General features: G+C 41.6%; 1 protein-coding gene across 9 annotated transcripts; it reads left to right on the top strand.

Annotated features, from left to right (window-relative positions):
• Positions 1 to 34,599: 34,599 nt before the first annotated feature.
• On the top strand, positions 34,600 to 132,455 carry FAM204A (family with sequence similarity 204 member A). 9 transcript variants are annotated; one of them, XM_027112721.1, is made up of 8 exons: positions 34,600 to 34,620; positions 40,680 to 40,918; positions 41,450 to 41,537; positions 41,891 to 41,921; positions 42,110 to 42,209; positions 52,247 to 52,336; positions 65,752 to 65,858; positions 66,161 to 66,361. In XM_027112721.1, the coding sequence occupies exons 2-8, from the start codon at positions 40,685 to 40,687 to the stop codon at positions 66,210 to 66,212; spliced, it is 702 nt and encodes a 233-aa protein (XP_026968522.1). In that variant the 5' UTR covers positions 34,600 to 34,620; positions 40,680 to 40,684; the 3' UTR covers positions 66,213 to 66,361. The 9 variants fall into 9 exon arrangements, with proteins under 9 accessions (XP_026968522.1, XP_026968521.1, XP_026968524.1 ...); XM_027112720.1 differs by having other exon boundaries at positions 34,605 to 34,620; positions 40,677 to 40,918; XM_027112717.1 differs by lacking the exon at positions 34,600 to 34,620 and adding an exon at positions 34,741 to 35,151 and having other exon boundaries at positions 40,677 to 40,867.
• The last annotated feature ends 11,724 nt before the right edge of the window (positions 132,456 to 144,179 follow it).

Below are 144,179 nucleotides of genomic sequence, written 5' to 3'. Positions count from 1 at the left end.
AAATCTCCAACTATAACTGTGGATTTGTCTACTTTCCCCTTTTAATTGTCAATTTAAAAAAATGTATTCTGAAACTCTCTTATCAGACACATGTATTTATAATACTCATCTTCCTGATGTAATATATATATGTAATCTATATTTGAATATATATTCATATGTAATATATATAAAATCACATTTTAAAACATAGCTGTCACCCCCATGACATTTGTTATATACATTACATCTACATATTCTAAGTTTCCTCAAAGATTTTTCTATCCCATTCTCTCTCCCCTCTCTTTCTAAGACTCCAATTATATATACATTAGATATTTTGATATCCACAGGTTCCACAGGTTCTCAAGGCTCCATTCATTTTCCCCCCATTTTTTCCTTGTATGTTCTTCACATAGAATTATTTCTATTGATCTGTCTATTCAGCCATCTCCATTTCTGTTGGGCCCATACAATGAAATTTATTTCTAATATTGTATTTTTTGGCTTTATCATGTCCATTTGGTTCTTTTTTTTATAATTTCTAGCTCTCCATTGAGATCTCAGATTTGTTAATTCTTTACAAACATATTTTCCTTTACATTCATAAACATGGTTATAATGGCTGATTTAAAATTCTTGTCTGCTAATTTATATGGAAACACAAAAAACCTTGAATAGCAAAAGCAATCTTGAGAAGAAAAAATGGAGCTGGAGGAATCAGTCTCCCTGACTTCAGACTACGCTACAAAGCTACAGTAATCAAGGCAGTATGGTACTGGCACAAAAACAGAAATATAGATCAATGGAATAGGATAGAAAGCCGAGAGATAAACCCACACACCTATAGTCACCTAATCTATGACAAAGGAGGCCAGAATATACAATGGAGCAAAGACAGCCTCTTCAATAAGTGGTGCTGGGAAAACTGGACAGCTACATGTAAAAAAATGAAATCAGAACACTTCCTAACACTATACACAAAAATAAACTCAAAATGGATTAAAGACCTAAATGTAAGGCCAAACACTATCAAACTCTTAGAGGAAAACATAGGCAGAACACTCTGACATAAATCGCAGCAAGATCTTTTTTGACCCACCTCCTAGTGTAATGAAAATAAAGACAAAAATAAACAAATAGGACCTAATTAAACTTAAAAGCTATTGCACAGCAAAGGAAACCATAAACAAGACAAAAAGACAACCCTCAGAATGGGAGAAAATATTTGCAAACAAAGCAACTGACAAAGGATTACTCTCCGAAATATACAAACAGCTCATGCAGCTCAATATCAAAAAAACAAACAACCCAGTCAAAAAATGGGCAGAAGATCTAAATAGACATTTCTCCAATGGAGACATATAGATGGCCAGCAAACACATGAAAAGATGCTCAACATCACTAATTATTAGAGAAATGCAAATCAAAACTACAATGAGATATCACCTCATGCCAGTCAGAATGGCCATCATCACAAAATCTACAACTAGTAAATGCTGGAGAGGGTGTGGAGAAAAGGGAACCCTCCTGCACTGTTGGTGGGAACACAAATTGGTACAGCCACTATGGAGAACAGTTTCCTTAAGAAACTGAAAATAGAACTACCATATAACCCAGCAATCCCACTACTGGGCATATACCCTGAGAAAACCATAATTCAAAAAGACACAGGCACCCCAATGTTCATTGCAGCACATTTACAATAGCCAGGACATGGAAACAACCTAAGTGTCCATCAACAGAGGAATGGATAAAGAAGATGTGGTACATATACACAGTGGAATATTACTCAGGCATAAAAAGGAATGAAATTGGTTCATTTCTAGAGACATGGATGGACCTAGAGACTGTCATACAGAGTGAAGTAAGTCAGACAGAGAAAAACAAATATCGTATATTAATGCATATATGTGGAATCTGAAGAAATTGGTATAGATGATCTTATTTACAAAGCAGAAACAGAGACACAGACGTAGAGAGCAAACATATGGATACCAAAGGGGTGGTGGTGGGATGAATTGAGAGATTGGGATTGACATATATACACTATTGATACTATGTATAAAATAGATAACTAATGAGAACCTACTGTATAGCACAGGGAACTCTACTCAGTGCCCTGTGGTGACCTAAATGGGAAGGAAATCCAAAATCCAAAGAGGAGATATATGTATACACATAGCTGATTCACTTTGCTGTACAGTAGAAACTAACACAACATTGTAAAGCAACTATACTCCAATAAAAGTTTAAAAAAAAATTACTGTCTGCTAATTCCAGCCACTGAGTTCTCTCAGGGTCAGTCTCCATTGACTGCCTTTTGGCTCACATATATTTTTTCTTCATGTGCTTAGTACTTTGGATGGCATCCAAGAAGTTATGAATGATATATATTGTAGAGCCCCTGGATTTGTTTGTGTTCCTCTGAAGAATCCTGATTTTTTTAAAAGTTTGAGGTTAACTAACCTCAAACTCCAAACTATCTCCCTTGCAGTGAGCGGCCACAGAAATCTCTGTCCAGTTCCTTTAGCCTTAGCTGGGCTGCTTGCACAGAAGGTCGGGCATCAGCAATGATTTGTGCAGAGTTTGCACACAGAACCTGTTTTCCCCCACCCCCAGCTTTGGCTGTCTTCTTTCTAAGACTCCCCCCTCACTTTCCAGTTCAATCACCTTGAACTCTGACTTCTGGCTCTTCATGCCAGTAAGACTTCAGGTTTTCTAAGTTTTTAGTCACTCCTATTTGGCAAGGATTGGGTCCTGCTTTCTGGCAAAAATACAGTAATCATGGGAAACTTGCCCGTTGTCATTCCCTTCTTCCAAATGCAGACTCCCCTCCAGCATTTGCCTGCCTGGTTACTCTCTGTTGCCTTTGGACAGCTGCTTTTTATATTTTGTTCAGAATTCATAGCTGTTATAGGCACAGGGATTACCAGCAGTCAGAAGCCCATTCCGTTTCTTTTTTGAGTTTGTTTGTATCTCGTGGTTTTTTCTTTTCTTCTTTATTATTTATCACTTTTTTCCTCCCTGGGCCCCCAGGCAGTTCTTCTGGTGCCCAGAGACTCTCAGCCTCTTCTGACAGCAGTTCCAACGAGCCTCATCTTTCTAATCACAGATGCTCAAATCAAGTCCAAGGGGACAGACAGGGATGAGAATAAGCTATCAACGACCTTGTCTTATAAGCACACTTGAGCATTTTCTTCAAAGTGGCATAGTCTCTAGACCTGCAGCCATTTATTCAACTCAGCAAATGTTTACCGAGTGTCTACAAGGTATGAGGCTCTGTTAAAGGGCTTTTGGATGCATTGATAAACAAAACAGTCAAATATGCCCTGCCCTTGGGGAAGTAACGTTATGAAGAGGGACTCAGACAATAAACAGTAGACGTAGTAAATAAGCATTATAGTATGTTAGAAGATGGTATTTGGTCACCTTCATTCTCATCCCCAAAGCAGTCTTGGCTCTTTGGAATCACAATCATTCCAACATCTTCGTTTCCCTTAACTTTACCAACTCTTGAGTTGTTTTCCCAGAACTAAGAAACAGGCAGTGAGCCTTGAAGGAAAAGCACTTGGATTCAGCTGCTGCAGTGACTCAATTTCGCCACTGGGTGGGAAAAAACGGAAGGAGCTGAAGAGTAATTGCAAAGGGATAGATGGCAAAGGAAAAGCCATTATTCAATTATTGCTAAACTCCACCTAATCTCAACTCTCCATGTGACCTCTCTTCTACCTTTAGTGCAAAGACCACACAGTCAGGTAGAGTGATTTCATCACAGAGTAGTTGTTTTGTGCCTGAAACTGAGAAAGTATTTTTTTCCAGTACAGGATTTTGCGTGTGCGTGTGTGTGTCTATCTATGTGTATTCTATTTTCATTAATACTTATTTTTCACTTTTCAAGATATATTATATACATTATGTGTGTGTGTGCATGTATGTATGTGTGTATTCTATACCTATATCCTTTTCATAGTCATTACATGTATATATGAGTGTGTGTACATTTTACATATAGGTATATATTACATTATATTGTAGACCTTCAACAGGCCACTTTAAAACCTTTCTGAGGTCCAGTATTCCTGCTCCCTATATGGTAATTTTACATATATGCTCGTCATCATCATCATTGCTCTCATTTAACAAGCTTATCACGGTACGGGTACTGTGCTAAGTACTTGGAAGTTTTTAATGCTCACAGTAACCCCACGAAGTAGACACTCTCATTACTCCCATTTTATAGATGAGGAAACTCAGGAGTAAAGAGGTTACATTGCGCAGGTTGGAATTCGAATTTAAACTCAGCTTTGACTGATGAAGCCATTATATTTAACTAGGGTCAGCACACTTTTTCTATAAAGGGCCAGATATTAAATATTTTAGGCTTTGAGGGCCGGATGGTGATGTTGAACCTACTCACCTCTGCTGGGTATGAAAGCAGCCGAAGACAATATATAAATGAACAGGTATGGCTCTCTTCCAACAAAAGTTTATAAAAATAGGTGGTTGGCAGGATTGGGCCCCTGAGCCAGAGTTTACTAACCCCTGCTCGTAACCACTAGGCTCCACTGCCTTCCTGTCGCCAAAGATTCAGACTGAAGCTGAAAACTCCTCCTCTCTCCCACGCCACAACAGTGCTCATCAGAGACTCGTCACTTGACTACTCTGGGCTTCAATTGCTTAGTTTCTGGTGGAAACAGAATATCTTGGTTACATTGCAGTTCTGAAATCTAGAAGTCTGGATTTTCAAGAACTGAGCTTAGCCACAAGGAGTGAGTGCCGACACTCATAGAAAAGGAAAGAGTGTGTCAGTGTTCATATGAGTGCCTGAATCTGTCTAAAGGAGACATTCAGGTGAAAGTTGTGGAAGAAACTTTTCTTTTACCTCCAAAACAACACAGGTAATGGTGTACCATATCAGAGCCAATGGGAGGATAAGTTAGAAACTCCGATGTTTAGGGGAAAGAGCACGTTCAGTGAATATTAGTATACATCAGACACAATGCCACAAAGCCTTGTTTCATTACAATATCCCTATGTGGGTAGGTGTGACATTTTGGGAGTGGAGGAGGAGAACTGATAAAATATCAATATTCAGAGCATGTCAGGAAAAAGCCTCTCAGGACAATACCTCATTTGGGAACCTGGCAGGTCCAGAAATATCATTCGTATGTCCACTGATGACAAACACATCTACTAAATTAACAGGCCATAATGCTCTGATGCATAGACCAGAGTATCAGTGTATTCATTTATCCAGGAGTGTTCACAATTATGGAGCACAGGGGTTGGCTCGATAAGCATTTCTGGAACACCCAACACGTCCTAAAGACTTGGGAACGAAGAGAGGCAAGATTACGTGGAGTTTGCATGAAGGAACTTTCAGACTGGTCACTGTAGGTCTGTGAGGGATGTGAGGAGTGCTGGGTGGAGATGGACCAGGGACCATCTGAAAGTGAGCTGCACCCCAATACGGACCTACCTTTTGGGGAGCACTCCTCGAGAGCCCACATAGGGGATAGGAAGAAGGACACCAACCTGGCTTCCCAGGAGACAGGTCGCCCTTGCTGTGCCTCATCTCCTTCTGAGACCTTGGACACTAATACTAATGCCTCATACACACTGAGCACTTACAGTGCAGCCGGTTCTGTGTGCTAAGTGCCTTACATGCATGACTTCACAAACTGAATCTGAATTCCCGAGTGTGACAGTGTAGGTTTCCCGTGATTCAGCCCCAACATAACGTTCTACTTTTTTCTCCTCTACAGGCACCCTAATCGGCAGCCACATTACATTACTTTCCATTAATTTTACTTCCAGCTTTAGCCGACACAATCTCTTCCCCTGGATTGCCTTCTCCAAGCCACTCCATCATAATGCTGACTCTCCTTCTAGGCCCAGGTCACATGCTAACCCTTCCTTGAAAATTTTCCTTGGCAGGGATCTCTCTTGTGAATATTAGAAAACTTCACACCTCATTCCTTAACCTTTAAGTGCCTCAAAAAAAATCCGTCTTCATATGCTTGGTTCTGATAACAAAAATAAATAAAACATTGATCATTGCAAATAAGTCAAACAATAATGGCAACATTTTGGCAAATATGTCACACTTCTCTCATGATCTTAGGTTCCTTAGCGACAAGAACTATATTGCATTCATCTTTATATCCCACCAGAATCTGTCCATTTTAGTTCCAGTATGTCTACCCCAGGCTTGGTTCATAGTGAGAACTAAGTGGGTCTTTATTTTTTATTTTATTTTTTTTAGCGGTACGCGGGCCTCTTACTGCTGTGGCCTCTCCCGTTGCGGAGCACAGGCTCCGGACGCGCAGGCTCAGCGGCCATGGCTCACGGGCCCAGCTGCTCCGCGGCACGTGGGATCTTCCCGGACCGGGGCACGAACCCGTGTCCCCTGCATCGGCAGGCAGACTCTCAACCACTGCGCCACCAGGGAAGCCCCAAGTGGGTCTTTATTTGAATGAAGGAATTATGCTTAGAACTTTTGTAGCTAAACCTAGAGCTGATATAAAATTTTTTTATTTTTCAAATTAATTTTATTGGAGTATAGTTGGTTTACAGTGTTGTGCTAGTTTCAGGTATACAGCAAAGTGAATCAGTTATACATATACATATATCCACTCTTTTTTAGATTCTTTTCCCATATATTGTAGATCATTACAGAGTACCGAGTAGAGTTCCCTGTGCTATGCAGTAGGTTCTTATTAGTTATCTATTTTATATATAGTAGTGTGTATATGTCAATCCTAATCTCCCAATTTATCTCCCTGCCCTTTCCCCCTTGGTAACCATAAGTTTGTTTTCTACATCTGTGAATCTATTTCTGTTTTGTAAATAAGTTCATTTGTACCATTTCTTTAGATTCCACATATAAGCAATATCATCTGATATTTGTCTTTCTCTGTCTTACTTCACATAGTATGACAATCTCTAGGTCCATCCATGTTGTTGCAAATAGCATTATTTCATTCTTTTTTATAGCTGAGTAATATTCCACTGTATATATGTACCACATCTTTATACATTCCTCTGTTGATGGACATTTAGGTTGCTTCCATGTCCTGGCTATTATAAATAGTGCTGCAATGAACATTGGGGTGCATGTATCTTTGAATTATGGTTTTCTCCAGATATATGCCCAGGAGTGGGATTGCTGGATCATATGGTGGCTCTATTTTTAGTTTTTAAGGAACCTCCATACTGTTTAGAGCTTATTTTTTAAATTTTATGTGGGATTTTTTGGTCAGTGATGTTATTAACATGTCTTTATTCCTAGTATTATAATACTGCTCTAAAAAACTACTAATAAAATCATTTTGTTGCTATATTAAGGAAATGTCTGTGCTTTCTTGGAGTGCAGGCCAAATCCATCCCCAATCATCTGTTATTGCTAGAAATCCTATTGCCTCTATCTTCAGACCACTTTGGAGCTGAATTATTTAATTCATGCTGAGAACATTTCAGTACTTGAGGTTGTTCACCTTTCAAAGTTCCTCAGGTATCTGCAAGAATTTGAGAGTTAAAATATTCCTGGGTTGTAGGTCTTCACTTCATTGGAAATTGACTGCACCTTTTTATCATTAAATCATGAGCATCACAGATGACTTTCTCATTTCTGCTGAAGGCATGTTTCTTATTAGACTAAAGCTTTTCAGCCTGTACAATTAATGGTTCGTAGCACACTAGGGACCGTTTATTAATTTTCATTTTACTTTTTTTTTGAAGGTTATGGGGGTTAAGGGTTCTGAGTTGGAGTTATTGAAATTTTAAAAGGTGTAAATAGGTAAATATTATGGTTCCTGGAAAAGTGAGACATTTTTCCCTTTAAGCAAGTGATGAATACTACTAATAAAAATGTCATCAGTCTTCCCCACCAGGGTTATGCAGTGAGAAAGATATTTTGTATGTATGTGTATGGTTTGCTTTCCATATCTAGTAAGACATTTCAAGAGACTGCCTTATATAAGAAATTTACTTTAAAAAATAGATTCTTGATGCTTTGTTGATCAAATACAATAATTCTAAATGAAAAATAGTACCTTCCTATGCACTTACTAAAGATTTGTCTTCACTACACTTGATGGCTCATAGCAGTGTTTGAGATGCAGGGAATTTTTTTTTTCTCTTATCAGATCACCTAACATGAATATCATTCTTGCTGAAGGCTGGATTTCTGAACGGCTAGCCTACTTCCCATACTTTTATGGATAGATTACTTACCTCCTTTATATTTCAATTGAGTTTCATTTACAAGCTAGTTTCCTAAGTAGTTATTTCCTTATGCTACTATTTATAGCACATGATGTTGGTTACATATGTCAAATATGTAATTTTGGCATATATCAAGCAGTACGTTAACAACTTTATTGAGATATAATTCACATACCACACAATTTACCCATTTAAAGTGCACCATTCAATGGTTTTTAGTTTATTCACAGAATTGTGCACCCATCACCACAATCTAATTTTAAAACATTTTTGTCACCCCCAAAAGAAACCCTGTGCCCATTAGCAGTCACTTACCATCCTCTGCGCCTCACCAGCCCTAGGCAGCCACTCATCTGATTCGTCTCCATAGATTAAGTAGCGTTTTTTAAAAAAACAAGTTTTAATTATCCAAAAAGTTTGGTGATTTTATAATATTATGAAAGCCAATACAGGGCTTCCCTGGTGGCGCAGTGGTTGGGAGTCCGCCTGCCGATGCAGGGGACACGGGTTCGTGCCCCAGTCCGGGAAGATCCCACATGCCGCGGAGCGGCTGGGCCCGTGAGCCATGGCGGCTGAGCCTGCGCGTCCGGAGCCTGTGCTCCGCAACGGGAGAGGCCACAGCAGTGAGAGGCCCACGTACCGCAAAAAAAAAAAAAAAAAAAAAGCCAATACAGTCAATACAGTACTCCGGTAAGGGCATTTTTCTTTATCTTCTAACCATTTTTATCTTCAAAATGAAGCATCCGGTTTGCAATAATTTCAAATGCACTGGTAAATTACAGCAGTATTGTATTTTCCTGCACTGCCCTTCTATTTGGTTGGTACTAGAAAGTTCTATATCTATACCTAAGTCAATGCAGAAATGTTATGTTAGAAAAATGGTGAATACGTTAATGGTTAGCATGAAGCATACTCAGAGTAGAACATTTCAAGCAACTCCATTGTTCCTCCATTTCATTCTCCAGTTACTTCTCTCTTACCAACACATACATATACATATGTGCACATACACATACACACATACACTCTCACACACACACACATACACACGCCCAGAATAGTCATGGTCACATACTGTGGAAGATGCTAGAGAGCAGACTTTATGCAGTGACAGCCAGAAGTAGCAATACATGTTCAGTATTGATACATTCTTATGCACCCCATAAAAATAACATGTGTTGTGTATTGTGATTGCATATACATATGATTTATTTCTAAATCATAGTGGGAGTCATGGAACATTCTCTAGGGGTCAGAAATGCTAAAGCAGAAATGTATAAAATAGTATTCTAGGTCGATGTGTAATTCTACTGATTTTGCTCGTGGCATTATCAGGAAAGCTGGTGGTCATTCATTTCTTCCCTCACTCATGCAACATCTATTTTTTGGCTAAAGACAATGTGAAGGGCACAATGCGAGGCCCCAGGTAATAATGAACTCCTGCAAGCCAGCTCCCTTGGGAACTGTTACCCACCCTCTGCACATAGAAGGTTGGGTTTCAGAAGGAAAGAGCTCAATGAATCATGCGTCTATTCCTTTTTCTTCAAAAATTGCAGCCTATATTTTGCAGGAAAATTCAACATAATTGGTATAGACCCATCTTTTTAGGTGAATTAGGTCTTAACTGACAGCTAGCCCATTTTGTTCTAAAATTCAACAAACTCTTGGAAAATCTTATTCCATACAATCTTTTGAATATGTCATTTGCCATTTATATTTGATGGCCTTAAGCAAAAAAAGAGTTATAAGAGGTATTAATGCAAGTAGATAATAAGGCTGCATTCTATAAATCTATAGCAGCTTACAGTAATCATTAAAGCATGCAGAAGTCTTTCATCTATTCAAAAATATGCAGTGCACAGAATGTCTGCTAAGGTGCATGACAAGTCAGAGTTAAATATATATTAATAAATGAATTAGCTTCATAAATAATAGCCATAATGACATTTTAGGAGACAATAAGTCTGAGGATTGTCAGAAAACGGTTGATGTACGAGCTTCACGTCTCAGTGATTCTTCAAAATGAATAGGCTTGGAGAGATAGTTCAGACCCGCGACCAGCCTATTTCCTTGAATAATTTACTTGTTGTCAATTTGTACAGCCACATTACACATGCAAATTGTGCTGCGTGTGCAAACACCACTTGGAGAAGATAAAAACAGATTTACGAAGGCTATAGAGGAAGGATTTATTTCACTTTCTCACCCAGGTCAAGCAATACATGTATCTGACGATTGTGTGTACCCAATTTTGTTGTAATTATATCAGCAAATTATTCCTTATAATCTTATTATTTTTAGCAGTCTTCTTGTGCTTGGGATAATTAGCTTTCTTCATTCAGTGTAAAAACAATTCAACTTGCCAGCCAGGCAGGGCATAGCTCCATTATCTGTTTTGGGTTTAAATTTATTCCCTATATTCTTGGACACTTTGTGTAAATTAAAAATTTCATAGTCCCTAATACTGTACACGCTGTTCATTCAGTGATGAATTAAGGCCCCTAAACCTCTCCGTTTGCTATTAGATATCTAACCCACTTTATATGTTAATCTGTGCTAATGAATTCCACAACCCCTAGCCACAGCGAGATGACTAAAATTATTACCACTTACAGAGATATGCCTTTTTCATTTAAAGTTCAAGTCAAATTGCTCCCATAAACAGTCTGCCACACAAAGATACCTCCTATAAAGGAGAGTTACTTACCTATAAGTAGAGTTCTCTGAAGGTAGTATTATCTTGGGATGCACATTCCTAGGTCACGTGCCCTCAGGTCTCTGGTGTGGGTGGGGAGAGAATTCATAGCTGATAGGTAAGACTTTCTTTCCTTGGAGCACTTCATTAGCTCTGTGGCCTGTATTCCTAAGGGTTATTTGTGCCACACCCCTTCATGCCACCAATCTCTTCTTGGCAGAAAACGGGTCCCAAGTGCAGTAGGAGGGCAGTGTAACTCCTAGATGAGGAGTGAAGGACTGGTTACCCTAAACAATTGCTGATGATCAGGAAGCACATTTTCCTGTTTTCTTTTCTTTTCTTTTTTTTTTTTTTGCAGTACGCAGGCCTCTCACTGCCGTGGCCTCTCCCGTTGCGGAGCACAGGCTCCGGACGCGCAGGCCCAGTGGCCATGGCTCACGAGCCCAGCCGCCCCGCGGCACGTGGGATCTTCCCAGACCGGGGCACGAACCCGTGTCGCCTGCATTGGCAGGCGGACTCCCAACCACTGCGCCACCAGGGAAGCCGCACATTTTCCATTTTAAAAGAGGTTACCTATAAGGTAATATGCCTAATTGCTAAAAAAAATGACAGTTTTTGTGTGTAATATGAAATTCAAATGTATATTTGCTTTTTATAAAAACAACATTTTTTATTGTAGAAAGAACACATTGTCATTATGGAAGAACTAGAAAATATAGATAAACAAAAAGAATAAAAATCACACATATTCTCACAAAGAGTTCGATCATCCAGTGATAGCCACTTCTAGTGTCTGATATCTTTTTTTACAGGCTAGTTTTCTACTTACATACACTTTTAAGATGGCGGCAAAATCACTAGTCTTATCATGTCCCTCTTCAACCCATTCTGACCAGATGTTCTAGGACAGAGCGGCGCCTGTTCCATTTGCCCCTAAGTCTCCAACTTAACCCATTTTAAGATATTTGCTGTCTTCCTCTAAAGTTGAGTGAGTCCCAGAGTTTCAAGGGATGAGCCCTTCACTCCTTCCATCCCTCTTTCCTCAACAGAACATTGAAGCAAGTTCTCATCCTGCTTCAGCTTTAACATACTATCAGTAATTACCACCTTCCCAAATAAACGTTCACACACAGCACAGCAAGGCACAAGAGTGTCAGGCACGGTCTGAAGGCTGGGTCCCTGTACTAGACTTCACCGGACCTTACACACGTGGTATCCTGTTTGTTTAGGTACTGCTTCATATTCATTGCTGCCTCTGCCCTTGATCCTCACAGCCACCGTGAAAACATGCAAAGCAGGTGCTATTGTTCCTTTTTCACAGATGAAAACATCTAAGGTCCCGGAGTTTAAGCCGCCTGTCTGGGAGAAAAGAGTTAGTCCCCAGGTCTTTGTGACGCATCTAGAACCAAGTACTCTCCATTTAATTCCTGTCCCTGATTGTCTCGTATGACTTTCGAACTCAGGGCATTCGGTGTGTTTTCAGTATTTCTCCTTAAGGACAGATCATTTCCAAAGGTAAATCTTTGGAAACCTTTTTGGTTAGAAATTCAGATCTTCACATTATTTTATTTCGAATTTCCTTAATTATTTATTACCTTAAGAAGGCTATTTACGTAAAGCAAATATTTTGCTTCAGGGAAGTTTATAATCGTCTATCTTTTACAGTATCCTCTGCTTGAAAGTCAAAACAACTTCTTGGGAATGAGATTTTTCAGTCCACAGTTAAGAAAATACTCACAGATTAACTTAATTCAGTATCACGCCTGGAAGTAGTATGATTGAGACTCAGTTGAGCCCTTCCCCACTGTGCTTTTCTTTCGGCCACAGGGTCACTCACAGTGGTAAACACCCGAGTCGTTAGGATGGCATGTCACACGTGACATACACGATGGGAGGAACATCAACCTGGAGGAACAATTTAATCATTTTAAAGTTTGAGACTGTCACGTGGATGATAGATTGGGCAGCTGCAATTAACCTGAGTTAATACTTGGCAGAGCCGGATGTACAGCTCTTAACATCTAATCTCACAGAAAGTGTTCTTTAGTTAATAAAAACCAAATGTACTTTAGTTCAGCATCTTCTCTGGAACACAATACATTCACCTCATTGTCTCGTCTCCATTTATGAACCTCAAATGCGGGTTTGGTTCTACGGTGACCAAGCCCAGAAAAGTGTGAAGTGTGCAAGCATGGGATTCCATGCCTCAGCCATCCCCAGAAGTGTCTCCTGCCTTCCTCTGTCTAGCCTGGCCGCGCCCTTCTCCCTGTGTGCCCTGTGGTCCCCAGTCCTCTTTCCTCTTGTTAAATCCTCCTGTCCTGAAATCAGCTGGTCATTTAGTCACAAAGCTGTGCAGTTGGCTATGTTTTCACTCCCAAGGATCATCTTCATTTTGATTGGGACGAACCCTGGAGAAAAAATATTTAGGCACCAGGTAAATGTTCCCAGTGACCATCAAATGATGTGACTTCGAACCAGGTTCTTGGGGGTATTTTAGGTGTAGAATTGTTGAATCCATGTGGAAGATCCGGGTTCCTTTCCTGGTCTGTGACAACTTATTCTCTCTTTTTTGGAATGGTTTACTCATATACAAAATGAAGATAAAAAAGAAATCTCTCTCTTATGATTGCTGTAATGATTTAATTAGTTAATATGTGTAAAAGCAATTGGAATTGTGCTGGCATTTAGAAAGTACTCAGTGCATTTTGTAGATATTCTTCCTCTTCCCCTTCCTCCTTCTCTTCTTGTAGGCAGGAAAGCGCATGGGACTGGGAATCAGATGATCCTGGGCTCAGATCTAGATTCTGCCACTTGCTAGCTATGTGACTGTGGGTACATAGCCTTTCTAAGCTGTAATTTCCTTTGCCATAAAATAAGAATAATAAAAGTACTTTATCTTGTTGTCATGAAAATTAAGTGAGATAATGCATATGCTATGCTTAGCAAGGTGTTTTGCACCTGGCAGGTGCACATTAAGGAATTATTTCTGATGCTAATAAAGGCAAAAGACATACATGTATCTGAGGTCGACAGCACAGTTTTCTAAATATTAAATTGCCTCATAGTCACTTAACTAAATATGAATGTCAGCTTGTTTTCATTTAAACAGTGGGAGTTTCCAGGTTTATGAGTCATAAATATGATTTCCTTTATGTAAATATTTTTCCACGATTCGAAACAAATGAACAATAACAAAAAAACCACAATAGTATTATTTGGAGAACATTCTAATGAAGTGCTAAGGAGGTGCTAGCAAGCGGGCTGTTACTAGAAAGAAAAAAATTGTATCTGTGAAAGTATGAATGTTAATTATGTTAAGTAGTTATGTTAATAAGACTTCAATGAACAAAAAAGTAGAGAAAAGAAAATATAGAAATTCTATTATTAAGCAAAACTGTGGAGAAAGTTCCTTGAGTTTCTTTTTAATTAAAAAATTAGAAAACTGAAAATTATTCTTTCTCTCAATATCTTTAAAGTTCCATTACCATTTAAAGGTAGTTTATGATTATATTAATATATGCATCAGATAATTGCCTTTATATCAGCAAAAAGGAACCCTAGGTATATACCATACTAACTGTAATCTACAATCTGGTTCTACCAGTTTCCATTAAATTCCCTGAGTTTTCACTTCTTTTTTTCCTCCATAGAATCTGTTGCCAGATTGTTTATATTTGTACCCTCGTTTTCATTTTCTGTTTCAACCACAGACTTCTTCCAAAGTCTATGGTTGAAACAGAAAACACAGTCTTTTGTTTTCAGGTGCAATCTACTTGCAAGTACTTTTCACCTACATTATTGCTATAGCTTCCTAACAGGCTTCCCCAACTACGGTCTACACGCCTCTATCAACCTGTCCTTTAGCCTCTCCACAATTTGATTTCCACTTTATTTTCCCTTTTTTTCTTTTTCTGATGATGAAACAGGTTCAGGGAAGTTTAAGGAGTTGAACAAAGTCATACGTATCCTGTGACTTCAAAGTTCAAGGTCTTATCACTAAGCCATGCTACTCTTCCCTAAACATGACCTATAATGGGTCAGATTTTCCTAAAATGAATTTCCCTGTCAGAAACACCTATTAAGTTCTTTGCATCCTCCCAATGCCAGTATATAGGCTACCTTTACCAAGAAACTCTCCTGGAATTCCAACCTGATTTCATTGCTTCCTACTTACTGCAATCATAACACTTTGTTCTCTTCTTGAAATAGCATTTAGCATTGTCTGCTTTATATTAGGATTATTTATATCTGTCTGTCTCCCGAACAAGATTTTGGATTCTTGGGTGGCAGGGACCTTGTCTTATCTGTCTCATCCTTCCCTTTCATTCTAAAATAGTCAGTGTTTCCCACGGTGCCTTGTATCTAGTAGATATCAAATCAATATTGAATAAATTGCATAAAAGCTTCATTTTAAAATGTAAGAAAGTAGGTTCCTGTGTTTCTGAAATAAATTTAAGGGCTTTATTTTGTTCTAATAGCAATTTTTATGAAAAATAGCTGTCATTAACTAAGTGTTCTTGTATAGAATAATTTTTTTCAACAAGAATGTATTCTGTATAGGTAAGGAAAAGTTTATGCTACATTAACTCATTATTCATCATGTAATAATTGACTGAGTGCCTAACATATAGGACAATAGATTATGCAGATATTGGGTGGTGCCGAATATAAAAGTGATCAGTCTTGATCTTAAAAACTATAACCTAAATATGAATAAACTCAACAACAATAAACAACAATAAGATTCCATGAAAAACACAAGGATGTTTAAGAAGATACGCACCTATCTGAATTAGAAATGCTTGCATTTCCAGTCATGGCCAAGTAAGCTCCTGTCTCACCAACCTTTCTACTGACGACAACTCTATAGACTCTGGAAGAAGCAAAATAACTTCTTGAAGGCACTGGAGAGTGAACAAAAGCAGTCGGATACTGGAGGGTTCAGATACTTCGAAGAAGCAAACTGCAAGGGATGACTTTATCATTGCTTTTCAGCTCTTAGCCTCAGGGAAGTTCACAAGTAGCATTATGTAGGAAGGCTAGAAATTGAATGGAAATACAGTCTAACTGGGGAAAGAGTTTGGGTCAATCACAACTGCTAAAAAGTGAAGAGGCATCTTGAAAAGAAGAGAGATAGAGAGGGTGAGCCTAAATTCTACTTATAAACTATGCCCTAATCTTTGGATGACCCTTGAACTATGCAAGTGATGGACAGACTCCCAGCAGCACAGCTAACACTAAAATAACCGAACTTAGATTTGAACTGCCACCTATAACAGGGAGACAGAGCTTGTACCTTGGGCTTAGCCAATTAACTGCCTGCTTTAAAAAACAAACAAACAAACAAACAAAAAAATGATCTTTGGAGGAACATAACAGAATCTAGAGTTTTACAACATGTCATTCACAATTTCCAAGATGAAATCCAAATTTTTCATTATATAAAGAAACAGGAAAATATGAAACATTTTCAAGAGAAAAGAAAGTCAATGGAGACTAACTCTGAGATGACCCCAATGTTGGAATCAAAAAATAAGAATTTTAAAAATAGTTATGCTGAGGACTGAAAGGAGAATACTATACTATAATGAATGAGAGCATAGGAAATCTCAGTCAAGAGATATAAACTATAAAAAAGAACTAAATAGAAACTATAGAACTGAAAAATAAAATACATAAAGTGAAAAATTTACTTCAAGGCTTAACAGCAGCATGGATATGACAAAAAAAGAGATTCAGAGAACTTGAAGATACATTATTATAAATCATATAATCTAAAGAACAGAAAAAAACATTTGTAATAAATGATCAGAGCCTCAGGGTCTTGTAGACCAATATCAAAATGGTAAATATTTGAGAAATGGAATGACAGAATCGAATAGAAAAAGTATTTGAAGAAATAATGGCTGAAAATTATCCAAATTTGTTTGAAGACATAAATTTTCTAGTTCACAAGTTCAGTGAGCTCCAAGCAAAACATATAAAATCTAAACTGTGCATCTAGAAACGTTATAGTCCAACTGCTGAAAACCAAAGGTAAAGAGACAATCTTAAAAGCATGTGAGAAAAATGGCACATTTAATACTGGAGAACGATAGTTTGATGGATTTCTAACAGCTCATCAGAAACAACAGAGACTAACAGACAGTGAAACAACAGTTTTAAAATAATAAAAGAAAAAAACCCACATCAACCTAGAATTCTATATCCAGCAAAGATATCCTTAAAAAAATAAAAATGAGTTTCATTTCCACCTAGAATGTGAAAGCTGGAAAAAGCATCATTCATACTCTCAAATTAAGAAAGTGCTGTATAAATGACAAAATTATAACCTTCCTCGAGCCCATCAGAACACTAAGTTTATAGGGCAAACAAGTAGCTAGAAATCCAAGGAACGACAGACGGCCAAAAGGGAGAGGTGAGATGGGAGCACTTGCTTACCTGAGATAAGCACCGAAAGAAGGAACAAAGAAGAGACTGAACAAATAGAAAATAACTAGAAAGATAGTAGATTTAAATCTACCCATATGAATAATTACATTAAACATAAATATTCCAGGTACAACAATTAAGAGACAGAAGTTGGCAAGATGAAAATGCAAGACCCAAGAATGTATTGTCTATAAGAAACACATTTTAAGTGTAAGGGCTCAATATTTTAAGAATAAAATAATGAAAAAAGATGCCATGCAAATATGAAAAAAAATCCCAAACCTAGGTGGCTATATTCGTACCAAACTAAGTAGAGTTCATAGCAAAGAATATTACCAAGGATAAAGACAGCTATTATGTAATGACAAAGAAGTCAATTCACAAAGAGATCATAGAAGTTCAAATATACATGCACCTAAAACTAGTTTCAAATACCAGAAACAAATTGCTACAAATAAAAGGAGAAATAGACATACCCACAAGAAGGATTGAACAAATAGAATATCAGTAAGGAAATAGAAAACCTGAATAACACTATCCGACAGTTTGATCTAATTGATGTTCACGGAACAATCCTAACAACAGGAAAATCCACATTCTTTTCAGGTGCACGATCAAAATTTTAAAATTGTATCTCTATTTAATAACAATGAACCGTTGGAAATTGAAATTAAAAACAGTACTATGTACAATATATCACAAAACCGTGAAATACTTAGGCAAAAATCTGTAATATGTGCATGACCTATATGTTTAAACCCACAAAATATGCCTGAGGGAAATTAAAGAAAACCCAGATAAATCAGGAGATAAACTGTTCATTAATTAGAAGACTCAATAATGTTAAGATGTCAGTTCTCTCCAAATTGATCTATAGATTCAATGCACATCAAAATATTGTGTTTTTTGGTAGAAATTGACAAACGAATTCTAAAATTTGTATGAAAAGCAGGCAAACTATAATAGTCAAAACAATTTTGGAGAAAAAAAAGGAAGGTGTCTTGGACGACTCAGACTATCTGATTTCAAAACGCACTATAAAAGCACTGTAGTGGGCTTCCCTGGTGGCGCAGTGGTTGAGAGTCCGCCTGCTGATGCAGGGGACACAGGTTCGTGCCCCGGTCCGGGAAGATCCCACCTGCCGCGGAGTGGCTGGGCCCGTGAGCCATGGCCTGCGCGTCCGGAGCCTGTACTCCGCAACGGGAGAGGCCGCAACAGAGGCCCGTGTACCACAAAAAAAAAAACAAAAACAAAAAACCAAAAAACCAAACAAACAAAAACAACCACTGTAGTTAAGAAAGGATATATACATATACACATAGACCAGTGGAACAGAGTTGAGGGTCCACAACATAGATCTACATACATATGGTCAATTTGATTTTAAACAAAGGTGAAAAGGCAATTCAATGGATGATGGCATTTCAATAAATTGCCAAAAAATAAACCTTGACTTACACTTTGTACCATATACAAAATTAACTCAAAGTGGATCATAGCTCTAAAATCTAAAACTGTGAAAATGTCTACAATAAATCAGAGGAAAACTATCTTTGCGACCTTGGGCGAGACAAAGATTTCTTAGACATAACACAAAAAGCACAAACCATAAAAGGAAATGTCAATAAATTGAACTTTATTAAAATGGAAAATTTCTGTGCTTTGAAAGACACTTAAGCAAATCAAAAGACAAGTCACAGACCTCATTAGTCATTAGGGAAATTAAAATTAATACCACAATGAGATACCCCTAGGCACTTATTTGAGTGGGTAAATTTCTTTTTAACGTCTTTGCCAAGAGTTTGGAGCAACTGGAACTTTCGCACATGGCTGATAGGAAAGTGGTACAGCCACTTTGGAAAACAACTGGTAGTTACTTATATAGTTAAACACAAACTTACCATACAACCCAGCAATCCTACTCCTAGGTATTGACTCAAGAGAAATGAAAATTTTATTCACATAAAAACCTACATAAGAGTGTTTTTAGCATGCTTTTTTCATAATTCATAATTGGTAAAGATAAAAAACATTTCAAATATCCTTCAACTGGTGAATGGATAAACAAACTGTTATAGCTACATAATTAAATACTACCCAACAATAAAAAGGAAGAAACTGCTGATACACTCAACATGAATGATCCTCAAATGCATTACGTTACGTGAAATAGGCCAGACTCAAAAGACTACACACAACTGGATTTCACTTATATGACTTCATTCTGGACAAGGCAAAACCATGAGGACAGAAAACACCTCGGTAGTTCCCAGGAGCTGAGGGTGAGAAGTGGTTTACTTCAAAGAGGCATGAGGGAACTTGAGCTGATGGCAAAATTCAGTGTACTGATTGTGGTAGTGGTTACATGACTACATTCATTTGTCAAATCTCATAGAACTTACACTATAAGGGGTAAATTTTATTGTACTTAAATTCTACGTCAGTAAACTTGACTGAAAAAAAAAGAATGAAGGTGAAATAAAGATGTTTTCAGATAAAAGAAAACTAAGAAAATCCATTGCCAGCAAAACTTCTCTAACAAGACATGCTAAAGGAAATTCTTTAGAACACAGGTAAATGAAAGCAGATATAAACTCAGATCCACAGGATGGAATGAAGAGCATCGGAAATACTGAATAGGTAAGTAGATGTCAAAAACTAATTCCACCTCTTTATTCCTTTAATATACATATATGGTTTAAAGCAAACAAATACTGGATTGTGGGATTCACAATGTATGTGGCTGTAGTGTATGTGACAATATCAAGGATGTGTCCAGAACAGTAAATGGACCTGTATAGTTGCAAGGTTTCTACATTTTTCATGAACTGTTAAAATACTAACTTTAAGTCGTCTGTGAAAAATTAAGGATGAACATTGTAATCTCTAGAGTGACCACTAAAATATAAGACAAAGAGGTAAAAAGAAAAAGCCAGTATATAAATTAAAATGAAATCCCAGAAAGGACCTAGGAAGTGTGCTTGGGGAGAGGGAAGACGTTGCTCTAGGGATGGGCAAGGCTCGGAGCTGGGAGGGCGAGATGGCAGCGTCCGTGTGGCTGAGTTTCTGATTTGTTTGGCTGGACTGAGAACATAACCACAGAGTAAAATGTACTTTTCTTTCTTTTTTTTTTATTGAAGTATAGTTGATTTATAATGTCGTGTTAGCTTCAGGTGTACAGCACAGTGACTCAGTTGACATTTGCATATATACACACACACACATATACGTATATTCTTTCTCAGATTATTTTCCCTTATAGGTTATGGCAAAATATTGAGTAAGTTTCCTGTGCTATATAGTAGGTCCTTGTTGAAAATGTGCTTTTCATAACTGGAATTAAATAAGTAAATTTACCCAAAGTTTATATAGAAAGCAATTTGAAAAAAATCCCAAGACAGAACCTAGCAAGGGTACGATGGTATGAGGCAGATCATTCAGGATAACCTCAATTTAGCAAGTACGTGGTTTCAAGTGTTTATTTCCAAATAGTTACAGGAAATTCAGAATAGTCATTTCATTAGAGACAGACAATATCCTAAATGCCAATTAGATTCCCAGGTCATAGAAGATAATGTCACATGGTAATAAAAAAATCAAACAAAATAATAATAATACTGAATAAGAAATGATTCTCCCTTACTTTGAATGGTGGAAACTTTGGAAAACATTCTGAAGGGCTCTTCTGGACACATTCAAGGTGAGATGCTCGTTCTTTAATTAGTTACTTCACTTTAAACTTCCAGCTTTCTTTTTCTTCGCCAGCACATCATCACCTTGTGCTTGGCAATCAGGATGAGCGTGGTGGGTAGCGGTGTTTTATGTGTCACACACACACACACAAAGACGATGAAGAATAAGACATCAAAGTTATTGAGCTAAAACTGGAAAAGAGGTTTCCAAATGGGGTACCTGTATCTACGAGGAAGAGATTAGCTGATGTGGAATTTCTATCCTGTGAACTGCAAGAAACAAAGGGGAGGCAGAGCACACTTTTTCCGTTCTCTGCACCAGAGGAAAATGTGTCAAGTCAGCCTCCAAGCAGACCACCAGGAGGCCACCTACATGACCACTGCTCATCTGGAACAGCATTGTTGTTTTTTAGAATAAATTGAGGATGTTGTGCTGAAGGTAGAAGGGAGGTGAGAGGTGGCATACAACAGGTTGTTTGTGGGGGGGAGTTCCTAGTGAAGGGTATCCTCAAAGGCTGGGTTGAATTCATACAACTGAATGCAGAACATGAATGGGTAGAATGCAGGGAGCAATAAAAGAGCAAAGGCATGAAAGCAAGAATGAAAGGGAATGAATGAATGAATGAATGGAGAAAATATTGGACTTGACGATCAGATTTGTCTCTTATCCTCCATTACCACTGCTTTTATCCAGATGCTAATCATTTATTCCATAATGGTCTTCTAACTAGGTGTCTTTCATGTTGGCTCAACTACTTCCAAATACATCTTTCATATTCACGAGACTATAACATTACTCTCCCTGGAGCACCTGCTTTTTCAAATTACTCCCTTGATTAGAATTCTCTCATTCCCTCCACTGTATCAAGGTAGAAATCGTGTGTTTGGCTTAGGGAAGTCCCGAAGAGTCTGACCCAAGCTGGTTTCTTATGTCTTACCTAAAGCCCGGCATTCCTGCCATTCTGCATTTGTTGACGTGATACTCCTAAACCACCGTCCCCATTTCTCTCTTTTTCTAAAAAAATGTTTTAATCATATTTTAAATGTTTTCTACAGATAATTATCTCCTAATAAAACATAATTGCAAATAACTTGTAGTTCCACAAATCTACCACATAAAGAAACTATGCCTGCATTACAGAGAAGGAATCCAGTCATAATGACCACCTGAATTCACAAAAGCACATGGACACAAATGTCAGGACTGGAGATGGCGCTCTCTCTTCAGCAAAGCCTTGTCTTCTCCACACATGAGGTCCTCCTTCCTCATACTCACACAGCACTCCTGCTTACCTCTAATACAGTCCTCATCACACTGGACTGAAGTTGCCCAACTATGTGTTTTCTCATTCTATGAGGGTGGCATTCAGATCTGCATTTGGCAGTAGGTTTTCAACAACTTTTTATTGAATGGATGAATAACCACTGTTGCCAGGGCCATAAAATCATTACAAAACATCAATTCCAAGCAAACAGAATTTGTCCAGCTTGGACTTCTTGACATAGATAATAGACAGTTATGGCATGTTTTTAATATTTTCTATGTTCTTAATAAAATTGATATTAATTATGATTGCCACATTATACAATGTTTTATATCTAATTTCTCATATATAACAATAGTGTTATGTACTGAATTTACTTATAGTACCAAGACAATCTTGGCATTTTGTAAATACTTTCTTTTTTAAATTTTATTTTATTTATTTTTTTATACAGCAGGTTCTTATTAGTCATCAAGTTTATACACATCAGTGTATACATGTCAATCCCAATCACCCAATTCATCACACCACCAGCCCCACCCACCCTGCGGCTTTCCCCCCTGGTGTCCATACGTTTGTTCTCTACATCTGTGTCCCAATTTCTGGCCTGCAAACCGGTTCATCTGTATCGTTTTTCTAGGTTCCACATATATGCGTTAATATATGATATTTGTTTTTCTCTTTCTGACTTACTTCACTCTGTATGACAGTCTCTAGATCCATCCACGTCTCAACAAATGACCCAATTTCATTCCTTTTTATGGCTGAGTAATATTACATTGTATATATGTACCACATCTTCTTCATCCATTCGTCTGTTGATGGGCATTTAGATTGCTTCCGTGACCTGGCTATTGTAAATAGTGCTGCAATGAACATTGGAGTGAATGTGTCTTTTTGAATTATGGTTTTCTCTGGGTATATGCCCAGTAGTGGGATTGCTGGATCATATGGTAATTCTATTTTTAGTTTTTTAAGGCACCTCCATACTGTTCTCCATAGTGGGTGTATCAATTTACATTCCCACCAACAGTGCAAGAAGGTTGCCTTTTCTCCACACCCTCTCCAGCATTTGTTGTTTGTAGATTTTCTGATGATGCCCATTCTAACTGTTGTGAGGTGATACCTCATTGTAGTTTTGATTTGCATTTCTCTAATAATTAGTGATGTTGAGGAGCTTTTCATGTGCCTCTTGGCCATCTGTATGTCTTCTTTGGAGAAATGTCTATGGTCTTCTGCCCATTTTTGGAGTAGGTTGTTCATTTTTTTTAATATTGAGCTGCATGAGCTGTTTATATATATATATATATTAACATCTTTATTGGAGTATAATTGCCTTACAAATGGTGTGTTAGTTTCTGCTTTATAACAAAGTGAATCAGTTATAAATATACATATATTCCCATATCTCTTCCCTCTTGCATGAGCTGTTTATATATTTTGGAGATTAATCCTTTGTCCATTGATTCGTTTGCAAATATTTTCTCCAATTCTGAGGGTTGTCTTTTCATCTTGTTTATGGTTTCCTTTGCTGTGCAAAAGCTTTGAAGTTTCATTAGGTCCCATTTGTTTATTTTTGTTTTTATCTCCATTATTCTAGGAGGTGGATCAAAAAAGATCTTGCTGTGATTTATGTCAAAGAGTGTTCTTCCTATGTTTTCCTCTAAGAGTTTTATAGTGTCCGGTCTTACATTTAGGTCTCTAATCCATTTTGAGTTTATTTTTGTTTATGGTGTTACAGAGTGTTCTAATTTCATTCTTTAACATGTAGCTGTCCAGTTTTCCCAGCACCACTTATTGAAGAGGCTGTCTTTTCTCCATTGTATATCCTTGCCTCCTTTGTCATAGATTAGTTGACCATAGGTGTGTGGGTTTATCTCTGGGCTTTCTATCTTGTTCCATTGATCTATGTTTCTGTTTCTGTGCCAGTACCATACTGTCTTGATTGCTGTAGTTTTGTAGTATAGTCTGAAATCAGGGAGTCTGATTCCTCCAGCTCCATTTTTTTCCCCTCAAGACTGCTTTGGCTATTTGGGGTCTTTTGTGTCTCCATACAAATTTTAAGATTTTTTGTTCTAGTTCTGTAAAAAATGTCATTGGTAATTTGATAGGGGTTGCATTGAATCTGTAGATTGCTTTGGGTAGTATAGTCATTTTCACAATATTGATTCTTCCAATCCAAGAACATTGAATATCTCTCCATCTGTTGGTATCATCTTTAATTTCGTTCATCAGTGTCTTATAGTTTTCTGCATACAGGTCTTTTTTCTCCCTAGGTAGGTTTATTCCTAGGTATTTTATTCTTTTGGTTGCAGTGGTAAATGAAAGTGTTTCCTTAATTTCTCTTTCAGATTTTTCATCATTAGTGTATAGGAATGCAAGAGATTTCTGTGCATTAATTTCGTATCCTGCAACTATACCAAATTCACTGATTAGCTGTAGGAGTTTTCTGGTGGCACCTTTAGGATTCTCTATGTATAGTATCATGTCGTCTGCAAAGAGTGACAGTTTTACTTCTTCTTTTCCAATTTGTATTCCTTTTATTTCTTTTTCTTCTCTGATTGCCGTGGCTAGGACTTCCAAAACTATGTTGAATAATAGTGGCGAGAGTGGACATCCTTGTCTTGTTCCTGAACTTAGAAGAAATGCCTTCAGTGTTTCACCATTGAGAATGATGTTTGCTGTGGTTTTGTCATATATGGCCTTTATTATGTTGAGGTAGGTTCCCTCTATGCCCACTTTCTGGAGAGTTTTTTATCATAAATTAGTGTTGAATTTTGTCAAAAGCTTCTTCTGCATCTATTGAGATGGTCATATGGTTTTTCTTCTTCAGTTTGTTAATATGGTGTATCACATTGATTGATTTGCATATATTGAAGAATCCTTGCATCCCTGGGATAAATCCCACTTGATTATGGTGTATGATCTTTTTAATGTGTTGCTGGATTCTGTTTGCTAGTATTTTGTTGAGGATTTTTGCATCTATATTAATCAGTGATATTGGTCTGTAATTTCCTTTTTTTGTAGTATCTTTGTCTGGTTTTGGTATCAGGGTGATGGTGGCCTCATAGAATGAGTTTGGAAGTGTTCCTTCCTCCGCAATTTTTTGGAAGACTTTGAGAAGGACAGGTGTTAGCTCTTCACTAAATGTTTGATAGAAATCACCTGTGAAGCCATCTGGTCCTGGACTTTTGTTTGTTGGAAGATTTTTTTTTTTTTTTTTTGTGGTACGTGGGCCTCTCACTGTTGTGGCCTCTCCCATTGCAGAGCACAGGCTCCGGACGCGCAGGCTCAGCGGCCATGGCTTACGGGCCCAGTTGCTCCGTGGCATGTGAGATCCTCCCGGACCGGGGCACGAACCCGTGTCCCCTGCATCGGCAGGCGGACTCTCAACCACTGCGCCACCAGGAAAGCCCTGTTGGAAGATTTTTAATCACAGTTTCAATTTCATGACTTGTGATTGGTCTGTTCATATTTTCTATTTCTTCCTGGTTCAGTCTTGGAAGGTTACACTTTTCTCAGAATTTGTCCATTTCTTCCAGGTTGTCCATTTTATTGGCATAGAGTTGCTTGTAGTAGTCTCTTAGGATGCTTTGTATTTCTGCAGTGTCTGTTGTAACTTCTCCTTTTTCATTTCTAATTTTATTGATTTGAGTCCTCTCCCTCTTTTTCTTGATGAGTCTGGCTAATGGTTTATCAATTTTGTTTATCTTCTCAAAGAACCAGCTTTTAGTTTTATTGATCTTTGCTATTGTTTTCTTTGTTTCTATTTCATTTATTTCTGCTCTGATCTTTATGATTTCTTTCCTTCTTCTGACTTTGGGCTTTGTTTTTTCTTCTTTCTTTAGTTCCTTTACGTGTAAGGTTAGATTGTTTATTTGAGATTTTTCTTGTTTCTTGAGGTAGGCTTGTATAGCTATAAACTTCCCTCTCAGAACTGCTTTTGCTGCATCCCATAGGTTTTGCATCATCGTGTTTTCATTGTCATTTGTCTCTAGGTATTTTTTGATTTCCTTTTTGATTTCTTCAGTGATCTCTTGGTTATTTAGTAACGTATTGTTTAACCTCCATTTGTTTGTGTTTTTTATGTTTTTTTCCCTGTAATTCATTTCTAGTCTCATAGTGTTGTGGTCAGAAAAGATGCTTGATATGATTTCAATTTTCTTAAATTTACTGAGGCTTGATTTGTGACCCAAGATGTGATCTATCCTGGAGAATGTCCCATGCGCACTTGAGAAGAAAGTGTAATCTGCTGTTTTTGGATGGAATGTTCTATAAATATCAGTTAAATCTATCTGGTCTATTGTGTCATTTAAAGCTTCTGTTTCCTTATTTATTTTTATTTTGGATAATCTGTCCATTGGTGTCAGTGAGGTGTTAAAATCCCGTACTATTATTGTGTTACTGTCAATTTCCTCTTTTATAGCTGTTAGCAGTTGCCTTGTGTATCGAGGTGCTCCTATGTTGGGTGCATATATATTTACAATTGTTATATCTTCTTCTTGGATTGATCCCTTGCTCACTATGTAGTGTCCTTCCTTGTCTCTTGTAACATTCTTTATTTTAAAGTCTATTTTTTCTGATATGAGAATTGCTACTCCAGCTTTCTTTTGATTTCCATTTGCATGGAATATCTTTTTCCATCCCCTCACTTTCAGTCTGTATGTGTCCCTAGGTCTGAAGTGGGTCTCTTGTAGACAGCATATATATGGGTCTTGTTTTTGTATCCATTCAGCCAGTCTGTGTCTTTTGGTGGGAGCATTTAATCCATTCACGTTTAAGGTAATTATCGATATGTATGTTCCTATGACCATTTTCTTAATTGTTTTGGGTTTGTTATTATAGGTCTTTTCCTTCTCTTGTGTTGCTTGCCTAGAGAAGATCCTTTAGCATTTGTTGTAAAGCTGGTTTGGTGGTACTGAACTCACTCAGCTTTTGCTTTTCTGTAAAGGTTTTAATTTCTCCATCAAATCTGAATGAGATCCTTGCTGGGTAGAGTAATCTTGGTTGTAGGTTTTTCTTCTTCATCACTTTAAATATGTCCTCTCAGTCCCTTCTGGCTTGCAGAGTTTCTGCTGAAAGATCAGCTGTTAACCTTATGGAGATTCCCTTGTGTGTTATTTGTTGTTTTTCCCTTGCTGCTTTTAATATGTTTTCTTTGTATTTAATTTTTAAAAAATTAATTAATTTATTTATTTTTGGCTGTGCTGGGTCTTCGTTTCTGTGCAAGGGCTTTCTCTAGTTGCGGGGAGCAGGGCCCACTCTTCATCGCGGTGCGTGGGCCTCTCATTATCGCGGCCTCTCTTGTTGCGGAGCACAGGCTCCAGACACGCAGGCTCAGTAGTTGTGGCGCACGGGCCCAGCTGCTCCACGGCATGTGGGACCTTCCCAGACCAGGGCTCGAACCCGTGTCCCCTGCATTAGCAGGCAGATTCTCAACCACTGCGCCACCAGGGAAGCCCTGTATTTAATTTTTGACAGTTTGATTTATATGTGTCTTGGCATGTTTCTCCTTGGATTTATCCTGTATGAGACTCTCTGTGCTTCCTGGACTTTATTAACTATTTCCTTTCCCATATTAGGGAAGTTTTCAACTATAATCTCTTCAAATATTTTCTCAGTCCCTTTCTTTTTCTCTTCTTCTTCTGGAACCCCTATAATTCGAATGTTGGTGCATTTAATGTTGTCCCAGACGTCTCTGAGGCTGTCCTCAGTTCTTTTCATTCTTTTTTCTTTATTCTGCTCTGCAATAGTTACTTCCACTACTTTACCTTCCAGGTCACTTATCCATTCTTCTGCCTCAGTTTTTCTGCTATTGATCCCTTCTAGAGTATTTTTAATTTAATTTGTTGTGTTGTTCATCATTGCTTGTTTCATCTTTAGTTCTTCTAGGTCCTTGTTAAATGTTTCTTGCATTTTCTCTATTCTATTTCCAAGATTTTGGATCATCTTTACTATCATTATTCTGAATTCTTTTTCAGGTAGACTGCCTATTTCCTCTTCATTTATTAGGTCTGGTGGGTCTTTATGTTGCTCCTTCATCTGCTTTGTGTTTTTATGTCTTCTCATTTTGCTTATCTTACTGTGTTTGGGGTCTCCTTTTTGCAGGCTGCAGGTTCGTAGTTCCCATTGTTTTTGGTGTCTGTCCCCAGTGGCTAAAGTTGTTTCAGTGGGTTGTGTAGGCTTCCTGGTGGAGGGGACTAGCGCCTGTGTTCTGGTGGATGAGGCTGGATCTTGTCTTTCTTGTGGGCAGGTCCAGGTCTGGTGGTGTGTTTTGGGGTGTCTGTGGCCTTATTATGATTTTAGGCAGCCTCTCTGCTAATGGGTGGGGTTGTGTTCCTGTCCTGCTAGTTGTTTGGCATAGGGTGTCCAGCACTGTAGCTTGCTTGTCATTGAGTGAATCTGGGTGCTGGTTTTGAGATGGGGATCTCTGGGAGATTTTCGCCGTTTGATATTACGTGGAGCTGGGAGGTCCCTTGTGGACCATTGTCCTGAAGTTGGCTCTCCCATCTCAGAGGCATAGCACTGACTCCTGGCTGCAGCACCAAGAGCCTTTCATCCATATGGCAAACGAGGTTCAGATGCTGTAACTCTGTTTCAGCTGCTCCAGTTCCCTGGGTTTGTTTTTGTAGGTCCTCTTCTTTTCTTGTGTTTCCTACTTAGAGAAATTCCTTTAGCATTTGTTATAGAGCTGGTTTGGTGGTGCTGAATTCTCTTAGCTTTTGCTTGTCTGTAAAGGTTTTGATTTCTCCATCGAATCTGAATGAGATCCCTGCTGGGTAGAATAATCTTGGTTGTAGGTTCTTCCCTTTCATTACTTTAAGTATATCATGCCACTCCTTTCTGGTTTGTAGAGTTTCTGCTGAGAAATCAGCTGTTAACCTTATGGGAGTTCCCTTCTATGTTATTTGTCATTTTTCCCTTGCTGCTTTCAACAATGTTTCTTTGTCTTTAATTTTTGCCAGTTTGATTACTCTGTGTCTGGGTGTGGTTCTCCTTGGGTTTATCCTGTATGGGACTCTCTGTGCTTCCTGGAGTTGGGTGGCTATTTCCTTTCCCATGTTAGGGAAGTTTTCAACTATAATCTATTCAGATATTTTCTTGGGTCCTTTCTCTCTCTCTTCTCCTTCTGGGACCTCTATAATGCGAATGTTTGTGGATTTATTGTTGTCCCAGAGGTCTCTTAGGCTGTCTTCATTTCTTTTCATTCTTTTTTGTTTATTCTGTTCCACAGCAGTGAATTCCACCATTCTGTCTTCCAGGTCACTTATCCATTTTTCTGCCTCTGTTATTCTGCTATTGATTCCTTCTAGTGTAGTTTTCATTTCAGTTATTGTATTGTTCATCTCTGTTTGTTTGTTTTTTAATTCTTCTAGGTCTTTGTTAAACATTTCTTGCATCTTCTCGATCTTTGCCTCCATTCTTTTCTGAGGTCCTGGATCATCGTCACTATCATTATTCTGAATTCTTTTTCTGGAAGGTTGCCTGTCTCCACTTCATTTAGTTGTTTTTCTGGGGTTTTATCTTGTTCCTTCATCTGGTACATAGCCCTCTGCCTTTTCATTTTGTCTATCTTTCTGTGAATGTGGTTTTTGTTCCAAAGGCTGCAGGATTGTAGTTCTTCTTCCATCCCCACTTCTCTTCATCTCATGCCTTGACATCTCCACTTCCATCATCCATCCATCCTCTCCACAAACATTTACTGAGCACCTACTGCAGGACAAGTACTGTGCCTTCAAAGGAGTTCACAATCCATCAGGGAAGACTCACCTATGACAAATAATTGTATTTCAGCGTGCTGAAGCCCTAGTTCTGCTGTGTATCAACTGTTATGAACACACAGAGAAGAAAGGCATGAACAGTATGAGTCAGGAAAGGTTTAACTTAGAAGGTAATATTTGATCTAGGTTTTGAAGAATGAAAAGAAGTTCAACAGCTAGAAAAGAGAAAGGTATTCCAGGCAAAGGAAATAGCACATTCTGAATTCCATTCTGGGACTTCTGTAGTTTCTACTTACATCATGGAACTCATAGTTTTGGTACTTATAGTGTAAAATGTATCATTTATAACCTCATTATATGTCTTGGACTACAAACTTCTTGACACATCAGTTCATATACTTCATTTGTATTCTCCTCAAACCTTAGCAAAGTGCTAAGCATTGGGCACATAGTAAAGACCACGAAGATGTTGACAGAGTAATCTGATAATCTGTCAACATTTATGTACTCAGTTTTTTTGTGTGTATGTGTTCCCATAGGACTTTATGGACATTAAAATTTGGATTTCATGTAATTTTCACAAGTAATGAAATGTTATTCGTCTTATGATTTTTTGAAACATTATCTTTAGAGCAGTTTTAAGTTCACAGCAAAACTGAAGGCAAGGTATAGAGATTCTTTCCTATATGAATTGCCCCTCCCCCACGACTGATATCCCCCACCAGAACGGTACATTTGTTACAAATGATGAACCTATACTGACACATCGTAAATCACCCACAGTCTGCATTACAGTTTGCTCTTGGTGTTGTACACTCTATGAGTTTGGACAAATGTATCTATCATCATGGTATCAGACAGAGTATTTTCACTGCCCTGAAAATCCTCTGTGTTCTGCCTGTTCAATTCCCCTTGCCCCAAAACACACACACACACACACACACACACACACACACACACACAGTTTTTATGTGTAAGGGAAGGGAACTAATGTTTATTGACTATTGACTACATGCTAGGATGAGTGTCAAAAGCTTTACACGTGTTCCTTCATTTAGAGAGATTAATCAGGCAATGGGCTGTTTCGGAGGATGAAGGTGTTAGGAAAACGGAAAGTAACATAGATTTCAATGCAGCAATCCAGCAATGATTGAAGAGGCTGCCTCTGATGGGATTTGATCACTCACTAGGTACTAAGAGAGATGGAGAGAGAAGACACATTTTGCTCCCGAAGCCTCTCTTTTCACGAGCTCCCACCCGGTACACATCCCACTGGGTGTTAATGATGTCTACACTTTATTGACTGCACTATGCTGGGATTTATCAGGAACTTCACTGTAAAAGGGGTAGCGTGTGACAGCAGAAAGAGCAGGAGCCTCAGAGTGCAGTGAAACATCCCCACCTTAGTTTTGCATGTTACTAGCTGTGTGACATTAGGCAAGTTTCTTAAAACTCTTGAAGCCTTAATTTCCTTGTCTGTCAAATGGAAACAATAATAAGTACACCATAGGTTTATATGACATTAGTTGCAGAATACCTAGCACCCAGAAATGCTCCCTCTCCTATCTTCCTATGTACAACCTATTGGACCTGAAGAATTTGAAAGTACCAGACATGATGAATAAAGAAAAAGTACTTTTCTTTGGCAACATCCTATATTACAGAAATTTTGTTTCCTCCAATATCAACAGTTGCTGATGTCATAGTGTTAGTTGTTCAACATATTCTTGGAAGATTAACATTGTTATCGATGCTTCAATTTGCAAATTAAAAACAAAATTCAGATAGAGAAATTGTTACACAATTCCTAAAGTTCAGAACTCTCTTGTTTCTATTCTTTCACATAAGTCACTAGACTACTTTTTCTTCAATGAGGCATTTTGTACAGATGGAAATAACTATTCTCTTTCTCAGTTTCAGCAAGAAGCACATTTATCATTTGTTCAACAAAGTCATATTCACTTTTTACAACTGAGAAATATTTAAGGGATTTCATTATATTTGGGGAAATTTTCAACAATCAGAGATTTAGCAGCTGTCAAAAAAGACCTCCACGATTAATCTTTTATAATATGAGTGTGACTTGTAATCTCTACACTAAGGATAAAAATTACTAAATATAAGGAAAAATGATTCATAAACTATAATATTTCTTGGCAAAGAAAAACTGCTTTATGCTTTTTAAGATGTTTGAAAATTTAAATGAAACTTACATGTTTGAAATTAGTGCCAGATGCAACACAATTCAAGCACAATTCACTAGCTGCATCACATTCACTATGATTTAGTAAAAGATATTCAATAATTCTATGTTTCATAGAAATCTCACAAATACAAGTATTTCATTCACAAAATGCATGGTTTGGCAGGGTTCCAGGACAGGAATTTGCTGGAGGGAAGGTAAATTTATTGATTAAAATAAATCAAATGACTGACATTTCCTCCAGAAAACTGGCAAAATAATAATATTCAGAGACTGAAAGTCTTACAAGCAAAACTGGAAGAAAGGTCTGAGCTATTTACGTTTATTATAGGAATCCAATAATGTCATAAGAGTAAACAATCAGATATTTGAGAATTCTCAAGTTAACATTGAGAACATTTTAAACTACATATTTTTGGAGTAGGACTTTCCAGAAACCTTTGATGTGAAATCTGGTGGCTTTAAGTCTTTGGAGTACTTATAATTATATTCCCCCTCTATCCCTTGCACATTTATGTGCACTAAACAATGAGTATTCTTTGATGGAACATATGTAGAAACAATCCAGATAGTTCTGAAACAGGCCAACAATATTTCCTTCCTACCTCATATCTCAGTTCTTCCCCTTCTGTGCTCTCTTTCCCCATTTTGGTTACACCTCCACCATCAATATTTGTTATGGACTGAATGTTCGTGTACCCCTAAAACTCATATGTTGAAATCCTAACCCCAGGGTGGCTGTATTTGGAAATGGGGCCTTTAAGGAATTAAGGTTAAAAGAGGCCATAAGGGTAGGGCCCTGATCCAATAGGATTAGTGTCCACTTAAGAAGAAACAAACACCAGAGAGCCCTTCCTGCCCCCACCCACCCCCTTCTCTCTCTCTCCTTCTCCCTCTCCTTACACAACTGCACAAAAAAGATTTTATGAGCGCACAGCAAGATGGACGCTGCCTACGAACCAAGAGAAGAGGCCTCAGAATGAAATCTACTTTGCTGACACCTGGATCTTAGGCATCCCAACCTCCAGAACTGTGAGAAATAAATTTTTGTTGCGTAAGCTACTTAGTCTGTGGCATTTTGTTATGGCAGCCCCAGCAGACTAAGATAGCAATTAAGAGGCAACAGTGTAGCAGTCACAACAGCATTTTCCTACACATCCTCTCTTTAACTACTTTTTATGGATTGGATTCAGGGAAAAACACTATTGAGGGGCTGGACACATTTGGCCAGGAGAGTTTCATACAGATCCTCACACCACTCAGCCCAGCTTCTAATCGAGCATCAGAGAATGTGAGTGTGAGAAAGGACGTTAGTAACCCAAACTTGTCATTTCAGGTTTTGCTGTGATTCTGGGGTCATAGAAAACTACTCCATACACCTGGCACATGTTCTGGAAAACAATGGGGGTGAGGTAGTTGATAGTTAAGTATTACACTTAAACATCGGTTTATACTAAATTGTGATATGTCATTGAGTGCAATACAAAATTCTTTCACATTTTTAGAATGCTTCAAAGAAAGGCATTACTGATAAGGCTAATGTCAATACCAACTGAAAATTACTGTTGGCAAGGTAATGCCTTAAGGGGTTTATGTGTATTTTGTTACATAATCGTTACAACACTAGAAAATAGGAATGTATTCTTATTATTATTACAGAACGTTATTTCAGAAAATGGAAGCATTTCTAAAATAGCCCCCTCCCATCACGGTCATATTATGCTGTTTTATTTTCCTCATAGAGCTTTTTTTTTTCCCCTGTTTTTTTTTCCCTTGCTTATTTTCTATGCTTCCCTAAGCCCCTTCTCAGAGCTTAAGACAGTGGCTGCCACGGAAAAGGAGCTCAATGAGCTTTTGGCCAAGGCCACATAGCTGGTCAGTGAAGCAGCTGCCACGATCACCAAACGGTAAGCGCCACTAGAGCAGAAGTAGGGATCATTTTGCTCTAAACATAGGCTGGCAGGGTGCCTGCTCAATAAATATGTACAGAAAGAAAACAAAGTAAGGAAGGGAGCGACGGGAAAAGGATGTATGAATGGAAACGTTCCCAGAAGGGTCTAGAGAGCTTCTGCAGTGACTTTCCGTCCTTGGGGAATGAACTCAGTTCAAGGTCTAAGCCAGCACTTTCCTCACCACGGAGTACGGGAAGGAAAGGAGAAAGAACAGTCTTTAAAAACGTCCAGAAGAAAGAAGAAAACGACGAGAGAAAAGCTGGGAGAAAAGAAGTAGAAAGAAAGGAATCAACCCCTTCCTGCCTATTTAAAAGCATAGCTGAACGCGGCCGGTTTCCATGGCGACCCGAGGCCAGAAAGGCCTTAGCCTATTGGCTGAGATTCCGGAGCCAATGAGAAGGCGCGATGTTGACGGGTCATAAGATGGCTCCTGGACGGCCGGCTACGGACCGGTGAGTAGAGCTGGTGGTTGGGCTGGCTTCTGGGCGGCCCGGACTCCGGTATGACGGACCTGGGAAGGCCGGGTGCGGGGAGCGAGGGAGCCAGCGTGGGTGGCCTCACAGCCTCTCCGCGGAGCCTTCAAACCCTTTGGCCGGGCCCGCGGGAGAGTCGGCGGAGCTGGCCTCCGCTTTGCTTGGACCCGGCGTCGCAGCGCCTTCCCCGTCCTGTTGGTGGGAGAGGGGTTCTTCGTCCCACCTCAGCCAGAGTGAGAGGGGACGAGGAGACAGACTTTCGGTCCGGGAAACAGTCTCTGGTTTACAATTGCTGTACCCGGAAGACAGCTGCAGTCAATGGGAGTGTCAGCAAGCTAGACGTCCTACATCAGAATCTGCAACGCTTAGTTCTGTGCTGGGAGGGGATTCTTCCCGCTCGGGGATCGGAGTGTGACCCTGCTGCCGGAGAGCCTGCAGAGTTACGGGTTGTGCAGCCAAACAGGAAAAGATGTACCTTTCTAGAGCCACCCTATTGCTGTCTTGCACCATGTAAGTATTCTCACAGCTGCATCCAATTTGAAATGAGCTTCCAAGTGTTATTGGTTACTTGTAAATCCTTCCGTGTAGGGTTTTGAGTCTGGGGAAGTGTTGGCTAAACAAAACACTCACTTTGATGAAAACATATGCATACATGCAAAATCCTGCTAAATAGTTTATCAGGGTAATCAGATTGGTAACTTAAATCCGAAGTCAGGCCTGTGATTCAGTTGTACTTTCTCTACCTTTTTGAGAAAAGGGAGCGTATTTATTTCATAAACATGAACAGGACATTTACATTAATGTTGATGACAGCATGCTTAAAAGTATTTCAGTTAAGTAACTAATTCCCAGTCACAGAAACTGATTATTGTGTAAATTATTTAACACAATCTTGAGATTGGTGGGTGGTGGCTTGTGACTGTCATACAATTCAGATCAGACAAGATTCAGATTTCTTTATTTCTAATTGAATATAAAATCTGGGAAATAAGACAGCTTCATTTGGTAAAAATGGAATTGAAATTCTGGAGTATTACAGGCAGGAGACATTTACCCAGTAAACTGCTCAGATTGGGTTTTGGTTATACACAGTTGCCTGGACTTCCAGAAAATGTGCCATTATTACCCAGACCTCTGAATGTGACTTCAGGCGATTTAGCCTAGCATTTTACATAGCTTTCTGCCCTTAGAAAGTGAGAAGAAAATTCTCACTGTTAACAAATGTTAACAGAATTACAGGCTGGAGACATTCTTCAGACCCATTCTCTAATCTGTGTCACCAAGAATATATTACTATTTAAAGTCTGTTCTCTATAGAGTTTTCAAGCTATAGAGTTATATTTTTCTAAGATAAGTGGATTACAGTGCATTAGGTGAGTCCGTTACCTCATCTGTAAAAGGGGTTTAGATAATAATTCCTAGTGGAAGGGTCATTGGTGAGGATTAAGGGTAAAACGGTGCCTGTCACATTGTTTGTATGCCATGTATAGCGGTGACCTGCTTTGTTTTTCGTTTTGTTTCTGTTTCTTCTGTCACAATTGGGGTTTCTTTCCCTTTCTGCAGAGCATCTTTTAGGTGTTCTCTCTGAAGTGCAGAGTCTTACTGAAAACTAGCAAGCTTGCCTGTGGTGGCTGGGTTAGGAGAGAACCCTTATCTTCTGGGGTGTTGAGGTTTAATTAGTATTGTTCTGACTGCGAGAGGATGGAATGTTACAGCAAAGAATGAAGTGATTCTGGGCATTTGGGCACGTATAATACTGAGATCCATAAAGAAACATTTTAGAGCAGCAGGACATCCCAGAGATCTGATCTGAGCTTAAGAATAAAGACCCAGACAGATGCAGTGCCTTCCCCACAATTTTGTTGTTCAGGATCAGGAACCCATCTTCTGACTTTCAAAACAGTGTTTTTTCTGCTACTCTACCACTGGTTCTCAATCCTTTCACAACCTAGAACCCCTTTTATTATAATTTGATATCTCCATGGATGCTATATTTTGAAAGATTGTGTCCACTAAACTATATTCATTAATTTTTGTTCTTGTTTTTTTTTTTTTTTTTAATAAAAATCAGGTCTGTAGCTACCAGAGTCTCTGCTGAATGAATGTGTGGTGAAGAATAATGTTTCATTGAATTTAAGTCTCCTGACCTAAAGGTGGATGATATTGTTTGAGGGATAATAAAATATATTGGGCTTTTTGAATATTGAAATTAGCTTAGAGACGTCCATTACTGTCTTCATAAAACTTTGGGAAAACCTAAGCTGAGGAACTGCTGAGCTGTGTCGTGTTCTTCTAGGTGCATTGCCGTCTGCCCAGGTGTGCTAAGTGTAGTGACTGTGTTTGGTTTCCACGGGCAAAAGAAAGCCCAGCCATTGAGACGAGGATGATACATAAATATTTTTTGTTCATCATAAATCATGTCAGCCCTGGACTAAAGATGTGTTCTGCATAGCATACACAGAATTTTTTTTGTAGAATAATTGTGGAATTGGAAAAATCTCTCCAATATGAAATGGAGAGGCTGATACTCAAAACCATAGAGAAAAAAGGGATTCTGAATGATTTACATCTTCTTTGGGGCTAAGTGATAAAACTAAAATATTTGACGTGCAGGCTAAAAACGTGGAAATTTATGTATTGATACACGGAGTGATCTATAGACCTGGCGATCATCTACACTAAAAAACTTGTTTCTTGTTCTCTGGTATGCCACGTCTCTTGAGAATTGCTGAGTAATTTTCACATGTGAAGGGTAATTTGGAGTGATCTGCTTTAAAATGAAGGAATGCACTCTGGAAGGTATGAGGTGAGCAGCACTTCAAAGAACTGGAGAATCACAATCCAGACGAACACAACAGAAGTAACGGGGCCTGATAGGACCAGTTGGTACCATAGTACAATACAAATGTATGCATAACATGTATGTGCTTTGAGTAGAAAGACAGTGTTTTGGAACGTAAGCCTAAAACAAGTCACGAAGCAGCCACTCCATATTGGCTGACTTGCAGCCCAGCTGCTGTTCAGGGGGGCACTTTGCACGCTCCTCAGTGAATAATCTGTGTTTGTCCGTGGCCACCAAGTTGCCCTGGTATTTGTGTGTGTGTATGTGTTTTATGGTCAGAGGAGAAGGGCACATCACTTTACAGATATTTAGGAATTAAGTTCAGAAACACACCTTATTTGAACTTTGCCTTGTTTTATGGATTTGGACATAGAGTCCACTTTTTAAAAGTTATTTTAATTTTTTTCCCCTGTGGGCACGCACAAGAAACTATCATACCAGTCAGTGGCATCCTGAGGACAGTTCTTAATGCCACATCAGCAAGAACTTACTAAAAATAGATGATTTTGAGAAAGTCCAAAAGTGATCAAAAATGATTGAGGGCTGATGAGGAAAGGCATGCCCTGTCCATGGCAACTGGCACTGCTTCCCAAGGTGAAACCCATTTGGGTGCCCAGAGCACAGAGTCACCCTGTGGAGATACTGAAGCAGTGGCCCAGTGGAGGAACTGTGCCCATCTGAGCGGTCACAGCTGAAGTCTGGGCTGAGTGGTACTTGGCTGATGGACAGAAGCTTGCCATTTGTATAGAATGTTGGTTCCATGAGGTTAGGCATTTTTGCCTGTTTTGTATACTGCTGTTCCTATGTCTTGAAGAGTGCCTGGCACACAGTGGGCATGTAAAAGATGCTATGGACAGGGAGGAGAAACAGTGGCTTCAAACGTAGAACCCCAGTTGGTGCTAAGAAAGCTAACTCTGAAACTTGTTACTGTCCTTGAGTCCCGAAGTGGGATAGTGAGTCTGAAGGTATATTATGTCAGTGGCAAAGTCATGATGGAGCTTATTATCACTCCCCTCCCCCTGCTTCTCAAAACAGTAGAAATATTTTTATTAATAGCACAACACCTGTTTTTCAATACTGGCATGTTTTACACTATGTCCTTTGTGCTAACAGAATATCTCAACATAACCTCCATTCCAACTTTTAAAATCCTCAGGCCAGATTTAGGGATGGATCCAGGTTTTATAGGGCTTGGAGCTTATGTAATATGAGGTCTCCTCTTTAAAAAAAGGAATACAGATTTAAAATATAGAAAATCAGGTATAGTGCTTTGGAAGGACCTGTGAAAAAGAAGAGCCTTGAAGCTTAGGTTCCATTTATCTTCCTGGTAATTTGCTTCTGGTTTTATTGCTCCATTCAGAAAAAGACATCAACATTTTTAATTGAAACTTGAATCAGACTGTGGAAATCAAGGAAGTAACTGACTTGCATCAATTGCTAAGTGAATGCACCTTAAACATTAGAAACTTCAAAGCTACCTTATGGATGCTGCCACCCATGATAGAAATGATAAAAATGCAGTACCTGGCCACAGAAGTAATAATAATGATGGCAAAAAGAACTTAGCATTGATCAAGTCCCCAGAACCTCCTAAACACTGTGTTGAGTGTTTCAATAGCTTATCTTGTTTCATCCTCAGAATAACCCTGTGTGCAATATAGTTATTCCTGTAAAACAGATGAAAAAACTGAGGGTCAGAGGTGTTAAAAATGATTTCCTCATACCACTAATATATGGTGGAGTCAGGATTACAGTTGGAGTAATTAGATGTTAGAACCCTTCCTCTTAAAAAGCCAAGAGAATGTTTTGGTGAGAATGTTTCAGAGAGCCAGCAACTATGAGGCTGGACCCAGACTGAAAAGTGAGAGCTGATTCTTCGGACTTGGGAGGAGGTCCTTAAAAGTTATCCGGCATCCATTATTCAGAGTAATGCAAAATCCCGTGATACTTTGTCTCAGAGACAATGCTGGTGGTTTTCTTACTAGGTTAATGCAATAGGGGGCAGAAGGGTTAGCAAAAAAGGTTTCCATCTTTCTATTTTATTCCTTTAAGTTGATCGTAAATCTTGAGCCGTACAGCCAACTTCTGTATTCTAGGCCTCTTTTGAATGAACTGGTTTTGGCTCCTTACGTATGCTAAAATAGACTGTGTCATGGAGATTAATAGTGAAAATGTACTCAATTATAATTTTAGCAAATGATTACAACCTCAGTTTTTAAAAATCATTTTTATTAGACTTAACAGTAGTTAATGGTTCTCTCTACCAATGGGCTGTATAACTAATGATAAGAATTACCCTGAACTTTAACTTGTTTCCCAAATACAGTATTATTTTAAAAAGCTGTATGTTTTTGTTAAATTGTTAGGATTGTACTCCATTTAGTATTACTTTAGCAAGCAGTATAAAATGTAAAACTAGGACATCCTTTTTACCACCATACTTTTCTCAAACTACCTGCATAGCTTAAAATTTTTCCTTTGAGTAATACTTTTCCTACTCTGTAGTCCCCTGAAGTTTCGTGCGTTCAAATACAGGCGAAACATCCAATTTTATTTTCTCCTCTGTTACAGCTTGAAATATAGTATTATAATTCTTAAGTTGCCTGCAGTGTATATTGTTAGGCTCTTAACATTCTTGAGCCGTGAATGCTTTTACTGAATTTCTTCTTTTCTTTGGACAAGATTATCCATATATTAGAGAATCGAGGTTCTATTGTCATTAAGTCATTCATCTGTAGGTGTGTCTTGTAACAAACTTGCTGAAAATACACTTTTTAAAAATTTATACACACAGGGCTTCCCTGGTGGCGTAGTGGTTGAGAGTCCGCCTGCCGATGCAGGGGACACGGGTTCGTGCCCCGGTCCGGGAAGATCCCACATGCCGCAGAGCGGCTGGGCCCGTGAGCCATGGCCGCTGAGCCTGCGCGTCCGGAGCCTGTGCTCCGCAACGGGAGAGGCCACAACAGTGAGAGGCCCGCATACCGCCAAAAAAACAAAAAATGTATACAAGCAAAATAGTTAAATTATCTTAATATGGAGGATACATCCCACTTTATACCAATTAAAAAAAAAGTTTAGATAGACTGTTCCCAAACCATTGGTATAATTATTAGGTTGCTGGGGTATCTTTTAATGGTTTTAAAATTCTTTCCATGTCTACTTTATACGTTTTAATTCATTTTTTTCCCTTTAGCAGAAAAGATGTGGAGTGGGCTGCTACCTCCTGGCCTAAATGAAAGTGATGTTGAGTTGAATTCTGATGATGAAGCCACAGTAGAGAGCTCTGAACTTAACTTAGAAGAAGGTAAAGAAGATGGGACCATTACAAACACAGAGGTCTCAGATATCCCTACAGATGGACCAAAAACTGAAGCAGAGGCAAATGTAAATGCATATGAAGAGTGTCCCTCTGGAATTCCCTTAAATATGTGGAATGTAGGTTTTCTCTGACGTGTTCTTATTAAAGCCTGTACCTGTGTGTTTGTGCATGTTCCTGTGTGTGTCTCTGCTGTGGTCAGAATGTATATGTTCTTGGGAGGTAAATAGGTACGGAAGATTGACTCAGAGTAATTTTATTACTCTGTGGGTCTGTGGGCAATTCACTGGCCACTCAGATACTTATGTTCATTTTTGTTTTGTTTTTCATAAAAAGAGGAAGGAAAAAAAACAGTTAGTAGGATTAGCTACTTGGCCTAACATAATACAGTCTTAATCTCTTTGTTGTCTATGAGCCATTGACTTTTATCCTCAGATTATCAGATTGACTTATTTGGAAATAAATGAAGATAAAAACTCAGGTTGTGAAAGTCTCAGACAATAGAGTATCTCAAGAAGAACTGAACTAGTTTCATTAAATTTGTATTTTTATAAATGTTATAGTTTTTTATTACTTAACATGTTATTTTTCAGATGTATGCTTTGCTTCAAAGCATATTTGCTTCTTTCTTTTTTTTTACTTTTATGTAGAAATTTCAAGAACTGCATACAAAACATTCTGAACAGAAAATCTCAACTTCAAGATCCAGAAAGAAAAAAAGAAAACGCTCCAGAAAAGGTGTTTTAATTTAGGTTAATTGTCAATAGTGCTAATATTAAATTGTGACCAATTGAGCTCAACAATTTTTTTTTTGTTTTTTGTTTTTGTGGTACGCGGGCCTCTCACTGCTGTGGCCTCTCCCGTCGCGGAGCAACAGGCTCCGGACGCGCAGCCTCAGCGGCCATGGCTCACGGGCGCAGCCACTCCGTGGCATGTGGGATCCTCCTGGACCGGGGCACGAACCCGTGTCCCCTGCATTGGCAGGCGGACTCTCAACCACTGCGCCACCGGGGAAGCCCTCAACAATTTTTAATAACCATAATTTTGAAATAACCGAATACTTGGTATTGACACTGTGAATTCTTTTTCAGGTAAATTGAAGAATGAAGAAGAATCTCAAAGGTAGGTGGAATTTAAAATATCTGTCTGTCCTAGATAGTACTGTAGAACTTGTACAAATAGTTGAACTACTTAACCTCTGAAACGTAAGAACTAGTAGATGTAATATAATTGTAGTAACCAATTAAAAACAGTAAATGTAAAAGTGAGTACATTTTGTAAAACATGAGTTATTGTCTCTCTTCTTACAGTGAACAGTCCTCAAGTGAAACCCAGTTGAAGGAGCTTACTCAGTATTTTGGAGTCAACGATAGGTTTGACCCCCCTGTTAAAAGGAAAAAAATTGAAAAGGTAAGATCTTTTTTATTGCATCTTACATTAGCCAGTGGGAAATGTTTGTAGTTAACCTTGCCTAAGGTGTTTCTCCTCATTAATTTGTTCAGTGAGGAAGTTAACGTGTGCAAGATGCTAGATAAACAAGTAAACATATAGTTACAAATCGTTAAAAAGGCTGTTAAGAAAGAAATGAACAGGGTATAGTGAAGAAATTAAAAGGGAAGCCCCACTTTAGCTGAGTGGTCAGGAAGTCCTTTCTTAGAGGGTGCCGTCTCACTAAGACCGTAGGATGGGAAGGAACCATCTGTATAAGGAATGCTAGTGTAGAGGTGATAACCTGGGTAAAGATCCTAGGGGTGGAAGAGTCATCATAGAACATTTGAGTAGACGTAAGAAGGTCAGCCTGGCTGGACGGGGTCAGTGAGGAGGAGGGTGGGTGGCCCAAGGTAAGATTGGAGAGGCAGGCAGGCAGGGACCAAACTCTGTAGGACCTTAGAGGACAAGGTAAGGAATTGGGTTTTAGTCACAGTGCAACTGAGAGACATTCAAGGGTTTTAAGTTAAGGGAGTGATGTGATCTAAGTTACGTTTGAAAAGATTGCATCTTACGTGGAAGATGGACCTTGGGGCAACAAAAGCAGATGAGAAGAGGACAGTTAAGAGACTCTTCCAGGCATGAGATGATGGCGGCTTGAACAAGAATGGTGCTGCTGAAGATAGGAAAGTGGGTAGAGTTGAGGTACACTGTAGAAGTAGGATCAACAGTATTTGCCTCCTGATTGCTTATGAGGTGGTGGGGAGATTTAGGATTATGAGGGCAGGGAGAGAACCATTCAGGGTTTTACTTAAGCAGTGGTGTGAATAGTCATGTGAATTACAAAAATGGGAAAGCTTTGGAGGGGAGGTTTAGAGTGGGGCCTAATCCAGAGTTAATTCTGGGGCATGGGTAATAGCAAGCAGGGATAGAGTAGACTGTTGGTGAAACGAGGCGGGAGCTTCAGGAGAGTCTGAGCTTGAGGTGCATGCTTGGGAGTTGTCAGGCTAGAGATGGCGTTAATATTTAGTAGAGGCTTGAATGAATGAATAACTTATACATTCACTTAGGGGAATGTTGACAGACTCCAGGAGCATGAAAATTGAGCTCTGGGCCATAGGGACAGAGGCACAGAGGCCTGCTGGTTGAAGCCCAAGGATATTGTATCCTGCATGTATAGACAGGATCATTGCTGTGTACTACTGTGTATAGAGGTGATTACCATTTTCTGGTTAATCAGTATTTCTTATGAAAAACCTCTGATTTTTAAACCCGTCATTGGGTGGAATTGCCTCCTTGAGGGCACATGCATTAAGAAACTGACACAACAGAGTTTTACATGCGAACCTTTTGATTCCAAGTTTGCCAAGAATTCCTGTCACCTAATCCCTAGAACACTGCGGAATTGGAACCAGGATCACCTGCTGCTGCAAATAATTAGAGCTGTTGAGCAATCTCCTTTTTCCAAATGTTCAAACAGGTGTGGAAATGCTAAATTTCTTACAAAGAGCGAGCACTGGTAGAGGTGAAACTGAAACCCAGGCTTTATTGCGCCATTCTCAGTTCTCCAGCTTCACTGCCCAAGGGGCTGGTGAGCATTTTAAAGTGTGATTGCTGTGCTCTTGACTCCTGTGATTCTGGTGGGCTGGGAGGAGGGATCTTGCGAGGAGGATGCTCTTGACTGTACCAAACCTGTTCCAAAGCCTGAGGAGGAGGCCTGTGCTGACGGCAGCGGGCCCCGGGCCGTCTCTGGCCCGCCTGCTTCAGAGTCCCAACCTCTGACTGGATTGTTCTTTTGAAGGAAGAAATGGTTAAACGTTGGTTCTCATAGGAAATGTTTTTTAAAGTTTTATTTGTGATTTAGGTGGTCTTTGATCTTCAACTGTTTACAGTATTTGTTGTGTTTTCTCATAACTGTATTGACTTTAGAATGTCTGAATTGTTTCTTAGTGAAGTTAAAGCTATGAAATTCAGATTTTAGCCTTTCTAAAAAGTAGAAATTTTGAAGGCATTTTTTTACAATCTATCTGTATTAGAATATTTTTATTTCCCTACATATATGAAATTGTACCTTCTTGATACTTGGAAGATAAGGCCAACTTATTCTTTGTCTAAAATTTGGAATTTGTGAAGAGTAGCTTTAATCAAGGATACTAGGATTTCATGTGCAAAATCTTTTAAACAACTCAGTTTTAGGAACTAGTGTTCTGTTTTGCATTGTACATTAGATGAATTCTAGAAAGAATTATAAGTCAAACACCATTTTAAAAAGGAATTTCTGTTTAAGGGAAGACCGCTCTAAACCCTTTTATAATCACCTGTTGATCTGTTTTATAAGTTCGGCTTTTCCTAATGGTAGGCATTCCTCTGTGTGAATGGCATCTGCCCAAGAAAGTCATGGCATCACCTAAACAAGGAAACTGATGCTGGCCAGGCTTGTATCTGCCCAGGATGTTGCCAGCACTTAATATTCTATAAATAAGTGCAAGCATAAGAGGAAAGGAAGGATTTGGTGAAGCCAGATTATCTCATATCCTCTTGGTAGTTCAGCTTAACTGCATGCCAGCAGGTTCACACTCATTCTTTGGTTTGGGATCACTGTTTCACATGCGCCCCTTTTGCTGTCATGCTAAAGTCTCTACTGTGAATCCAACAGAGTAATAGACATTAAAGAATGTCCACACGGGGGGCACCAAGATAAATGCTAAGAATAAATGTAAGTTCAGCAGATAATAGCACTGCCCAAGAAATCTAGAGAGGATCATGAAAATCCGTGATGCAGTATGGACAAAACTAGCATGGATTTATAGTCCATTATTTTACTTCTCTGGAGCAGAGGCTGATCTGTTACCATATCTCAGAGACCCTTTTTAGTCTCTTTTCACTCAATCACTCAACTCTCAAGAATGGTAAAACAAAACAAACTTCTTACATCTATCGTGTAGTCCTTTTTCTTTTTTTTTTTTTTTTTTTTTTTTTTTTTTTTTTTTTTTTTTTTTTTTGCGGTACGTGGGCCTCTCACTGCTGTGGCCTCTCCCATTGCGGAGCACAGACTCCGGACATGCAGGCCCAGCGGCCATGGCTCACCGGCCCAGCCACTCCGCAGCATGTGGGATCTTCCCGTACCGGGGCATGAACCCGTGTCCCCTGCATCGGCAGGCGGACTCTCAACCACTGCGCCACCAGGGAAGCCCCCTTTTTCTTTTTTATTCTTTTCCTTCTTTTCTTTTTCTCTCTTTTTCTTCCTTCCTTCCTTCCTTCCTTCCTTCCTTCCTTCCTTCCTTCCTTCCTTCCTTCCTTCTCTCTCTCTCCTTCCTTCCTCCCTCCCTCCCTCCTTTCCTTCCTTCCTTCTCTCTCTCTCTCTCCTCTGTCTCTCTCTCTCTTTCTTTCTTTCTCCACTGCCAAGCCAAAACTGTTGCTCAACCAAGGATGTGTATTTACAACACTGCTGTCACCTGCTTCCCTGACAGTGCAGAGAGACTTATATTTTTAAAATGTAATCTTCCTAATATCCAAAGCTGTTTTAAAGTGTTCTTTGTATTAAATACAGCTATAATTGTGTTAATGGCAGCAGTTCTGGCACTTATCAATAATTCTGTAATCATAACAATTATTTTGTGTCTATGTGGGAATTTCTTTAGAATAAATTTTACTCATTAATTTCATTATAAATGTCTCAAGTATTCTTTAGTTGAATCAGTTTGATTAGTCAGCAGTCATTTTTGAAAGTAGTTTTATGTATACTTAATGGATACTTTTTGGCAAGAAAAACCAGAGGTACTTTTAAAAATTTTGAGAGTAACTGCACAATGTCTTTGATAATTTTTAGTTGTTTGTGAGAGGAAGCTGCTATTGTATAGTATGGCTTTTTTCAAACTTATTTTTTTAGCAGAATACTCTTTCTTACTAGAATCTTACACGGAGCGCCAATACAAAGATCACAGGCTGGTTGCCTTGAGTAGGTGGGTGTTGGGTGGGTTGGGTGGATGGTGGGGTGTAGAGGTACCATGTTGTTCCCCTGGGATCAGGTACAAACCATTCTCTCGTCATCCTTATGTGATCCCCGTTGGGTGGGTAGTATGGCCAGTATTATTCTCACAATACAGATGAAGAAACTGAAGCCTAGCATGATTTGTCTAAGAAAACAGAGCAGGTTGAAAAGTAAAATAGTCCCAAATCTAGATTTTTCTGAAGTAACAGTCCAACTTAGTTTTTTACTTACCTGATTCAAATAATTTAGGTAGGCGTGATTTTTATGTAAAAGTAGTAGCACTTAATTCTTAGTTCTTTTTTTTCTTCCTCCTTTATGGAGAGATTACCTAATTTTTTCCCCTAGGTATTTAGGTCTAATCATAGAACAACAAACTTGAGTGGACACTTCATTTGTATTAAGGTTTGAAAATGGAATATGTTATCTGAATAAATATTTAATAGCAAAATTTCTCTAGAAATATATTGTTACAGTTTGACTTAAAGAGCTTTAATCGGTATGTTAAAAGAGATTTTGCTACACATATATGGATGGTTACTCCTTAATGTTAAACCTAATACCCATAAATTTCTTAGATATTTATAGTACTGCCTTGACGTCTGCAACAAAACTGTTAATAAGAGCTTACTTATTGCCTCATGGGAACCTGTCAGATACTGGGCTTAGATGATATTCCACCTGGGACCAAGTTGCCATCCCTAAGTTTGTCTGTACTGAGGTATATCTGAAGCTAAATTTCGATTCCTGCCAGAAGGCCTCTTAGGAGCATGCTGAGGACCTGCAGAGTATCAGCAGTGCTTCTGTGCCCCCTGCCACTCCTGTGGTATGAAAGATGCCCTAGATAATTCCAATAAAGGTTACTCTGGGGTCCAACTTAAGACTTTTAGAAAGCTTTAATACTCAAATCTTATTTCATGAGACTACTTACTGACTCAAAGTTGAAACCTTGGGTCTTATACTTGGGTCTGAGCCCTTGACAAACTATAATGAGGTCTGTAGTAATATAGAGCTGAACCTTCTTTTTGTTTTAATGGTATCCTGATAGATATAATATAAATAGCTTATTTATTGAATGACTTCTATGATCTAAAAACTTTGCTAGGTATTTTACTTTTTTTTTTTTTTAACCTTTACCATAACTTTGCAAAGAATGTGGCATTATTCTCATTTTACAGGTGAGATAACTGCAACCTTATAGAGGTTTAGGGACAAAACCCAGGGTTTCTTGGCCAGTAAGTAGAGGAGCTATAATTTGAACCCAGGTCTGACCTCAGCAACCATGTTCTTTATAAACTATTACTAACTTTTAGTCTTAAGGTGATGGAAATGTTTTACCTCAGGGTTTTTTTTTTGTTTGTTTTAACATGAGCATTTTGAAAATATTTGGAATGTTAGTATCTTCTTATAGAAGCAGAGAGTTTGGGTGTGCCTGTGGAACCAGAAATTTTTCAGAGCCAAAAAGAACTATTATATTTTACTTAAATAAATTGCTAAAAAAAAAAGAAAGAAAGAAAAAAGAAAAGGGAGGAAAAAAAGAAAGTCATGTGTAGCAAAACTTTGTTGAAATAAAAAAAAAAACTTTTAAAAGAGCTAAAATCAAAGTTGACCATGTAAGTGGAATTCTCGGATTTTATTTCTAGGAGAGAATTTTGGTCATCCAAGCTGATTCTCTCATTTTCTTTAAAGAAACGGAGCCTTATGAGTTAAGTACCTCCTTTACCTGGCGCTGTGACTGTGTCCTCTGACTCCTGGTCCAGCACTCTTTCCACTATATTAGATGCTGCTTGGAATGGCTGGGGGAATGGGAGTTAGTTGATGGTGGAGAGAGAGATTTGTAATTTTAGCTAATTTATTTTTAAGTGAAAATTATACCTATCGGCCCAGCAGTTCATATAAGTTTCCAGAAAAGGGGAATGTTCTTGTTTTCCACTTTGTGACATTAACCGTAAGCTGTGGCTCTGTGGCAACCAAAGGGAGTTAAGTTAGCTAGTTGCTGCAGCGAAATGCCTCGCTAAATAAGCAGACTGCTGGTTTAGTTCCTGGGCATTGGTGGTAAAAAGAGATCTGCATTATCCTAGGGCCTGGAGTAAAGGTGTACAGCACCCAGGTCCTAAATAATCTCAGGAAGCCTAAATAATTAGAGGGAAAGAAGCAGACCTATTATGTGGAATAAGCAGGACAGGCTGGAGAATGGATGCTGTTAGGTTGCTGAGTTGAAAGTGCTGGAGAGAGACGTGGCATGCAGGCACAGCAGCAAGCAGGGAGCGGTTAGGTACTGGGCATCGGGGAGGGTGCTGTGGGGTCAGCGGGTGTATAGGCGTGAGGGAACCTGCAGAGATAGAGAAGGTAACATCCGACATGAGACTTACAAGGGTGGTTAAGATTTTTCAAAGAGAAACACATCCAGAGGCACAGGGAGTATGAAGAGACTGGTAAATGTGGCCAGAGCATAGGAAGTACAGCCTTGCCCAAGATGGGGCTGAGAAAGCATTTGGGGACCCTGTTCTGAAGGGATTTGGGTGCTATTCAAAACGAGGAAAGAAGTAATAGTGTTTGGAGCTGGGTAATGACATGGGATCTGCTTTAGGCAAACACAAGACTGGTTTGACGAGGGTTGAAACCTTACAAGCAAGAGGTGATGAGGCCCTGAGGAAGCACAGAAGGGAGACATGAGAAACACTACAAAAGTAGAGTGAAAATAAGAGCCAGGGATCGGAGGCGTTGAATATAACGGAGGATTCTCTCCGGGGTGACTAGGGGTCACCCCTGAAGGAGAGTCGGGGCAGGAATTGATGAGCTTGCTTTTCCACATGATAAACATGGAAGACCCTGCCTCTGCAAGGCCTTCAACATGAAGATGACTAGCAAGCAGCTGGAGACACAGGTCTTAGTATGGGGGAGAGGTCAGGTGTTTTGAATTATTTAGAGATACAAGGCAGCTTATAAGAAATAATTGAAGGCCTAGGATCGAGTATAATACTGAGGAGAGGGAAGAGTAAGAAGAAAAGGGGGCCAATCACAGAACCTTGAGGACGGCTATAATTAGGGGACAACAGGAGGAGATAAGGGGCATCAGAGGAGAGTTAAGATAGACATTTGGGGAGATAGTTTTAAGAATGAGGATGTAGTTGACAGATGATGGGAGGACAAATGGTATCATTTATGACTGTAGAGGGAGCAGTTTCAGAGGAATGATGAGGACAGAAGGAATAGAGAAGAATGGGAGATGACACGGGACAACTGATATACTGCTTTCGAGAGAGATGAAGTACCGACATAAGAAAAAATCAGTTTGAGGGAGGTGAGCTGTGTCATCTCATCCAGCCCCTGGTCCAGATTGGGGAGGACAAGCTTATTTATAGGATGAGAGAAAGATGGAGAAAAGAGAGAGAGAGGAGAAAATTTAAAGAGAAGGGTTCTGGATAACATGTAAGCAGGTGGAATTATGATGAGCACAGGAGGTGGGATAAGTCTTGGGAAGAGAGATGATTCTTTCTTGGAGGCAATAAGGATGGAAGAACAGAGTAAGTGAGAAGCGGGTGAGAGGAAGATTATAGAAAGTACATACGTACCCTTGGTTATCCTCTTCCCTCTCTCCCACCACCTCAGCCTCTCATGAAGTAGGGGTAGAGTTATAATCTGCTGAAAAGGAAGGAGGTAGGGTTGAGGGTATTTGAAAAAATGAAAAAGACATGCAACAACTTCTTAAAGGAGTGTGGGAACTTTCAAGGGCAGAACTGAGAGCCCACCCAGCTGAGTTTGAAAAGGAGCATTTAGTAAAGCCAGTGAATTGAGTCATTTGATTTTCTCTGACTTTGCTGGGACACCTAGATGTTAAAGTAGTGGAAACAAGTGGTTGGGAACAACCAAAACAAGATGTGATGTTGGAGAAAGTTGCTTAGTTGCCTAAGGTATTGCTTAGGTCAGTGGTTCTCAAACTTTAGCCTGGTTAGAATCAATGAATTTCTGGGCCCCAACCCCAGAGTTTCTGATTCAAATTTGAATTTTTAACAAGTTCTCAAGTAGTGCTAATGCTGCTGGTCCAGACTCAGACTTTGAGAACTTTTGGCCTAGAGTCTAGTTTGAAAAGGTTAGTCATGGGTTGCAGGCCAGAGAGGCAGGATAGGAGACTCCAGGAAGGGGCTGAAGGACTGTGAGAATAAATACGATGGTGACAGAGTATGGGGTTCCAAATGAAGACAAGGCCGGTTCACTGGCTCCGAGGACTTGGGGTAAGTGGAAGGACAGAATCTTGTGTTTAGAGAGAATCCTAGATTGTAAAGCTCTTACATGGCCTAGAGCAAGCGTATTCAAAGTATTGGGCTTCCAGGAAATAAAGAACTTGTGCCTGAGTGTAACTCAGTGTACTACTTCCTTGTTTGAGAAAGTCTTGTTGTCCCCATCCCACACCCTTCCTCCCCTAAACAAAGTCAGCTAGACAGACCTGTGCGTAGTCATGTAATTGATTTGCGCACTGGCACAAGCTCAGTTCCTAGACTGGCATCACTCGCAGACCTGACCTGGTACACAGACCACACTTGGAGAATCCCTGGCCTTGAGTATAGATTCTGGGGTGGGGTGTTATTTAACAGGCGCTGAAAATGAAGGATGTTGGAAGAGTGAGTCCAGGACATTGTTTGGACTATCAGGAGAAGAATTCTGCAGAAATACAAAAAAGAGAAATTTCTGGAGACTGGTGGATGATCACAGGACCAGAATGGGAAAAGGGCAGTAGAGCAGCACGGCCTGGGCTCTGAGGCTCTGAGAGGCTATTGAATGCCAGTCTCAGGCTCCAGTCGGGAGCAAGTAAAAGAAGCCTAATCATCCTCCAGGCCCTTGGGCTGTCGAATGAGGGATTGTGAGAAGGAACAGTCTTCACTTTAACACAGACATCAGTGACAACCTTGCTGGTCTTTGTTTCCAAAAATCGTTTTAGGCAGATTTTGTGTGGGCATTTTAAAAATCTTGTTTCAATAAAGGCTACATGGGAGCAAAGTTTCTCTTAGTTGACTGGTATAAACAAGCAGTATACTGCTGGAAGAGACATTCCCTGGACTTCTTTTATTAGGCCAAGGAGGGAGAAGTCCATTAACTGAAAATGTGGAAGATACACTAGATAAGCCATCGTTGGGATAAAATTTTCTTCTAAGAAGCATATATTAGACTATTTTTAAAAAGTTATATTTTCTTTAGTAACTATTTCCATAAGCTAAAACTCAGTTATTTAACTCTAAGAAGCATCTTTCCATAAAGTATGATGTATCCTACACAGCCTGTTTGGTGATCCCATGAAAATTTTCATTGTGATTTCCTGAAGTATCTTCAACTAGTAAATAACATTTCCATAGGAAAGTACAATCATTCTTATATATAACTTTCTTCCCATGTTTAATATCCAACTTAGTACCCATCCCATCGTCAGAGACTAGGAGGGGCTGTTGAATGAAAGTCTCAAGTTACAGGAATAGGCCATAGTGAAAAGAGGCAGAGGAAAATGGTGGTTTAGAATACAGGCTCTGGGCAAACCTAGATTCATGTGATGGTGGCTTTAACATTTACAGACGCTGTGACCTTGGCCAAATTAGTGAGTCTAAGCTTCTGTTTCCTCATGTTCAAAACAGGATAACGGTATAATGTCATTGAGTTGTTATGTGGATTAAATGAGCTTTCTTATAGTACTAAGCACAGGGTGTACCACATAATAAGCATGCCATAATTTCTAACTTATTATCATTAGCATTATATTGTTATTAAGGGAAAGCGTAGTCCTTAGGGTCACAGAAGTTTGGATTTGCATCTCCTTTTTCTTAGTTCAAGAAATGACCTGACCTTGGCGAAGTTATTTAATACCTCTGAACCACCTTCTCATCAGTAAATGGGAGTGGTACCAACTACCGTATACGATCATTGTGAAAATTAAGTAGTCTAAATATGTAATGTGTTTGGTGTGGTCCTGTGACGTAGTCTTTACTAGCAAATGTTTGCCTTTCTTTCTTGCCTCTAACTTTTAGGTTTCTTTTCTTTCTAGTCGGGCCTTGAAAAGAGCATAGACCAGGCTGTGGAAGAGTGGAACATTGAGAAGGCTGAGGAGCTCAGCAATCAGCTAGCTACTCGAGAGGTGAGTCAGCCCAACTGATGGCACTCTTCTGTGCTTCCAGATCTTCTAAAATGAGTGTATGTTCTTTCTGTGATCATGAGTAAGTTCAGTTTTCAAATATTTGACCTAAGATTTTCCTTTCTGTCCGTTTTCTTCCCTCTTAAATCCACCTTTTATTTCGAAATGCTGGGTTTTATTTTTGTCTTTAATGTTATTAAATTATTCTGATCTAAATCTTGTGCTGGAAATAATCCATGATTAATATTCAACCCCTAGATTTCATCTAGTTCAGAGAGCTTTTTGCCAGTTATGATTAAAAGGCTAGCTTTCTTTTTCCATTTGCATCTTTAACTCAGTTTAACTCTCCCTGAGGGCAGCCGTGTGTTCTAATGTCACACCTCTCAACATGTTCCTAACCCTTGCTCCCCAGAATGCTTTCTTACTGCATATTCTAAGTAGTTGCCTCAACCCTAAAGAATTTTCAGCCTTTTTTTTAAAACCTGTAGTCTATAGTATAAAACTAATAGGTATATTGAATATTCTTTTTCCAAGTACCAAGGCATCAGAAGGTTCTCACTTGCACCCTCTGGGAGGAATATTCCTCCAATTAGGAATGACTGCCAGGTATCGCTAGGTAAAGTCACACATAAAGAGCTCATAATTGGCATATGTTTTTTTGTCGTTGTTTTGTAAATCTTTTTTGTCCTAGTTTCTAGGAAGAAAGCTCTATCAAAGCTTTCTTTTTTAATATATCCCTACCTGCTTTGCCTCATTCTTAAACTATAACTACTCCATGGTGTTTAATTACATAGAGAATATCATCGGTCACCTGTGTAAACTCTTGGCACGTGCACTGATCTTTCTTATTCACATTTTTGTGAACATTTTTTCTAAACTAAGACTAGTGGTGAAATTACTATTTCAGTAAATTCTTCTATGGAAACACCATTCCACTCTTACATCCGCTGATGTCAAAACATCTACCATTGGTGGCTGTATGTTGGCTTGTTTGTTTTCTCTATTTGGTTGCTGGCCACAAGTATCTTGTGGGATTTATACTTTCATGTAGGGGAGAAAACCAGTTCAGAAGCAAGGCTTAGGGATTCACAGGTTATCTTTTTTTTCCCCCTAAGCCTTAAAATCAGTTGTCACATTAGATATTGATACTTCCATTTATAATGTTTATGTATATGTATGTGCATTTATTAATGGCTAATCTAAAGAAAATTAGGAAGCTGTGAGCTTGAGTTTGGGACCTTGGTAAGAAGCAGCATAAATGGCAGTTATGCGACCTTTCAAAAATGTGAGATTTTAAAAAAGGGTTTTTTTTTTTTTTTGGTAAGATTCATTCATCCCTCCTAGCCTATGATATTCTTGTGCTTTCAGTTTGAAAATTGCTCTTTTCATCTTTAAAATAACCATATTTTGATTTCATTGATTATAGCATTCATTGAGTATAATAGCATTTTATTATTCTCTTTCCAAGTAGAAAGATTCAGGTATTACATTTGAATGCAGTGAATTTGATGGTGTGTTGAATGGTACCACAAACTCAGTAGGATTTCAGTGTTAGCTGTTAGTTATTGTAGTGGCTTCTTCAGTCACTAAGTTTCCTCAGATCTTTGCTTTGCTAAAGGAAGAAAGAGTAATGCCAGCCCTGGTCTATAACGTTAGAATGTGGGCTGCCCATGATCCATCCATGGCTGGCTATTTTTCTGTCTTTTTTCTGTTTTTTAGCACCCATACCAGAGGCCAGGGGAATTCAGAGAGAAGCATTTACTTTACTGCAGCACTGTGTTCCTTTTAGGTAAAGTTAGTAATGCTAAAATTTTAAGAGTTGAACACTTTGATTTTTTTTTAAAAAATCTTTTATCTTGAAATAATTTCAAACTTTCAGAAAGTTGCAAAATTTGCAAAATGTTAACAGTTAACATTTGCTTTACCATTCTTTCTAATTTATGTACCTTATTTAGATTTACCAAATATGTCACTGATTTCCTTTATAGCAAAAGAAAATTTTTTTTCTGGTCATGTCTTTTTAGTCTTCTTTAATCTGGAATGTTTCCTCAGTCTGTCTTTGTTTCTCAGGACCTTAGTATTTTTGGAGAGTAGAGGCCACTTATGTTGTAGGATGCCCCTCAGTTTTTGTTTGTCTGATGCTTCCTCATGATTAGATTCAGGTTATGCATTTTTTGGCAGGAAGATCACAGACATGATAGTGTGTCCTTCTCAGTGCAGGATATCAGGAGGCATGTGATATCTATTTGTCCAATTTATTGCTTATGTTCCTTTGATTATTTGGGTAAGGTGGTGTCTCCAGGTTTCCCCTCTATAACGTTACTGTTCTTCCCTATATAATTATGAGTATCGTATGGAGAGATGGGAGATGATTTGAGACTGTAAATATGCTTTTCCTCACTGTTCTTTACTTGCTAGTTTCAATATTCACTGCTGATTGTTTTCCTGCTCAAGACAATTATTATTATAGTAAGATCTTGAAAACATTATTTGATTGTACTTATCATCTTTACCTGGCAAATCAGATCTAAAATGTGCCTTCAGTGAGATACCGGATTCTAGAATCTTTTATGTATCTATACTAAATCTCTCAGTAACCTGGTCAATTGGGAATTGGATATAGTTTCCCTAAGTGATGCGCTGGGAGGGCTGGGGTTGCAGTGGCCTTGCGTCCACCAGGGTTGCATGTTCACTCCCTCCTTGTCTGCCTCATCAGTGGCCACGCGTGAGCTCTCCTTTCCCTGCCGCAGGAAGCTGCTTGTCAGAGGGAACAGAAGTAGTGCCTCCGAGGCCTCAGAAATCTGTGTTTCCTTTGAGAATATTAAATTTCTGTGTTTTGTTTTGTCAGACTGCTATTTTAGAAATGGGAATTGCATAACACTGGCCAGGTATTTTCCATTTTAAGAGTTGTTATTTCCTGTCACACTTCATGACATATGAATGAGATTGCTTTAGGAATTTATACTATTTTTAGCACTTGTAAGGATAGTAAACATTTTCCCCAAGTGTTCTTTTTACTTCCATACAAGTATAATGCTTTGTTCTAGTAAAAGAAATGTATGTAGTGTGGGGTTAAAGAATTCTGATTAAAAGGAAAAACAATAATTTGGGCCCTATTCTTTTACATGTATAAGTGGAAAAACATCTGGAAAGTTTTTGCTGGTCAGACACAGACATTGGAGAGATACTGATGCCGTGTTAATTAAACACCCGCGAAGAATAACTAAAGTAATCAAGATGGAATTCTTGAATGAATAGTTTAGTTTGAGGTTTAGTTTCTCATGTTTATCTCCTTGGTGCGAATCACTGTGGATATGAAAGATGGGATTTTGCGAAGTAAGTAATTGTGAGTTTGGGGCAGAAACCCTTTATGAATTAAATGTATATGTGCATGGTAGGTGTCCTTTTGGAAATCAGGTATATGGGTTTTTAATCAGTACCGTTTTCTTCTTTTTAAGAAGCAGTGACTGGGACTTGCTGATAAAGCCTTTGCTCAGAGGCACAGACCCCAGAGTTCTTAAAGCCTTTTCCAACCATAATAAGTGAAACTAATTTTCGATGTTTAACATTTATAAGCCTGTGAAACCAATAGGGCGACATCAGTATTGAGAAAAGTGAAGCCAAAAGAAGAGCCATGTCTGAGAATGGGCCTTGAAAACAGTTCCTCAAAACAGGGCAAAACAAAACAGAACAAACTGGCATGCCAGAACAAAGCTGTCAGTGCACTAGCATTATGACACAGCAAGCATATATTTTTCCAGAATCATATTCCCTTAAATTAATGATGACGTTAAAGATGTATTTAATCTGGTTTGGGGGATGGCTCAGGTTCACATGTTGGAAAGCTAGATTGTGCTATCAAGTTTGGTTTTGCCGTGTAGTAATGTGGTTGCTTTGGGACTGTCCCTCCTGTTGATTAAATCCTTCTTTGTTGTTAACAATCTTGGAGGAGAGCTAAAGTGGAAAAGTCCTGTTGATTAAATCCTTCCTTGTTGTTAACAGTCTTGGAGGAGAGCTAAAGTGGAAAAGTACACTTGGGTTTGTGTCATACTGATGAAACTGTTCTAATTTGAAAACAAAAGTTCTTTTTTTAAACAATACTATTTATATATATATGTCATACGTGTACATTCACACACGCACATGCACACAGGTGTCTGAGCACATTCGTAGCTTGTTAACCTCAGGCCTGAATTGGAAGGACATTCCGTTCATTGATAGTGATCCTCGAAAATGCCGTCCTTTGGTGCTTGCCTTTTCTGGCACACCATCTTCGTTACAATCCAGATCATACCAATTTGTAGAAACCAGGAGAAACAAGTATCTCAAAATTAAGTGCTAAAGCCTAGATTTAATAAAGTAAGCTGCACTTCAGCTGAATCTCCCATTTTGGAAAGAGAATTTTTCTCTAGGCGTCTTCGTGGTAGCCAGCTGTAGATAAAAACCAGCGTGGTTTGGCAGCAGACAGTGAGTTTCTCCCGTCGAATGAGTCACACCTACGTTAGCTACGTCTGTTGCTTTCAATTATAGCTGTACAATGTCAGGGCAGAAATGAGCGGGGAAGGGAGGTGGCCTGTGAATTTGGTTTGCGCTTTGTATACCTCATGCCCTTAAAGGTTGCCTTTTCTGTAAGTGACTCAAATAGGATGGCCTTCGGCAGCACCAGCTAAACTTAATTCCTTGAAAACATCAGTACATACTTCATGTTGTAATGTTATAACCATTTCGTATAACTTAGAATAGTCATTAAAAAAATAATTTGCAAGGTTTTAATATTCCCATCTGAGATATTTTGGTTATAATCTGCTACCATCTTTGCTAAGGCCAAAACCTTTCAGTTTGGAGTAATGAATATAATGTTTCACATTTTAAAGCTCTTTTGCTGCAACTTCTGGATGGAGGCCTAAGGCAATGACTTCAGCCTTTAGTGCTGTTAAGTATAGTATTTATTTAGAACCTAACCAAGGTATCACAAGTATAAAATGATTTTAAAAAAGTATCTCACTTTGATAGTATTCTTTTTATAGATATAGATAAATATTACATTGGCAGTATGAATTAAACTGAGAATTTAATTTTAACTTTATTAAATTTACTAAATAGACTACCTAGATTTTTGGATTCTAAACATAGGTAAACTTAATAATGTTGAAATAGTAATAGTTTGTTAATATTTAAATAACAAAGGTAGGAGTGGCCTTTTTAGAAACTAATGTTTGAATTGATTGAGTTGTATTCTTTCCTAGCTCAGTACATTAAATGCTCTCTAAATTTGGGCAGATTATTAATTTGCCTAAGTTCTATTTTTAGAGCCATTTCCTAGAAAATCTGAAGGCATTCTCATTGGAGAGGGATACACACACACACACACACACACACACACACACACACACACACACACACACATTTGAGGAGATAGCATCTGTATTTTATGTTAACATGTGAGAAGTGGTCCTTTCTCAGAAATATTTCAGATGCTACAGCACTTGGCCCTAGCATTCAGAACTTTTCCAGTACCGTTCGTTGTTAGGCTTTAGCTTCCCTGGGAGGATTCTGGCTACAATTCACCCTTTTCATTTTGGTTATTAATTTTATGTCGATGTACATGCTATGTTGTCTGATGGAATAAGAGCTTGAATTCACTGCCCGCCCCCCCCCGCCCCGCGCGCAAAAAAGAAAAAAACCCTGCCCCAAATAGTACAATTTTGACAGATTTATCCATCAAAAAGTACCTGGAGCATTCTCATATCTAGAGTTCAGAATTGAAACATCTGTTTACATTTTTGAGATAGAGATGCTGCCAAACTTGATCAGTTTGAAGTTACTTCTCATCAGTGCTGTTTTCAGAGCTTCGGTATTTTAGGAAGGGTGTTTGCATCACATACAAAAAAAAGACTAAATTGAAAGACGTTATAGTGAAGCAAGTCGTGTGGTTCTAAACTCTTTATTCTGTATTCCAGAGAGCAAAATTGTTTTCTTCCTGTTTTTGTGACTAGTTTTAGAACTATCGTAACAGCCATGATTGCAAAGGTAAAACAATTTGTTCAGGTATGAAGCTGAACGTGTATTCCAGTTAGCTATTGTAAGAATTTATCATTAGAACCCATGAAGGCTGGCAGGTGCTTTCTATTTTCTTAATTATTGTGTTTTCTAGCCACTGAAGGTAAGGTAAACAAAGTAAAAATGCATTAAATAGTACTCATTTGTACATATTAAGAGTTTAAAATTAAATATCTCCATTTCAACATTTTATTTTTACAGAAAGGAGATTTCCTTTTTTGCTAGTACCAGGGGTGTATATGAAGAATATATTATTTCAGACAAAGTCATCTAATGCCTGCAAACTCTGGCAAAATTTGTTTTATGCCCCTATTTGAAATTTTCCTACGCTGACTTCCATCCCTTACTTTTTCTTTCTTTCTTTCTTTTTCTCTTTCCAGTTAGCAGAGTGTAGGACCAGTTTCTTTGTGGTATATTTCACTGATTAGCATTGGGAGAGAATCTAGGACACGAGGGAGAGAAAGCCCTCACTGAACAGGCTCTTGTTAGTTGGCAGTGATCAGCCACCTGGGGAAGCCGGCTGCGTTCTGCCTGCCGCGGAGGGAGGGGTGGGAGGGGTGTGTGCTTCCATTTAGGATCATCTAGAACTGACTCACTTTCATTAACTTTGGTCATTTCTCAGTGGTTTTTTAATTTAGATGTTCCGCTGTGTGTCATTTTGTAGTCTGTGCATAGTATGCGGGACCTTTAAATGGTGATTTTAATTCTTTGAAGCCTTGTTCTCCTTAGTTCTTAAAAGTAACTCAGTTATTTCATATAGATGAACAATTAGCACATCGTATGGAAAATCTGCTATGCCTATCCAGGTGAGGGAAGGCCTAGTTGAATTCCTTTACGTGGAACCTAAAGATACGTTCTTTCCTATAAAAAATGGTGTACATCCTTGAAGTTGGAGCATTTTAGAAATGCTCCAACTTCAAGAGAAAAATAAAAATGGTACCGAGGGATGGGTTTTCCTCTCAGGCTTCTGGGTGTGCTTTTTAGATCTCATTGCACTGAGGACATTTTCTTTTAACCTCTGGGGAATGATTGGGTGATCACCTAGAATGGTGTTCCGTATACTCTCTTTTAATTATGTTTATCTGTGCTTTTAACAAACCTTAAAAAAAAAATTCAGATGTTACAAGTCTAATTAAAGAGACAGACAAAGCACAGTTTATACTGTAGATTTTTTCTGCAGTTCAATTAATCAGCATGTTTTCTCTTTTAATTAAAACCATTTTAGTAAATTAAAGCCCACAGCAAAACACATATATAATTTGTTTGTAATTAGCTCTTAATTGGTGGTAGTTGAAGCTTAGCACCCATGGTTTCTTTCTTCATGATTGCCATTTTATTAGCAGCCAGTCATTAATTAATCTTTTTCTAATTAGCTTATAAAACTGTTGATGGCACATTATTGTAAATGTGATTTTAAGTTCAAAGCTTGTTAATAAGCTTTCTTACTTAGAAGAACAGAGATAAAGAAATTGCTGAAAACAGTACTACAGTTCTTTAAAAAAACTGTCTTTCTGATGGGGACTGTGTAAAGCATCTAACAGCTTATGGTTAATTTTTTAATGCTTTTTTCCCTTATGAATGGAATAAGTTGCTTGAATATAAATGTCTCTATCCAGGAGTGATTTCAACGGTATAACATTGGAATACTCCCCGCTTTGGAATACTGTAATCTACATATAATTTGAAGCCTTAACAGTTATCATTAAACCAGGTGTTATATAAACTATTCCGCTATGAAATCAGAGTTGAGGATATGAATCAAAGTCTATCTTCTCATACCTCATGGACCAAATACAAAATTTTTTTATAAATTGCAAGGTGAATCATACACACACACACACACACACATACACATATATGTAATATGTCTATACAAATATATCTTATAATGTATTTTAAAAACAGGGTTTGTTGGGTTATGCTTTGAAATAAAAACCATTTGGATTTAACTGATAATGAAGTTGTAGGTATAAAAATAAATAATAGGTGTTTGTACAGTTGTGCATACAACATAGATGTAAGTAGTACACAAACATGCAAACCTGTGTGTGCACATTTTAAGATGACAGTGAAATTGGGCTGTTTCCTCTAACAGAGAGAGAAAGACTTGATTTACAGTCAGTGTTTAAATGACTGGATATGGCAGAGCTTATTTGCTGTCCTCAGAGCTTTGGCATCTCAGGTATGACCGTGGAGAGAAAGGTACCAATCCGAGTGGAGACATCCTGAATTTACTGTAGCACCTGCCATGTTAAATTGTGGTTTGAGTGAAATACATTAGCCACATCATCTTCTTTATTGAAATATACTAGCGATTTCATAAAACTCCTTAACTGCATGGTGTTCTGAGCTGTTAATATTTTTGCAAAGTTTTGAAAGTTACTAAAAAAAAAAAAATAAAGCATCATCAGTCCTTGGAAGTGCTTTTTCTTCTTTGCTTTTTGAACTTTGCATGTTATTCCAACTTTGGCTATTTCTCTGCTTGTTTCTAAGAAGGCATTTTGTGATGCCATGCAGGAGACACTAGAAAGGGATAGCTGACAAGGAAAAAATTAAAAATTGGATAAAAAGTAAATGAATAATGTCATATTACCAAAAAGATGAGAGGCTAATTTGTGCCGACTTTTTGCTAATTTTGTTCAAGCCTCAAAATGAGGAGCTGTCACCCGTTCTGTGTAGCACTGATGACAGTGCCAATGATCCATGAAATAAGCTGCCGCTGGCTTTGTTCTGATAAGAATGAACAAATCTGCACAATGTTCGGCTCCCAGAATCTCATTTTCATACTTGCATGCAGGCGAAAAGAAATAAGCTGTTTGCAGGCTTGATTAATCAGACATTGGAGGGGTTTTTGTCTCTTTGATCTCTTTCGTCTCCTAGGTAACTTGCTTGACATTAATGTTGAGCTCGAGTAAAGACAATCATGAATTGTCGACCAAACTGATATAGAAATTAAAGACCTTAACACTTTAAGTGCTCCAGTAATGGTTCAGCTTTACTTCAGAAAACATCTGTTTTCATTTAATTAAAGAACAAAAGAGAATGGCATAAATATTTTTTCATAGAGACCTATTATTCCATCAAAAGTTAAAGTATGATAATTGGTATTTTTAAATAAGTGCCTTGAAAGTGTTCAGAAGGGAGGAAAACTTCATAAATCTGTTACAAGCTAGTAATTCAAAGGTGAGTAAAGTATTTTATGAAATGGATAAGAAGTTTACAGTGATGCTAGATTAAGCTGTTTGAATCAGATGCTTCAAATGATTACCGGCAAACTTCAGTAGGGCAAGGTTTAGTAAGAAAAATGAACTTTATTTTGCGAGTTTGTCTTTTAAAAATCTCTACTGTGTTACAAGATGTGCCATTATATCTATTTTACAACCCAATATGATTTACGCATGCTAAACCTGTAAAATTGAAAGGAATTAAAAAAATGTCGCCGGGTGCATTTGCTTGAGGTTATGCAGACGCTTTTACAAATCTTCCAAGTGGCTGTAAAGATGAATGCCTCAAGGGTCCAGCCAGGGCCCTGCTTTTCCAACCAGCTAAAGCCCTTATCTTAAATCCAAGCAAAGTACCATTAATCTTTTTGAAAGACCTTTTATGGCTTTTAATATATCCCAAATTAGAACATTTTACACCCTTGGTTCCTGAAATATGGTGATAAAAAGCCTTTAGAGCTTAATTTTCCTTACCGTTTGCTCTGACCAATTTGCAGTTCTTTGTGATAATGTTTAGACACCTTAATTAAAATGCAGCAAAATATTGGATGTTCTATATGGAAAATGCTGATACTTTGGCTACACATGCAAGAAATTCTGTATATATTTTTGTTTGGTTAAAAAAATTTCTTCCCACATTGTGTTGCTATAGTTATCTGATGACCTGAAACAGTTTTTTAATATAAAAACCATTGACCAAGCTTTTGTGATGTTTACATTGGGCACGAAGATGCATTTTTCTTTTTAGAGAAGCAGAAGGGGGATTCTTGTGGGCCTATATTGTTTGTTTGTAATACGGAAACATAGCACGGTATTCTTTTATCTTCTGGAACTTGGGCTGGTCATCTTGCCTGAGAAAACATGTTTCTTCTCAACTGTGTCTTCTATAGAAGATCTCATGATCCTTCCATATTTCCAAATATTTCCATTCTTTTTACTTTCTCCACAGGAATAAGTGAAACATTCATTTTAAGCATGGGAAGGACACAACATTGATAAGACTTTTCATCATCATTACAAGCTAAAAGATTCTTTCTGTAAAATGCATAGACCAGGCTTGTTTAATGTTCATCAGTTAAAGAACATTTCATTGAACCTAACCCCAGGCAAAATACAGTTAGAAAATATACCTTTCCTACAAACAGGTCTGCTTGAACGTATGGCCTACGTACCTAATCATTTACTATATTTAATTAGTCTACAAAGCGATGGAGCCCTCTCATGTAAATACATGTTTCTTACATTGTAATGAATTCTTTTTAACAAGTTTGTGCTATGTCTTCTGTGGCATATGTGCTCTCAGTCTTCACTGTGATGCTGATTGTGCTGGGTTTGTCCTTCGTGTTGCTAGAAAACTAAAATCTTTTACATTGTAAGAGTATATGACCATGTTGAAGAGGCCCCATTTAAATCACATGACCACGGTCAATGTCCAGACACACTGAGATGCTCTTCGGTTTGTCTATCCCCAAACCAGAAAATCCATACTGGGAAATTTCAATAAGCTAAAACTGTAAGCTGCATCTTAATTTACAACAGTTTTAGGAAATAATTTTGTCACGGGGTTAATGGTACATGGCAAATATTGTTCAGGTCATTTTTGTTTCATGCTCAAAAGTATAGGCTCAATTTAAATATAAGATAAACTAGCTGAGTGGAACTTTAGTTAGGGGGTGATCCTGGCAAAACTATATCATATTTCAAATTTGCATATGCTGTCTAAAACATAGGAATATAATTAGATAGGCAAATACTGAGTTCTGTGTTTTATCTTTTGGAGGTGGGGGACAGAGAGGAGACTAAATATCCTACACGAATGTGGAGAGACCCAGTGTACCTCTTAAACCCAGGCGGCAAGCTGCATGTTATGACAGTAGACAGTTCATTAGGTGCATTTAGTGTTCCCCTGATGTCCCCCAGCACCCCTGTGGCCAGCCGCCTCGCAGCCAGGTGGAATTGTGAGTAGTTCTGACCAGACGGCTTTGAGCAGAAACGCTGTGTGTCGCTTCTGGACTAAAGCATTAAGGAGCCAGTGTGAGACCCTCTGGCCATCTCCTCCTCTGCCACAGCGCCTTGAAAGCCACGTGCTGAGATGTTGGCACCACAAGATGGAGAGACCTGCCAGTCACAGCTGACATTAAGTGAAACACGAAATAAAAGTTCAGCCACTGAGATCTGGGGGTTTGTTTGTTACTGCAGTTTTGACTAGCCTAACCAGACAGGCGTAACTTGATGTTTTTACATTTATGACAAGTGAATGGTGTTTCAGTTGATAGGAAATCCATCTTCGTGATAAATGATTCCAGAGCATTCTTCCAGAGCTTCGTTTTCTCCTTAGACGATGATGCTACAGCCCTTTGATTCTTAACCTTTTTTATAGTTGACTTATATGAATTTTTCTGTAATAAAGAACTGGAAATGAAAAGAGAGCCAAAAGAACAGGTCCGGGATTGAAGCAGTCAGATGTAACTGGCAACCCCTTCTCCCCAGCTGCCCCCCCCCCCGCCTGCCCCCGAAGCCCTCTTTTTAACAGCTGTATCTGCAGCGCCTGCAACAGTGCCTGGCAAAATAATGCATTTGTGCCCTCGTGATATTGGTTGAATGAATGTCGTCCTTGTGAAAAAAGATGCTGCTGCTAGTGTTGGCTTGAGCGTCAGGAAGGCTCCGAGTTGGTCTGCTTTCCCAGGTGGGCTCACAGCCACAATCGACCCTCCTTCCTTCAGTGGCTTTCCTTTTGGTGTCGACTACCTCAGCACGCCGGCTTGATTGTCATATTGCTTCCGTTTACTTACCTTCTTTATGTGTATTCTTTCCTAGACTGAAAAATCAGATCTGTTTTTGTTCTCATTTATAAACCCCGGTCAGTGCTTGATGACTGCTTGTTTGTTTCATTCTAAAGGAAACTGTTCTCCAAGATGAGCTGAAAGGAGTGTCGGGCATGTCAAACCTCACTTTCCTAAGTCGGCTTCTCTCCTTCCACACGAGCCCCTGACTGCCTGCCGTGCCTCACTGTTGGCCAGCAGGTCCCTAAACCTTGGGCTGTAATACTTTGACTTGAGAACAGCTTCTGGGTCCTTGCCTCTTGTCCACAAGTCTGCTGGCTACTGAAATGCAGTAGGCTGTGTACAGAGAGAGAAAAGGAAAGAAATACCAGGAAGAGATTTTTAGCCTTTGTTGTTTAACCTGGGTTCTTAACAGATACTTTTGAGCCATCCATATAGGTGGGCATTTTTAAAATCAGAGCCCACCAAAACTAGGGGATTACCATGCCTGTCCTGGAGACGCTCACCGAGGAACAGCTCTGTGGCCAGAGAGCTGTACCATAGGTTATGGCACAGAAGCTGAAGGGCTAGAGAAATAAAGAAATAAAGACTTTGTTGGGTTGAGTTAGAGAAGTCTTCCGGGGGTGGGGTGAGAGGAGGCTTTGTTCTGCTTCAACCTTCTAGCACTGGGGTAGATGGGTGTAAGGGGGGAGCATGCACGCACGGGCGACTGGCAGAGGGAACACTTCGGTACTGTGGTCCTGGTGCCCCGCCTCTTTGCCTCTTGGCACCCCTTGTATTCCTTTTTCTATCAGTGAGTGACAAGCGATTGCCCATCACACAAACTGTGTTTATGAAGTAGTAATTAGCTTTCCTGTGTTTTATTAATCACATCTATGACTGCCAATCTGAGCTTCTGATCAGCGTGAGATAACGGGTACACCCATACTGAGTTTCTGTAATTCTAGCCCAGAGCAAAGAAACTGGATGTCTCTGTCAGCCTGTGCAGCCTTATCGGGGTAAATTCCTGTCTGGCCTACTGAAATGCTGAAAGCGCTTCAAGATCTTCATCCACAGCCCTCGTGGACCCTCGACGGGCCTTAGTGTGGGAAGGAGTTCCATCTGGGAGACTGGGAGGCTGGTACAGTTGGGATAAAGTTCTGTGGGAGGTTAGGAGAATAGGGGCTAGCTACATCTTTGTATTTGTTGTAATTCGGTGGTTTTGGGGGCCGAGCATAAGAATTTCTATTCTTAGCATGTCTAAAGCAACGCCGACATGGGTTTCATACCCACAAATTCTCGAGTATTTGTATCACTGTAATTCTTGTATCAGCTAGAATATTTATTTTCACTTTTCCTCCTGTGTAATTCTTAGCTTGGTGTAAAAATTGCCAAAGCGATTGCCTGCCACAACTTTGTAAAAGCCAAAAAGGATGCTGAAAATTCACAGGTTGCTCGGAAAAAGAAGAAACTTGCCTGGGGGTGAGTTCAAGATTTTTTTAAATTAGTAATTCTACTAAATTCATAGGAATTACAGAAATCCTGTGATATATTTGGTGAATCCAGTTTGTGTGTAATTGTTATTCATTTTATTCTTTGTATCTTTGCTGAATGTTTATCAGATTATAAATATGGAGGCATTTCTTCCTCCTGTTCGATGTTTATTTGTAGTTGATGGAGTATGTGAAAACTTTTAAAGTTTATTTTACTTTGGCGCTTAGTAAACATGTTACTTCAGGAAAGTATTTAGAAATAAATTGGGATTTTCATATTCTTCATTTTAGGTTTGAAGCAAAGAAGAGGTGGGAAACCAAAAGCAACATGGGATATATGTGACTTGCCAGAGTCTTCAAGACCTTTGAGACTTCACTTGAGTCTTCAGTTGCTTAATTTACTGGAAAGATTTTCCTGTTCATGTTAACTATGTTGGAAAATTGATGGAAATAGAAAAAAATAAGCATAAAATTTGGAAGTTGATTATCAAATCTTTTTTCAGTCTTTTTCTAAAGAGTTCATCCTGCTGAAGTGAATGAAATGGAGCATTCTGTTGTTTGTACAAGAAATCTAAGCATACATACAGGAAAAAAAAAGATAGGATTTTATTTATTTATTTATATAGACCTCCAGTATAAAATCAATTTTACTTTTCATCCACTTGGTGTAGCATAGCCAATGAGCTCCTTGTACTTTCTTATCTGTACTCAGTGTAACTGCACTTATTCTGGAGCTGTGTTTTTAAGATTGGCATTTGTTTATAATGGATTAGTCATAAGTGCAAGAAAGATACTGTCTTCACAAATGACTTTATCTTAATGTTATAAAAGTAATTATTGGTTCTTTATTGGAGACAGTAGAGTTGATATTTCACAGTCACATAATAAAAGCAATTGATTAATTTTTGTGTACCTTCAGATTAAATATCACAGTTTTTAAAAAGGACAGAATGTAGTATTTAGAGGATGATTTAAATTCAAGTTCTCTGCCTGGAAGTGTCTTCGTAAATCTCTCTCTCAGCCATGTCGTTCTTTAAATTATGAGATAGTTCTTAGAAGAGAAATTGGTATAATAGTATTAGACAGTTATAACTCAAGACAGTGTAACTCTGAACCTTCTAAGAACAAACATGGTTTGATTATTTTTTCTCCTCTTCCCCATCACTCCTGGAGAGACTGAGTGAGCGAATGAGGATAACGGGGATTGGTGCCCTGGGAAGTGGTTTTCACTGAAAGTGTGTTTCGTAGTCTGAACTAGAAGGGGCTTTGAGAAATTGTCACAAGCTGATGGACAAGACCACAGCTGGATGTTGTGATTTGGGGGTAGGCCTAGGTATTTTGGCACCTCCTCTTGGTGCCCAGTGGAGGTGAAGGACTGCTTATTGTGGCTTTCATCAGGTCTCTTCCCTTCTTCAGCCTTCATCAGAGGTGTCTGCTGTCCGACACAAACTCTCTAGGTTGATAATATAAATTCAGGAACATAGAAAATGAGTCATGATGATATTACTAGTAGTATTATTTTGTTATTTTTGTTTTATTTTATTCTATTTTTCTTTGTGGTACGCGGGCTTCTCACTGCTGTGGCCTCTCCCGTCGCGGAGCACAGGCTCTGGATGCGCAGGCTCAGCGGCCATGGCTCACGGGCCCAGCCGCTCCGCGGCATGTGGGATCTTCCCGGACCGGGGCACGAACCCGCGTCCCCTGAATCGGCAAACAGTAATCAAATTTTACTTATTTGTGGTGGCATATTTTTTTATTTACTTACAAACAGTTAATCAAATTTTACTTATTTGGGGTGGCATATTTTATTTTTCTGTGTTCTGGAATAAGTGAGCAACTAATTGCTATTTACGAGAACAAAAATAGTATCTTGCTTCCACTTAGGTGACAAAAGCCAGTATAATAGAGAAAGCAAGATTTTAAGAGATTGTGTACCTTCTTATAGAACTCATAATGGAGAGAGAGACTAAATATTGGAAAATCTAACATTTTATGATTTAATATTCCCTGTTGGGTTCTGTGGATATGATCATACCCTGCTTAGCTACAGCATCTTATTTCAGACTCCTTATAGGTGAATACAGACTTAGAGTATAGGAAATTTTCCTCTGAAAAAATCCTTCATGGGGGAAATATCCGCTACACAATCCAGTGGTTTTGTCTGAAACATGAAAAATGTTCGCTTTGAGCAGGCAGGTAGTATGAGTATTCTCAGGCATAGGGCCCCAGCACAGGCATCTCCCTGCAGTCTCTGCCCCCCTTTCCCCCTGGATCCACTTCCTTAGAGCAGTGAGTGACCCCTGCAGGCACATCCCCACTCTGCTTGTGCTGAGGCCTTGCCGGAGTGGCCTCCCTTAGGGTCTGATTTGGGAGCCCCTGAACCCAGAGTTCCCCTGACCCTTCTTCTTCCGCCTGCTCTGGGGCCAGAGGTTGCCCACTTCCCGCACTCAGAGGTCCCACGTGGATGGGAGCTTTTTCCCTGAGTAGATGGCATTATGGTGGAATCAGGTAGCAGGGGATTCATTTGATAAGAGGAGCCATGACGCCTAAGGCCCCACTCTTCGGGGCCTGGGTTTTGAAAGGCTCTAAAACAGTGCAGCCGAGGAGGGGGTGGGATGGGAAGAGGGTTTGAGGGAGAGGAAGGGACTGGTTTTCTTGGGTTAACCCTGCTGGCATGTCATTTGGGAACACTTTACTTTTAATCTGTTTTAATTTGAATTAGACATTTTACTCATTAAAGCATTAAAATGGGGACATTATTCTTAGAAAACCCAGGTTGCCCCCAAAGTGTAGTCATTTGTCCTTTCCGTCTGGTCACAGTGAAATAAAGATTCTTTTTGGATCAGTAATAACTTCAGTTCCCGAAGCTTTAACATGTACATTTACTACCACCAGAATGACTGAATTAGATTAGTAATGTAAATGTCAGGTATTGTTAACTGAGATTAATATGTTTCAGGCCATGGGTATGGCATTAATGTAACTACAGTTTACTGTTTGAGTACTTCAGGCTAAAACACCTTACTAAAGAACAGTAATTTTGAGCTTTGCAGCACTGGTTCTGAGAATTAAAGTTGATAGTGCGTTCTTCTTTGGGAGCCCTCAGGGTGTTTCTGATTTTCAGCAGAACATTCTATTCTTTCACCAAAAGAAGAGTTTGAATATATAATCTCAGGTTTGCTGTAATTAGTTCTGATGACAGACTTAAAAACCTTGGCCAAAACTGCAAATCAGTAGTTAAGCAGGTTTTTGCGACTGATCATAAATCTCAAAACTCCATATTTTAAACGTGCTTATTGTTTTTTAGAGAGACAGCTGAGGGAGGAGCAGGCCAAGGACAGGAATAAAATGTTACCTGAACTTGACTAACAGCTTAAAACCGCACCTTTAAAATCTCCTGATTTCCCTGATACCTGTTGTCTAAAATGTTATCTAAATATTTTAATAACTTAGCTTATTCTTCGGTAAGACAAGTTTGAACTTAATTTTTAAAATATGAAGGTTGATTTTCAAATGTTCAAATTTTCGTTTGTCAGGTAAAGATACCACATTTTTAGAAAGGTATGTCCTGCTACACTATAAAAAATATATGAGGTTAATATTTAAATAAGATGCCAATTGTGAGTAGTTTGTTTTAAGAGGTACTGTGTAAGGAAACAAGAGTATAACATTAACGTCAGGCCCCATTTTGGAAAATGAACTTAGTGAAACCTGGTAGTCAAATTCAGAACCAACCAAAATACTCAAGTTCTTCCACGTTGGCAGACGTCGCTTTTATTTTTAGAACCTGGCAGAGCAACAAATGCTTTGCATGTCAGTTTAATGTTTTTTGAAGCCAACTGTTTATTCATTGGCTTAAAATTTACACTCTAGTAAAGTCTTAGCCTTGACTTTCATGAAACAAATAGTAATATTTGGACAAAATATGTACACGAAAATCTTTTTCCAAGACCAAATGTAGATTGGTGTTTGTGGTATCAGTGCTTTCTAACATGGTAATGGATCTGAAAATGCTTTGAAAAGTCTAAGTCGTTATAAACCCAGGGCATGCATTCCAAGGAATTAATTTTGATTATGAAATAATCAGAGCATCTTTCTAGGTTTTCAGATTTAAATTAGTGAGAGACTTTCTGCTAGAAAGTAGACTCTACATGGAGTAAATTTCAATGAACTATCAAAAGATTCTTTTATCAATTTATTTATCCTTGACCTTAGTAGCATACTGAGACAATGAGATCCATTTTTCCATCTTTGAGGTTGGGGTGCTCTGTAGATTTTGTTAAAATGAGTAGAGCTGCATTCTTTAGTTTTTATTATCTTATCCTATCCTCCCTCCACGTTACTCACCTTAAAAGACACACGACACACGTGCGCACACACATTCAGTGTTGTAGCTGTAATCAGCACGAAGACATACTGGGAAAGGGATTCTCAACTCCAGTCGAGAACATGGCAGCATGTAAAAGATCTAGATGCCATGAAGAAACTTAGGAAGGAGTCAAACTGTTGTGCTCTCGTGTTAAAATGAAGTGTGCAGTTTCTTCAACAGCATCTCCTCCTACTCTCCTGTGAGTATTCTGGAGATATGTGTTCATTTTGCTAAAATTTCTTCAGATATGGCAGTGGTGCCACGCTAGCTCTTGTGACCATGATCCCTGGAACACAACTACAGGCCTTTGGTGGGACTATCTATTAAGTGCCATGTGATACGCTGGGTTTTTAGATAATGCTTGTAAAATCAAGAATTAGCTGAGGGATAATTATCTTTTTATTAATATTAGTAACTCCCTTTGTAGATTCAAGTAAAACATAAGAATTTTCCAAGTAGGAGGAAATTTAGAAAAAAATTGAATTTTGGTACATGCCTTTTATATCCAGACCAGGTTTCTTAAGGAAACACAGAATAAAAGGGACTGAGATGGGAACGGAGGGTAGTGTCCAAGAGAAGCCTTGGCTCCTGGGTGCTCCTGCCTGGGGTTCCTCCTGTGTCCTTACTGGTGTCACTCTAGAAGGCCCAGCCCACATCTCCTCCAGAGCTCATGGGCTGCCTCTTGCTGAATTGCTGCAGGGGGCCAGCTATGTGACGGGTATGGAATGAGGTAATCTTTTCCCACTTCTAATATCTGAAAGGTGTGTCTGTCCAGTTATTACCTGTTCATTGAACTGAAAGGTTTAGAAACCAACATCTACGGTACAAGCTGTAATTATTGATGTCTGTTTCATATTCATCTGTAAGTTCTGACATTTGATCAAGAAGTTAATATATCACTTCATCTTCAGGCTGCATATGCCTCAGCTATAAACGTTTTATTTTTTGATGGATAGTATCTAATTATGACTGCCCAGAATAAAAAGTGTTTTCATTTGTGAGTGATACTAGAAGTAATTATGAATGTCACAAGGAGTAGTGAAACAAGCCTTGCGTTTCTTTGAATTCCTCCCTACTTGATATCTGAGAGACATTCACTGAATGTTAGACACTAACTCGTGCTGATGCAAAAATGAATAAGCACAGTGTGATTGGGAAACATATATAAAGTGTGTGTTGGACAACTTGATTTTTAGGTAGGCTGTTAACACAAAGGAAGAATCTACATGTAATAAATTAAATAACTTAGACGTAAAATTTTTAGCTCTGTGGGTATACGTTCTCTCCAGGGCGTGAAGTCTGCTGAGCAGCTGCTTACGGTCACTCACTAGCTTAGCACTCACCTCACAGTGAGTGGGATTGACACCCTGACTTTCACCTTATTTCTTAGATTCATGCAGAGGTGAGGGTCACCGATGGGGTGAGACTAGGGGGTGAATGCAACTGTTTTGCACAATACTCCCTAATTTTAAGCTTAAAGTTTTTCTTAGGCTGTACCAACACGTCCTTTATACTACAATGGCTGTGTCACAGTGCCTGCCCATGTTAGGGAAATGTTAACTACTACAAGAAATATGTCCCCAAACTACAATGACTCAAACACAATAGCACTTTATTTCCTGCTCAAGGGACAAAGGAGGATGTTCCTGTCACCGGGGGGCTCTGCTCCGTGCACTCACTCAGAGATCCAGGCTGACAGCAGCTCTCTGACTTTCTCTTCCTAGCAACCCTGGGGGGTCACCATCCCAGTCAACTGGAAGGGAAGTAACCATAGAATAGCACTCAGGGGAGGTGATGGGCCTGGCCTGGAAGGGGAATACATTACTTCTGCTCACTTTGTACCAGCTAGAACCTCATTACTTCACCTAACTGCGAGGGAGGCTGGGAAACGTATACTGTTTCCCAGGAAGGGGAGGAAATACATTTAGTAAAGAGCTAGCAGTGTCTGCCACGTGTGACCATTGCATGTGACCTTGACTTGTAGTAGCCAGGTGTTACTGAGGCATGATGTTGAATACCACAAACTGCTATTTGTGGTTTGATGTAAGCATTTTACTTGGATGTGTTCACAGAGCTGATCAAAATAGCCGCTCAGATTGCCAGGCAAGGCGCATGGTAGAGGTCCCGAGCATCTCCCACAATGTATGGTAAGTGCTGAAGTAGAATCACATTTCAACAAGACTCAGATGAGAATGTAGTTGCCACCCGTGGAAAGTCAGTCGAGGTCACGGCAGAGGCGATGCTTAGTTTAGGTCGAAAAGGGTAAAACTGGGACTTCATACAGGAGACCAGTTGAAGCAAGATCATCCCAGGCAGGAGGAGCAGCATGACACGTTGGCGGCGCAGCGAGGAGTTTAGCAGTGGGGTGGCGTGGGAGTTTGGAGGCCGAGCCGGAGAACCATGGTGCTGGAGAGGGTGGCTGGAGCCCCCCTGCGCACAGACAGTGAGACGCGTGGGGGAGTTTGGACTTGTGTCTCTAGGGAGTGAGGACACATCAACTCATATTAAGCAAGCAAGAAATGCATGTTTGCATGATGAGAAATGGGTTGGGAGGCAAACCTGAAGATAGGTCAGTTAGGGTATTTCAATAGCCCAGGGAAGAACTGATGAGAACCTAAACCAAGGCTGTGGGAATTGAGGGGAGAGCATGAATGTCGGGCGTGTTCGGGGGGAGACTTGACGAGACTTGCTGACTCTTTGCACAGGGGTGCGGGAGGGTTGGGTGCCTATGGATGGTGATGTGGGATGAGTGAGGCAGGTAGCAAAGAGCAGGAAATGTAGGTCGTATTTAGTAATTTAGTCGTATTTCGTCGTGTGAAATCAGACATTTAGTAATAGGTCATTTTTAGCAATGCTGGTGATACTTAGACTCACTGTGGCAAGGTTCATGTGGAACTTCCTTCCGGAAGGTCAGAAGAGAAGGTTGTTGCAGAAGACAGGAAAGAGGCTTATTTGAAAGGTGGAGTGTCAACAGCAACAAACACTGCTGAGCCGTCGAGTAAGATGACAGCGGCTTCAGAAGGCCCTGGTCTTGGCCAAATCAGAGGTTTAAATCTGGATCACAATAATTGGCACCTCAGATCAGGTTTCTGAGAAGCAACGTCTCAGATGTCTTCTGAAAGTGATGTATAAAGGTGTGCATGTCTGGAAAAACCTGTAAGGGAGAGAGTGAACCCAGTGAGGAAGGGAAAGAACTGGTTAAGCCTTGGCCCCTTATGGCAAAGGAGACAGCCTCTCCTGCCCTTATCCCAGTCGGCCAATGGCTGTGGGCCTTCCCTGGGGCGTCACTTCCCTGGGCAAAGCGGCCTCCCTCAGTGGAGGGCAGTTCTCTCAAAGAGGGACAGCCGGGCACTGGTAGCAGCTGAAGCAGCAGCTGGGGGATGGATAGGCCCACCCAGTAAAGGGAGATGCGGGGAGTGTGGATGCGTGTGCGGGACAGGACAGACAGTCGTCATCGTGGCAGTTGGGCCCAGCTCTATCCGGGGGAGATCATTTGGACAAACAGTGTGGGGTGGTAAACTTGAGGTCAGAAGGGTTTAAGTAATCCCCACCTTGCCTGGTGTCTTGATTACATGAGAAATAGAGACGCCTGATAGTGCTGGGTAGAAGCCTGCTGGATTTGAAATCATAGGTGTTGGATTATTGATTCCAATAATAAGTGAAACCCCTTAATAACCCTCCCTGAGATAGTATGAAAACTGAGCTGCTTAAAGATTTAAAAAACTCGTGAGCGCCTGCAACCGTGAGTACACGGTAGAAATTGAAACCATCTACTACTATAAGATATGTGCTTAGGGCTTCCCTGGTGGCGCAGTGGTTGAGAGTCCGCCTGCCGATGCAGGGGACATGGGTTCGTGCCCCAGTCCGGGAAGATCCCACATGCCGCAGAGCGGCTGGGCCCGTGAGCCATGGCCGCCGAGCCTGCGCGTCCAGAGCCTGTGCTCCGCAGCGGGAGAGGCCACAACAGTGAGAGGCCCGCGTACCGCAAAAAAAAAAAGATATGTGCTTAAATACCAATATATAGATAAATGTATGTACATATATTGATACATATAGATGTAGAGAGGAGGAGCTCCCATAGTAAGTTCCGTGGAATCTTGGCCCATTAAGAAGAACAGGTTTCTGTGGTTAAATACATTTGGGAAACACTGCATGTTAGCACCACTGTGACCTTGATGGTGCACATCATCAGCACATCAGGGCCTCTGAGAAGTCAGTAACCTCCCGCTGCTGTTCATCACAAGCTTCTCAAATTTGTTTAACAATGTGATCTTTCTTCTTTTCCACCTACCACTTATTAACAGTCCACGTGAATGAATCTGTGTATTTAATGCTCTGGGAAACACAAACCTAACTGTACAACATCTAGAATGGTAACATTTTAGACTATCTAACACTGCTTTTGCTTCCGGGAACCCTGTCTGGGAAGAGCCTCTGTGCTTTCCCCCTCTGTGTTTGTGCTGAGCCCCTCCCCTCCCCCTGTCTAGCCAAATCCATCCTTTATTTGAGGCTCATCTTATATCCTCATTCTCTCAAGTTTTCCTTGGTATCTCCCCCCAGGGTGTGGAAATCACATTCTCTGAACGCTTATATTATGTAGATTTCTGAGTTCAACCCAGACCTACTGGATCTCTGAGCATGTGGTTTGGAACTGTTTTGTTTGATTGTCAAGGTCTCCAGTGATTCTAATGCAGCTAGACTGGCGCAGGATTACAGGCCAACATTTTATGTGAATGGAAAGATGGTGGATGGATGGATGGGTGGATGGGTGAATATATACATACCTGGTCCTTCCAGTTGAACCATTTGAAGTCTTGTCTTGATGTCCGTATTAAATATTCATGACTCATTGAGAATATAAGCCTTGGAACTATCGTATTGTTCTACTGAAAAATACTTTTTAACATGCTGAGAATCAGTATTGTATATGCTCCTGCCTCAAAGAAACACCTTAATTCTACATACAACATATAAAAGTCTTGCCGGTTGAAAAGCTAAAATGTTTTCATTACACGTTCCATACTCTTGGGAGCATCCCTCTAAGGCAGCCAATACATATTATACTTTTTTATAGATGAGGAAACTGCGATGCCGGGAGGCTAAGAGAGAACTCTAAGTCTGTGCCTCTCTCTAGCATACAAGAGCTGGGATTAGGGCTTAGGCCAGGCCTTTGCTCTTTATCCCTCTTCCAGTGATTCTTCTTTTTTTTTTGTGGTACGCGGGCCTCTCACTGTTGTGGCCTCTCCCGTTGCGGAGCACAGGCTCCGGATGCGCAGGCCCAGCGGCCATGGCTCACGGGCCCAGCTGCTCCGCGGCATGTGGGATCTTCCCGGACCGGGGCACGAACCCGCGTCCCCTGCATCGGCAGGTGGACTCTCAACGACTGCGCCACCAGGGAAGCCCCAGTGATTCTTAAAGTGTGATCTATGCACTACCAGCAAGCAGAAGAATCACTTGTTAAAAATGTGAACTCCAGGGTCCCTCTCTGGGGGTGGGGCCTGGGATTCTGCATTTTAATAAGCTCCTCTGTGATTAATGCACATTAATTCTGAAGGATTGTTGTCTTGGAGTAGCACCTCCTTTCTACACAGGTAAGCTGGGATGGGAAAGACAAAAACAAGCCAGTGAAACTTGCACGTCTTATCATAAACCATAGGGAGGGAGGGATACCTCAGTATAAATACTGAGTCTGGGCTTCCCTGGTGGCGCAGTGGTTGAGAGTCCGCCTGCCAATGCAGGGGACACGGGTTCGTGCCCCCGTCTGGGAAGATCCCACATGCCACGGAGCAGCTGGGCCTGTGAGCCGTGGCCGCTGAGCCTGCGCGTCCGGAGCCTGTGCTCCGCAACAGGAGAGGCCACAACAGTGAGAGGCCCGCATACCGCAAAAAAAAAAAAAAAAAAATACTGAGTCTAATTCCATTAATATAAATGCTCATATTCCCCAAAAGCCTGGCTCTACTCATAAACCATATTCATTAACAAAAAAAAAGGAACAGAAAAAGAAAAGTTCCGTGTCAAAGAGCTCAATTGGAATCCTCACTTGAGACTCGCTTCCTTACCAGCAGTACTCAAAAAGAAAAGAAAAGGAGAAAATCTAAAGTCCGTGTGCATAAAAGTTCCATTCCCCATGGCGGAAGGCTTAATTAAAGTTCTCAGATGTTTCTCTGCAGCTTGGAAGACATTTTTATGAAATTCACATATTACTAGAAGTGGCTCCAACAATTCTCGAGGTCAGAAGCCTTGTAAATGGCCTCGCTGCATCAGGAGCACGCCGCCCGCTTCAGGTCCTGTCCTGGCTCCTTTCCCTCGAGTCTCGTGGTGGGAAACTCTGACTGCTCCTGGATGGCACTAGAGTGTTTTCCACAGTTACGGTCAGATGACAGAATCCGGAAGAAATGGACTTCCCTGCATTTGCTTTCCTGAGTCTTTCAATAAATATGTGTTGAGGGCTTGTTATGCTCCAGGTACAATTGTAAGCACTGAGGATACGGCAGTGAGCAAAACAGAAAAATCCTGAGCTTCATGGAGCCCATATTTTAGTGGGAAAGACAGATCATAAACAAACTAGACAACATCACAGTGGTTCCCAAGGTGAGATCCTGGACCAGCAGCACCTGGGAGATGGAGAAATGCATGTTTTCAAGTTCCAGGCCAGACCCGAATCAGAAATTGGTATAACAAACCCTGCAGGTGACTCTCATGTACACTCAGTTTGAGAACCACTGTGCTCTCGTGTGGTGAGAAGCTATGGAGAAAAAGACAGTGTCCAGAGCAGGTGTTGCTGATACCAGCAAACGTTAAAACGGTGAAGCGGTTACACCCTGGACTCCGGAGCAGCCCAGATTCAAATGCCAGCACTACCACTGTGAACTGTGTCACCTTCAAGCAGGTCACTCAACCTCTCTGTATCTTGGTTCTCCTACTGAACAATGGAGCTACTAATAGTACCTATGTGACAGGCCTGTGAGGATGAAAGGAATTGATGAATATGAAAGTGGTCAGATCCGGATACATAGCAAGTAATATCCTCATGGGTAGACAGTTCTCTGGGGTTTCTTGCATTACCCACATCTTGCAAGCAAGGCGGAGCTACCCTTTTGTTGCAAGCTATGTTTGCAAGGATGTTTGTGTATAAACAGCCTTGGAAGATTGAGGTAGTGTCTCCCTCTGGATCAAAGAGTGGCCATGCTTACTGTCCAGTATGATAAAGAACGTCTTCCTTTGGAGCTAAGGCAGCCATGCCTGTTCCCATTATAAAGATCTGGAGCAGGTGTCATCTGGCCCTCTTAGTATCGCACTATTGGAATCAGTGCAAAAAGTGCTGAGACAATGGCTACTGCTTGTGAGTAATAAATTGTCCTTTGTCTCTGATCCAGGAGTCCAGTATCCTCTACCAGCATCCATGAAACAGTGGCAGGCTGACTTGCTGACTTTAAGTAGGGCGAAATCTCAGCCCCTTCATAGTTCTTGATGATACTTGCATGAATGTTTGGGTGTGTGTTAGTATTACTGTTATTACTCCCCACATGTGCCAAATTTCTGGAAGAAACAAAAATATAACTGGTGACTCCAGCCTTCAAAGAGCTTCCTAATGACCCAAAGAGGTTAAATATCTGTATAAAGATGACAAGAAAGACAGTAAAATGGGTTTGAGTCTAGGCTCTGGACTCTCACTCTCTATGGGAACTCTCTAAGCCTCAATATCTTATTTGTCAAGTGGCATTAGTAATGATGCTTACCTTGTGAACTTGTTGTGGACATTAAGATAATGCACGTAGAAAGTTTAACCCGAGACCTGGCATTCAGTAAGCACTCAGTTACCATTGGCTCATATTACTGTATTAATTTTGTGTGTAAAATATGGTCAGAGCATTTTCTATCCTCTCCCTGGATCTTTAGGGAAGTCAGACCCAATACCGTACCGTATTCCAGGCAGAAGCTGCTTTTCAACTACCCAAACCCCAACTCAGTGTATTCTTGGATTCTGCCCCAAAAATTCTCCAAATTAAGCTCCTATAGGTGGGGTGGATAAAGGACTGACTTTAGTCAGAAAGCTCTCAGTTCATATATAATTTGAGTTCATATATAATATGATAATAATTTGAAGTTTATATGGTTGTTTGTAAAGATTTTATTACTGTACATAAAACTCTAGCACATAATATATATTCAGCCAATGTTATTCAGCCCCCTTGGCTGCAACAGCATGGTTTAATGGACCATTCCTTTTTCATGGCTGCATCCCTAGGACTTTTCACAATGACTAGCACATAGTAGGTGTTCAATAAAAAATTTTGACTGACTGAATGAACTGAAGTACCTGCTAATTAATAAATTCTTATTTTCCCTTCCTTTGGAGACATTTTTGCGTTAAAATGTCCTCAGTATATTTTTCTGAAACCAAAAGATTCTTGACAAAGGTCCTCAGCTTCCTCTCTGCCACTGGCTTTTAAACTTCTGGAGGCCACAGACAGACCCCCTCTCTGAAAAGACACATGTGAACATATACACTGTATTCTGATATGATTCCAGTGGTTCTTGGATCTCCTAAACACTTCCTATCTAGAGGACCCTACTTAAAACTCCTGTTCTAGAGTACCCAGCCCACTAAGATAAGAAGGCCAAGAAATCCCGTCCCCTCTATCTGTCCCAAATCAGCAAGCTAGTATGGACAACCTATAACACAGTGGCTATTTCATCTCTTTAGTCAAGGCCACATAAGACCTACTTCCAATTACTTGTGTTTTAGAAGAGCAAACCTTAAAGCACTTCAGATATTTTGGGTTCCTTAAAATAGATTTGTGGGTTCTGAATAAGCTCAGGGAAATGTTATTGTAAAAATAGGTTCATTCAGTCTTACTGATCATGCTTATCATCCTGAAAAGTCTTAACATACTTTCTATAACTATGTTTCTGCTCTCCCTCCATTCTCTAGTTGTGAGAATACCCAATGGTCAAAGATTTACCAGCCTTCTCTGGGCCCTAGAAAACTGGGCAGTCAGCACCCTCCTGGAAGCAGAAAGGAGGACTGGACAGGAGAAGACTTTCTAAAACTAAATCATGTCAAGTGCCTTGTTTGACCTCAAAAAATACTTCACCAGGGTTGGTAATTGATTGACAGGGAAACTCAAAGGGAGAAATGGGGAATGGATGAAAATACTTAAGTAAAACTGCCCAGAGGAAGAACCTGAGAAGTTCAGGCATAGATTTTCTGCAAAGATGAAAGTATAGGCTTTAGCGTACTCAAGAATTAGACAACGAGTTTTCTCCTTTTGGAAGCTAAAAAAAAGAATGATCTGCTGTCCAAGACAAAGAAGAAAATGATTTGGGCCCAGAGGGAACTGTCACTCATACCTACACTGTCCAGGGGGCTAGAGAAGGATTATAGCTGCTATTTTGGCTTCTCTAGAGTGAAGCAGCAAAACAATGTCTAGTAGTTGCTAGGCAACCATTAGCTCATCGCTGCCCTTTTCCATTAAACATTATCTCCCTTCTTAGATTGTTTTAATTTATTTTTTTAAACAGGAAGAGTAATGCAACAGAGAATTATCAGTGTGACCTAACAATAAAAATGCATTTGAGGTAAAGGTTTTTGCAAAGTTTAGATCACTCTTGGGTGGGATGTTAAAAATAGTGACCGTTGACTGAAACCTCTTCCCCCAAATATTTCGTCACTTGACCTCATGTTTCCCGATGCCAAAAATAACTGGAGACATAACAATAATCTCTGAACGTTGTAAAACTTAAGGTCAGACATTTTTACATTGATCCAGTTTGAATAATCCTCTCAGTGCTCTCCTATGACCTACCTCAAGCAAGAGCTTGTCCTGTGGCAAGTTTCTCTACCGGAAAAGAATGGTTGTTAGAGGTGGTGAAATGGAGTTCTGGCTCTGATCAGCTTTGCAGACAGCTGAAAGCATATTACTCACAGTATCTGAGCAGAGACAGGGAAATACCTCCTGTTTATGTAAGGAACAATTTCTGGAACATAAAAATGAAAGGAGACAGTACCTGAAAGGAGACAGTATGAGTCTTTGTTCAGAAACCCATGTGCCTTCAAGTTTTAGAGATACATTTGTGACTTTTACAAGAGGATGAGGTGGTACCCAGCAAAAGGGTATAAAGTCAGGATTAGGAGAGTTACTGGTAGCCTGCCATGCACTATTCACATAGGGTCTTCTTTATAAATTCCAGTGGGTTCACTGTCTAGCTCAGGGGACCTGTCTGGGAAGGGATTCAGGGAAAGAAGATGGGCTGATTCCATGGACTGGGGCTCAAACACTTAAAGCCGCACATATAAATTAGTTTTCTCACTTCCATACACACCCAAGATAAGGAGATGAGAATGGGTGTAGGGCCTGGGAGAGTCAAATATGCAAATAACTAGGTTCCAAGACTGGTTCTCTTGCTCACAAGTTGTGTGACCTTGGGCAACTTTCCTGTGTTCTTTGTTTGTAAGTGAGGGTAATAATATCTACTTCGTCAGGGCTGTTATGAGAATTAAACAACATAATGGATGGTAAATGGCAGCCACCATTATTATTATTATTACTTTATTGTTGCTACTAACACCACCTCACTACCAACACTGTTCCTCTACAGTAGAGAAACATGGCTTCACGCTGCCCCTTTCAGATGTCTGTTATTCCTCCAGGCTGCCTTTAGTGTTCTAAATGCAACTCCATCTGGACTAGAAGAGTATATACACCATATAATTCCAACTATATGACCTTCTGGAAAAGGCCAAACTTTGGAGACAGTAAAAAAGATCAAGTGTTACCAGGGCTGGGGCTGTGGGGGAAGAGGCGAGACAAAAAGGTGGAGCACAGAGGATTTGGGGGGCAGAGAACATACTCTGTGTGATGTTACAATGACGGATATATGCCATTATACATTTGAATGTACAACACCGAGAGTGAACCCTAAGGTAAACGGTGGACTTTGTGTGATTATGATGTGACAATATGGGTTCATCCTTGGTAACAAATGTACCACTCTGGTGAGTGATATTGATAAGGGAGGAGACTATTCCTGTGTGGGAGCAGGGTATATGAGGTAGCTCTGTACCGTCTTCTCAATTTTGTTGTAAACCTAAAACTGCTCTAAAAAATTTGTCTTGGGCTTCCCTGGTGGCACAGTGGTTGAGAGTCCGCCTGCCGATGCAGGGGACACAGGTTCGTGCCCCGGTCCGGGAAGATCCCACATGCCGCGGAGCGGCTGGGTCCGTGAGCCATGGCCGCTGAGTCTGCGTGTCCGGAGCCTGTGCTCTGCAGCGGGAGAGGCCGCAACAGTGAGAGGCCCGCGTATCAACAACAACAACAAAAAATTTGTCTTTACATTAAAAAAAGAAAAGAAAAGAATGTAGGTTTCCCTCTTGCAGTCACTTTCCTCTTAAAGTCCAATGTAGGAGAAAGATGTCATCGGAGTCACCCAAATAGATAAAAGTAACTGGGGTAAACGGTGTAAAGGAGTTCTCAATTCCAGGAGAGGCCACGATAAGTGGACGTGACTGGGTCAAGATGCAGGAGGACCTGGGAGACTTCCCTGAGGACAGGAGAGTGGAGCTCAGCTCTGAAAAGGCGAGAGCAGGAACACCGGGGAACAGCCCAAGGCCCTCTGGTGAGGGGGAGGGGACACTCTTAGAGGCTTAAGAGGATTGGGGGTGGATAAGCGAAATCCAGGAGTGGGGAGGTCAGGGGCGAAGCTTCAGGTCAGGAGTAGAATAAGCCCACACAGCATGTTGAAGACCCAAGCACTCCTGCGATCACTAACATTGGTCGAGCCCACTTGCTGTGGAGGCCCAGGGATCTCAGGGTCTGCCAGCTGCAGGGGCCACCCCTGGACCCAGCCTGGCCCTGCTCCCTGTGGCAGCCCCCTCCGCCGTGGTCAGCCTCTGGGACCATTGCTGGTGGCCCTCTGCCTTTCTGCACATCCATCTTCCACTCTTAGGAGCTTCACTTAGTCATAGCCTTTCCCTCTATGGTTGAAGAAGTTTTACTTGTTGCTTTTACACCTGCTGTGATCCCCCATTGTCCCAAAGGGATAATGTTCTGGAAGAGGCTGTAGTGGGTGGGAAAACCATGCTTAGGAATGCAGCAGCTGGACCCCCGGCTGTCCAGAGGAGCTGGCCCTTCCCATCTCAGGATGACTGGACTCCTCACAGCCTCGCCACCCTCCTCCTGGGCTCTTTGGGAGGATGATTCCTTGTCCTTTGGTGCCATGCAGACACGCAACACTTCAGGAGAACATCAACAGAGCGCCGGGAAACGCCATGCTACAACGTAACCCGCACTGTCATCACGTACATGTTTTTATGATCATCAGTTATTTAAAAGGATGTACTCTAGGTACCTCCTGAGTGATTATTGGGTGGGCCAAAAGGTTCATTCAGTTTCTTCTGTAAGATGGCTCTAGTAGCACTTAGTTGTCTCTAACTTCATTCAAGACGGTTTTGTTAGATTGTATGTGACAGCTGGCATATCAGCGTGCATTTAAAAAAAGACTTAGAATTGGTGAATTTTTGTGTAGCCATTTTAATATTGAAGACCAAAGAAAAAAAGCAACATTTTCAGCATATTATACTTTATTATTTCCAGAAAGGTAAAAACACAACCGAAATGCAAAAAGAGATTTGTGCAGCGTATGGAGAAGGTGCTGTGACTGATCGAATGTGTCAAAAGTGGTTTGTGAAGTTTTGTGCTGGAGATTGCTCGCTGGACGATGCTCCATGGTCGGGTAGAGCAGTTGAAGTCGATAGCAATCAAATCGGAACAATAATTGAGAACAATCAACGTTATACCACGCGGGAGATAGCCGACAAACTCAAAATATCCAAATCAAGTGCTGAAAATCATCTGCACCAGCTTGGTTATGTGAGTCACTTTGATGTTTGGGTTCCACAGAAGTTAAGCGAAGAAAACCTTCTTGACCGTATTTCCACATGCGATTCTCTACTGAAACATAATGAAAACTTTCGGTTTTTAAAACAAATTGTGACAGACAATGAAAAGTGGATACTGTACAATAATGTGGAATGGGAGAGATCGTGGGACAAGCGAAATGAACCATCACCAACTACACCAAAGGCCGATCTTCAGTGAAAGAAGGTGATGTTGTGTATATGGTGGGATTGGAACAGAGTCCTCTATTATGAGCTCCTTCCGGAAAACCAAACGATTAATTCCAGCAAGTACTGCTCCCAATTAGACCAACTGAAGGCAGCACTCGACAAAAAGCATCCAGAATTAGTCAACAGAAAACGCATAATCTTCCATCAGGATAACACAAGATCGCATGTTTCTTTGATGACCAGGCAAAAACTGTTACAGCTTGGCTGGGAAGTTCTGATTCATCTGCCGTATTCACCAGACATTGCACCTTCAGATTTCCATTTATTTCGCTCTTTACAAGATTTTCTTAATGGAAAAAAATTCAATTCCCTGGAAGACTGTAAAAGGCACCTGGAACAGTTCTTTGCTCAAAAAGATAAAAAAGTTTCGGGAAGATGGAATTAAGAAGTTGCCTGAAAAATGGCAGAAGGTAGTAGTGGAACAAAATGGTGAATACGTTATTCAATAAAGTTCTTGGTGAAAACGAAGAATGTGTCTTTTATTTTTATTTAAAAAACCAAAGGCATTGGGACTTCCCTGGTGGCACAGTGGTTCAGAATCCGCCTGCCAGCGCAGGGGATGTGGGTTTGATCCCTGGTGCGGGAAGATCCCACATGCCGTGGAGCAACTAAGCCCATATGCCACAACTACTGACTCTGTGCTCTAGAGCCCGTGAGCCACAACTACTGAAGCCCGCGTGCCTAGAGCCCATGCTCTTCAACAAGTGAAGCCACTGCAATGAGAAGCCCGCGCACCACAATGAAGAGTAGCCCCTGCTCGCCACAACTAGAGAAGCAATGAAGACCCCATGCAGCAACGAAGACCCAACGCAGCCAAAAATAAATAAATAAGTAAATTTAAAAAAACAAAACTGAAGGCACTTTATGGCCAACCCAGTATTTTATAAGCATGGTTCAGTTGATGATCCATTAGCAAAATTATTTTAGAATAATATTATACTTGTCGGGCTTCCCTGGTGGCGCAGTGGTTGAGAGTCCGCCTGCCGATGCAGGGGACATGGGTTTGTGCCCCGGTCTGGGAAGATCCCACATGCCACGGAGTGGCTGGGCCCGTGAGCCATGGCCGCAGAGACTGCGTGTCTGGAGCCTGTGCTTCGCAACGGGAGAGGCCACAACAGTGAGAGGCCCACGTACAGCAAAAAATATATATATATATTTATTTATATATATATATATTATACTTGTCAGAAAATATAAAAATTATTAATTTGATCACTACAGTAAACCACCCAGATCATGGGTATCTATTGAGCCATTTCATTAGAGCTGAGATTTTCCTCTGGTTTCAACTTCTAATCAAAAAGTCATTGCTAGGGCTTCCCTGGTGGCGCAGTGGTTGAGAGTCCGCCTACCAATGCAGGGGACATGGGTTCGTGCCCTGGTCCGGGAGGATCCCACGTGCCGCGGAGCGGCTGGGCCCGTGAGCCATGGCCACTGAGCCTGCGCGTCTGGAGCCTGTGCTCCTCAACGGGTGAGGCCACAACAGTGAGAGGCCCGCATACAGCAAAAAAAAAAAAAAAAAAAAAAGTCATTGCTATGAAAAATATCTAAACACAAATCCCTGTCATTTTTTGTTTTTTTAGAACTTTGATACATTGTTATAATCATCTCATTAAATAATATTTTGTTAGGAAAGGATAAAGCATTTTTGACCAGGGGAATTTTAGGGGGGATAATAACCCAAACAATAGAATGGCAATAAATACCTCTTGCAGCCAGAGAATTTGGCACTAAAGATCAATATTTAATGTTCATTGCAGCATTAGTCACAATAGCCAAAAGATGGAAACAACCCACATGTCCCTCAACTGATGAATGGATAAGCAAAAGGTCATAGATCCACACAATGGAATATTATTCAGCCATAAAAAGCAACTAAGTACTAATACATGCAACAACATAGAAGAACCTTGAAAGCATTATGCTAAGTCAAAGGAGCAAGATACAAAAGGCCACATATGATTCCATTCATATGAAATATCCACAAGAGGAAAATCCAGGGAGACAGAGAGTAGATTAGTAATTGCCAAGGAGGGAAGGGGGGTATGGGGAGTAATTGCTAAGGGATACAGGGTTTCTTTTGGGGGTGATGACAATGTTCTGGATTTAGACAGTGGTGATGGTTGTATAACTCTGTGGATACACTAAAAACCACGGAACTCTATCTAAACTTTAAAATGGTGAAATTCATTTATGTGAATTATATCTCAATTTAGAAAAGAGTAGATATACTGGCAGGCCATAACCATGTTTACATTTACTCAGCTGTTAGTGTTATTGTTTAGACAAATGTTCTGCAGATGTGGTCATGAACCATCTGTACTTTACTGAAGTTAACTGGTCAAACTGCATTTTCCTGATGCCCCATTGGAATGGAGGCAACAGAATCTGCATTTCTAATAAGCTCTTGAGTAATTTATTTTGCACAAAAAAATGCCTCAGAGGTTAGGATTTTGGTTTTGGGCTTTTAAAAAATCTTTTAATAAACAAGAGATACCATTTGGGCTCTAAGCTCCTAATAGGAAAAACATTAATTGCAGACCAGAGGTATCATTCTGAAATCTCCCCACATCATCATCCTAGGAATTTCCCTCATCTCCCTCCCGTGTTGAGCTCTTATTACCTGCACTCCACATCTTCCTCTTGTTTTTTTTTTTTTTGTGGGGGGGCGGGGATACATGGGCCTCTCACTGTTGTGGCCTCTCCCGTTGCGGAGCACAGGCTCTGGAAGCGCAGGCTCAGCGGCCATGGCTCACAGGCCCAGCTGCTCCGCGGCATGTGGGATCTTCCCGGACCAGGGCACGAACCTGTGTCCCCTGCGTCGGCAGGCGGACTCTCAACCACTGCGCCACCAGGGAAGCCCAACATCTTCCTCTTTCTTAATCTCCTGTTTTGGTGGCACTCATCTTCGAGACATTTCTAAGAAAGGGTGCAGAGAAGAAGAATTTTTCTGAGAACTTGCCTGATTGAAATTGCCTTATTCTACCCTGTAATTGAATAATAGACTGAGTTTGAAATTATAAGTTGGTATTAATTTTCCTTCTGAATTTTGAAGGCCTTATTCCATTACTTTCTCTCTTCTGGTATTGCTGTTGAGAAATCCGAAGGCATCGTGATTCTTGATTCCTTGTGGGTGAACTGCTTTTTCTTTTCTTCTTTTTTCATTCTTTCTGGAAGCTTGTAATCTCTTCTCTCTGTCTCCTGTGTTCTGGAAGCTCATGTTCATATGTCTTTGCAAGGTCTTTTTCATTCATTGTCCTGGGCCCTTTCAATTTTACCAACTAATGTTTGTCAATTATGGGAAACTTTCTTAAAATATTTTGATTTTTTTCCCTTTCTTACAGAAAAAATCCACCTCTCTTTCTAGAATCTCTTGTTTTGCTTTTGCTCTCATTCTTTGTTTTTTAAGGTTTGTTTTTAAGATAATATTATCATCTTCCAAGTTTTCAATTGAGGGTTTCATTTCTGCTCTATTTTAAATTCTTAGAGCTCTTTTTACAATTCTCAGAATCTCCCTTTTTATAGTAATCTGTTTTTGTTTTACGGTTGCAGTATCTTAGGTCTCAGAGGTTTACTTCTAATTGCAAATTATCTGTTTCGACCAAATTGCTTATTTATGTTCATTTGTTTGGTTTTCTTCTTTTGCATTATAATCCTTGGTTGTCTGGTTATATTTAAGAGTGGAGAGATGACATGCTGATTTAAAGCTCTGAGGGCATGTGGGGAGCTCAAACACCACAGCCTTATCTAGGTAGGATGGTCTAACTGGGCTGTGATTTCAATGACAGTGTTTTAGGTCTTTCCTTTCAGACCAGTCAAATTCTCCATAGATGCCACCACTTTCTCCTTAAAGGTTGAAGTCTTGGCTACCAGCTTTGTGGGACCTAAATGAGTCAATGGGTAGGCATCTCAACTTCCAGCATGTGTACCTTCCCTTATCACCCTGGCCTGGTATATGTTTTCCCTCCCTCTACCATGTCTAATATCTCTCAGTCCCAAGACATCCTGTTCATTTTCTCCAGGGAGAGGGTGGGGAAGGATATCAGCTTAAAAGCCAAATGCTTGGGCTTCCCTGGTGGCGCAGTGGTTGAGAGTCCACCTGCTGATGCAGGGGACACGGGTTCGTGCCCCGGTCCGAGAAGATCCCACATGCCGCGGAGCGGCTGGGCCCGTGAGCCATGGCCGCTGAGCCTGCGCGTCTGGAGCCTGTGCTCCGCAACAGGAGAGGCCACAACAGTGAGAGGCCCGCGTACCGCAAAAAAAGCCAAATGCTTAAAAACAGATTTTCGATCAATCCTCCTTACTTTTCCAGCCTCCCTTCACCCCCACGTCTAGAGGTAACTGGAGCCATTAGAATTTCTTACCCTTTGTGCAGTGAGTGGGTCTTGGCTTTTCTCATCAGCCCCTAAGGATCCAATCATCTCAGGTTTCTTCATTGTTTCCAGCTTCTATTAACTTGTTGCTAATGACTCTTTTTCTATTTACTGTCCTTGTAGATATGTGCCTTTAAAAGATGGTTTTAGTATTATGGTGGAAGGAATGAAAGTAGGTAAGTTCCATCCACCATTTTTGTCCAGAAATCTCTCTTAGTTTTTTAAATCAACTTCACGAAATGTGATATCTGTATAATAAACTGCACCCGTTTAAAATGTGCAATCCATTAGTTTTAACAGAAGTATATGCCTGTAAAACCTCTACCACAATTAAGATACGAAACATTTCCATTACCCCAAATATTCCTTGTGCTCCATTTGCAGTCCAAGCCTCCTTCTAGTGTCCCAAACAACCACCCGTTTGCTTTTTAGCACTAGAAATTAGTTTTCATTTTCTAGAATTTTATATAAATGGGATCATACAATATTTACTCTTTTGGGGCTTCCCTGGTGGCGCAATGGTTAAGAATCTGCCTGCCGATGCAGGGGACATGGGTTTGATCCCTGGTTCAGGAAGATCCCACATGCCGCAGAGCAACTAAGCCTGTGCGCCATAACTCCTGAGCCTGTGCTCTAGAGCCCATGAGCCACAGCTACTGAAGCCAGCGAGCCACAACTACTGAAGGCTGCACGCTTAGAGTCCATGCTCCGCAACAAGAGAAGCCACCACAATGAGAAGCCCGTGCGCAGCAATGAAGGCCCAATGCAGCCAAAATAAATAAATGTATTTAAAAAAAATTTACTCTTTTTGTCTGGCTTCTTTTACTCAGCATGATGATTTTGAGATTCATAAATGTTTTGCACATACAGTTGTTCCTTTGTATTACTAAGTAGTGTTCCATTGTGTGGATAAACAATTTGTTTAACCATTCTTTGGCTGAAGGACTTTGTTTCTAGTTTGGGGCTATTGTGACTAAAACTGCTATGAAATTTGTGCACAAGTCTTTGCATGGAACCTCTCATTCATTTTTAATTTAACTATTTCAATAGCCACATACTGGGTCTTACTGTCCCAACATTTTTCTGTGCCAGTACAGCCTACACATTGCTTCCAGAACGTTCTTCTCAAGGCACAACTCTGATCCTCTCATATATTTTATGATGTCTCACAGTCTATAAGTAAAAGTCAATATTATTTTATTGCCAAGAACATTCACATATCTTTTCACATCACTCATAATCCACCTTTCCTTTGGCCACACCAAACCCACTCTCACCCAGAAACCCCCTTCACACTCCTGGACTCCTGGACCTTCCCCCTATTCTTCCAGGAGAGCCTCACCCATCACTGTACATGAGTTGCTCTGCAGCTATTACAAGTATGGAGGATGGGCCATTGCCTTCATGAAATTCAAGTTGGCCGTCTATCCCTCCTTTAATTCTCCATGACCCTTTATATACCTCTCATGGGCTCACAGCACTTCACACGGACGTGGCATTCTACCTATTGAGTAAACAAGTGAGTGCATTTATAACTCTGTATGTAGGACATAGTCGACAGGATGCGGTGTATCCTGCATCACGGGGAGATGAAACAAAACATATGAGTTATCCAGGTGACCTAAGTGTAATAACGTTGAAAATAAAAATTTTATGGAAATATTTCTCAAATGAGTTACAAACGCCTCTGTCTTCTTAACCAGATTTAACTGAACATAATTGAGACCTTGTAATGGTTCCACGTAATCACTAGAATCATCATTTATAGATTCGTATGGTGGTGCAGATGTCCACGGGGAAGCTGTGTGTAGAGCTTTCACACCTTCACTAAATGTCCCCATATGGCTGCACTTTTGTACTTTTATTTCCTTTCTCTATTAGGCTGTCATTTCTTGCCACACACTGTCTAGTTGCTGCCTTATGTTACTTGTAATTACCAACATGATGGCTTGCAGGGTAAAGAAATGGGGTCTGTTCCACTGCATAGACTTATCAATCCTTAAAGATGACGATCATGTGGTTGTGATAAAATCATCCCAGGCGTAGAATAGAGAACGGCTCAGCAGCGAGAGCTGTTTGTTAGTTTACATAGATTACATCCCCAACAAAGGAAAGGAGGCCCAGAAAGGAGTGAACTGATGGAGATGACATGATGGTTAGCTACAGAGCTGAGACCAGAACCCAAGCTCCCAGGATTCACTCTTTCTGCACAATATATTTACAGAAAGTAGAGTTACACAATTCTACCCTGGTTTATACCTACATTTTGGGTGACTGAGTTTCTGGAAGCATCACCAGAAACATGGGATAGGTGTAATTTGACCATGTAAATATTCACCAGTATGGATCTCCCCACCTTCCAATGAACTGTTTGAGATAACAAGATTGAGAACAGGACCAACAGCTGTCAAAGGGGGAAAGGGGCTGTTCCTCAGTCCATCTGTGTCCCTAAAGAGGACAGCTGCTGAATGTGCCAGAGGTTAAGCCATCAAACCGTGTGGGCTCAGCCCCAAGGGCTCCCCATCGGTTCTTCCACATCAGTGTTCAGCTCTGGGTGCATCTTCAGGTAAGAGAGGTAAAAAGTCTAGTGAAGCCAAACCGTATAAAGAGCTGTGCCTGCTGTGCAGACACTGCTAGTTGCCTGCCCAATGTCTAGTGCCATTTCTTTCTTACTTATATAACCTGATTTTAAATACATCATCTCCCAGCCTTCATTGCAGCCAGGTGGCCACGTGATGCATTTCTGGCCAACGAATGGACAGGGAAAAACCTCGCCAGAGGGAGGTGTACCGATGTCTGTAGTTTACTTTGGAATGCCTCAAAAATCAATCCTGTGAATTGATGGATGGATAGAGAGCTGGAGAGCTGGAAGGAAATGTGATAAAGCAAATATGGGAAAACGTTAATGGTGGAATCTAGCTGCTGGATATACAAATGCTTCCTGTAAAATATTTCCAACTTTGCCATATGTTAGAATTTTTTTTTCAAAATAAAATGTTGGGAAACAAACTTCCCACGGAGAAGGCTTTTGGTCTTCAGCCTGTCATCTTTCTCCTCCTGTATGTGGAAAGTACCATGGCTATCTTGTAACAGCGATGGCTGGTTTGACGTCTACAGGACCGAGGAGCAGAGCAACAGAAGGCTGTGGGCCCTTGATGAATTCCTTGAGCAGTTGCACCAGGAATTTCCTTCTACACCTGTTGCTTCTACCTGTTGCTCCATGGGCCACAGAAATCCTCATATGTTTGAGAATGTGTTGGCTGAGTTTTCGGATATACTTGGATACTCTAGAAAATAACACTTGTTTGAAAAGTTTCAGACACAGAGTGCAGTAGTAGAGGGAGACAGCCCCACACTGCTTTTTCTCCCGGTGCTGTTTGCAATATGTTTGCAATGCGTACGTTGAACCTTTTCCTCTGTGGTCCAGAGTCTGTGAACCTTGTTCTCTTTACATGGACTTTGACAGCAGTGGCCTGATTCCCAAGGGAGGGTCTGAACTCTTGGGTGGGCAACGGCAGCACAGGCTCTTGGGGTCAGAGATGGCCAGATTCCTCATTTAGGAGATGCAGCCGAGGGGTCATTACTATGGACACAGCTGTGGCTCTGCACGGGGCAAAGCCAAAGTGGAATATGTGAAAGCAGAGTTGTGATTCTCCGTCAAGGACTGGCCTGTAGCTAGGGATATCCCAATCAGGCTGCTAACTCGAAACGTGTTAGTGTCCCTGGGGTTTCCCGACGTATTGCCAACATGGGCTAATGTCTAACTTTAAAAGCGAATTCCAAAAGTATGGCCAAATAGCAGAACTCCAACTCCTTTTGTTAAAAACCAAATTACATTAAGAGTTCTAGTTCAGTTATAGACTGATTTAATATATATATATATATATATATATATATATATATATATTTATTTATTCGATTTCCAGTATATTTTCTAGAAATGGTCCAGCAGAGCATTTCTTCTCTCTTCCAGGCCAGGTAAGGTTTTTTCATCTGCCCCTGTCTCAGATCTGTGTCTCTTAAAGCTGGATTCACCCTCAGGGAAAAATACCACTGGCCTTTGATTGTTTCCATGTGGATATGGTCGTCTTGCTTCCTGTTCTAGCAAGTGTTGAAGGTTAATACTCCCATCTTCCAAGTCAGAAGTGGTTCAGAACCCTCTGCATCTCCACTGCTCCTCTCTAGCCCCAAGAAAAAAGCTACTCACATGATGTTTCAGGTCAAGAGCAAGAAAAGGATCTCAGGATTGAAAGGGCTTCTAGGATCTGGTCAGGACCGGCTCTGTTCTGTGCCTGTTGTTACAGCCAGCGAATGTTCTTCCCTTCACTCAGGCCTCTTGAACTCTTGGTACCTGCACCACCACAGTGTTTGCTGGTGTGTGATCCAGAAGACAGCATCATGTCAGGGTACTGATGACGTGGGAAGTGCAGCAGGACCCAGCAATTGTTCTTCCCGTCCTGGGGCTATGGGGCCTCCAGAGCAGCCAATGCCATGGTCTGACTCTATGTAGGTCATGTAGAATGGCTCTGTCCCCCAGTCATGAGGCTCTGGGGTGAACCTCTTGGACGCTGGTGGGTGTGGGTAGAGAGATTCCATCCAGATCCCCTCGGAACTGGGTGGTCAGACAGTGGAGAGGCAGCTGCAGCTTCTAGGTCATGAGTCTGACCACCAGCCTTAGAGATAGAAACCCTGGCCTCCAGGCATGCAACGGTATCTGATCTGGGATGGGGGAAGGCCAGGGTGTGAGTGTTCCTTGGGAAAGCCTCTTTGCCCAGGGAAAATTGCCTAATTTACCTGTTACATGCTTCTGATGCCCAACTCACTACCTCACCCTTCTGAGCTCAGACCCTATTATCCTGAACATCTTCTCTCCACTTTCCTTCTTAATGACAAGGTCCAAGGAATCACAGGGACTTAGCTTCCTCCTACTCATCCTCCAGAACTCAGATTAGATGTCCCTCCCTTGAGAAGCCTTCCCTGACTCAGTGTCCTGACCAGGTGCCCTGTCCTGTGCACCATGTTGTTCTGCACCACCTCCGCCATGAGCCTTAGCATATTCTGCTGTCATTCCTTGCTCTGTGTCTGTCTCCCCCACTGGACTGCAAGCATAGTGGGAGCAGAACTGGACCTCTGTATTAGACTGTATGACCTTGGTCAAGTCACTTCTGTTCTCTGGGCCTCATTCATTTATTACAACTGCTTTTCTGTTGTACAAGGGCTGAGTTGGGAAGTCACTGAGGTTACAAGATGGGTGACTCAAGGTCTCCAGTCTCAGGTTGCTTTTGTAGGAAGTCTTGAATATAAACAAACAAACAAAGAAAACACAAGCAAGCATGATATTTAAGCTATTTAACCACCAGGAAGGTATGGGCATCCAACACTCAGCACACTCATATGGGGGCATCCCAGCTGAGTGTCGCCCCTCCAAGAAGCATGGCACCAAAAGCCCACGGCCATGGTATAGGTGTGCGCAGCAGAGGTCAGCCAGTGCTAGCCTGGCCCATGGACCACATTTGACCAGCCAGCTGTTTGTGTAAACAAAGTTTTATTGAACACAGCCACGCCCACTTGTTTACCTATTGTCCATAGCTGCTTTCATGCTACAAGGGCAGAGTTGAGAGGTTGCAACAAAGCCCAGATGGCCCATAAAACATGAAGTATGTACTATCTGGCCTCCTATAGAAAAGTTGGCTGACTCCTGGATTAGATAACGTTGTATTTTTCTCCGTGATTTCCTGAGCAGGTAGAACACACAAGTCGCATTAGATGTGGTTTTCTTTGAAGAGCTAGGCCAAAAGTCTGCGTGTCCAAAGCGGACAGTGAATGCCATTCCCTGGGATGATGGGGAGTGGAGACCAAATCCTTGGGATACAGAATGTAGGCTGAGCTCTGTCCTCCAGGGAAATTATTTTTCTTCTGTACAAAAAATTCTGCCCATTGCCTTAATGAAGCCCATTAGGGAGTTGCTCATTGTACCAGTTGGGGAGCACATATTTGCAATTAAAAACAGTGAAGCTTCCAGGAAGTCATAGTCAAGAAATGTGCTCAGACATGTAAGAGCTGATCCACATGCAGACGGAAGGGTCTAATGGGCTTGGTTGGACTGGCTTGGAAATCAACACTGCATGCTTTTTCCTTGCAGACTCCAAGAGGAAGAATCAGTAGGTTGGAACCAGGTTGGCTCCATGAGAGGCTGTGGTAATAGCAGGCTTGAGCAATCCTGGGAGGATGGGATGAGGCCCCGAGCAAGGACAGAGATTGGTGGAGCTCAGCTGGGCTGCTCTTCACTGATATCTTCCCCTTGATACCCTTCCTCCTCTCATACCATCCCTTTTCAGTCTTTTCTGTTGAATCCTTAAAGGCGGACCCCAAGTCAAGAGATCTCTTGTTTATCTTTGAACCACTGTGGGTGATTGCATTATTGGCCCCAATTCCTTACCCTTCCCTGCATTCATCCTTTCCTAGTGACTTTGTAGTTCTCCCACCATCTCCAAGAACAGAGTGGGGAAATATAGTTTCATGCTCCTTGAATTTTGGTTTGGCCATGTGACCTGTTTTTGTTATATATGGGTGAGAGGACAGTGTGACAGCTCTGATCCTGAGCTTGTGTACCTATGTGTTGTTTGGTACCTCTACCATCACTATAAGAGAAACATGCCTACCTTAGGCAGGAGGTCAAAGGAGGATGAGAGACATATGGAGTGGGGTTGCTCTAACCAACCAGCAGTCCTGCAATGAGAGCTGCCAAGATGTTTGAAGCAGAGGCCTCAGTTGAGCCCAGCCTAGATAAGCCAAATCCAAGTGGATCCACAGATGTGAGCAATTATAAATCATTGATACTTTAAACCACTGAAAGTTGGGTGGTTTGTTACACAGCAGAACTAACTGATACCAACCTCCCACAAGCTCTGGAAGAAAGGGTCTATCAGAAAGCAAGAGAGCTGTTAAATGAAGGGTCAGGACAAGTCCACCTACTGTGTTAGAAGCAAACATGGATAACAGCTAAGATGGATAGAGCCCTTCTTTATTCCTGGGTAAGAAAGGAGGAAGGAGAGGAGCAGGAGGAGGAGGAAGGAAGAAAAGAAGAAGGAGGGAAGGAAAGAAGGAAGAAAGGAAGAGAGAATTGGGGGCAATTGATTGAGAAAAAAAAAAAAGAAGACAAGCCTATAGCTTAAAAAAAACAGAAGGGAACATTGCCTGAAGATGCAGAAGCTAATTCTTTTGAAAAACATTTAGCTAAGGAAACAAAGCTTTTAGATAGCTTCTGCTTGATACTTGTAATAAAATTGGAGAAAATATGGACTTTTGAGAATAAGAAATGAAGTGTAAGATAAGACAACAGTATTAGCCGTATGCACTCTCTTGGATCACTTACTCAGGTTCGCTTGCCAACTGCCGTGCTGTGAGGACACTCAAGTAGCCCTATAGGGAGGTCCGTGTGGGGAGGAGCCGAGACCTCCTGCAAACAGTCAGCATTAGTTTGTCAGCCACGTGCATGAGCCACTTTGGAAGTGGATCCTCCAGCCTTCGTATGATGGCTGTTGGAAGAGAGTGCAAGGTGGACGGTGCAATGATGTTTACAACCCACCCTCAGAAGTCACACTCCATCATTTCCTCAGTGTTCTAGTGGTTGCGTCCCCATTCAATGTGAAAGGAACAATGCAAAAACATGAATGCCAGGAGACCATCTTAGAGGCTTTGGGGACCATCTTGGAGGCTGACTACTACACTCAGTGTATGAGATACTTGCCTAGTGGAAGAATTTTTTCAGTAAACAATAATTGCTAACATTTATCCTGTCTTGCTATGTTATAGACACTGCTGAAAGTGCTTTACATGTATTTAAACTTCCCAACAACCCTATGAGGTAGGTGCTATTACACTCATTTTATAGACCAGGAAACTGAGGTAGTAAGAGTTTAAGTAATTTGCCCCATGTCATTCACTTAGTATGGAGAAAAGCCAGAATTGAAACTCAGGCAGCCTGGCTTCAGAAGCTACACTTGTAAGCACTGTGTTTTCCTGCCCCTTGATCACACTAAATTCTGCCACCACGGCTTTTTGCAATTGTTTTGTGGGAGTGGGAGTGGAAATATGAAGAATAGGAGGAAGCTAAGAGAGGTGGGAGCAGTTTGCTTGCTACTGTGCTCAGAATAGCAATTCCAGAATCCAGAAGCTTCTACCCTACTGGAAAGATCCTGATCTACCCAGTGACCTTCTCTGCACAACGTGTGGGTGGCAGGTGGCTCCCTGTTTCCTGTCACTGCGTGGGATCATCTCAGGATGCTTGCTGATGGGGTGTATATGCCACAACCAAGCTACCCAAGCATCTTCACACCTCCCTAGAAAAGAATACAATTAACTTTCCTTTTAAATAAACTTCCCAGGCCAGTCTATTAACAGTTATCTGCTCTCTGCTGCCAGAGAATGCAGATGGGTGGGGAGCATCTCACTCACTTGTTTGAGGAGTGTTGGGTAGTAAATTATAAACGAAAATTCGACCTGCTTAGAATAGCCCTCCCTGTACATTTGACCCCAGGAGAATGTGGTGAATTTGCACCAGAAGAAAGCAACTGGATTTCCCAGGAACATCCTGGGGCTGCCTCTGTGGCCCCCAGAGTGGAGATGGGCTGGGGTAGACCAGTTGTATATCGAGACACAGTTGAGGTTCTGCACAAGGCCACCTGCAAGGTCAGGCCACGTCCTGGGGCCTCAGTCGTGTCTCAGAAGATGCTGCAGTGCCAGCCTTGGAGAGGGAAACCAACAGGGTTTGTCACAAAGAAACAGAGAGTGTGACTCAGAGCAGGGTGGCGGGTATGAGGGAAAAGCCCGCAGGGGACAGCGAGTGGGTGCGCTGCCCTTTTTGCTGCTCTAACTTCATACTCCTTCTTTTCTTTCTTTCTCTTTGGCTCGGGAGATGACTTAACATGTGGCTCACAGCTGACTCTTCGCAGGGATCTCAGATAAACGATGAGAAGAAAAATAACACCTGAGCACCTTTGTACTATTCATTCTGTGTGGATTGAGGACAGAGCCAGATGGACTCTGCTCCACCTCCTTTATTTATGGAAAGCTTCACTCGCTTTTCAACAGGAAGAGTGAGTGAGTGAGGGACACTGAGGTTATGTGTTCAGGGACAGGAAACAGTAGGTATGAGCAAGCGGCCCTGGAAAGCCATTGAATATGGACGTAGTCACTGGGGCCCGCCTCCTTCTTCCAAAAGCCCTTGGCTCGTGGTCCAGCCAAGGACCGCTAGAGGCCATAATAAGAGGAAGCACTCATATAGTGCTCACACGGAGCCAGGCACTCTTCTAAATGCTAATATGTAGCAACCTCTTGCTGTAGGCGCACTCTTACTCCTATTTCCCAGATAAGAGAAGCGAGGCACAGAGAGATTAAGTAATCTGCCCAAGTTTATCCAGGTGTAAATGGCAGAGCCAGGAATGCAGACCCAGGCAGTTCAGAGCCCCCGCTCATGACCACCCTTCTGTATTGCTTTGCAAAGTACAACAATCCTCGGGACTATCTGACCCAGGTTTCCCAAACATCGCTCACTCCTAAACTACACACATTATCTTGCAACATCTGTGTCCCACCTATAATGTTATTTACCTAACATTTTTCTCTGAATAAATCACTATGTTTAATTAAACCCATTTATTTTGAAAGGAATCTTGATATTCCTATTAAAGATGAAAAATCAGCATCCTTTGCTGTAAGTAGAAAGAAAATGTAAACATAAATTCAGTGAAAATAGTGTTACTGAATGTTAGCTGGGTACTGCTGCCCACCTGAATTGAGGGATGGAGAGAGAAGGGAAGCGGGGAGGGTCATGCTCACAGAGCTTGCCTCAGCAGATGCTCTGTTCTCTCAGGGAACCGCCTAGCTTCCCCCCTCCACTCTGAGAAAGCTAGTCTAGAACACCTCTCTTCTTATAGCTGAGGAAACAGAGGCTCAGAGAGGGGAACTGCTGTGCCTTCTCGCACATTGGTGGCCGAGCCCAGGCCAGCACTCTCGACCCCCGATTCCCCAGCACCTCGGCCCCTACACCTATTTCTAGAAACGTTTCCCATAGGCTGCGCCTACCAGGTTCATTCCTGAGTGAATTCTGGGAATTTACATTTTGACTGGAGCTAAGCTGGTCCTCCAGTTCACATGTTTCTGGAGGAATTCCAAGCCTCTGCTGTTGCAGCTGTTATTGTCCATTCTGGAGATAGCCCCAGGCCACGTGCGAACTCAGGACCCCTTGACCTAGTGGGGTCTGCCTGTCACTGTGGTGTGGGTCACTTAGCTTCTTTCCATCTGCCAACCCATCTAGAGGTTGCTGCTAATAGCGTTTTCTCCATGTACTTCATAGGGCTGTTGTTAGAATCCAAGTGAGGTCATGGATTGGAAAATGCTCTGGTGAAAAACGCTGCTCTAAACAAGCACGCTCACCCCAACACTCACTCATCTGGCATCCACAAGTGATAAGAACCATGAAGGAAGGGAAAAGGCATTTGAAAAGACAAAAAGAGATCGCAAAGCTGACTCATGCATTCGTGGGGCATCTACTTATCCTACAGCACAAGGTGCCAGTGCTAGCAGGGTATGAAAGAACACAGACAGGGTACCACGTGGCCCCAGCTTGAAGAGATTCACAGTGTAAAAGACAAAGGGACACCCAGGCACTAAAGTGGTGGGGTTCTTCGCGGTACAGACAGACCCTCACCCTGGGCACCACCAATCTTCCGTAGACCCAAGTCTAACAGGTTTGCTCATCTGTTTTCCTAAATCACATGACTTCAGATCTAACATGAAAAGGAGGCAGGTGCTAATTTCTGGGGCAGGGAAAGATTGATTTGTTGTAGAAGGGGGGCTGACCTGGAGGAAAGAGATAAGGAAACTCAGAGTCAGGAATTTATACAATGAAGCCTGAGGTCACTTAGTAGAGGAGCTCAAAACCTTACACTGACCCTGAGGTTTGTTGTTTTGTATAGTTATGAATAACCCAATATTCATAATCTCCTCCTGAACTGAGGGCTTTGTTTTCGCTGTTGCCTCTACCTGGAATGCTCTTCCCCAGACCTCTGCTGGCCTGACTCTTCAACTGCTTCATGTCTCTGTGCAATGTCCCCAACCTCAGCGACACCCCCCCTAGCAACTCTATTCTCAGTTACTTCCCATCCTGGCTCTTAGAACTTTCCCATAGTACTCATCAGCTTTGGACATACTGCTTGTCATCTATCTATCTATCTACCTATCATCTATCTATCTACCTACTTATTATCTATCTACCAGTTTATCTGTCATCTATTTATTATCTACCAATTATCTATCTGTCTATCTACCTATCTATTTATATCTATTATCTGTCTACCAATTATCTATCTGTCTATCTATCTATCTGTCTGTCTATCTATCCATCCTCACTTTATCTATCTTCTGTCAATTATCTATCTATCTACCTGCCTTTCAATCTGTCAGTCATCTTTCTATCTTGTATTATAGCTTTTGTTTGACTACTCTCTTTGGAATATAAGTTCCATGAGTGCCAGAGTGTTTGTTTTTTTTTCCCCAATAGAGCCCGTGACCAGAGCATGTATTAGACACTCAATAAATTTCTGTTGGTTAACCTCCAACTCTGAGTCATTAAGAAAGGGTCAAGTTGTTAATATATTTTAAAAAGAGAGCTCTTGGTAGCTGCTTTCACTCCCATCATCTGCCACATTATAGTGTGTCAATGTGCACACTGTATTCATTCCAGGAGAGTGGACCCCATCTTCCTCAGCTTTATATCTAGCCTGGAGCCAGGGTCAACACAGAGAAGCCACCTCCCTTCTCCAGCCCCACCCCCTCTCACGGGCTTCCCATGACTTCCCTGAAAGAGCTTCTGCAGAGAAACAGGTTTATTTCATTTTATTTTATTTTTTGCCATTTGCCCAATTTTCTTCACAATTTCCTTGTTTCTTACCAGTCTTTAAAGAGTCATTTAGGAGATAAGTAACCAGAATCCTTATGAAATACCTGACATAAAGAGAGAGAAAATACAGTAAATTATTGCAATTTACTCATCTATCCTCAGCCACTTAAAGAAAAAAAAAAAAAACTATAAAAGGCAAAAGTTTCGAATTAGCAACCAAAAATGTCCCGCTTAACTTAAGTACTTTTTAGGCTACCTTTGTCATAGCAACTTGAAGCCCATTTTGGTGGTCACTGCGACCAATTCTATTGAAGCTAAAAATTACCTTAACCGTGTGCATATGCTTGGCCAGCACAGTAAAGTCTGGGTCACAGAAAATTAAAACTTTTTAAATCAGTGAAATTACTTTTACTGGAGCAAAAGAAACCTCTCAAATCTAAGTGTTTTTCTTCTAAAAAAAAAAGCATAATTTGTCAGACATTAAAATAACAAAAGGGCTTTGAGAAAGGATTATGGGTTTCTGATGTTTCACCACTAGAATAGATTTACTTTATATCCGACTGATGTTGTAATCTTGCATTCTGAGGTAATGTTTTAGCTCTTTCTCTTCCCATAAATAAAGATTTCAATGATAGCACTTCATTCCTTCTCTAGAGCATTCCTTTGGATTTTTTTCCTCTCAGACTTGTAAACCATTTCACCAGGAAGGAGTACAAATTGGATGCAGGACTTCTGTCGGGGGCAGGGAACTCATTACCAGAGGTTTTCATTGCTAGGAGCTTAAAATGGAAAATGTTTAAAGTCTGGAGAGTTTGAATGGAAATGCTTCACATCAGATGCTTTTGCTAACTACGAGGAGGAGGAGAAACTCTGTTTTTGAAATGGAGAGTTCAAAGTTCTCGTCTTAAACCCAAAGGCGCCTGGCCCTGGGATTTCTCTGAGCCTGAGACTGTCGATGATGAATACGAACTCAGGTAATTCTGATTTCAGAAAGAAAGCGCCTGTTTACAGCCCTGACCTGCTGGTCGCATGCGTCTCCTTTCCCTGTTGCAACCTACAACTCTCTCCAGGCAGTATAGATTTAATTAGGGTGAAATCCCTTTAAAAATTCCCATACGTATCCCTTCCCCTATAAAGCAACTGCAGAAACTACCCAGGCTTTGAATATCTTTTGAAACTGAACAACTGTATGTAAATAAAGGGCTGGTATTTACCAACAAGAGGACAAAAACCCGGGCACCCCTTCAGTTTCAGGCCACTGCAGGACACCTCTCCCGGTGGCTTTGTACTTATTAGCGTGATTGCCAACTTTGGTTTGTTATTCACAAATTCACCCTGAGCCCGGCCTTTGAATGCAAAGAAGAAATGGTGTTTATGTTCCAGATTTTTTGCTTTATTCTCAGGACTGAAGTAAATGATGAAGTATTTTCTGCTTCAGCAGAGCCAGCAGGGAAGAAACGCATGGTGTAATTACCTTAAACAAGCAGGCAATGGAAATTGCTTCTGGAGCTGCCTGGTAGGAGCCCCGGGAAAAGTGGGGGACACCGGATGTCCGTCTACACTCAGACTTCCACGTGTCTACTTACATGGGGACTTTAGTCTTTCCCCATTAGGAGGGACCCACGATGTATACCTTCAAAGGTGGCCTGTGCCCAATTTAGTGACAGAAATGCTCTCTCCAGCCAGTAAAACACATACTGTTAATTGGGTATTACTTTGATTTTTTTGAAAGATGAAAATTGATGAACGTGTTTAAATGTTTTTAAAGAAAAATCATTGTATTCAAGCCACACAAAATGACAGGAGCAAATCTAAACTTTACTAAAAATAATTAAAGGGGCATCACTTATGATAAACACTTATGGATCTGAAACAAAGATAGCTTCAGACAAAGATTTTGATCGGGACAAATCCATCAATACAATCAATATGTACTTTATCAAAAGTACAAATGGTATTCAGTGTTTGACCTTAAATAATCTCCAATTCTGATATCTGGTTTGGGATCTGGTTCCAATACAGTCATCTTCCTTCATAATCACTAAAAAGAGCCTATCAACTATGTCTCTGTTTTAAGCAATTGGGGTTATCACTGGGGTCTAGGCTTAAAAGCAATATTTTTATTAAACAGTCTTCAGAGTTTCTCTACCAAATAATGACGCCTGATTGTCTTGCAGAGGTCTGTGGAGGGCGGTAACTACTGCAAAGTCTTGGGCGGTGCCCCCCACCACCCCCCCCCCCCCGCCCCCTTCCCTGGGGAGCAGGGTTGGAGGGGGTGTGGAGCCTGTCTCCTGGCCTCCCCTCCCTGTTTCTCTCTCTGGAGAGGGCGGGCAGATTTCTTTCTCCTAAATTCTCCTATACCAAGTGTGTGCGTTTTTCCTTCTACTACTAAGTAATGTGAGAATAGAGAATCAAAGAGGGTTTTTGAAGAGGGACAGATTAATCCCCTCGGATATGCCTGGAGGCAGGCAAGATATCTTCTGTTTTGTTTTGCAAAATTCTGCAATTAGATGTGCAAAAGTTCCATTTTTAGTAAAGATTTTGTTGACAAATTTCATCCACTTCAGAGAAAAGACACACACACACACACCCTATTTCCAGGAAACGATTTTGAAGAGAATATATTTTTGGACAACTGAAAGATTCCTGTGCCACCTCCCCTACCTGGCGGAGTGCCCTGGGCTTCAACGTAGAGGGTGAGCCCGGAAACTCCTCAGGGTGGACACTGCTTTAAACACAGAACTTGGACATCCCCTTCTTCATTTCAGCCCTAAAATGATCCTGGCAGGTGTCATTATTGCCCCCATTTTACGGATGAAGAAACTAAGGCTCAGAGCAGTTAAGTGATTTACTCAGGTCACACAGAGAGTAAGTGTTGGAGACAAGATTCAAACCCAAATGGCTTTACTCCAAATCCCAACCTCTTTCCTCTGGGTTTTCCTGACGTCCTGCAGGTTTCATGGAAAAGAAAATGCAAGTTGGACATGTAATGCAACTTCAAGCTTAATTGTAACCCCGATGAAAAGAAGTCTGTGTCTCTCTTGTAACTCAAAGATCGATATGTGAAATGGAAGATAATTACAGGTCATGACTTAAATATTTAGTTTTTGCTTAATGCGCACAGAATTCAGATATTAGTTTCTCATAAATCAGTGCCCTTCAATTTATGCTCCTGGTCACAAATAAACCCTGGAGGTGAGCTGTAATCAGTCAGGCTAAATACGCCGTCCCTTGAAGTACTTTTCCCCTTCATGTGAAGAAAGGGGCTTACTTCTTGAAATGTCACTGACGCCAGAACATCTTTTCCCCTTCCTTCCACTACACTTTGTGACAATCCCCCCTCCCTCCACTACCAGTTCAGAAATTGGTGCACACAATTTCCTTTTCTAGTGTTGTTTTGGGGGGTCAGTACTTTACATCATTTGGCCAGGCTGCATAAAATAGCATCAAGTTGTGCTTTCTCTTTTTAAACCCTCCAGGGGAAGGGAGGGGAGTGGACATATTCTGGGCTCCTGCGCCACGCCCACGTTGTGAGCTGAGTTACGGCGCTTGGTCTCCCCAACAGCGCTTGGGGGGATGAATTGTGATTCCTGTTCCCTGGATGCACAAACTGGTCTCCAGGAAGTTGAGAAGCTCATGTGCCGAGGACACTGAATGAATGAACTGGTGTGCCCTGCCAGCCTCCCTACCATCTCCCTAACAGATCAGGAAATTTACATCTTGAGGCAGAATGTCCTCTCCAGAGCCGCCTGTCACAATCCTGGAAGATAGGCACTGCGTACAGTCACAAACCCCTTCCTCAAGCCCATTTTGAAGGTGGGACATCTGTGAGAAGGTGAATGATTTATCCAAGGTCTCCCTACATTTACTTAGTGGTGGAGTCTGGATTCAAACTGGGGTCCTTTTATTCCTCATTCTAAGCTCTTGACACTTAAAACCATACTTCTGTCAATATCATTTACATTAATTAAAGTTGGATAGGTTAAAGAATAACAAGATTATGACTGAAGATGAGGGCTATTTATGCTTGTTATGAGTACAAGCATATAAGAAGGAAGCTGTCTTCAGAGCGTCATCGAACGCTAGACATTTAGTGTTAATTTCTTACTGATCAATGCGTCAGGGTTCTTCTCACCCCAAGCATCCTGGTGAGCACTGACTGTGTCCCCACTTGCAGCCCCTAAGTTCCACATGACTGTTAGGGCTTTCTATATTTCTTGAAGTCACATAATTAGGCCTAAATCACTAGTCCTCAGGTTTTTAGCTGACAGGATATTTAGCCAAGGACAGAACACTTTTCCGGAAGCCAAGCCTGGACCTCAGAGGCCGCCTGGACCGCAGTGGACCAGAGCATTTATATTGTCCAACCACTGCTCTCTGCCATGCCTAGTTCGAAGAGAGGACAGACAAAGGCGAGAAGATGGGGTAGGGCCCTGGCAGTCCCGGAGACCATGCCTCAGTGCATTTGCGCCCCAGTCAGGCTCCCACTGGCTGTTGGCACTAGTGGCCAGGACGGAGCTTGCAAGACTGTGAGGTGATCCAAGTTTCTGTTTTATGCCCCCCTTCGTGGGTCTTCTCAGAGCTCACTGGGGTCCCCGTAATGGGCTGCCTGGCCATACTCCAGCTCTCTGTGGCCTGGGCCTTTTGGACTGTACAAATACCAAATGTGACGATTAAAAGCAAGAGCGCTGGAATCTGACAAACCCAAGTTTGCTTCCTAACCACTTAAATTGCTGTGTAACCTTGGACAAGTCAGTTAACCTTTCTGAATCTTAGCTTCCTCATCGGTAAAATGGAGATAATAATACTGCTTACTGGATAAGGATTATGTGAAATCATGTATATAAAGTACTCAGTGCCTGGTACATAGTACTCAGTAAATGGTAGTTTATTATTTTTAGCAGCTGTGTATTTTGAATATACAGCTTAAAGAATACTAGGCTTAAAATTGTGTGAAGAGCTCTGAGCCATGCTACGACACTGGATGAACCTTGAAAACATTATGCTGAGTGAAAGAAGCCAGACACAGAAGGCCACACATTGTATGACTCCATTAATGTGAAATGTCCAGAACAGGCAAATCTATAGAGACAGAAAGTAGATGAGAGTTTTCCAGGGGCTGCGGGGAGAGGTGACGGGGAGTGACTACTTAGTGGGTCCAGGGTTTCCTTTTAGGGTGATGAAAATGTTCTGGAACTGGATAGGGGTAATGGCTGCACAACATTGTGACTGTACTAAATAACACTCAACTGTATACTTTAAAATGATAAATTTCATGTGTATGTTGCCACAGTTTAAAAAAATTGGGTAAAGCAGCAGTCCCCAACCTTTTTGGCACCAGGGACCGGTTTCACGGCAGACAGTTTTTCCACAGACAGGGGTGGGTGTGGAGAGGCAGGAGCAGGGAAATGGTTCAGCTGGCAACGCGAGCGATGGGGGGATGGTTCAGGCAGTGACGTGAGTGATGGGGGGCGATGGGGAGAGACGGGGAGCGGCCGATGAAGCTTTGCTGGCCCACCCGCTGCTCTCCTCCTGCTGTGTGGCCCGGTTCCTAACGGGTCTCGGACCCACACTGGTCCGTGGCCTGGGGGGGTCAGGAATCCCTGATGTAAAGAACACCCACTTCACACGTCTTTATCCAACTGAGGTCACATGTTTACCTTGATAGTCATAGAGGCAGGATCAATCTCTGTACTCATTTACCCTAAAGATTAATTTGTCCAAATCAAAAGCCTTCACATGTTAAATACAGCTTTATCATTTGCTCACATGAAACCACATTCTCCACCATACTGTGAGGTAGGCAACAAGTAAAACTGCCCCCATTTTACAGATGAGAAACTTGAGGATCAGTGAGAGTAGGACCAGTTGTGGTTGTTATAGGTGCTGTTTTATAGCGTTGACATTATTTTTGGAGGTCACAGAGCTAATGGCTGTTGGAGGCTAGACTCAAATTTTTGTCTTCCGGTTCCTGGGTCAGTGTCACATTTCTTGACCATACATTGTATATTACACATACTACTTTATTTTTATGTTAATTATTTATAAATGATACTGTATGAGTGTTTATTCCCGGCTGACTCACAGGGAAGGCAGATTTCATCTTTGTGGAGAGTTCGCATTTGGACTGGTGGCTTCCCTTATTTAACTGAAAATTACCGCCTTCACTCGGGGCCATTAGCACATCAAAACGGTGTTTGTTGAGCCAGGAAAAGTGATACATTATGCTTGCATTTATTCTTTGGTCCCCAAAGACTAATTGTTGGTTTGTGTTTTTAAACATGCTTTCAAGTGCTAAGAGCCCCTAATGAGTTAAATTAACAAACCGTTAGGGTTAAGAATAATGGCGTGACGTGGGCACCAGGATGAGACAGTGACTCAAACACTACAAACCCCTCTATTTCTGATGCTATTTGTCACGTGACAGAGTGTTTCTTCTACACTGTTCTTCAGTCCATACATCAGTCTTACAGCGAGGGCACTGAGGCTTAGAGAAGCGAAGTGGTGTCCGTTCAGAGCTCGTAAGGGGCATTCAGTTGTGGGTTGTGGTACCTCCAGAGCCCACCCCAGAGAGCACCTGTGTGCTGATGGTGTCACACATTTGGTCAGGTTTTGGACATGCATGGCGCTTGTCAGGTTTCTATTATAAACTGCCCAGAACCCACCTCAATGCTGGCTTGGAGGTGATGTCCCCTGATTCCACTTGAAGACCTGACTTATTAGTGGAGGGCAGTCTCGTCATGCAACTAAGTGACCCATGGTAAGCACTCTAGGAAGCTGTTAAAAGAAATGTTGGGGGGCTGCCCCTAAACTCTGCTGAGGTGATCAGCTGATTTCTCTGAGTGGATGGAAACCCAGCCCTACTCCCCAGTGATAAAGCAGCAGCCATGTTTGGAACATCTGGAGACATCCTCTCAGTGCATCTGTTCCCAGGGGGCCTAGGATACCACAGTTTCAGGATGAGGTTGTTAATCTTAACTACCACCATCGTTTCAGCTTCCTTGGTATTGGGTGCTTAGTGCTCCCTGTATGTATGATATCGAATCATCTCAACTGTCTCATGGGGTCAGTACTATATTTTCCTACCTTGCAGAAGAAGGTATTGAAGCTCAGAGCAGGTGAGTGGCTTTCCTGAAGGTACAGTAGCCACTGCTCACGTGTCTCCTGCCGCACTTGCTGGCTTCCTCCCTTGGGTGGTTCTAGCATCATTGCTTGTTCTCATGATCTGCTCAGCTGAGCTCCAGAGGTATCAGATTCATCACACCCTATCAAGCCAGGGCCAAAGCTAAGCTGAGGAGGTTGGTGAGAATGAGTCAGGAGGTTCAGGTCACTGGCAGGGCCTAAATCAACCACACACAGCCCTCATATTTTAGGAGACTGGGGAAGATGGGCCAGGAATCACTCAAAATCAAGGGCCTCTGCTCTGAGGGAGGTGTGTTTCGTTGCACTTAGCAAAATAAATCATCTGGCCCTGTCTGAAGTTTTCTAACCAAAAAGTCCAGCTCCCCAGATTCAACCTCAGCATGGCCTGTGTGCTATTCTGAGCCATACAGCACTTATGGGGTCTGCCTGGTGCGAGGGGAATTGGGCTGCTTCTTAATACGTAATAATCGTCATTACCTCTCAATTATTTAACAAATAGACGAGCGCAGGGCCATGTTATTTCAGAAGAGCCTCCTGAGAGTAGGGCTGGAGATCTCCAAGTGCTACCCAGAATTAGCTGGGAGAGGGCAGGCGATCAGATCTTTTAATATGTACCCAGGGGAAAGTGCACATATCATGTACTAATAACTTAGGCAGTGTCATAAGTGTTCCATGCCCTTTCCCTCTAAGCTCTGACCTGGGAGACACCCTGCTCCTTCTTTTCTTGCTAAGAGAGAGCCAGTCCACGGAAGAGGATTCAATCAGAACCCTTCTGTTATTAGCACAGGTGATGAATGGGCTACCTTGCTCTCAAACCTAGCAGACCCACCTCTAAGTTGGAGACCAAGTAGCCATTCAGGAAAGATGAAAAAAAAAAAAAGTGAAAAGGAAAAAAAAAATCAGTAAATGAAGCAGTGTGGAAAAAAGAAATTAAATTGTTTGGTGTTGTGTAGACCAAAAAAAAAAAAAAAAGTAAAAACATAAAAAAAACAACAACCAAAAAAACTGGATTGTAAGACATCACCCTCCCCTTTTCGGAATTATAGTAGCTACCTTGTGTTTTGAGTTTGCCAATAAGCGAGTACTGCTAAAATTCTATGAAACAGTTGCTTTGGGCAAGTTAAACATAGCCCATTTTCTTGCGAAATATATTTACTCCCCAAGGCAATTTTTAGTGTCTTAAACAAGCACTGTTTCCTATGAGAAAGTAGGAACAAGTAAGACCTTTCGTTTTATATTCAAGAATTGCTTTAGATTTAATGTAGATTGCAACTCTGAAAGGAGCTTCGGCTTTTCTGGTGCCACGAAAACTAAAATTAAATTTGGCTTTAGCTAAAAATCCTCAATGCATAATGAGGATTAAACGTTAGGGGTCAGGCTGCCCATGAAACTTTTGATTTTGTGTTGATTGGCGTCTCTGAACACTCAGAGCAGAAGGCACATGTTTAATTTACAGGAATATGGGGACTTCAGGTACTCTGCTTGCTAGCTTTGTGTCTTTACACCGAGTGAATAGCTGTGCACTTCTCGTAGCATCAAGGACTAGGGAAGTAAAGGGGAGAGAAGAGATTACCCTTTCAGAATCCCGATTCCCACTAAACCAAAGGTAAGCTCTTTGTAACTATTGATCAGGAAATAAATCCTCTTTAGTTTTCCACAGATGCAGGAAAACCTCTTCTCCCTCTGCTTTTCTTCAACTCTTCCTGCAAACACATAGTTCATACTGACCTTGCATTTCTTCTCACAGACTGCCAATTTGGAACTTTTCTGACCTTAATTGCTGAATTTTGTTTTTTGCCTCCTCAAAACAGGAAGTGAAAAATACCTCAGCTGGTGAGTTAAACTTTTCTGTCCAAAAAATGTTCCAAACCATTTACCATTTTCAATTCACCCGGTAGGGAAAACAGTAATATATTGCGAACTTAGTCATGTCATTGGAGCCTCTCAAATCTCACATTCAGTATCTTCAAACAATGCTTTTAATTATATTCAAGGAGTAACGATGTAAGTACTTTAGAATTTCCTGTTAAGAATTAGATTATGACTCTACATGATTCTAAGGAACCCATCAATATTTTTGAGGCTCTATATATTTTTCTTATTAATGCTCTGCCCAGAAATACTCAACTTCGCTCAACTCACAAGTCTTTGCCAGCGGTAGCTAATGATCAACCAACCACTGCAGAGGTGGTGGAGGGGGGAGTGATGATTAGCGCATATATGTTTATGTTATTTAAGTAGAAAATCCATGTGCCATTGGTAATGAATTGAAGGTTAAGTGACAATTTTTCTTTACAACCACTCTTGTCGTATAGTCTGTGAACTGAAAACTGGATTAACCTTTAATTACCCTCTACGATCTCTCAACCCCAAGACAACATTCCCACTCCTACCAGTAGTATTTGCATATACAATTTAATGAGAGAAACATCTGTTTGCATATTTGGTATCATTAATATTATGCAGATAAATAGATACGCACAGTGTGATGGGCATTCGTGTTAATGTCTCATTTTCTTTCTTCATTTCTAGTCTTTCTTCCTCCACCCACTGATTCAGCTAGACTTGTATTAATTAGAAGCAAAGCCTGTCTAGAGCCAGCAGCCTTGTGCAGAATGCACAGATGCAATAGGATCTGAACGCCTGCAAAGCCACATTTTATTCAACTGGGGAAAACACTGCTGGGTTTAATGAAATGTACACTTTATAGGCTTGTGTGAGTGTCTGCGTGCATGTGTGTGTGTGCGCGCGTGTGTGTGTGTGTGTGCGTGTGTGTGTGAGTGTCTGCGTGCATGTGTGTGCGCGTGTGTGTCTGCGTGTGTGTGTGTGCGCACATGTGTGTGTGCGTGTGTGTGTGTCTGCGTGCATGTGTGTGTGTGTGCGCGTGTGTGAGTGTCTGCGTGAGTGTGTGTGCGTGTGTGTCTGCGTGTGTGTGTGTCTGCGTGTGTGAGTGTCTGCGTGTGTGCGTGTGTGTGTGTGTGATTTAAACAAAACTATGCTTTCCCCTCTTTAATCAAAAATTTAAAGAAATCCTTTGTCCATCTTAGGAAACATTTGCTTTCGTACACAGCTTTCCTCTTCGATGACTGCATCAAAAACTTCCTATATGGAGTTTGACAATTTTAGCACTGACAGAGCCCTTGGAGGCCAAGCCAATCAAACCTTTATTTCTGAGCCAGGCTGAGTGACTTGCCTGCAGTCACCTTAGTGGCTAGTGATGTAGCTGGGCCTGGGCAGGGGTCTGAGCCTCTGGACTTGAAGCCTAGTGCTTTGTCGACTGAAATGTGCTGCCTCTCTAGGTGAATGAAGTTTCAAGACATTTACAAAAGCCAGTAAACCCATTTCAAACAGTTTTCTAGAAATTCTATGTGGTTATTAACTGAGGCCATTTTAAAGGTGTACACATATGCATTATGAATATAAGATGCACTCTATAAATACAGTCTTTATCAGTAAAGGTTATGTTTTGTGTATAAGTGTTTTGATTTTTGCATGTGCAAAGCTTCTGTTTCTGCATTGATCCAAAGATAATGAAAGATTCCTTAAAGATTTTCAGGGCTTTAATTTCATGGTACATTTTTCAATACTTCTTTCACTATGAAAATAAAGTGCTGCTTCTTTATGCTTTTTAAAGTAGAAAAACTCTCAGTTCTGACTTAATTTCACCCCCTTCTGATCATAAGCCTTGAGCCACGCACCATCCCCTTTAGTACTTCCAGCTTCCCAGCATATGCCGTGGAAATTATTTGATAGAGCTACTCCCCATGACTGTATTGTCTCATCAGAATGAAGAAAATTCTTGGCTTTCATTAGTGAATCCATCCTCATTAATTCAAACTAAGTGGTGGTGGTGGTGAAGGGGCAGCCAGATTAACTAGTGAATACTTTGAACCATAGAAATTTTTTATGGGAATGTACTATTGTTACTTCCATGGATGTTCTGTAATTAGAGCTGGGCTATGACTCTAAAGGTCTTTAGGATACATGATTAACTCAGTTGGTTTGTGATTTCATATCCATTATTTGCAGGCAAAGGTGCATTACTAAACTATTGGAAGCAAATTGTTCTCTAAACACTTTCAAAATTCTCCTTGTACCCTACCTGCTCACTTACACTATCTGTAAAATAAAAAGCATTTCTAGAAAAGCAAAAAAAGGGAGAGCTAGTTCAGATAGAATATGGGTTACTGTCATTTCCAAATAAGTAAGATATTTACCATATTCTCCAAGTAGAAATGGGTACAATGTCACAATTTGATTTCAAAAGACATTTTGAACACCTGATGTGAAAAGGACACTGATCGAGAATTAGGTTTCTATCTGAAGAATAATCATTCTGTACAATCATTTTAGATGCTCTGTCTCCTACTATTGTCCGGCAAGTAACATTTAAATACTAGGTGAGAATGTCTCCCTGCCAATTGTGACTGTGAATGCCTGACACACCAATAATAACAATATTCAATGTTCATTAACAATAAACATTTGTTGGATGGCTGAATGGATGGATGGATGGATGGATTGTGGTAGCATGAGGCATCCTGACTCTGTTAGCCATTTCTAGAATCTGAAGGAGCCCACCATTTCCAATGACCTAAGTACAAATTCTAGTCCTCGGGCAAATTTTCGTAAAGAGAGGTGTCACTATAATTCATGGCTTCTAGCAATAGCTGTTCTATGATGTATTTCGCGGGTATCCAAATATGAATTCCTAATCACTCTAGAATTGCTTGGGTAGCAAAGTTAAGGGGTGTGTGTGTGTGTGTGTGTGTGTGTGTGTGTGTTGGGGGATTCATAAGGAATCTACCCAAAATTGCATTTAATAGACAATTGGAAAGTACAAATTAGATTCCAGCTTCATGGTGACCCATATATTTTAAAATTTATGCTGCAACTTATTCTTGTTTTTACTTTATATTAGACTTGTCTTATAGATGCTCTTATTGTGTTTCTGGCTGTATTCTAAACTCTAGAAGTTATAGTATATGCTCTTGGGTATACTGATTTATGGGTCATGAATACATTTACTCCAAGACAGGAGGGAAAAATGTTAGAAGGTTCAGGGCCAGATTTCCCTTGTGGGGTGTTAAGGGTGCATCTGCTGATCCACTGGTTGGAACTTCTTTGGCTCCTGCCGTAATGGTAGTTCACCTGTTTCTGACTGATTTAGGTCAGAACTCTTGGCATGTGATCAAGCTTCTGGTTGCATTAGGAATTGGAAGCACAAATGCCTTACTTAGATGCACTAGAAGAATCTCTGGGGTAGACCTTGGGTTTCCATGGGCCCATCAACTCTGGGGCATTTGTCACTGTCAGCAATACACTGGGGTGAGGAAAGAAAATACTAGAGCTTCTATTAACATATTTTCATGAAAAAGATAAGAAGTAAAATAAGCATGACTAGTACTTATTATAACGGATGAAATCGGTATATGCATATAATTTAATCGTACATATGCTGAGGATGATCAAATCCTTTTTCAGGGATGGGGATACATGGTCAAAAAAGTTGGGAGACCTCTAGCCTATGGGAAGATGCACTGCATTTCCTAGGACAGCTGATCGGCGCTCTTGTCTACCTTTCCAGTTTCTTTCTCCCACTCCTTCCCGATCATTTCCTGTAGCTCTGGACAGTCTGGATACCCCACCCAGCTTTCAGATCTGGGCTATGCTGTTGTGTCCCTCAGGGCCTTTGCACCTGCTATTTTTTTAACCTTAGGTTTTCTTTTCCCTCTGCTTAGTGAATCTTCGTTTTACTTTTGTAAACAGTTTCCTGTATTTTTTGGACTGTGTGGGTCTTTCTTTTCGAGGGCTCTACCATCCCCTCCTTATGTCTCTGTCACAGCTTTATGAGTTTACTGCCCTGTTGGTCTTCTGAACAGCATGAGGGCAGAGATTGTTTGTTGTGCCTTGGTGCATAAATGCTTGTAGAATGAATGAATGGAAGACGTGACAGTAGTCTTCACTGACAACGAGCTGCGCTGTTTGGACCCTGTGGCTTGTTCAGGTCACCAGGAGGGGTCGCTGTTGGCACTTCTTGTAACGGGGAGAGCCTAGCTGTCAGATCTTGGCTAACAGTGAGTTCCTTCCCAACATGGCAGAGTCTAATTTCAGGTTAAGTTCTTCCCCTACCCCTTCTTCCACACAATCACTTAGGAGGGGGAGAGAGACTACGCCAGAAGGCAAAGCAGAGCCTTGGACTTTATGATGAAAGTTCTTTTTGTACCTGGGATACCCTGGACATTGTAGTCTGGGAGCCCCTGACATGTGGATCTATCCTTGGATGGAGTCACAAATGCTACTGGAGAAATTGTTGATGCTGTCTTGCTTCTTCTAGACCAGAGAAGTCGTTCTGGAACAAACAATGGAATATTAAAGAGGGTTTTGAAAATATCATTGGCTGAGAGACAGCAACCAACACCCAGGAGCAGCTTTTGTGAGGCACAAAATCACTTTGCTGCCTCTGAATGCAGCTGGGTCGGAAGGTTCATCTGGCTTCCCTTGGTAAACTGGATAGAAAAATGCACCAAAGTAGGTGAGATCTTTGTATTAACCATAATGTCAGAGAACGCATTGCCATTTGCCATGACAAACTATGTTTTTAAGAGGCAAGCAGTTAGGAAGGAGTTGCTGCAAATAAAAGAGGGGTACAGAATGTTTCAGTCCCATCCTTTAAAACTGCTCTTCATTTTTTCCACTTTATTTTAATTCCAGGACATTTTTATACCTTGGTAATAAATTAACATTTCAAAAGTACTTTTACCTGCTGAGATGGTTCATTCTGCTAATATGGGTAACACTGTGGGCTCGAATAATTAGTGTAAATTGCCTTTGAATAACACAGAGCTGGGAACAACTCTAACTTGCCAGGGCTTAATGCCCCTTGCTGTACAGGATGAAGAGTCCTTAATGGGGCCTGGAAAAACAACTAATACCTACAAATCAAAGGAGAAAAGCCGTTTTTGATGCATTTGTCTGAGAGTGTGAGTTTTAAACTAAATTGTTAACACTTCCTCCCCTGCTGAGGGTCATGGATTAGCTAGGCTGGGAGATTCTTTGAGAATCTTTCACACTGACCAGGGGAGGTAGGGGGTTCCAAATACAAGTGTTTTCTTAACCCTAATCCCCACCTCCCTGACCAGGACAGCTCTGCATTTCCCTCTAATTAAGTGAAGAATTAGGAGGTGGATAAATGTGTTCGGGGATGAGGATAAAGTGATTAGTTCACTCCAGACCATGATAGCGATTCTGAGGCACTACTTAGTTCCTTTCAAGATGATAACTTTTCTCTCTTCTACAAAAACGTATTCGAGCAAACCTCAAACATGTATTTATAAGCAATGATAATTATCTTCAGGCAAGTTTGGGACAGCATATTGACAAACGATTTTTACTCCCCTTTGCATTTATCTGCTTTTCATAAGATTTTTATCCCATAGAGGAAAATTCAGAGCAGTTTCTAATCGGACTCAAGTTTTATAATTATTTGTGCAATCTGAACACAATCTAATAACCTAACCCAAAAATAATGCATTCACATTTAAATGATCCTTTCAATGAAAGGGTGGAAAGGACACATTGCTTAGGAGCTGAGATAAAACCTTTTTGACACTTCTTCTGCATATGAATGGATACTACTGGGTATGCCTTTTTTTTTTTTTAAAGATCTTGTAGATATTCTTCACTGAAGTGTAATTTTAAATCTCAGGCTGATGAAAGCAGTTACAGAATAGCTTCAAACTTTGGTGATATTAGCAACCTTCACCCATGACGACTATCCCAGAGCTATCTAGATTTCTAAATCAGTTTCTGCACACAAAACCCGCAGCCAGGTACCAAAAAGAACATATCGTCTTTTACACTCCGTTCCAGAACTGCATGCATCCAATTTTCCTCTGCTTTTGCCATTTCGCTCACTTGTAGGCTGAATGTGTCACCTTTTAGTCTTACCTGGTACATGTCTTTTGTGCTATAAACATATAATGAAGATAACCTCAGGAAAAGGAAAAGTGTTAGTGATAAATAACAAAACGTAGTGTTCTTCTACCTCTTTTCCGAGGGCGTTGGAAGGCCCCAGGCGTTTTTCCCCTTGGTTCTGTTTGAAGACCCATGAAAAGCAATGATCTAATTGTGACCTTTCAGAACAAGTTCTCCCTGTTTCCTCCTTGGACGTTCATCTCTGAGGATTATAAATGAGCCAGAGCAAAACAGAGGTGAAAAGTACAACTGTAGCTGTGCGCTGGGTCTCCGGGCTTAATTTTTCTTCTCTCTTTTTTTTTTTTTTTAAGTTTAGTGTTTTATTTTTTTAATCTTATACTTATTTATTGAAATATATGTTAATTTTCCCCCCTTTTTAAAAACTTGAAGTATAGTTGATGTATAGTTAGTTTCAGGTATACAGCAAAGTGATTCAATTATACATAAATATATACCTGTATTTTTTTCAGATTCTTTTCCCTTATAGGTTATGACAAAATATTGAGTATAGCTCCCTGTGCTATACAGTAGGTCCTTGTTGGTTATTTTTTTAATATATAGTAGTGTGTGTATGCTAATCCCGTACTCCTAATTTATCTCTCCTTTCCCCTTTGGTAACCATAAATTTGTTTTCTGTGTCTGTGGGTCTATTTCTGTTTCGTAAATAAGTTCACTTGTATATTTTTGTGTTTGTTTTTAGATTCCTCATATAAGCGATACCATATGCTATTTGTCTTTCTCTATCTGGCTTCCTTCACTTAGTATGATCATCTCTAGGTCCCAGGCTTAATTTCTGAGTTAGTCTCAGCCCACTGGGAGTAGACCCTGCCCCTCCAGATCACACTATGGTGACTCATAATAATGGGAGGGAGGCACAACTCATTATTTAAAAACAACAACAACAGCAACGTCTTTTAAACTGCTGTAAGTTTTCCTTTCCATTCCTACAAATATCACGGCTGGTTTAAGGTGTGATGCCCAATTACGCTATACAAGACAGATCACACTACATTAACCAGGATTATGTTGCCTCTTGATCTTATCAGCTTTGTTTCCTAAACTACAAAAAGATCTAACACAGCGCTGGTTAGCAGTTTGGCTTAGACAGTCTCCACAGTCATCCATCACTGTCACTGGTTAGCAAGAGGCATTAGGCACGAAGCAAGGAGGCAGGGTGCTGTGCTGATACGCTCTTCCCAAGCCAGCGCTCTCATCTCCCACTGATGCTCGTCCTTCCTCACTACTGAAACTTTCTTTTCCTTGGTGAAAAGAAATCTATACCTTCTGCCTTCTGAAATCTTAGGCGGTATGTTACACACGTCAATTGTTTGCTTGTTTTTAAATTCTTAGCAGCTATAGATAAGACAGAGAGGGAACACAGAAGGCAAAATATACATTCCTAAGCTAAAAAGAGGGTAGAAAGTCAGATGCTTGAGGGAGAAGAGGCTAATTAGCAGATTAAATCTGACCAATACCATCTTCTGGGTTCAACTTGGATACACTGTGTGCCCATAATGGGAATTCTCAGAAGAAAGATACAGTCTAGCAACTGGGATTTAGCATCGTTTTTTTTTTTTCTTTCCCATCAACTCCGGGATTATGCCAAACGTGTCCATTTCTGTTTTCTAGCCTGACTCTTTTAAAGAGCCCTAGGAGTTAGCTAAGATATCTGGATTCTGACCCGCCGTAAATGGGAGCAGACAGCGCCTGCGCTGGGCACTTTCCTGTGTTAGGCAGGTATCGCGGCTGCCTTGTCGGGAGATGTGAAACAGAATGAGATTTGTAAACAGAATCCATTACCCTGTTTGTGATCAAACTCTGATAGGATCAAGTAACTGGTCTCCCAGTAGAAATATCTACATGTCAAGGAGTACACTTGATAATTGTAAGAATGTAGTTAACGCAGCAGGAGAGAATAGCAAACCAGATTAACATTTCTGTTACATAATTACAAGTTCAAGGAGTTCGGCCTCTTATCACTTTATAGTGAGTATAGAAAGTAGGAGTGATCTTCTTTAATTTGTAATTGTTTAACTGAAATGTGAGGTCCAGCGGCCTTTTTCTTACCCTTCTGGGCTGCCAGACATTGGTATGCAGAGCCCATGTGAGAAGGCACAGCACACTATCAGAGGGAGACGTGTTTGATTATTCTTTAAAACCAACTAAGAGAAGTTAATCTCATTGAACTTCTTTTTATTCAACAAAAGAGTTGGATGTTTCCAAGTCTAATGTGACTATAATGTTCATTAAATGGGCTTCTTTACACCTTTAAATGGATTAACGGCACATCTTCACAGTCTAATTATTATACATGTCATTCAAAAAAATCACAGATCTAATTCAGGGGAGGTGATAAAGGCCTTTCTTTTACAATGATGGAAAAGACACTGCAGTAAATGGGTGTGATTTTTATCTGGGCCATTTTTTTTTTAAAGGGCACATGCTGCTCCGAGGAGGTGGGAGGGGAGGATGTGGGGAACATGCCAAGTGTTTCTGCCCTGGTAATTTGCGTTTGGAGATTTAGGAGCTGACCATGCCGGAGCTTGCCCCTTCCGGACTCACCGTGCCAGGTACCTTAGCGGTTCCTCCCACCCAAGCCTGCTCGGCTAATGACTTCAGTCTGTCCAAGACAGCTCTTAGGCAGATAAGCGATAAATTATGGACAGCCCCCTTTCAGTCTCAGGCCTTTGGGGCTTCTCTGAGTTCCTTTACCCAGACCTTTGTTGAAAGGCAGAGACACCCTCTCGTCACGCCCCAAGAAATAGCAGTTCGGTTTTCACACGTACATTTCACATGTATCTTTGGGCCCGTACTTGTCTCCTTTTTGGCTGGGGGAGCATTAAACTTGACATAGTCTGGCAGCTCACTGGTGTCCTAAGAATGTCACAGGCCTTGCTTAGTGCAGGTGGGTACAGAATGTTCTAGAAGCCATCCAAGAGCTGCAAGGACATTTCTCTCCCTAGGGGATGGGAAGTCTAGAGGGGGAGCCCTGGCACCCCAAAGGGAGTGATTCAGGCTTTTTCCAGTTTAAAGCTGAAGAACGCGGAGATCTGTCTTCATTCATTCATTTTGCCGGTATTTACTGGGAAACGATTCTAGGTCAGGTACTGGGCATAGCCTAGGAGACGCAGCGCAAAGATGAACAGACACAATTCCTCCTCTCAGGGAGCAATCAGTCTAAGAGATACGGATAGATAATTTTTTAAATCAAAGGAGTCCCTAAATTTTCTGGATGAGAGGGGCTTCGAGTTGACAGTCTGGTTAGAAGTTGACTCTAGAGGACTTGCTCTGAGGTTGTGCTTGCCTAGAAAGCTCACACAGTTTTTATTTACATTATACCTCTATGGAGTTGCTTTGTAGTGGTGGCTGGAGACCTGGGGGAAGAAATGAAGCACCTAACCCCTCCCTTGGGGCCACCATGAGACACCTTCCTTGGAATCAGTCAACAACCTTTTTCCCTCCTAGGGATACTGGGGAGGGATCACAGGTGAGGACGTAGGGTGTGTCTTTGGAGCCTCTTCCTGGCATCATGGAAGAAGCATACACTGTGTCAGGTAACCCAGGGGGGAAACACCAGCACGGCTGCTTCCAGCGATCGGCCTGTCAAGTTACTCATCTTTTTAAGTCTCAGTTTTCTCCTCTGTAAATAGGGATAATTATACCCATCTTTCAGTGTCCTTGTGGGGATTTAGAAACAACACATATATAGAGGGTCTAGCGCAGTGCCTGGCACATAGTAGCTGTTTAGTAAATACTAGTCCCCCTGTTCTTCCCTATCATCTGCCCCCTTCATCATCCACTTCTTCCCTATCCCATTATTAATGCTCACAGTGAATCATTTTACTCTGAGTTAGGTCTTACTTCATGACCAAAGTGTAAAGCTCAAAGCCTATCTGTACTGGGGTCTTTGGCTTCCGAAAGGAAACTCCTAAGACATTCAAAATCCTAAGGAGCAGAGAATGATGCCCAGTGGGGTTGACATTTGGGCAGATGGACATGCCTTGGATGTGGACAGCCACAGAGCCACATGACCACAGATTCTCACAGCCAGAGGCCCCATTTCAGGCTCCATGGTCTCAGTCTAAGCCTGCTACCTCAAATGCCACCTTAGGCCTGGCCAGGGTCTGACTTACAGCTCTGGAATATGCACGAGGTTGGTGTGGCCCGGGCTTAGCACGTGCTGTCCCCAAGCCTGAGCTGCCCAGGCTCAAAGCTGAGATGTGACACTTTTGCTCCCATCGCTGCCCATCTTCTGGTCTCCTTTGTATCTGGTGTTCCACAGGATATGGCAGTGATGGGTGAAGATACTCTTAGAAATGCCTGCACTGAGGCAGTAAACTCTTTCATAAATCATTTAAGATCCATGCTGTACCAACATCAATTATGAGAATTAATTGCCCCCTAAAACATGAGGAATTGTGCTACAGAGAGTCAACATGAGCTCAGGAACTGTAAGCCTCTTCCTCCTGTCTTCTGAAGGCACGCCAGGCAGGTACCTCGATAAAGCAAACATCAGCCTTTTGTTGTGTGCTAGGTACTATGTCCCCGTTTCCAAACTAATAAATACTAAATGAGTAAACAATTTTGTTTTCTCTCTGCGCTATAAAGAGTCAGTTTTATTTGGCCAAGTAACTGCAGGGAATATCATTAAATACTTTTCCAATAGTGCTTTCTCTAAGCCAGAGTCTGCTCTTGGAGAATGCCTACAGAACAATCTAGAAAATCAAGGTGGAGAGAGGTGGGGTGCAAACCCAGCTCTCTATAAGAGGCCCCTCAAAATTGGAACTGTCCTCACCGAGAGAGAAATCGACAGTGGAGACACGTATTGTTTACTTACCCATTTACTCTCTCACTTGTCTTATTACTTTAATGAGGTACCATGGAATATTAAATTTCAGGAATTAAAATGTTACCCAAACAAAGACGTTCTGTAATAATAAAAAGCCAGAGAAAAATTTAATTATAAAAATCTGATTTCAGGATATTTAATAGAATTCTAATATTTTATTTTTTATGTATAGACTGTATATATGGATGTAACTTTTATAGCATAAATGTGTGGTTAGATATATAAATAACCTGCATGTTACACATGAGATGATATTAACACCAAAAGTCTATACTCTTTAGCCAGAAACCAGATTACTACTTCAAGATTTTTCTCTTCCGGGGCATTCTGTGAGATTCCTATTTCCATCTTAGATATACTTGATTCATAAGGTAGGAAGAGTTAAACATGTTTTAAGTTAATTTTGTCCTAGGTTTATCAGGTAATAGACAGCATGCTTTGATTTGCACTTATGCAGAGACCTGACACCAGCTTCGAGGCTTGGGAGGGAAAAGAATCTTTGTTCAGGAAGTTACTTATTGGACAATTAACATGTGGAAACTATACCAAACGGTATGTGCAACTGGTAAGTTCACGTTGAATTTCCAAAGGGCGGAGGCTCATTCTTCTTATAACAAGACCGTGACAACTCTTGCTGCTGGAATAAATGGGATCATTATATTTCAGTCTCCCAGTGATTATCAGAAATGAAGCTTTGTGAATTCTTTCCTAATGGGGCCACCTGTCACCCTTCCGTCTTTGTATATAATGGTATTTTGTTTCTGAAGACCTCGGCCCAAGTTTAGCTCTTCCAAATGTGAGGGATCATGTCCTGACTCCCCCTGTCTTGCTGTGATGAATAGATATATTTTCAGCCAGTTACGCACCTTCCACCCAACATGTGATTCTGTGCAACCAAAGTGACTATGGCAGGCATGTAAAGCGACAGCGAAGCCAGGTGTTCCACCATCATTTCTTGCCCATCAGCAGATTTGATTCCTGAGACATCCGCAGCAGGAGGGGACTCACCTCCCTGCCCCATTCCCCCGCCCCCACCCCCAGCCTGCTGCCAGCTGCTCTGGGCTTGTGGCAGCTGCATCAGGCTGTTGCAGACACTGAGAGCTAGCAGTGGCTCACTGTGGCCTGAGGTCAGGTGAACTGGGCTTCCAGGACCTTACTCAGGGACTCAGCCAAAACGCCAGCTCCGCATCTCTTCTACTGGCTGGCTGGCCGCATACGCTCAAGGCTTTTCCTCTGAGGCTGGACAGAGGATGCAACTTGGCTCTGAGATCACTTGTGTGACCCACAGGCTCTTAGGGGTGCAGCTGTCTTGTAGATCTCTGGTGGATGATTCAAGATTTTTCTCTACCAGGGCATTCTGTGATGGCCCTATTGCCATCTCGTTTGATCTGTGAGATAAGGTAAGAAACGCTAAACAACTCACCATATTTGACGTTAATTTTGTTCTGGGTTTACTAGGGAATAGACAGAATGATTTGATTTGTCCTTATTCAGAGACCCGACACCAGCTTTGGATGCTTGGGAGGGAAAAGGATCTTTGTTCAGGACAAATAACATGTGGGAAACTAACCAAACAGCATGTGTTAGTGTAAGTTCACGCTGCATTTCCAAAGGTGAAAGCCTACCTCTTCCCTTTCTCACGGGGCCAGAAGCCTACGATATTGGGTCCACTGATAGCTTTAGACTTTCTCCCAGAGCGGGTGTGGGGTGCGGTGGGGACCTCCGAAGGGTGCGGCCTGGCACAGTGTCCTTGCCAGGGGTCTCCTCTCCTGGGCAGAGCTATGTGGACAGAAGACCAGGCCCACAGCAGCTGGTCTGATAAAGTACTTTCATTAGGTTGTGCTTTGTGCTCGGTTCTCTGAAACAAGGAGGGGAAATCCTCGGAAGGTCTTTTTCATTTGAGTGAAAAGTGCTTTTCAGGGCTTGAGAGTCGAGACTCGGGAATAATATTTGAGTGCAAGTCTGCACAATCACAAGTGCCTGGGCACATTTCCTTACCTCAGTCCTATAGGTCCATGTGGATCGGGGCCGTAACATTACGGGGAAATATAATTTCACGGTAATTAGGACTTCTCACAACCCACTTCCTGAAAGGTTCAGGTTTGTGCTAGTGAGGCAAGATTTAATTAGTAATCAAAAGCGTTCACTCCAAACATAGGAAGAATCCTCAGGACTTTCTTATATCACCCAAAGGTGTCCTTGTTCCAAGCTGGACCCAGGGAAAGTGAGTCCCAGACTGACACCTTAACCTATTTCACTCACAAATTCTCTCGCAAGTGATGGTTCTTCAGAAACATCGCCAAGCCTCCTTCCCTTCCCCCAGCTGGACAGACGGTCACATCACTGCCCGAGTGGTTGAACTGAGCGCTGCCATCCTCATGCAGCAGGCTGTGTGATTCTGACCACAGCCCCCCAAATTGACACCTGTTGAAATAATATTGGAATCACTTTTGTAACTAATCGCTACCAAGACGTCAGCTCATTTAGTCTGACGATGGGACAACCCAGGAGACTCTGTTCCTGCCCGGGCTGAGGCTCCTAGCCGAGTCCAGGCTTGTTGTCTATTATCTGACAAGCCCAGGACAAAATTAACACTAAATATAAGGTAATTTAATTAATTTCTCCCATCCCAACAGGCAGGTCCCAGCACCCTGGCACCCCCAGGCCTTCTAGCAAGCAGAGGAGCGTTGCACCCCCAGCGAGTAAACACTCGGGTTGTGCTTTCATTATTTTACGTGGGCGATTTGCAACCAAGGATTTCTATGAAACTCCTTTAAGCACTAAAGCAACAGTATAGTTTTTTCTTATCCTTAAGGACATGTAATAAATTGTGTGAAAATTGTTCACAGGAAAACATACCTTGTAAGAGTCAGGATTCTTCAAGGAATGTGTGTGTGCTTTCTGGAGAGGAGTGGGGAAAGAGAAGAGTGAGAAGGTGGCGGGGAGAGAGAGAGAGAGAGAGGGAGAGAGAGAGAGGGAGCGTGCGCACAGAAGACCCTGGTTTAAAAGGAACAATAATAATAAGACAGTCTGAAAGGGTCAAAAAAAAAAAAAACCCAAAAAAACAAAGAAGCTATAATAAATATAAGAAAAAATACACTTCAGAAATTGTTTTATTACGAAGACCTTTTGTGAGCCGATATTTTTAAGGGACACAAAGGCCCCTTTTATTTCCAAATTTCAACAAAGCTGACCCTTGACTTTCATCCCCAGTGAAGTGAACAGCAACCTATTTAATTATTCCTCCCATTTTCCTGCTCTCCAATATTAAGCCAACACAAAAGGACATAAAGCAACAGGTTATGAGCTTTATGAATGCAAATTGCAACTCCTCCGTCTGTGAAGATGAAGTAGACAGTTGAAAAGTCTGGGTGGGAAAAATGAGGCAGCTTGTGGCTGTAACTGTTAGCCAGCTGAGCCCTTCGCTTGTAGTCCATCACTGGAGGTCATGGGGGAATGTGGGCTTTTCCCCCATGTCCGTGGAGTGGGAGAGTTTGCTGAAAGCCTGGTCCGTGTTCTCACCTGGGTCTCCCAGTGATGAGTGACAGCCAGGCTGAAGGCTGGCTGGGCTCGGTGCGTGTGGCTGGGGGGGGGGGGGGGGGGGGGGGGCGTGGCTATTCTCCAGGTGAAGCCGATTAGGTTAGGCATCAAAATGATAAGGAGGTTGCAGCACGTTTCCAAGTGTAGATGAAATCAGCTACCTGAGTGAGGAGAGACCAGGTCCATAAAAGCCTGCAGACCTCATTAAAAGGCAGATCAGCGGGATGGACTAAAATCATTAAATATGTTAATTTACAGCCAGGAAATGAAAACTTGGGGAGAAGCCAGTGGCTGATGGCTTGAGGTTTCATCTTGGCTGCCTGGGTTCCTTCCTTGGGTGACCTTGGGCAACCTTGGGTGCTCGAGATACCAGTTACCTTGTCTCTTTCGCGAGGGAGTTGGTGCACGTCATTTAAGTTCACCCCCATTCCATTTAGTTGATCACTCGGGACTCTAGTCACCTTGGGCAGGTGCTTCTCAGCCAGGGACATCAGAATTACCAGGGACCTTTTAAATATCCCAGTGCCCAGACCCATCCCAGACCAATTCCATCAAAATCTTGGCGGAACTCAGGAATCAGCATTTTTTCAAGTTCTCTAGGTGATTATGTGGCCAAGACTGAGGACCACCAAACTCATTCTTTCTAAAAAATAGGAACTAGAGACCCCTAACCCCCCCCACACACACACACCCCCGCCGCCATCTCCCATCCTTGAGAAGCAGTGGCGTTTTCTTGATGGGAAAAGGGATCAAACAACTTGCTCCAGCTTGCACTCGATTTCTGGACAAATAACTCAGGAAAAAATGGAATCAGACAGATCACGGGTGTCGGTAACAGCAAATGGCAGGGGCCTTAGATCTGCCTGGTCAGCTTGCTGACGGACGGAGCTGGAGAAGGCCAAGCGGGCCATGCCATGCCGAGGTGGAAGGCGTGGGCTGTTTGGAGGAATTGGAGCCCATCTTTGCTTCACAGACTGGAGCTCCCAGCCCGTAGTGAAGCACAGGCATTTCTCACCATGGTCCTTTGACTGCCCTCCAGGAGGGAGAGAAAACTGAGACCCATAAAAAAGTCAACATGAGAGCTTCCCTGGGCGCAGTGGTTGAGAGTCCGCCTGCCGATGCAGGGGACGCGGGTTCGTGCCCCGGTCCGGAAGGATCCCACATGCCACGGAGCGGCTGGGCCCGTGAGCCATGGCCGCTGAGCCTGCACGTCTGGAGCCTGTGCTCCGCAACGGGAGAGGCCACAACAGTGAGAGGCCCGCGTACCGCAAAAAAAAAAAAAAAAAAAAGTCAACATGAAAAGCAGGTTAGGGTAAATTACTCTGTTAGGCGAACTGCACTGCATGGACCAGTGTGTCCTCCACAAAGCTCATGTCCTCCCCAGAACCTCAGAATGTGATCTTATTCAGAATAGAGTCATTGTAGAGGTGGTTAAGATGAGGTCATCCTGGAGTAGGTGGGCCCTTAATCCACTGTGACTAGTGTCCTTATGAGAAGATGGGGGCAGGGAGACACATGGGGATGACGCCATGTACGTTAGTTTGCTTGGGCTGCCGTACAAAATGTCATAACAGAAATTGGTTTTCTCACAGGTCTGAAAGCTAGATGCCCGAGATCACGGTGTAGGCAGATCTGGTTTCTCATGAAGGTTCTCTTCTTGGCTTGTGGATGGCTGCCTTCTTGCTGTGTCCTCACCTGGTCATCCATTGACCTGCTACCTTTGTCCTAACGTCCTCTTTTTACAGGGATGCCAGTGGTGTTGGATTAGGGCCCACCCCAATGAGCCCATTTTAACTTAATTACCTCCGAATACGATCACATTCTGAGGTGCTGAGGTTAGGGCTTCAGCATATGAATTGGGGTGAGGGAGACAGAATTCCGCCCATAACACCAAGTGATGAGGATGGTAGGGATTGGAGCCACATGGTCTACAAGCCAAGGAATTCGAAGAATTGCTGGAAGAAGCACGGAAGGCTCCTCCCCTGGAGACTTCAGACGTTCTGCTGACACCTTGATTTCAGACTTCCAGCTTCCGGAGCTCTGAGACAATAAGCTTCTCCTGTTTTACGCCACCTGGTTTGTGATCATGTGTTACACCAGCCCCAGGAAATGAATACAGCTTGCCGTATGCTTTTACCTCTGGGCGTCTACGGCATGACTTAAATGTCTAGACACGGTGAAGGCTCATGCCCTCCAATCGAGCTTGTGCTGTCCCCGCAGGCTACAGCGAGGGGCGGCAGGACAGCCTGAGTAGTGGATTTCTCACCCGTTGCTACGGCTGCCGTCACTGCCACACTCCACACACCTTTCCACGGGGGACCCTGGGGAAGGCCGGGCCAGGTTGGGCACAGCAGGGCTAGCCCGGGGTTATGGTCAGGAGGGATGCCCCCCCGTCACGCCTCGCTTTTTACTGGGGAGTGGTCCTTTGAGCGCAGTGCTGGCTGCAAATCACTCATCAGAAGTTCTGCGTGGGATCGGCTCTCATCTTGGGACTGAGGCGTGATTTTAACAGAGGTCTGTTGCCTATTTATTGCTCTCAGCATCCAGCCCAACCCAAGCTCCTTTGCCAGCAGTGACGCCTGGGACCCAGGCCCTTGTGTGGGCAGAAGTGCTCAAGCCGGGCGGCAGCAGGCCCACACCGCTGGCATCCTTGTGAAGTGATGGGTCAGTGTGGACCCGCGTTGTTCAGTAAGTTCATTTACAAAAGGAGATTGGTGTGCTCCCCCCTCCCCGCCTCCTTCAAAGGGTCTAGCTGACCGGCTTTGGACCATACGGGCAGGTTTCTGACCATGGAAGGCCCAGAAAAGGGGAATAGGCCACAGAGACTACACGGGGAAAATGTGTAGGAAGAAGCGCCAACTGCAAAGGACAGAGCACAACACGAACCCCAGAACCTCCAGACAGTCGAGCTCTGCTGGGGGCCGTTGAAGAAGCTGAGGCTGTGCTCACCATGGCAGAAACCTGTGGCATGGGTTTAAACAGGGAAGTGAAGACACAGGAAAGCAGCCCCCGTGAGGTGCTTTGCCCACAGGAAGTCTGTGGTCCTGGGCTCTGCTTCTTGCTGGATCCAGGCACGGGGAGGCTTTGCAGCTGCCACCTCCCCTCTGGGTCAAAGCAGAGAGTTAGGATGCACGACCTCCAACCTCCCGTGACTTGGTCACTTTTCTTTGCAATCAGTGAACGTAGCAGGAGCATGCATACGTTGGTTTGGTTCGTTTGTTTGTTGGCTTGCTTTTGGCTCCTAACCTTGCCAGTGAGTCCAGGTGTGTAAATCAGGCCCTTGAAGCCTCTTTGAGAAGAAGGAGGACCCGAGGGGGGAGACCAGGCAGCGCTCAGCATCCGTCCCCGCTGTGTAGCTGCAAGTAACGAGCACATAGACGGCTGTGCAGAACCCAGGGCTTGTCTGAAACTCTGCTTCCAGGGGCCCTGAGTTTAGGAGTGATTTTTAAATTCAGGAGAAAGGGAGAGAAGGGGCCGAGGAGAGGAAGGGACCCCAAAATGGAGAACTGCCCCAATTAGACCAGCAAACAGCAGGCAGCCTTTCTCCCCGGCAGGAAGCACCCCAGCACACGATGAGTGACAAGAAGCCGCTGCAAGGCGCCCACTTTTTCAAAGGGAAAATGTAATATGTAAACAGTCAACATCTTAACAAGCTATAAACAACCAGCCCTGACTTCTAGCAGATTTACTGATGCCTGAGTGACTAAAATTCACAATTTTTTTTCAAACCAACTCTGTTAATTTGTGGCCTGGTGTTCATTAGGAACCGCCTCCAGCTCCGCTTCCAACTTAATGATGCAGGGCTGGGTCTGAGCCCTTTTCCACCAGGGGTGTGGGCCCAGGGCAGTTCAATCTTGTCTTCTTCTCTTTCTCACCACGGCTGGCCTTGTACCTCACAGGATAGGATATGTTTGTTTTGTTTTAAAATTCTAGCGTTTCAAAAATCACCCATCATTTATCACTCATCTTAGATGAACAATTGCAGGTTGACGCCGGTGGGATGCTTTTCCTCCAGACTCCTCCTCTCTCCACCACACCTCCTACCTCCTCCCCCCAAGGGAAATCAAGAAAAACAAGATTCTACTTGTCCAGGCCCTCAGAGACTCCTCGGAATGGCTGGAATCGTCACAATAAGTGGTAGTAATAGAACCATATACAGGACCGTAAATACAAACTGCTCTGTGGAGTGGCAAAAAATAATGAAGTAATTAGGTGAACTATTACCAGCACCTGCGACTGATTGGTACAAGCACGTCTGGGCTTTATTATTTTATTATTTGTCAGGAACAATAAGAAGATTCTGAAGTTGCAGAACTTCAGCCCTTGCACCCAGCTTCCCTCTCCCGAGGGCCCCCGTCACCCCCAGGGTGCGCGGTCCAGATGGGGGAGCTGTCTGCTCAGCCTGTGGAAACCCACGGCGGGTAAACGCGAGTTCTGCTTCCCAGTCCATTAGGGTTAATGCCACTTTAATTAGCAATTGATGGGCAGCCTAAGAGGTGCTGCTTAATGCGCCACTTCTAGGCTAAGCATGTGTCCCAAAGACAGACCCAAAACAAGAGACCATCAAGGGAATGGAGACATTCAAAGCTACTCACTAGTGGCTCTAAGTGGAAATGACCGTTCGAATGCTCACACTGCAATCTTGTACTTGGCAGGCCGCCCTTCCTCCTTGTTGGGATTTCTGCACCGAAGTGCCCAACTGCCAGTAAAAATAATAATTTGATGATGATGATGATAGTTAACGCTTATAGTATTACTATGCACCCGGCCCTGTTTTAAGCATTGTATACGAATTTATTCATTTACTCTTCACAAGACCAGTGAGATAGATACTGTTATCATTCCCATTTTACAGATGGAGAAACTGAGGCACAGAGAAGTGAAGTGACTCATCCAAGGTCACACAGCTAGGATTCCAAGCCAGGGAGTTTGGTGGTAAACTACACACTCTTTTTTTTTTTTTTTAAAACATCTTTATTGGAGTATAATTGCTTTACACTGTTGTCTTATAAACTACACACTCTTAATCCTCTGTCCACTGCCCCTCCTCAGTGGGTTCCTTATAGGACTAGGGACCAAGGGATACCCACAGTGTGTCTGGTGGAGGCTGGGAAGGAAGGAGAGAGGTAAAGAAGTGGAAAAGAGTCATGCTGAGAACCAAGGCAAGAAAATAGTTTCTCAGACTTGTCAATGGACTTAGGAGAAACCAGTGCCTTCCCTTAGCTGGAGAAGATAGACCTCCCTCCAGGTACAACCGTCACACGTACGGAGGCACGTGCTAGAATTCTCATCCTCTTCTAGAGAAATGTGTGATGTTGACAGAGTACAGCCTTTTGTGAGAGCCTCAGATGCACTCAGGCTCCTCTTGGGTTTCCTGCCACGCAGAACCTCTCGGGGTCCACAAAATTTGACTGGCTACTTACCTTAAGGATTTAATTTTTAAACCAGTTGAGTTCGTTGAGTTGCTAGCCAGGTGATTCTGTCCAGAGGGAGAGTCATTTGCCATTTCTGGCAGAAGGAAGCTGAGCAGTGGACCTTGCTGGATGACCGCAGGCAAGTTACCCAACCTCTTTGGACCTCAACTTTCTTACCTGTAAAATGGGGATAATAACCCATCTGCCTCACGGGCTGACTGTGAGGATTCAATGAGTTAATAAATGTTAATCACTAATTACTATTTCTATGTACAAAGGTGGGTTGTCCATGAAGCCAGTGAAACTTAAGCTTCAGGTCCCTGGTCTTGCATTCTTGTGCGCCTCCTCCCCCAAAGCACTATATCTCATCCTCATTTTGTCCTTTTTTTTTTTTAATTTTGGCCGCACCGCTCGGCTTGTGGGATCTTAGTTCCCTGACCAGGGATCGAACCCATGCTTCCTGCAGTGGAAGTGCAGAGTCCTAACTACTGGACCGCTAGGGAATTCCCTTATTTTTCTTAAAGAGGGTCCCAGCTTGCATACGCTTTGAGCCCTTCAAAACCTGGATCCACCTGGAATTATCTAGAAAAAGAAGCAGCTGATTTGGATAACTGCTGCAGTCCCACGTAATGCAAAAATGCAAGCTTCTAGGTCTTAGACATGAACACACGTGTGAAGGACCCTCCTTTGTGGATAGGGGCACAAACGTCTTTCTAAGCAGACAAGGAGCCATAGAAGATAGCATGTGCTGGGCTCATGATAGAGTGACCAACTAGTCCCAGTCTTCCTGGGACGGCACCAGTTTTAAAACCTAAAGCACTAAGTCTCAGAAATCCGCTCAGTTCTGGGCAAACCGGGACGGTTGGTCACCCTCCTTGTTGAGGACAGACACATGTCACTGTCATTCACCACAGAGCTCCCAGGTAGCTGAGTGCCCGGCGCCCAGTCGGTGCCCAGTGACGCTTTGTGGATTGAGTGGTGTGTAAACCGACCATGGTGCCTTGTGAGCTGGAGGAGGGAGAGTGCATGGTGGGCTGGGGGCGGGGGAGAAGGTAGATTGCATGGAAATCCAGTGTGAAAAACAAGCCTGTGGTGGTGAAGTTGGATCAGAAGACTACTATTATTGGGAGGGAGGGCTGTGGATTGTGACGAGAGAAACCGCCCCCCCCCGACCCCCCGCAAATGCAGGTTGGCTGCCTAGACCAGGGATAGTTTCTGTTCACTTCTAGGTACCTGATAGCAAACAGCATGTCTTCCACTGAGAATCTGCCCATCGTCATTTTCTCAGAAAATGCTCAGAAGCTGCCCCTGTGTCCTGTGTCCAGGCAAAGCCCCCAATACAAGCTGGATCGGGCAGGGGGTGGGGTCGGGGGGTGGGAAATGGTGCTGCAGGCAGGTCTGCGGCGGGCTTCGGGCATGCGGACGAGCTGCTCAGGCCCCGATTCCACATGCTGTGTAGACTCCAATTACCCGAGGACTTAGAGATCAAACAGCCCAACTGTGCTCCACAATAAAAGAGGAACTCAGTTTTACTGTGCACCGCACACTTCAGCCAGACTGTGCAAAACAATGGATTGCATTGATGTCCTCCTGTGCCCCAAACCTTCCTGAAATTGTCTCCTCTTATTCCAGCAACATCTCTATAAAGTGGACAGTGGAGAGAGTCAGAGATTTAAAAGGACTGCCCAGGATAGCACGGCTACCACACATGGCTTGAACCACACGCTCCTACTTTGCTAAGGACAGAGAATTTAAAAATTGTCACTGATTTGTATTTTCAGATATATTTGAAAAGTGTAGCATTGGAAGATGAGGAAAATTATATCGGCCCTTAGCTGAGCTATGGCATAGATGCTGAGGACTTGAAAGAAAACAGGAAAGCCAGCAAAAGGCCAAGGGCCAGAGACTGGAATTTTTCAAATTTTATTTTTCTCCTCTCTCATAGTACAAACATAGTGCATCATAATCAGGATTTCTAGTGAGGCACGGCACGGCCAAAAATGAGTCTGTTTTTTTTTTTTTTCAACAATAATGTCAGTTCATAGGTAAATATTCTGGAAAATGCAATCACTTTGAACATATAAGATTAAGGAAAGCCAAAAGGTTCGGGAGAAAAAATTTTCTTTGTAGACCTCTAAGTATGTCGGCAACAATGGAGATCTAAGTCCACAAATTGAATTCGTTTTTCCATATACCAGTATTTTAAAACATACTTTTAGCTTTCAGGACAAAAGCTATTTAATTAAGAATAGTGCACTAAAGTGATAAAAAAATTTCAGGATGTTTTGATAGGTGACTTCACCTGCATAACAATCAGGTTATTCATGTTTCTACTTGTTTACGGGCTTCTCTATAAATGAATGATACAGGTACCTTAAATGGATCCATGGTCCCCTTTGATGTAGAAAGTGAAAAATAAATGTTTGAGATGTAGTTGAAGCTCTATCACAACATAGGGATCAGGATTATAGCTCCAAAGGCAAAGGCAAATATCTTTTAGGCTGAGCATTTTTTACTGAAAGCAAGCATTTATAATAAAAATTGACCTTAACGTTAAGAGGAAATGCTCTTGCAGGGTTTTCTGTTTTGGAACTAATATGCTAAATTGTTTCTCATTTGATGGTCTTAAAGAGCAGTTAGTATGACTTTGAAAGCAGCATTTTTCAAGCACTGTAAACATGCTAGTGTAGAAAACTAGAGAGAAGCAAAACTGTCTCATTTGTGAGATTCCTAAACAATTTGTCTTAAATTTAGTTGTTTACTCTCAAATATCGAATGCTCTTCCCACCACGCCACTATACCCACACATTGTTTATTTAGTGATTTTTTGTGAAATTTACGTCTAAATGACTTATGGTCACACTTCAAATTGTCTTGAAGATATTTAACGCTGAAATAATGCAAGAACTCAAGGTGCTCGCTCTATTTTGAATAACTTGCCACTATAAGAATAAACCTGGAGATATTTATTTTCTGCTACTAATTTTGGATCTATTAATTCTTTTACTGTAATAGCCCTCAACTAGAAAGTTAAAAATCAGATTGTTGATAATCGTGAAATAGGATATTGTAATCCATTACAAAACGTCACTATTATGCATATGTGTAAGAATTAAGATGTCTTATGAATTAGCACCAAACGCTGGATAAAATGAACCACCTGCCACAGAATCTTCCCCTGTGCAAATTCAGCAATGCTAAGCAGGTCCTCCGGGTTGTAGAAGTCATGGCCAGATCATGGGTTTCTGCACACAGTGACGGTTTCTGTGGGAAAAATGTAGCAGGGAATGTCATGCTACTTACCTTGCTTTATACCACAACTGTTGCAGGCAAAGATTTCTCCGACTGCTTCCCAGTTTTGCTCCGGATCTAGAGAGAAACAGTCTCCCTGACTAGTTACTTCTTAGGTGTTCCTTAGGACATAGAGATTTTGGAAGATAATTTGGCATGCTGTCCTCAGTGGTCCCTCTCAGTTTAAAGCCTTAAAGATGGACAAACGTACCTTGGCTTCTCCTACAGGCTCTGAAATTCGGAGCAGTCAAACTGGCTCCAAAAACCTTTCCCGGGAAATGAGCACAGTTTCTCGTAGAGCCACTAGATGGCGCATGACAACCATTTGTGCCAGCCACCCACGGGCTTCCCATCTGTCAATAACTTCCCGAATGTGTTCTAAAACAATTCCTCAAATGTGTTGTCTAAAAGCGACAACTTCGCTATTAGATTATCATCATTTCAATCTTTATATGGAAATTTAAATGGTTCTGATTTATGTTTTTGAATTAGACGAAATCTTCACTGGAAGAGACTATAACAGAAAGTGCATTTGCTATGTACCAACGTTGATAAACACTGGCACTTAAAGCTGAATTAAGACACAAATATTAAATGTTGGGGCTTCCGTGGTGGCGCAGTGGTTAAGAATCCGCCTGCCAATGCAGGCGACACGGGTTCGAGCCCTGGTCCGGGAGGATCCCACACACTGCGGAGCAACTAAGTCTGTGTGCCACAACTACTGAGCCTGCGCTCTTGAGCCCGCAAGCCACAACTACTGAGTCCGTGAGCCACATCTACTGAAGCCCGTGAGCCTAGAGCCCGGGCTGCGCAACAAGAGAAGCCACAGCAATGAGAAGCCCACGCACCGCAACGAAGAGTAGCCCCCCGCTCACCGCAACTAGAGAAAGCCCGCGCACAGCAACGAAGACCCAAAGCAGCCAAAATAAATAAATAAAATAAATAAATTAAAAAAAAATGTTACCCATTTATCTACCAATGCTTCAACAAATTTTAATAAGTGAAAATTGTGTAGTAAATGTTACCTGTGCTTCTAAAATGTTGAAAGAACATCTTATCACCAGAAATCAATTAAGTATCTGAAAGTAAAGACATCAATTCCATGTTTTACAGTTGGGCCACCAATATAATGTTAAAATTAAATAAGTGCTGGAATTTCAGCAGCTTCATACTGGATGTAGAATAAATCTGAAATTCAGGGACAAAAATGATCAAGTGAAGCACTTTGTAGATTATTTTCCCCCCATAGCAAAATATGACCACCCCTTGCCTTAATAAATGTAAATGCCTATAAAGAAAATAGACTAGTAAAATATGCAAGTCCTATAGTAGGGTCAGTTTTCTCTTTTGTGTCCTTTATTACTAAGTATAGGTATGAGATAATGAGATGCTCTTAGGAATGAGTATTTTACGACATAATTTTTTTAGTCTATTTGTTGATAAGCCTTAATAATAATAACGGCTTTATCACGATGTTCAGAAGGGCGTGAGAAGAACTGTTCAAAAGTGAGTTCCACACCTGTGGAGATAATCAACAAATCTCTCAGATCCTTTCCACTTTTAAGAATCAATGATTAAAAAAAAAGGAGCATTTAAATTCTTTCACCCTTCTCAAAATAGGTGTGATATTTCTTCTAGGCCAGTCTCTACCCCAAAGAAAAGAATGGTCTCACTTTTAGAGTTACTGGCTGTTTGTTTGAACTGAAGAATTAGTTGCATTTCAAAATAAAGACATGCCTAATGAAATGATTAAAACATACAGAGCATTAAATTATAAGCAGATGGGGGTGAGAGGGGGTGGGGGGAGGTGAGTTTGCTAGAGACCCGAGACCAGGAACACTGACAGCTTTGGGTTTTTCTCCACAATACAGAAGATGATTGTTTAAGCAATAAAAGATAAAACCACCTCTGAAAGATAAATCTTTTTTTTTTGATAGACAGGAATATGCAAGAAGAGCCAGAAAGTAAAATCCATATGTATTATAATGGTTTAAAGAGATGGCCGCTATTGAAGGAAACTGGATATTCACAATGATGCTGGGAAAGGGAACCAGGATGCTTGCAAGTGTATCATCAGAGCGAGAGGTCCTATGTGAGCGAAGAGCATCAGAGGGCCCAGGATAAGTCATGGTTCAGGGTTTGCAGTCTTCAGAAAAAAGGCGTCTCCTCGGCTGTTGTCTGGTCCCGGTTATTCATGTAACCCTGTCTTTCTCCCCTCCTCCCCCAAATTTATGATCTTAAATGCCGCCCCATATAGTTAAAAGATAAGAGTTTGATGAGATCAAGTTTAGAATAGCTAAAAAAGAAGTTTGGCGAATGGGAGCAATTCACAGACTGTGCAAATTGTCTCAGTGACACTACATTACAGCAGAATCCGTGAGAGTTTTATCTCGGGTTTCTATCAGGCCGCATTCAAGGGGAGCTGGTTCCCTGGAAACAGCCTTTTTTTTTTTTTTTTTTTTTTAATCTATGTTGTGTCTCTCTCTTTCCTGGATATACGATGGCAGTTTTGACCCATCTGAGTTGCCCTCCCGAACAGCGGCACTGATTGTCTTCCAGTGTGGGTTAATGGATGTAGGTCTAAAGATAAAGGAAATAAACCCTCTAAGATTCTGTCTAATTTTTAAAAGGCGTCTCACCTTCCTAAGTGGTGTGTCTTTGTCCTGGATGTCTGCAAGGGAGAGGACAGCCCTGCTGTGGCGACTGTGGCTGGTACCCGGGGCCAGGGCCAGGGCCAGGGCCGGGCTCAGAGTGAGGGCCAGGGTCATTTTCAGAATTGAAAGCAGTTCTTGTTTCAATAACAGAAAGAACACGCTGAAGATGAGTGGGGTGCACACACTCACATACACACACACAGACGCTCTCTCCAGGGAGGAATTTGCTGCCCTTGCTCTCTTTCACGTAAGACCCCGTCTCCCATCCATTTGAGCTGCCCCTGTGCGTGGCCGCAGCACTCGTATGTCTGGCCACGTGGCCGGGAGCACTGCTCTGAAAACTGACCAGTTACTGCAGGATCTTGTTTCCCCAGCACCATCCGCGGACCTTGAGCACCGCTCAAACCTAAAGTTGGAGGAACAAGCTATCCATTCCACTCTGCCTTGTGCCTTACTGAAACTCTCAGAGTCATCTCTGCCAGGAGACCAGGTCTACGTGTTCAGCAGCTGAGGGAGTGTGTCTCCTTCCCAAATAATTTGCCCCATTTCCTGGGAAGGTCGAGATTCAATGGAAGGCTTAGCTACACCCAACCCCATTGGCCTGGTTTGGGAATAGTGACGCCCCTTCCCGCCTCCCCTTTCTGACCACTGTAAGACTCTTTTTTCTTTGATTTTTCAAGTTCTGTTGAATGTGCCCGAGAGTATGATTCTTTCAGTCCTTGGAAAGTAAATGACCATAAATGTAGAAATTTAACATTTATGTACAAAAATATACAAATAATATGTACTGACATTCTACCCTTAAATTTGGAAATTTGACAGTGTTCTCATTCCTTTATGAGAAAAGAACATTTTTGCAGAGGTTGAGACCATCTATCTCTATTGTCACTGGCTAGAGTGGAGGGTGAGGGCCCAGAAGCTGGGATGGGGGTGGGGAATTACTTGGCCGCTGAAAAAGCAAAGCTTATCAGGGCTTGGTGAGGGCATGAGACAGAGCTGCCTGGTGGGGGGACAGTGCGGGGAGAGTTATGCTCCCTGTGGGAGTGGAAAGGAGCCGAAGACCCATGAGAACGGCTCCTTCTCTCTGTGTGTCCGTGGCCCTGCCCACCTCTTCCTGGTCCCTGCAACATCCTACAGGAGCAAAGGGATGACTGCAACCAGGCTGGGAAGAGGCCATACCCTGATCTTAGGTTCTGGCTCCGCCCCATCAGGCACAGCCACGGGGAGACCTGGAGTTACGTCCTCCAGAAACTCAGTTGAGTGGTTGCCCTCATCATCATAGTTGTAGTAGAAGCCAACCTGTTGAGAGCTTACCTCCTTTAAGGTACTGTTGTAAGCACTTCACATGCATCGTGCCACTTAAAGCTCTCAGTCACCCTGTGAACCTGTTGCCATGTTCACGCCATGTTCACGCCAAGTCCTGGTCAGAATAGTGCTTGGCTCATGATAAGAGCTCCAAGAAGAAGAGTCATGGCCAGCGTTCTGTACGAGGCACTTGCGCGGGAACGGTCCTTTGAAAGAGGACAGAGGTACCATAGAGTGATCCATCAACACGAGTTCACTGACTCCTGTTCAGTGTCCTTGCGGCGGATCCCAGGCTGCTGGCCCTGCAGGTCTCACTGCACCGGCTGTCACACTGGGCATTTCAAAGTCGGCTGGCTCAGTCTATAGGGGGTTCAGAGACATGCATGGGCTACCCTGGTCCTGGAGACCTGAGGATGTGGAGTAGAGATGAGATGCAGAGTGACAGAAAAGTGTAAGGGAGAGTGGCACAAGGTACATGTCTGGAGACATATGACCTGTCACAGCCTCAGCTCCAGGCAGTATTCCGGGCCCAAGGAGCGTCTGAGGAGGTGGTTAAAGATGCAGACACCCATCCCCAGAGCTGCTAATTTGCTGAGTCTGGGTTGGGCCAGGGAATCTGCATTTTAATCAAGTTTCCAGGTGCTCCCAAAGCTGGAGGTCCAAACTTAAAGGAGACAGATCAGAGTGGATGGACTAGGGACCAGAGGAGGGGGGGAGGCTTTGAGTGGCCCTGACCTTTATCACAACTAAGGTCATTTTTTTTTTTTTGAGACTAGTACTAACTTTTATATCAAAACCAGACAAAGTCTGTATGAAAAAAGAAAACTATAGAGGTCTTACCTATAAACATAGATGCAAAAACTCTAAACAAAACATAAACCAGTGGAATCCAACGATGTATAAAAAAAAGTTTTCATGATCAACTTGGAATGCAGAATTGGCTAAACATGATAAAAAGCTATCAAAGCTTGAGTGACACATTCTAACATATATATATATATACACATGTATACACATATATAGGTATATATATATATATATATGAAGTATTAAGACTCTGAAGGAGTTATGCCAATTTTGAAAAATAAGGATAAAGAGGGGAGGCTGATTCTACCAGATAGTAAGATATACTACAAAATTATATCCTTACAACTAAGGTCATTTCTCTCAACTCTTCACCTGATTAAATATGGGATCGTAAGAGATTGAAATTGAGGGGGGACTCCCCACACTTTCCAGAAACGTAAACTGCAATTCTTCAGCACTGGGTGCCTGGGAGGAGAAAGAGAGACAAGACAAAACCATGCATCCTGCCTTTGGGAGCTGATGCTCGGAAGATGAAACAAGGCTCAGATTAGCTCTGAGGTCCCCGGAGCGCAGTTCAGGGCTCTGACCAGCCAGGAGGAGGCTGAGGGGCGCCTCTCTCAGCCTGTCATCCAGCCGCCTGGATGGAAACAGCTGAACTTCAAAAGAAGCCTGGGGTTTACCCAAAGGCAGCTGTGGTTGTGTGGGTGGGTGACGCACCCAGGGGAGCTGCAAAAAGAGCTGAAGAACAGGAAGCGAGAGAGAGAGGGATTCAGGAAGGAATGAACAGCCTTAGGATTGGGCTTTATTTAGGAAGGAGGTGGGCACACTTGGAAATGTCTTCCACATTTGTGTTTTCATCAACACTGAATTGTAAAATCACCCTGATAATCCCTCGAACATCCATGCAGAGAAGTTGTTTCACGGTGATTCCACCTGAAATCCTTTCCTGCACTCCTACTTTAAGGATTGCCGTTAAAACGTCCTGGGAGCCAGGAGGCAAAGAACCTGGGGCATCCATGTCACTCCCAACAGATGCTTTTGTGAGTTCTTTTTTCCCTTAAGAGGCAGTGATTCTAGAGAGTCTGGCTAAGGGGTGGAGAAAACCCCGAACAAACAAAAGAAAGCCACTCAGGATTTGGAAGACAGAACAGCTAAGAGCCCGAACCATGTTCTGTCTTAGGAAGACAACAGAAGACAGAGCCCCTAGCAGTTTCACAATAGGCGAGATGATGTTATCGAAGGAATCGCTTTCAGTGGCTTAAGTTACGGGAGGGAAAACATGGGCTCAGAGCTTGAAGAAGTTCAAAAAAAAAGAAAAAGAAAAACCAAACCAGGGATTGTGCAGAACAAGAGAACAAGCAAAACAAGGGAATGAACTGCCAAAGAAAGGGGAATTTCCATCCCTGGAGCTATTCTGAGGGAGAGGAGGGAACTCTTTATTACAGGTTGTTTGGAATAATGAACTCGATCCCAGCGCGATGCATGGAATGGACTAAATGACCCTGGCCAAGTTCCTTCCAGTCCAAACAACTCCATAATTATTGACCCAGGTGGCCAAGGGTTGGTCTCAGAGGAGGAAGAGTCCGTTTTCAAATGACTTTCAAGGGCTCAGTTGCCAGCAGTGCTTTGTCACTGACTGGATCGTTTTCAAGTCATTTTGTTTGGCGAAAACTCCAATAGGGAGGCCCACTCAGCAACCGGTTTTGAGCCTTTGCCGAGGGTCTCCAGGTTTCAAACATTTCTGGCCAAATTTAATTCCCAGTTGCATCATGCAGGCTCTGGAAAGGTCCCAGAGGTCTCCTGCAGAATTCTGCTGCTCCCTGGAGAAAGGGAGGTGGCAAATGCCCTCCATATTTTCTCTTGCTAGAAAGTTCCATCCATTGGCCTCTAAGGCTGGTTGATGGAGTTTCTCCCCAAAGATATTGAGCAGAGTCTACCTCGATCCTGTTTTCAGTCACTTGGAGTGAGCTGAAAATGACTCTGGCCTCCTGGCCTGCATTTTTGCTATTTTGTCACCTCCGTAGCTCGACATGAGGCTCACCCCCGTGCCCCCCCAAAAAGTCAGACTCCCAATCGGTTTGAATTCTCCACTCCTCTCTCATCTTCCACTCTCGGGGAGACCATTTTAAAAAGAATTTTAGGAAACTGGCTTCAACCTTTTATGTACTTATACAATTAATATTTCATGACAATAATTTAATTAAAAAAAAGCATCAACCCTGATTTTCTCAGGCTTCAGCAGCGTGAGGGATAAATGACCCCACCTTGATGAACAAACCATGCCTCCCTGGCTCTGGTCCCCCTCACATAACACGTAACGTGTAGGGCCTCTTAAGCCTCGGAAGGTTCTTTTTTTTTTAATCAATTTTATTTTATTTTTTATTTACTTATTCTTTAGCATCTTTATGGGAGTATAATTGCTTTACAATGGTGTGTTAGCTTCTGCTTTATAACAAAGTGAATCAGCTATACATATACATATATCCCCATATCTCCTCCCTCTTGCGTCTCCCTCCCACCCTCCCTATCCCACCCCCGTGCTAACACATATATATGGAATCTCAGAAGGTTCTTTTTTTTTTTGCGGTACGCGGGCATCTCACTGCTGTGGCCTCTCCTGTTGCGGAGCACAGGCTCTGGACGTGGAGGCTCAGCGGCCATGGCTCACGGGCCCAGCCGCTCCGCGGCATGTGGGATCTTGCCGGACCGGAGCACGAATCCACGTCCCCTGCATCGGCAGGTGGACTCTCAACCACTGCACCACCAGGGAAGCCCTCAGAAGGTTCTTGAAAGAGCTCTCCCAGCAGTCACAGAGAGTCAGTCCACCCTGGTTCTGCTCCCCAGGAAACCGCATGGAAGGGGCAATTTGTCACCATCCCTGCTGCCATGACCCACAGTGACAAAATGGATATCTTGACAAGCTTGCTGGTTCCAGGTGGTTCCAAAGTAGCAAAGCCAGGGGCCCCAGCAGTGCTATATTCCTCAGAGTCCTCTGCATGGTGAAGACACAGGTTCAATCCTGCTGAAATGTGGAAAGACCCCTCTCCCTTAGCCTCTACCCATCCCACACTGTCTCTATGTCTCTGTAAATTAGACCCAGACACCAGTCACTCTGCTTGGCCAAGGTCTTAGTACCTGGTTCAGAGAAAATTCTCCCCCACCAGGGAGAGCAGAATCCCCTCCTGCACTGGGCTCCCAGGGGCCCTACCCAGTCAAGTCAGAATTCAGCTGTGGTTCTTGCTGGCATTTCCAACTCCAAAACCCATACTTTTTCTTTAATTATACCCTACGATTCAGTAATTCCTTCTCAGTCACTTTTTCTAGGGAAATAATTCTGAGTACAGAAAAGTTCATAGGCAGAAAAATATTTACTGAAATATCATTTAGGAGAGTAAGAAATTAGAAGTCACCGAAATGTCTGACCATTAAAAAATGGGTGGGTAAATTATGAAACGTCCCCTTCAAAGGAATGGTACACAGCCATTAAAAATTGTTTACAGGGCTTCCCTGGTGGCACACAGTGGTTGAGAGTCCGCCTGCCGATGCAGGGGACACGGGTTCGTGCCCCGGTCTGGGAAGATCCCACATGCCGCGGAGCAGCTGGGCCCGTGAGCCATGGCCGCTGAGCCTGCGCGTCCGGAGCCTGTGCTCCGCAACGGGAGAGGCCACAACAGTGAGAGGCCCGTGTACCGCAAAAAAAAAAAAAAAAAAAAAAAAAAAAAAAAAAAAAAAAAAAAAAAATTGTTTACAGAGGCTTTGTGGTAACAAGGAAAATGTTTGTCAAATAAGATTAAGTGAAAAAGGCAATAAGAATACAGAATTTTACATTCAAATGATTGTAATGATATTGAAGAAAACTGAAAATATGCATAAAAGGTCAGGAGTCTTTAGGTAGTAGAATACTGGGTGATTTAACAAATACATCTCTTTTTACTTTTCTGAATATATCAAATTTCATCCAGTGAGAGTAGCCCTTAAATAATGGAAAAATAAGTGTTAAAAAAAAGAGAGAAAAAAGATTCTCATCCCCATTTCCATACAGGTGAAAATGAAGCCTGTATGAGCTGGTGGAGGACACACAAGTTCAGCATCCCCACTGGACACTCCGGCAGCTAATGTCTCTTCGTAAGTAAACATGACAGGGTCTAAATGCCACAGCAGAAGATTTGCCATCAGAAACGTGGTCTCTGTCAATTCCGAATATTTACATGACAGTATGAACACCAGTCATGGGTCCAGCCTTATCTCACTGAAAATGAATATAAATTAAGGCCCATTTAGGAACTCTTTACAATTCCAGAAGGAATTATTCTCTCTCAGGTCTGCCTTTCCTCTGCTATACTCAACTTGGGGTGCTGAAGCTGGGACTCCGCACACCCTATTACTGCTCTGCAAGCTCCCTGTGAGGCTCGGCCAGTAGGGAGAGCAGAAGGGAGATGGAGGAGACAGAGGCTTGCTCCCTCCTCTTGGCTTCCTGTTTCTGAGCACCTCTCCAGACCTTGCTGCTTCGCGCCGGCAGCTGCAGTTCCTTCCTGAGACATGGCTGAATCCATTTTGCAATTTTCCCAACACTTACAGAACTAGCCTCGTGCTGCCCCTTTAGAGACACATATTCTGGCCAGTGCTTCCTCCTCAGACGTCTGGGTCCCACCCCACTGCTCCCTCTTCTAAGCTTCTAAATTTTAATAATCCGAACTTTCCTTTTGTTCTTCCATCCCTAGGGGTGGTTGTTGCCTTCTGCAGTAGCTACCTCTGCAATGCCTTAAAGTGGTCTTTTTAAGCCTTTCAGTTACTTAATAATTTTTTTAACCTTACTAAAAATTCTTTACATTAAATTATCTCTGTTCGAATAGCGGGAATGGCTTCTGTGTCCTGAATGTACCTTGACTGCTATGATACACATTTCCGGAAGGGGAGAGTCACTTGGGTGACGTCAGGATACCTAGACTATCAGTTCATTATCCATTTCCTCTTACAGATATTCAACATTACCTCAAATGAATCCTTCCTATAGGCTTTTGAATCTGCTCAGATCTCACAGAATAAAAATAATCCTTTCTTGATTCCCAATCCCCTGCCAGTGGCCACCCTCTCTCTTTCTCATCCTCTCAATAACCAAACTTCTTAGAGTTCTTTACTTCTTGCAAACACCTCCATTGTTGCCCTACTGCCATATTTTTTATCTATTGCAGTAGCCTCTTAACTGATCTGCCCTTTCCCCCTTTCCCCTCTCCCAGGGCATTCTCTAGATTGCAGCTGGAGCAATCAGCTAAAGAAGAAAATCTAAGCATGTCACCTCTCAACTTAAAGCATGTCAATGACTTCTTTTCAGTCTTAGAAAAAAACTGAAATCCTTCCCAAGACCTCCCAGGCCCTGGCCCACTGCCAACCTCACCTAACACCCTTCTCTTTCCTGTTCTCTGTTTTCCAGCCACCTGGCCTTCTCCTGTTCCCTCCTGTCCCAGGGCCTTTGTACATGCTAGTTTCATCATCTGGGATGTCTATTGATTCTTCATACCTCAGTGCAATGATCATTTCTGAGGGAAACCTTCTCTGATTCGCCCTCCCATGCCCCGGGCTTGGCGAGGGCCCCTTTGCAGAGAGCTATGTACTTACCTCTCCTTGGAGACACTTCCACAGTTGCAGTTTTACATTAATTCCTGTGGTTCACTGGCTGATGTTGGTCTCCCCACAAGTTGTATGTTCTAGATCGGGGACCATATCTGTCTTACTTTGCCCTTGAATTCTCAGGCCCAGAACTGGCTCTTCCACACAATAGATATGTATTTGTTGAGTAGATGAACGAGTTTGATGATCTCAGGATGCAACATTTTCGATACCTTTACACCATGGAATCTTTCTGTATATTTAAATGGAAAATGTTGCCTGGATGTTAAGAAATGCTGTTTCAAGCTGAAAGACTACAGATTAAGCCACTACAAGCTGAAAAGGAAAATCCATGACAATATCTTCCTGATTTAAAACCAAAAGAAACTTCTTTTAGGCATCGCTTAAAATTAGAAATGTATTTTCAAACAGGAAGAAGGCAGATATGTGTTTCATTTACTCTCTAAAGCAGAAAAGTTAGATATGTTATAGTAATGGAAGCAAAACCTTTGATGAGAAACAAAACTTAAGTACAATTTGCTGCCTGAATCCAGAAGGGACAACTAGCTAGAAGGGTTTGGAAAAGAATGTCTTTTAAAAAATACACTTTTTATTTTGACATAAATTAAAAGTTTTAGAAAAATTGAAAGATAACACAGAGAGATCCCATATACCCTTCACACAACTTCCCTCGTTGTTAAACGTCTTATATAGTCATGGCACATTTGTCAAAAGTAACCAACATTTGTACGTTGCTATTAACTAAACTCCAGAATTTATCTTGATTTCATGAATTTTCCCACTCATATCCTTTTTCTGTTCCAGAATCCAATCCAGGGTACCACATTGTATTTAGAAAATTTCCTTCTTCAAGGAAGAAAAAAAGGGCCCCCAAACCTATTACTGATCATATGAGGAGCTGAGTCTAAATTCACTGGCTGAGATGATCTGGAACAACTTCTGTTAATAAACAATAAAAGTGTTTATTTTTAATAAGTACTTATTGAGCACCTCTTGTATATGTTACATTATCTATGTATATTTTATATAATATATATTATAACAATAGTTTTATCTCAAGCAATCATATGCACTACCTGACTTAATAGTTACAAAATCCCATGTCATTGGTGTAATTATCACTTGTTTTACAGATGAAAGAACTAAGTCTTGGGGAGTTAAAATTGCTCAAGATTATACAACTAGTTATACTAGTTGTATACTAGGCAGAGACTAGTCTCCAACCCCTGTCAGCTTGACTCCAAAGTTTAGCATATTAATCACCATGAGAAAGTACCAGTTGATGCTCACTACATGGATATATCAGTGGTCCAGTTACCTATTGATGCTTAAAAAACCATTTCAAAATTGGTTATTTAAACAACAGCTGTTTTAGTATGCTCATGATTCTGTGGGTCAGAAATTCAGGTAAGGCACAGTAGACACGGCTCATCTCTGCTTAGATCGACTCAAATGGCTGAGGAGGACTGGCATGTCTCACTGGGCATTACACACCGGGGACCCTAGTTCTGGCTCTTGGCTGGGTTCCTTGACTCTTCTCCATATCACAACTTTTGGCCTGGAGGCTCCACAATGGGTTTTTCATTTACATGTCTGACACTGGGTTGGAGTAGTTGGATGAGCTGGGGCTAGTCAGGCATCTCTCTCTCTCTCCAAGCAGCCTTTCTAGCAGCTAACTTGGCTTCCTCACGGCAGGGTGGTCTTTAAGGAATTTGTCTTAGATGGCAGCTGCCTTCCCTCAGAATGACCATGGCAAGAGGTGGCCTGGAAACTGACAGAATATCCCTTCTTTATTGGTCAAAGCAGTCAGAGTCCATCTAGATTCAAGGGAAGGGGAGGCAGACCCCACTTCTGGATGGGGAGGAGTGTCAAAAAATGTCACCATTTCAATTCATCATAATCAGATACATCAGAATTACTCTCAATGTT

Source organism: Aethalodelphis obliquidens, unplaced genomic scaffold, assembly GCF_003676395.1.
Source record: "Aethalodelphis obliquidens isolate GAN/ISIS:26980383/991018 unplaced genomic scaffold, ASM367639v1 scaffold11, whole genome shotgun sequence".
Lineage (NCBI taxonomy): Eukaryota > Metazoa > Chordata > Mammalia > Artiodactyla > Delphinidae > Aethalodelphis > Aethalodelphis obliquidens.
Note: the sequence above shows the minus strand (reverse complement) of the source record. Positions and strands in the feature narration are given on the sequence as shown.

Coding starts and splice junctions, on each gene's coding strand:
- FAM204A (XM_027112721.1), top strand. CDS start 40,685: ATGTGGAGTGGGCTGCTACCTCCTGGCCTAAATGAAAGTGATGTTGAG. Junction 40,919..41,449: donor TTCCCTTAAATATGTGGAAT/GTAGGTTTTCTC, acceptor ACTTTTATGTAG/AAATTTCAAGAACTGCATAC. Junction 41,922..42,109: donor AATGAAGAAGAATCTCAAAG/GTAGGTGGAATT, acceptor CTCTTCTTACAG/TGAACAGTCCTCAAGTGAAA.